Consider the following 134,527-nt stretch of genomic DNA (forward strand, 5'->3'; position numbering starts at 1 on the left):
TTAAAACAGGGCTTCTATCACTGTACACAAGAATGGAACACGAGAACGGCACAGAATAATGCTCTCGTATTCAAAGCAAGAAATAGCAATGCCAACAACAACAACAAATGATAATGATGAAATCTAACATACAGAGATTTTTTTTTCTTTTTTTAATGCAGTAACAATATCAGAAGAAGAAAATATGTTAAAAGCAGACAAAAATGGCATAATTTAGCCTATATATGACCTCCAGTCATTACAAGTTTAGCTGCTGGTCTTCAAATTCTATGTAACACCGACTGGTATACAATATGTACATTTTCATTGCACTTGCTTCACCAGCCATTCATTGTACTATCTCTCTCTCTACTCTTCTTTCAATCAAGTTTTCCATTTCCTTTCCTTCCCTTTCCCGCCCTCTCTTCCCCCATCCTGAAAAGACTTTGGGATTATGGATGGCATGAAGGGGGAACTCATTAACTATTCAGACAATGTGGAGTAATTTCTTGTCGAATTTGCACCAGCAGAAGGGTGAAAGAGCGTGCCCCCGAGTGATTCACACCATTATGGCTAAAAGCTCTGCATTTACATGCACGAGTATAAAAAGGGCCCACAACCAAGGGCGAAACTGTACAAGTAGGACCTGTTTTCACTGACACAGGAACGGTTCCAATCAATGTTTGCAGAGAAGCAAGCAGCAATGCTATTTTTTTTTTTTTTTTTGATATACAAGTGTACAGGCAAAATTTGTGCACCAAGGTTTCATACTTTTGTGAGGTATTCTGCGATTGTGAGTGTGCACTTGCCTTTATTAAGCCTCCATCAATCATAAACAAGACTGATGACTTATGGGAGTACAGTGTACAAGGTAACTGCTTTGCATTGATCACCTAGTAATAGAGCAGCGGTGCCCTGCCAATCACGTTCACACTGCATACACCTGACCACTCTTTACAGTAGCGTCTATTCTACTCACAAGATACCCAAGGAGCTTTATCATTTATTAATTTTTTCATTTAACTTATTTTTTCTTTTTTTACACTCTACGGCCCGAATTCACGAAGGTGGTACAAACGAAACCATGGTCTAAACCATGGACAAAAACCATGGAGCGCCAAGTGTCAAACGGAATATTTCGTTACGAAATTGGTCATTTCGTCGACAAAATGACTCTTTCGTTAACGAAATGTTAACTAAATGTTCATTTAGTTACAAAATGTTGTCATTTCTTTACAAAATAATCATTTCATCGACGAAATGACTGATTTCGTAGCTAAATATCCCATGCGACACTTGGCATTCCATGGTTTTTGTCCATGGTTTAAACCATGGTTTCATTTGTACTACCTTCGTGAATTCGGGCCTACGAGTCTCTAGGCAGTAAATTGAATTTCCCCTATTTCTAATTTCACTTACTTTCTACATGAACAAGGTTTAGAAGACTCTAGTGAACATAATTAACAAATATGAACTGAGAGCCTCTAGTTGAAATTATAGATTCCAAGGTGACAGGCATAGCACTATTCCGAGGGGCACAGCTCTGAAGAAAATTGTGCATTTTTGGTCAATGAGGAATCCATATAATTTTCCTAGAGGCTCAAAATAGTGCATGATAAATATATTTGGGGTTTTTTTGACCTTCAAATACATCTTTTAAAAAAAAGTTATAAAACATCTTCACTGACAACAGATGATCATCTACATATGTAGCAGGGGTGGATCCAGGAATTCTGTAAAGGGGGGGGGGGCGCAACTAATATTTCTAGTGCCACTTCCGGGTTTCATTTCACTTTTTGTCTTTTTATTTCTTTTGTTTCTAACAAAAAATAAAGGGGGCGTGCGCCAGTTGCACCCCCCTCTGGATCTGCCAATGATCTAATGTGTTTTGCAAGAATTACTCAACTTCCATTGCGATCTTTTACGTACAGCTTTGATTGCAAATACTGTAAAAGTGGAAATTTTCGCGTGTTGAAATTTTCGCGCATTTTGCGCAACCAGAAACTAACGTGAAAATAAAGGCACGCAAATATTTTTGCTTGGCATGTGTTCCAGTAGTTGATGTCTTGATTCCGCGGAATTAAAAACATGCAAAACTCTTCTTACCCGGCTGAGCGCGAAAAATTAGTCACGCGAAAATATCCACTTTTACAGTAACCTAAACTCCTCACCAGCTCCCTATCAAACCAGGGGGAGCTTCAATTTAAAAATTTAAAAGGTAAGATCAACTTTGATAAAATAATGGTACATGCCACTAGTTTGCCTGTTTACTTTAAATTACTTTTCAAAATATTTTCAGAATCCACTTCATATTGTTATCAAAATTTACAAATTCCTAAGCCACTTCTTTCATTTTGCATGTACTAATGGCTGCTGCATTAAAAAAAGTTTTTCATTTTCATTCGGAAGTTATAATATCATTGAAGACACGTATGCAGCCTATCATAATTCAAGGTTTATCTTAACTTTCAAAACCAATTTAAATTCCATGTGAACCCCCACCTCCACCATGTGCAAAATACTTACAAAATGTACTAGCTTTTAACTTTATGTTCTTCTAAGCTACAGTACTCCTAACCAAAACACAACGTGGGATAGAAAAGACAGGTCTGTTCCTTTAACTTCTACAGTAAGTCACATGGAGGTGAACCAATTCCCTTTCTTCCATGACGATCAAAATCCAAACAGGAACAAAAAGTTAGAAATTCAGGCCTGTCAAAGTTTGCAAGTATTTTGTACCAACATGGATGAAACCAAATGCACACTTGCACAATGATAATAAAAACGACACACAGTGTACAACTGTACATTCTACAAGGTATTCACATTACACATTCCATAATTGGCTGCCTCACAAAGAGTGACATTGGCAATGGTAATGTAATAATAATTGGTAATATTTTACATCAAATGTAATAATAATAATAATAATAATAATAATAATAATAATAATAATAATAATAATAATATAATATAATATAATATAATAATAACAATAATAATAAGAAGAAGAAGAAGGAGAAGAGAAAGTCCTACACTTAAAAAACTCACAGAAAGATTGGCAAGTTCTAATGAGTACTGAGGTCAGGAGGTACATAAATCATGAGTATTGAACAGGATGTACAGTTTGTTATGAAACATGTCATGTACAGTACACCTAATCAATCTCTACACTGCTAAGTATTTCAGCATGAAGAAGACCATGTGGAGCGATAATCACTGGCAAGTTCACGGTATGCCCAGAGGGGACAAACCTTTGTCATGTTTTAAATAGACTCCTATTAATAGCATGGATGAATTAATCTACTTCAAACAGGGAATAATGACTTCCTAATGACTTGAAATGTCGTCAAATTTGTGGCTGTTTGGAAATTCCCAGACCAAATGGATAAAAAACATGGGTGTTTACTCTTCCAGCTTCTGATCAGTGAAGAAAACAAAATGAAAGTAGAGTTCGCTCACCTGTTGATGATTTTTTTTCCACCTAAATAAGGCAGGAAATCAAGAGGTCAACACTTGTGGACAAAGCTGAACTTGTTTTACATTACCATTTCTACAACATCAGCTAGCATTAAAGTCCACACATGTGGAACAACTGCTTTACCAATCCATGTTTATAAGTACAACATGCCAGTATTTCAAATGTACAGGTTTGCAAAGGTCATTCTCCTTTTTACCACAGTCATTGCTGTTATAAGGGTCGTTACTCTTTTCAGAAACATGGTGGGTTCAGGAGCTTATTTCTGGAAAGAGTAAACTCAAGGCCTACAAAATTTCACAATGTCATAATCACTGAGATCACAATGTACCGGTATGTTACCGTTTCAGAGCTCTGTGGTCATACTATATTTAAGTACCATCACTATCATCAAAATTATCAATTGCATTATCTTTATTTGTGTGGTTGCCATCAGCGCGACTATCGGTATCATCCTGCATTATTATCAAGAGAGGTGAAGATGCAACCTGTACAAGAGGTGCACATACATTTCTACAGCAGCACTGCAGGTCTGTGAATGATAGTATACTTCGACACAGAAATTGCAGCATAATATACTGGCCACTGTACATCATACAAGCTGGCTGCTACTAGTATGTCCTTCCTTTCCCTAGGACAGTGGGGCCCACACACTGGATGTTCAAAGGTATTTGTGAGACCTGGGTCAAATCTCTCATTATTCCCACCAGCTGCATTGCTTGGGATTCCTGCAGTAACAAGCGGTCCAGGCTCGGGCCAGATATCTGCATCTCACATTCTTGCTGGGGCTTTTATCGCACACATGCAAAAGTTGACCTATGACTCTGGCGAGAATTATGTTGTGTTTCCACCCTTATCCCCACCCTTGGTTCAACCTGCCACTGGGGAACACAGATGAACAGTCTCATGTACTGAAAATAGCACTGCGTACCACTCTCTATACACAGTGCAGCTTTGTAAAGCTTTCAAGTCAGGAGCACTGATATAAAATTGACAGCTAGGAACACTGTACTATCTGGTTTCTATAGTAGAATAAAGGAGGTTTGAGAAATGGAGTAACAACAGTCTCAGACCCCGTTTACAGTGCGGGGCCAGGCTCGGCCGCGGCCGAGCCGCGGCCGAGTCCGGCCTCAATTGAGCGGCCGAGCCTCGCAATTTTGTCCGTTTACACTGCTGGGCTCGGCCGCGCTTTTGATTAAAACCTTTCAATATTTTGTCGTAGTGGCGCTCTGCTTGCAAACAAACGCAATTTGGTATTGTCTGGTTTTCAGACCCTTTGCCAAATGAATTCCGTGGCGACGAAGTCGCCGTTCGGGCAAAGGCCTTTGCCGAAGGAAAAAATCCTTTGCAGGACAAAACCACCTTAAACTATACTAGTTTTCGACGTTGAGGGGGTTAATATCCTGAACAGCGAAAGATACAGGCAGAGGGTTTGGAAGCCAGACTAAAACTGGCCGCGCAATTGGCCGCGCATTTGGCCCAGTTTCCGTTTACACCAAGAAAAGGCCGGGCTCGGCCGCGGCTCGGCCGCGGCTGAGACCACCTCCAGAGCGAGGCCAAATGCGAGGCCAATTTTGGCCTCGCATTTGGCCTTTTGCGCGTTTACACTGAAGCGGGGCTGGACTCGGCCGCGGCCGAGCCACGGCCGAGCCTCGCACTGTAAACGGGGTCCAATTCCCTTTGATCCCATGTATCATACCGCCACTCAGAAATATTTGAAGTACGTGCTAAACTGGAGCTGCCTCACAGATAGGAAGACAATTGATTCATATGTCATTGCATCATGACTCGTCACTCTCAAAGGAAGATAAGAATGTCTTTATGATGGTAATTGCTTTTCGCCGTCCCTTCTTAGAAAACAAGCTGCACATCTGTAATATAGTACAGACACGGGGACGTGCGAATAAAAATTGCTCAAAAATTGATGAAATAAAAATCAAAATTACTTGTTTTTACATAACTTTACACTAATCTAACATATAATTATGCATAAAGAACCATATTCAAAAATTATACCATTTCAGTTTCATTTGTCGGAAGTGATTGGAAAGATGATAAAATCGGCTTTGTAGTGAGGGTACAGTTTCAAATATTTTCACGACATGCAGCTAAGGTGTACATTTGTGCACATAATCTTGGACGGGATTTACTTTTGTTTCATATGCTTTATCATTAAGAGAACATTCATTCTATTTGACAAATAAACAAGCAGAAAATAGACGATATAATGTTAAGAGTTTAAAATGAATCTTCAGATTGCTCAAAGAGACGGCGGCATGTAACCCTTCAACATCAAAGGCACAAGAAGTGCACCTGTGGAATTCTTTTGTGCATCAATAGAAAAATGGCAGCTGTTTGAATAATTACAGCCAGATGGAACTCCATCTCTTAAACCTCCTTGGTAGAATCTAATTTATAGCATGGTGTTCTGCTCTGGCTATTTGCATGCACATTATTGTGTTGCTTTTTGAACGCAGCGATCACTGATGTATAACATACAAGTTCACCTCTATTCGGATGCATCTATCACAGGTGCAGACATTTTGTAAGTGTTATTTATTCAATTTTTTTTTTTGAACCATTGAGATAGAGTAGAACTCCTTGGAATCCTTTGAGGAGTTGGTGGAAATTTTTAAACCACTATAAAACACATTCAGTTTTATCATTCTTCTAACTTTTGAAACACACTAGTATGCTTGAATATCTGCTCAATTCCTACTCCAACAATAAAAGCCATTCTAACTTTACAATACATGTAAGTGTGTTTACCGAGACTCATTCTGCACAAATATTTACTCACGGTATATCTCACAGTGTTTTCATTTTCAACTACTACCCACAAAATAAACAACTTACGAAAACATTGCCTCCCGTATAATATCATAAACACACTGCTATCCCCAAGGCAAGATATCGCTAAATTTCTATGGAACTATTATAGCACAAAAATAACATGCAACAATTGTTTTGTGATACTTCAGATCAAAGTATGTATACAGACACCCTATCTGAAAAATTACTTTTATGTACCGGTAAAAAAAAAAAAAAAAAAAGTGATGTTAATTGTAATAATTTTTTGTGTGTGTAAACATTAATCTTTGTTTTTACACTTACTAAAAGTCATTACACACTACACATTTGCATAAGAAATCTTAGCACATTCATAACTTCCTACTGCCACCTAATATTTAATTAAGCATGATCGTACTGAACATCACTCTTAATTGACTTTTTTTGGTCACAAAATGTCCATTTAATTTTACACGATACTCCCATCCCCTCATTTGCACTGCGAGAGAGAGAGAGAGAGAGAGAGAGAGAGAGAGAAAAAAAAACCTGATACTGTAACACGATACAAAGTTTGATAGAAAGTTTATCATTTGGTTAGAACTAGTGCATTGAGCAGATAAGTGTGTGAATTCAGAATTTTGCACAGCGAGGGCATTACAATTTACAAAGAGGGGAAAAAAATATTGAAGGACATATGATCCTAATGGGGAGGAAAGTTGAACACATTGGTAACATTATCTCAACTAGAGTACCACTACCTTTATTGTAAAACTCATTCACACATGTACGAGTCATCTGTTTTGGTATCATGATGCAAATTCTTAATTTACCTTCATTCAATCATTACAACAACAACAACAACAACAAAAGGAAAGAAATTACTTTGTTGCAAGCCAAGCAATGCCCCAAACCAGACATGCCTCCACAAAAACCAGAATGATCCCAGCACCCTCAATCCTAGCCTCAGGCAGCAAGCTGCATCATGGAGTTACAAAAAAACAAACAAACAAACAAACAAACAAACAAACACACATTTCTAACAAACAAAAACAAAGAACTTTCTTGCATGCCATTTAAACACACTGTGAGTGAGGCCAATAATTACAAGGGCTAAAAAACAAAAAAACAAAAAAACAAAAAACAAAACAAAACAAAACAAAACCAAAGGACTGATTTTGGCCTCAACCATGCAAGGTATCATACAGTTACAATTGTAACTACTGATATGGGTGCGTCCATTACGAAAACAAGAATCAAGAGAAATACATTCCATTGCAAAATGGAATGGGGGAATGCACCCAACAAGCATTGCTTCTTCAGCATTCCTCCCCATCTCCTGCATCTCCTAAACTTCAGAATGTTCTTTGTACTTTTTCTTTTGTATATCCATAAATTTCATTTATATTTTGTCATATTGACATTTATATGTACTTATATTTTATGTGAAAAAAAACTGTATTTACAAGTTCTGTTGGAGATGGAAAAAATAAATGAATGAATGAATTAAAAAAAAAATCAATCCTTGAGAAAACAGTATTCAGGAGTATGTGAATGGGTCTATAAAGGAGGGTACTAGAAAAGGAAAGCATACATTGTAACACATCATATTGAATGGCATTTGTGACGCCACAATAACAGATTAAAAAATATCAAAATAGACATAATTTCTATACATGCTTAAAAAGTTGAGATCATCTACAATGTAAATGCTAATGTATCATCAAGTATACATACATACAAGTATATTGAGGAAATTGTAGATAAGATGCAATAATCATGGAACACTTTAAAAATTCTCACATACAATGTGTAAGCTTTTGCATATATACAATTTTTTCTAATTTAAACTTGATACATGGCACAAATATTATATTCTCTTCTAGTAACCTTATCCTAATGATATCCCTAAGAAGAGTCTGAACAACAGAAAAAATGCAGGCACTGATCAGTTGCATTTTTTTCCCCCCATTGCTATTGAACCTGGTTCAATGACATTCTTTTATAGGGTACTACACATTGTAGTATATATTCTACTTTAATGACTGGCAGACATCCTGAAACAAAAGCACAAACAGGGCTGCAAACTGCATTTTCTGGAATACTTTCAGTGCCATAGAGGGTTTAGCTTAGAAAATAATAATAAAAATTGAAAATAAAAAAAAATGCTGAAAATATAAACAGCCCAAATACTGTAATACAGTGACTAATGTATAGTAAAGAATCCAACTCATGAACATGTACACTACATGTCATTTTTTCAAGGAACTACCAATTCTGAAGCTCACACCACAATACACTTGCATTTAAAGTTAATAAAAGCCTAATATTGTCTGATTCTACAAGATATTACAAGCAGAACTCCCACTGCAACACTGCAAAAAACTATCTTTCTCATAGACTACAGTGTACAGTGTAAGTAAATAAAGGATCTCTATAATATGATAATTTGTGATAATATATTGTATACTAATTGCTATGCATTGATGTCGAAAGGCAACATCTAAATTTATTAGTACCGGTATCTAAATCTTTTATATGGGTTTGAGATGTGCCTTGTGTACACTTGCCAAAGTGCTGATATAATTGTGCATTCTAATCTCAGACCTTTACAGGTTCTATTCCATTCATAATCTTAATAAAAAAATTAAAAAAAAAAGTTGGGAGGAAACATGGTCTTTGATGCTTTGAAACTGTTGGGTTGTTGTTGTTGTTGTTTTGTTGCCTTTTTTTTTCATAAGTTAGTAGGGTGTTATATTCTATCAATCTCTGTTCCTGCTTCCAACAGTCAACTAAACTTTACCACAGGACACAAGACAGGGAAAAAAAAAATGTTTTGGCACACTTTGGCAGAATGTATTAGACACCAACAAATGTTGCCCTTAATGGACAAACGGAAATATGTGAATATCACATGACCAAGACTAATAAAAATCAAAATGCGAATCGCAAAACACTAAGGATCACTTAGAGTTGTATTTTTAAGGATCACTTACACAATGTGGAATGTGTTCTAAATCATCTATTTATCACAAATTCAGGCCTTCATAAACTGATATTTCTATCCTATGGTACTAAAGTAATCTGAAGAAATGAAGAAAGTAGTGTCAATGTCAACGAACTGTGATTTCACAAGTCGGCACCGGCTCAAGTTTAGCAATCCCCTCACTTCAAAGCACTTGGGCAAAAGTACATGTATCTTGTACTTTTGCCAAGAAGATCAATTTGTAGTGTTTATACAGCTCCTAGCCCTTGTCTAAATATCCTCACATGGACTACAAATTAATATAAAACTGTCAAAAGTGAAACTTGAAATTTACATTGTATATACATGTAGTAGACCTTTATATGCACCCAATGCTATCCCTTCTTTATCATTCAAGTTGCACTTGTACACACTGTTAGAGTGCAGGTGGAAGGGGTAACATCTGGCCAGGGCAGTACCCAGCAGGGAGTGAACCTCGACAAACAAAACACAAACGACAGTTATGCAATTTGCATCGATTCAAGACATTTATAGAGTGTTGTTGTTGAGAGTGCAGCTTTAAGAATTCCAGACTCGGGGAGAAACATGGCATGTGAGAATACTACACTTCTCGGGCTTATACTGGCGTTTTTTGCCCTATCCCCTCCGCGAACTTTGGGACAGCCGCCCCGTCTTGCTCTCGAGCAAAAATTCGTGCTGTGCACTACACTGTAGGCCTACTGTATACCATGCCTTTTTCCTCATGAACTCCATTGCGCTGTTGCCAGCATGTCATGGCCTCAGATCCACACAACACACCAATACACCCACACATACACACACATGCATCACACACTCGTCATACTGCACAGCAATACGACACACAAATATCGTGCGTACCCAGCCAACACGGCTATGTCGGATGGCTCGTGCTTGAATCGCAAAATTACATACTTCCCCTTTTGTCTACAGCCCCTTAGACATTGATTATTCGGAAATTTCCGTGCAAAATAATATCATAAATACAATGATTCCATCAATTCTACTTACCACTGTGTATCACATAGGAAAGTTGATATTTCTGAAACTTATCACCTGATTGTCTGATATTGTGAGTATGCTCGCCGATATTCCTGTGGCCGAGGCTGCAACAAATTAGTCTTGGCGATAGGCGGTTTCATTCATTTTATTTTTATTTCGTTCAGTCTTCATACAAGTCACATTGTCCCTATTTTTTGTACATATCGAACAAGTCGAAAAAATATAATTTGTACATAAAAAAACACACACACACACAGAATTCTATTGAGTCACGTTAGATTGTTGGTTTTGATTGCATGTGGCAGTGAATGATGTACTAGTAATACAAATTGTGTTTTTAAGATTTCAATTTGTGTTTGGGCCACCTCCCTGAATATACTAGGCCCATTGCTTTATCACTAGGATTTATAATTACGACTTATTTGCATTAAAGCTATCGAATGTAACAGAATATTAGTGAGATTTACCACAGCAGGGGACAACAAAGTCATACATTCAATCGTTGGTGTAACTTTAAAATAATTATAGTATGGTCAAGGAATAAAGACATATGAGACAGAAGATGAGAATGTGAGACATTGAAAAAAAAAACAAATGAGAGAGAAAATATGGCTTTTGGGGCACTACCCTGAAATAACTGAGAGCATTTCAGCTAGTTTGTTTAAAAGAACAACAAAACAAACAAACAAACTTAACAAAAACATTACTCTTTGGTCAGGAGTTTATTTAACAATGCCTGATAAAGTAATCTGGTGATTGGTAATTTAAAATACACATAATATATTACCATTAAAGAAATTTTCTGTACAGTGTGTATTGTTCTTGGTTTGATTTGTTGTAAGATATGATATTTAGTGACAGTTTTGCTCCCATTCCACATGCGAGAGTTGTGAGTCTTTGACAATAATCTCACATATATCCCTGTTGTAAAGGTATGTCCTTTTATCTTTTCTTTTCTTTTGCTGATATTATGGTGTAATGCATACATGCCAACATTTTCATTTGAGAAAGCGGTAGAATCCAGGATGCCTATATGCGAGCAGCGCTAGCTTGAATGCTAATGAAACCTTTCAAAAGCGGTAGTCTACCGCCAAATGCGGTAGAGTTGGCAAGTATGGTAATGTTGTTTTTTTTTATTTTTCGTTTTTGTTTTTGTTTTTGGTGTGTGTGTTCCCCCCTCCCCCCTTTTTTTTTCATGAGCAACATCATCCAACAAGTTAACATATTTACTCAGGGAGTGTCAGAAATTAATGGACCAATTAGGAACAATGAATAGATAGTGTTCAGGTCACCATCCATGCATCTATAATTTTTTGTTTTTCTGATTCCTGCTTGTCAGAGCCATAATATACACAGAGTTTGGCTAACTCAGTTTCAGTCAGTCACTGATGGCATAATTCCCATGGTAGTGCCTACATGCTTGTCCAGCAAAGCACTGAAGCAGAGTTGTACAGACTCTATTGATCCTGGAGATGGCACTGTTGCAGAACAGGTACTGGTACATGTATTACAAATAGCGCCCTCTTTTGACTCTTTTGACTGTACATAGTAATTATGCAGATTGTGTGCTAAAAGAGGTTATATTACCAGTGGTGAATATAGTAACCTCATTGTGTGCTTTACACTGATCTCTACACATTGAAGTGGAGATCATTGTGGCGTGATGTCATAGAGAGAGCTATCAATTGATGGGGATGATGACCACTGAATCTAATAAGACCTGTTATCCATCTGATTATGCTGTGTGTAACCTGGCGTCTCACCCTTTTTAAAGCTGTTTTGTGCTTTATTGTTTGCTTTTGCTGATTTGTTTGTTTGTTCATCAATTTGATATAAAAAAAACCCAAACCCAAAGAGAAATATGGATTGAGTGAAAGCAGCAACACTAATAGAACACATCAGCGAAAGTTTGAGGAAAAGTGAACAATCAATGCAAAAATCATGAATTTTTTAAATTTTGGTGTTAAAACCACTGGATGAGAAGACTACAAGAGATTATGATGTCATGTTTGGACAACAATATAAAGAAATTATAAAGGGAATTCCACAAATATTCACCTTTGAATTTCTAGCATAATGAAAGAGGACTAAACTAACCGCTTTCAGAAAACAGCAGGAATAATTGCTATACCCTTTTGTCAGTATCAAGTTGATGGAACATGTAATTTTCATGAAGAAAGGAATTCTTTATGGAATTCCCTTCATATTTTCATACTTCTGGGCGTGAATTAAGATATGTAATTCTGAAGGCTGATTGGTACTCACTTTTCTTTTCTTTTTTTTTTTCTTTTTTTTTTTTGCACTTTCTGATTGACAAACCTTATTTCACCCCTGGACTATAGAACCTACAGAATAAATAACTTTGATTGATTTACAGATTAATGAACCTTGTTTCAATTTCAGATTGACGAACCTCCGAAACAGCACCATAAATGACCACAATAACGAACCCCTTTTTTCAGGTTATCAAACATTCGTAATGTGCATGTTCCAGAATGGCAAATCTTTGGAACATATGCGTTATAAAAGACAAGTTCTCCTTGGAATGGTAGGGTATGTGGCACCGAGAGCGAATTGAGTGATTTCTATATAAACACACTGAAATGTTAAAGGGAACACAAACCCAAAGAGCAATGTGGATTGAGTAAAAGCAGTAACATTAGTAGAACACATCAGTGAAAGTTTGAGGAAAATCGGACAATCGATGCAAAAGTTATGAATTTTTAAAGTTTTGGTGTTGGAACCGCTGGATGAGGAGACTACTAGAGGTTATGACGTATGAGAGGACCACAATATAAAGAAAATATACAAGGAATTCCACAAAAATTCACTTTTCTAGCAAAATGAAAGAGTTCTTGACTAACCGCTTTCAGAAAGCAGGGGAATAAGTGCTATCCCTAACATATGTCAGTATCAAGCTGATGGAATGTGTAATTTTCATGAAAAATGAATCTTTATTGAATTCCCTTTTCATTTTCTTTATATTGTAGTCCACTCATACGTCATAACCTCTAGTAGTCTCCTTACCCAGCAGTTGCAACACCAAAACTTTAAAAATTCATAACTTTTGCATCGATTGCCCGATTTTCCTCAAACTTTCACTGATGTGTTCTACTAGTATTACTGCTTTCACTCAATCCACATTGCTCTTTGGGTTTACCTTCCCTTTAAGTGTTGGCCCATGGAATGTAAGATGCTCTGTAAATATTTCTTCTACTATCTAATTTTGTAAGGGATATGCATTACCTTTCAACAGAGCAAACTTCTCTTGTTTTCTTTATCAATGAAGCTTGGAAATGGCTTCAATCAACGGCGTAAATCCATACTGAGGAGTGGGGGGGATGATCGGCGATAGTCACCATCACCACGATTACAAGCCCATAACCGAACCGGCGCAGCCTTGAGGGGGACGGGGGGTGAGAGAAGCTTGGTAACCCCCCCCCCCCCCCCCCCACACACACACACACACACACTTTACAGGGATCGGATGTCTCACTCTTTTGCATGAAATATAAATTGGGAGGAGAGTGATATACTTCTGACAAACTGTTACAAGCGAGCTTGAAAATTGTGACATTTTACAGTCCCAAATCTGCAGTTTGTGACTGTATTTTGTCCGCTTTGGAAATTAAGGGGGGGGGGGGGCACCAGGTGAAACTGCTGGCAATTACTACTGACAGCAACATCAAGAGAATGGCATAACAATTAAATGCGAGAGAATGGCATAACAATTAAATGCGAGCGAGCGAAGCGAGCGAGCTTGAAAATTTTGACATTTTACAGTAAAAAAAAAAAAACTGCCGTTTTGGGCTGTATGTTTTCGCATTGGAAATTAAGGGGGGCGCAAAGGGCGCAACTGCTGGCAGTTCTTACTGGCAGCAACATCAGGAGAATGGCATAACGATTAAATGCGAGCGAGCGAAGCGAGTGAGCTTGAAAATTTTGACATTTTACAGTCCCAAAACTGCCGTTTGTAGCTTTATTTTTAGCTTTGGAAATTAAGGGGAGCACCGGGCGAAAACTGGTGGCAATTACTGGCAGCAACATCATGAGAATGGCATAATGATTAAATGCGAGTGTGCGAAGCGAGCGAGCTTGAAAATTTTGACATCTTACAGTCCCCAAAACTGCCATTTGTAGTTATATTTTTCGCTTTGGAAATTAAAGGGGACGTACCGGGCACAACTGCTGTCAATCACTGGCAGCAACATCAGGAGAATGCCATAGCGATTAAATGCGAGCAAGCGGAGCAAGCGAGCCTTAAAATTTTGACATTTTGCAATCCCAGACAATGTCGTTTGTAGCTGCATTTTTTCGCTTTGGAAATTAAGGGGAGGCACACCGGGCGAAAACTGCTGGCAATTACTGGCAGCAACATCAGGAGAATGGCATAATGATTGATCGAGTGAGCGGAGCGAGTGAGCTTCAAAATTTTTGACTTATTACAGTCCCAAAACTGCCGTTTGTAGCTTTATTTTTAGCTTTGGAAATTAAGGGGGGGGGGGGCACCGGGTGAAACTGCTGGCAATTACTGACAGCAACATCAAGAGAATGGCGTAACAATAAAATGCGAGCGAGCGAAGCGAGCGAGCTTGAAAATTTTGGCATTTTACAGTAAAAAACTGCCGTTTTGGGCTGTATTTTTTCGCTTTGGAAATTAAGGGGGCGCACAGGGCGCAACTGCTGGCAGTTCGTACTGGCAGCAACATCAGGAGAATGGCATAACGATTAAATGCGAGCGAGCGAAGCGAGTGAGCTTGAAAATTTTGACATTTTACAGTAAAAAAAAAACTGCCGTTTTGGGCTGTATTTTTTCGCTTTGGAAATTAAGGGGGCGCACAGGGCGCAACTGCTGGCAGTTCGTACTGGCAGCAACATCAGGAGAATGGCATAATGATTAAATGCGAGCGAGCTTGAAAATTTTGACTTATTACAGTCCGAAAACTGCCGGTTGTAGCTATATTTTTCGCTTTGGAAATTAAGGGGGGGGGGGAGCACCGGGCGAAAACTGCTGGCAATAACTGGCAGCAACATCAGGAGAATGGCATAATGATTAAATGCGAGTGAGTGAAGCGAGCCTCAAAATTTTGACATCTTACAGTCCCAAAACTGCCGTTTGTAGCTATGTTTTTCGCTGTGGAGATTAAGGGGGGAGCACCGGGCGAAAACTGCTGGCAATTACTGGCAGCAACATCATGAGAATGGCATAATGATTAAATGCGAGTGTGCGAAGCGAGCGAGCTTGAAAATTTTGACATCTTACAGTCCCCAAAACTGCCATTTGTAGCTATATTTTTCGCTTTGGAAATTAAAGGGGACGCACCGGGCACAACTGCTGTCAATCACTGGCAGCAACATCAGGAGAATGCCATAGCGATTAAATGCGAGCGAGCGGAGCAAGCGAGCCTTAAAATTTTGACATTTGACAGTCCCAAAACTGCCGTTTGTAGCTTTATTTTTAGCTTTGGAAATTAAGGGGGAGCACCGGGCGAAAACTGCTGGCAATTTATGGCAGCAACATCATGAGAATGGCATAATGATTAAATGCGAGTGTGCGAAGCGAGCGAGCTTGAAAAATTTTGACATCTTACAGTCCCCCAAACTGCCATTTGTAGCTATATTTTTTGTTTTGGAGATTGGGGGGGGGGGGGTGCACCGGGCGCAACTGCTGTCAATCACTGGTAGCAACATCAGGGGAATGGCTTAGCGCTTAAATGCGAGCGAGCGGAGCGAGCGAGCTTTAAAATTTTGACATTTTACACCCCAAAAACTGCCGTTTTTAGCTATATTTTTGCGATTTGGTTTGTCCCACTTTTATGGGGGAGCCATCCCCCCCCCCATCGACGCCTCTGCATATGAGGGACCTTTTGTTAAGTGAAAGATATGCTGCACACTCTTTGACAAATTAGGGAAATATACGTCAATCTCAACAGTGTACTTATCGAAAGGGATCCAGTATAGCGGAGCTTTTGCATGTTTATGATTGCAATTCAACGATTTGGTGCATAGTTCTGGCGGTATTTGGACAATAATTCCATTAAGAAAGTTCGAAATTTGTCCTCATCTCGGAAATTGCTTGGGGGATAAATGATTTGCCTGCCTAAACACTTTCGTAGGGGCGGGGCAAATGCCCTTTGCCCCCCCCCCCCCGAGATATTTTCGACGCCCCTGATCTTCCCTGGGTATACCCATAGATGTATCTTGACTGAATTATCAGTCACTGTCGTTCCTCATGAATGATTCAGGAAATGGAGGGGGTTCAATTATGGCAATATAGTTTTGTTATTGTTTGTTTGTTTGTTTTCGTAAATATTTTGCAGATGGTCCCAAGTTACTCTCGTCTTAGCATGTTTACATGTAGGCCTACACTATTTGACGTTGTCAACGTCTGAGCCATACCTTACAGTGTATGTCCATGTCCGCGAGCGAGCGAAGCGAGCGAGCGCTTGAGAAAATTATGCATTCGATTTCCTGCAAGATAGAATACTGTTCAGCTCTGTTACCTGTCTGAAGGCCGGCGTACAAACGTCATGCAATATGCCAAAATTGATACAATCACATTTCTGCTTCCTCCATTTTTTTTCTTCAAAATTCAGGGGGGGATGATTGTACAGGCCATCCCCCCCTCCTCCATTTCAGGGGGGGATATATCCCCCCCATCCCCCCCGGGATTTACGCCCATGGCTTCAATAAACAGGAAAGAATTTAGTTATAACCGTGTTTGGCGTGAGGGAATTTTGCACCATCTAGACCATTATTGATGATAATTTAGTGACCTGAATTTTTACCTTTTTTTTTTTTTTTTTTTACTACTCGTAACAAAATTTCGCTATAACCAAGTTCATTTTAACAAGAGTGCATCAATAAAACAGAATTCCTACCTGCCCCGACCCCAAATCCACACATTCCTCCGGTCCTTGTATACGAGAAGCCACACAAAGAAAATAAAGAAAACAAACTGACCCAAAAACAAACGTGAAAAATATTTCTTTGTGTTTAGGAAATTTTGATTAAAATATCTATGTGTTCGCCCTGTATAACTTTTACGATCTCAAAGTTACTACTCTCTTATGTTCATCTAGAGACCCGGGACAGACATAACACTGTATTATAAATCACATTATGGACCCTACGTAGGGTCCATGATCACACCGAGCATGCTTTTTCCCGGTTTGTTTGTTTTTGTTTTGTTTTGTTTTGTTTTGTTTTTTCATTTTCCTCCTCTTTAGCCTTTACCACTGATCTTATGATCTGCCGATCCGACTCATCACTGGTCAACAGGAGATCAGTGGCCCTCCTCATTCTCCTCGCCGACGTTGATGGCGTATGTCCTGAAAAAGATATTCGAGGCGCATGCGATGCGGAGAGAAATGTGCCGGGGTTGACCGCCATCATTGTACTAAACCTATTTTCGTATGATAACATCGTATCGAGCGCTGATTTGTACTGAGTGAAGAAGTAGGAAGGAAAGTATCATGCATTCCCAGATGGATGATTATGGAGCAGAGGTAATGTATGATTATATGATTTAACCCGAATGATTTGGAAGGTTAACATATGCGACCATTGTGTAGTCCCAGTCCATTCAGTAAGGTGTTTGTTCCATACAACACTGCTGTAGGTATACAACACTGCACTGGCACTGTGGGTCTGTGGTATGTATTTTGTTACCTGGTACTGTTAGTGCTATCTCCCAAACAACCGCCTTAAATCGAGCTCTAACATCGACGGTCAGATTAACGCAGTGATACCTATCAAAATTATTGATACCCAGCACTATGGTACTATACAGCAGCATGTTGTTACATGCAGCACTGCCACTAGAATTCGAGTTAAATCTGACATTCACACCACTCACTCACCTAACTATACACAGCCCAGTCGCTGTACATGGTACGTCGCGACAGGGCTGTACGCGCGCGACCACCAACCACTAGGAGAGCGACGTAATCGTATTACGATAGCTTTGAATTTTGGTACTTAACATCATTTTCGTCACCTCAAACTCAACGAGTATACTTTTCAATATTTACTCTACATCTGATGCTGTCAGTATTCAAATGTACGCAATGAAACTTACCGAAATTGATCATCATATCCAGCATGTCCACACGGTACACAATTTTTCACGCCAGGCCTAACTATACACAGCCCAGTCGCTGTACATGGTACGTCGCGACGTACCGACGGTCAGGAATTGCGCCAGAAAGTGTCATTTATTTGTTCCACGGACTTATCGCAAGTGGTCTCCATGGACACAGTGTGGCGAACTATTCTTCTGTAATAGAAACATGCATTTAACGTGAGTAAAGTATTCTGTTTAAAGGAGAAAAGTATACATTTTCCTAAGTTTTGTAGTGCTAGTTGTGTTGAGGTTCCTCACTTTGAGGCTGCATGCCGCGCTCGTCAGACGCTGTTTTCGCATAGCGTAACAGCGTCTGGTCGGGCTATCACTCACCAGGACTCACTGACACTGCAAAACTAAATGTCTGCAAATTGCAAGGATCGGATTGCACAAAGAAAAAAGTGATGGCGCATGGTTACACTACATCTTCAGTCAAATTTTATGATAAATAAAAACCGAAAATAGGTTCTTGAACTTGTCTAGTGAATTCTTAAATTCCTAGAACAGAATGAAATAAAGAAATCCCATCCATTTTATCACTTTTATGTTTATGGCTTACTCCCTCAGCTAATAAGCCTTAGGGCCTTATGTCATTAGAAGTTCGAATTGAAACAGTGTCGACAGAAAAAAGACCAGTTCGTAATTCCACTTTGTGCATGAGCAGAAAAAGGTCATTTGTACCAACAGGCATTTGGTTTGTAAATTCAGTGAGATAAGCATCTGTGATACAATGATTATTCATGTGATCCTTATCTAAATGGTGCTTGCCAGCCAGCACATCCACCTGACAGCAAGAATGGTATTGTGCAATTTAAAAGGAAAATATCTGTCAGTGTTATTGCATTCAGTACAAAACAATGAAATGGATGCCTGCTAAATTGTCAAGTGATGGGAGTATTCTGATCACCTGCTCTAAACACAAGCTCATTCTTTGTTTGAACATGAATTTTGTAAATTGTTAAGTCGGGGAAGCTTATGCATTATGCCACTTTGAAAACGAGTGAAGTGCCTAACCAACTGAGAAAAAATAGGCCATTTGGACCAATGTTACGAGAAATACAAAGTGAAAAAAGTGTTTACTTTCTTTTTTGCAGAGTGTATATACCCATGTTTTAAAATCATCATATCTAAATGAGGCTGTGCAAAACTACCCTAGTGCCAAGTAAGTAGGCATGACTGAGATGCGCAATACAATAAGTTATTTCCCTTTTCTTTGCAGTATGACCCGTATGGCTATGATGATCGCTATGAGTCTCATACAGGTAAGACGCTTCAGAACTGTTTTCTGTTGGTCAGACATACCACAACAACTTTTGTTACTCTTTCACTCTGTATTCAAGCAGTTTTGATTGCTAACCCTTTTAAAGTTTGTAAAAGAACAGTTGTCTGAAACTTTTGAAAGGAATATGTTTTTGACTTTCTGTAATACTTAATGAAATGTATTCAACAGTCTGTGAGAGCATGGAGGAGGAAAGGTGATGTGAGAATTCAAAGCTAGACCAAAACTGAAGACGATGTTATAAGACGTCTTTTATATCACCTTGACTCTCATGTTCTGAATCGCACAATTTTCACAGAGTAAAGTAACATGAGCCTTGGATGTTATGACTGAAGATTATACACGGTAATTACAATGGGCACCACATGAGACTGATTTAAAGGGATCCTATAGTTCATGTTGAGACCTAATTTCAGGTTTCTAACATTTTTCGGTGAGATAATAAGAAACCTCTTATGAAATATGAAAGAGTATGTAATTCCATGAGGAATTCAACGTTTATTTGATGAAAATTGGTCTTGAAATGGCCGAGTTGTAAAAAACAGGGCAATTCTAATAAAGTGTGGGACCCACATTTTATTACAATCGCTTTGTTTTACTTTGTTTTGGATGTTTCAGTCATTCAAACCTGATTTTTATCAAATAAACATTGAATTCTTCTTAAAATGGCATGCTCTGTACTATTTCGTAAGTGTTTTCTTGGTATCTCGCAAAAACTTAAAAGCACAATTCTCATTTCCACCAATACTGTACCATCCCTTTAACACGCTGTACATGCAGGACGAGCCAACATGATAAAAGTACTCCTCCTGTTTTGTGTTGCTGTATTTTTCCTCTTCTGTGATTTGTTCCAGGTGACCCCAGCAAGGACTTCCTGTATGAGCAGGACTACCCGCCTCGCCAGTCGCGTTACATCGTCCCGGAGGAGATCAAGAGATTCATTCAGGTTTTCCAGCGCAATATAAAGGAAAACAATGTGTACGAGATCAACTTCTGCTACGAAACAACGTAAGTTGCCCCCAGCATGCTGATCTGCTGTATCTTTGTTGTCTTGCTTCTCTCATTTTATTATAAATCTCTTCCTCTGTCCCCCCATGTTTCATTTTGTTTGTTCTCAACAAGCATTGTTTGTGTTCCATAAGATAAGTGATTGATTGAAGAGGTTGGACGATGACTTATTCAGTGATACTACGTTTTGTTGATCAGTGAAAGCTAGTGTTGCTTCCCAGTGGAGACATCAGTCAATCACACTGAGACTTGAAGCAGTGTGGTGATATGTTGTGTCTGTGCCTTCAGCAAGATACTTCTGCAATGCACTATTCAGAGTTTGGTTGTAATGTGTTGGATTGGACATGGCATGGACATACTCTATGTATGTTTCAAATATGTGGGCGAGGTACATGTATGTGGAGAATGGTGCCATACATCAGAATCAGTAGTGTCTAAATGGCCTCTCTTTCAAGATACGCAAAATTCCCAACTTCAGCACTGTACTTGAACATTGCATTTAATGTCAGAACAGTGCAAATCACATCATAGTTTAGATTACCAATTGTTACTTTGTGAAAAATTAGATTACTGAGGTATAAGTTCATCATCCCTTAAAATTTCTTGCATCATCTTGCATCATTGAGTTATTGTAGGGAAGATAAAAGTATGATCAAAGAGGTGAATGTTTACAAGACAGTAAATGAAATATACATTGTCATTTGACTTACTATTCATCAAATCTTCAATGGGACATGATGGCTTTAAGCTTTACAGATGCCAACTGTGATAAGTAGAATACTTGGCATTCGGTATGTTACATAGCATGTTTCTGAAAGGAATATAGCAGTATATACTTAGCCTGTGCATTGCTGGGAGGTTGTTGTTGTTGTTGTTTTCTCTTTTTTTCTTTTTTTTTTCTTTTTTAACAATACTTGTTCTAGAAGACTGTTTCACACAAACCATCTATTTGGTACTTTTTTAACCTGACAGATTCAACAAACTCTCTGAGAGCTACTTCAAGAACTCTGCTTGGCCGTCTGCAGACACCATAGCACCCCTAGTCGAGAATGGTAATAACAAGCAACATGATTTCATGTATAGCCATATGATTGGGAATTAAGAGTGAAATTACCTTCAGTTATCATCAATTCCAATTGTACTTCAGAGGTGCAACTTTAAGCGATCATACAATGTATGGTGTATAATTCTTGTCAACAAATGTGTCTGTAACATCTACATGGTCATTTGGTTGTCTGTAAAGCAAAGTTCCTTTCCAAAGGTGCTCGATCCATTTTTCATGAAATTGGACTTTTTGACAGAAATTGTTATAGGGACATTCCAGACGATTTTCATAATTTCACATCATGTACTACATAAATCGACAACTCCATTTATAGATTTGTGGAATTTATTGTGGTTCTTGAGCAAAGAAACAATACTTTAAAAAATCTTAAACAAATTACTCTGAACAAGGATGATGACATAGGAGGTTCACATATTTCAGAAATGTATCAGTGTAATTTTATTACAATACCGCTTGCCTGCGAGTTCACCTGTGTATAATCTATGCATGCTTTCTTCTTTTGTTCTGCTTCCTTGAGCCCCAACTCTCGCATTCTTATGGTGACTCTGCCATGTCATCATCCTTGTTCATTGCAATTTGTTCTAAATTTTGAAAATATTCCTATTCTTCATCCCAATTATCACAAATTCTGAAACTCTGTCCTCAGTATATCTAATTTATAGTTGATCAAATGTAAAAATCTGAAAATCATCCGGAGGTCTCATGTTTTAGTAATGGTAGTTCCATACAATAAACTCCTCAAAGTAGTGAAAATGGAGAAATCAGGCAATGAAAATTGAGTTTTGTCTCCAAAGGTTTGAAATCCAGCAGGATCCAGTCAGAAGCTCATGTGAATGCTTGACTGCACTTTGACCCCCAGAGTAAGGCCAGGCTGACTAGCTTTCCTGCCTGGTAGCTTTCCGGATGACCCACATATTACTAAAGCATTGGCTGTGAAACATTTCATTTCTATGCATGCAAATTCTTGGAGAGATGGAGAAAACAGGATAATGTGTAACTATACACAGCCCTGTCGTTGTACACAAGTGTATGGTCGCGACAGGGCTGTACGGTGTGGACACTCCGTAATCTCTGTATTCTGGGGCGCCAACGCAATTTTGAATTTACTGCACCATATTTGTTACTAAGACTACATAAGGTGAAAACTTTATCTATTTAGCTACCGTTTTCAGCTATTGATATTGATATACTCATTTTATAACTTACCAAAAATTGCACCTTTTTTAATCCTGTACGCCGCAGAAATCGTAGAAATTGCAGAAATGATTCGAAATGTCGGCGCAGCACTGGGCAAAGAGGGCGCTGTCGACTTCGCGGGCGTACAAACTCTAGCAGCGCAATTTGCATCGTTCAAAGCTGGGAAAGGTTTATTTTGAATGGCCCCGCGATGATCACAGCATTCCGGGTTAAGATTGGACTTTTTGCTCAGTGTATGTTGCGTGAGGGCTCACTATGGACTGAAATACCATGCTCATAGTCCAAGTATCTCAATTCACGTGAGTGATTCGTAAAATTTGTGAAAAGAATGTAGAAATTTTCAATAGTTTTGTTGTTGTGTGGCCGTGTTCGAGGGGTTTAGTAGATATGTGTATGGGGTTCCATAGATATGTGTATCACACACCGTCAGACCCCGTGCTAGCTTAGTGCACGGGGTCTGGTCGGGCTAGATAACGTGTAGAGATTTCATATGAGAAAAATGCACAAAGACGAAGAAACTAGTCACTAAAAACAACATTTACGTATGTACATCACCTTGCCTGAATTTTTGTTACACTAGATTCTAAATCCACAAAATGTTAAAATAGCAAAGAAAATGTATTCTTTGAAAATCAGTGAAGACATAGATTTTTCAGAGACTGTACATTTTCTTTGTCCCATTCTGGGGTACTACAATGGGACATAAAGTCATTGCATGAAAACCCTTGGAAGCATGTGAGATAAAAATCCAGGTTTTTCTCCTTGCCATCAAAAGTGGATGTAGCACCTTTTGGAAAGGAACTCTTCAAATGTATATATTACATTCTCAGTTGTCAAGCCATTGAAATACATGAGTCCAAGTATCTTTTTGAAGTGAAAATGGAGAATTTATTATGTAGTATTCATGTTGATACCATTTGTGTGAAGAAATATGGTGTATGGAAGTTGCAAGAACCTTAATGTGTGACACTTTTTAGTGACACTTTTACTGACACTGAACTGTGACACTGTAACAAGAAAACATTCTTACTACTTTACTTTCTAGATGAAGTATTCATCATCTTGTACAAGGAGCTGTACTACAGGCACATACTAGCAAGAACACAGGTAAGAAAGTCTTATTCTCTACCACTGCTCACCTACTTTGATACATGTAATTGTCTACTGTAAAATGTTATAAAGCAAGCAATAAATCTGAATACGATTTTATTCACATCAAAATGGCACTGTCTATCATGTAACATGGGGTACTGTGATATTGACATTGCTTTTCATTCTCTAGATTTGAAAAAATAGTTACTGTAAAAGTAAAAAATTTCCTTCAGTTTTGCAATGGATTTTCCATGCTCAGCCCGGTATGAATGAATTTTGCATGCTTTAAATTTCACGGACAGTTATAATCAAGTGAGCACTTCTAAACAGCTTACTGCTGCCACAATAGTTAGGGGCTTTGGGAGCACATGCTACAGTGAAAAGAGACTGATCCGCATTACAGCAGCAAATTTACTCATGCTGCAAGGCTAGCGAATGTGAAGAAAACTACAAATGACTTGACAGTTTACCCCCACAGTATACACCTATCTTGAGATGAAATTGTAAAATGATATTTCATTATAACATTTCACATAGAGATATGAATTTCATGGAGCCTTGAAAACTTAAGTATCACTCGCACTGCCATTTGAACTGGCTGACGTTTCAATGAGCAATGTTTTGTATACAATACTAGTAGTCATGCATGTGTTCTTACAAGACACATGGGCCTCCTCAAGATTACTTTCCAGCTCTCTTGATCGCATACTTTCCATTTGAATAGTTGGTTTTAATTTCACTTGGCCTCATCTCTTTCTGCCTGTCCAAAATCATGCACTCTTGCAAAAATAGCAACCAAAACTTTGTGAACTTCTATTCCTGCACTTGTATCATGTAGCACGGATTGTGCTAAAATTTTCACACCACAACAATTTCCACTTTACAGCTTATAGCATAAATCATAACAGCAAGTGATGAGAGATTATGTTCATATGATAGATTGGAGATAGATCATAGGACTTCCTGAATATTGACTGAAATTCACGATTTCTCACAACACTTAAAGGTCCTGTTTACCTTTGGGAGCAGTGATTTGAAAAATTTTCAAGATATCACATTTGATGCATATGTGTAGGTCTGTTGTATCACAAAAACATCCTACCAAATAAAATTTTTTGCAATAAAGCTTGAAATAAAAGGAGATCTCAGTATTTTTCTCAATAAACCATAACTGTACACGGTTTAGTCTGGAAACATTTTTATTATACCTATTGTTCATATTTTGAGTATCTAACAATACGTAACATGGATTATAAGGATTCAAATTTTTACAGTGGTTGTTTCTATCCCTAACTCACATTTTAGAACTATTTTAAAGCATGAATGCTGGGTTTTTGTTTCATGTGCAAATGGTAAATTATGCCTTTAATATAATTCCCAACTATTATTTAGGAAATGCAAAAAGAAGAAATTAGTATTTTTTTTTTTTTTGTTTTGTATTCTACTATCTTTCAAATATCTCAGACTGGACCAGACCAGAGGCAGAGATTTGAAGCTTACTACAACTACTGTAATCTCTTCAACCACATCCTGAGTAAGTCATGTTTCCATTCCCACTGAATGCAATGTTAATTTCCCCTGACAAGGGAGGAGGTTATATTATCATTGGCGTGCCATTTGTTTGTTTGTTGGATTGTTAGTGTGCAAAATGTAACTCAAAAAGTTGTGAACGGATTTGGATGAAACGTGCAGGAAAGTTTGAGAATGATGCAAGGAACAGATGATTGAATGTTGGTAGTGATTCGGGGAATTTTTATGGATTTTATGAAGGATTTTCAATATCTTGGCAGGTATGGTCAATGAACTTGGGAGCTCAAGCTGTCATTTTATTTTTTTTAGAGGTTTTCATATGCGCACTAAAGTGCGTGCTCTAGTTTCTGCAAGGGCGAGCCACACCATGCAGCTGGAAGTTGATGACGTAACAAAAGGCTTCTATAATGTGAAATTGGGCAATTTTCAGCATGCATATGTATATTTGTGGAAATCACTGATCTCATTGGGAGAACAAGATCAGTGGTGGAAATGAACTGCTTGGCGGAGATCTGTGCTCTTAGAGTGCTTCTCTAGTTTGTATTTGTGAGTTTTCCACAGTATGGAGTTTAACATTGTGTTCTGGTGGAGAAAATATGTTTATTTAAATATAGGGTGGTTAGGAGTATATATATGCCATTTCTTGGCTATCTTCAGAAGAGTAGCTATTTATCTAGATTTTTGTTGTCTGGGGGTGCTGTGGCATAGTGGATAAGACTCCCAACTCCCAATTGTAGGACATAAGTTTGATTCCTGCCTAGTGCTTATGTCCTTGGACAACACAAGATGTTTTTACCCACTGCGGTCCTCTCAACCCTGGTGTGTAAATGGGTACCTGGCTATGCTAGGGTAATAATAATAATGGCATGACCCTCTGATAGAGCAGTGGGAACGCTGAAGAGGCTACCCTGGATAAAGGAGACATTGTCGTTATTATTGTCTTGACATTTGGAATAAACAAAGATAACCAGTTCCTCATTAGGCCTTGCTGAGACTGAAGACCTTCCTTCAGTGATAGTTGGTGCGTCTAGATCATGCATTTGTATGTCTCCTGCCTGAGAGGTGCGAGAGGCATTATTCTCATTGGTTCAATGTTTTCTATCTTTGTTCACTCCAGCACTCATAATGTACTTGTATGATTGCTTATCCACAAAGAACTTTTGTAGTTGCGTCAACTGTAGCTTTAACTTCATGTTTAGGCATTTATTCTTTTATTATTGCTAATAAAGAGTGTGATATTGAAAAGAATCTCCTCCCAATATGTAACCCTTCTTATCAGCTTGTTTTCAGCAGTTCTTCAAATGCTTCAAAACAGAAAATAACCCACAAAGGCAGTAACATACCTTGACAGTGACCTTGAACAAAAACTCATAGATTGCAAAAGAATGTTCTACTTTGACATAGCCATGTAAACTAAGATTTTTATGTATACAGTGCGTGAATTTCACAGTTGTAATGTTTGGCATATTCATCTTGTTCAAGTAGAGACTGATGAAATTCGCATAAGCTTACAATGAAGTTTTGAATTGCAAGAGGCCAGTCAAAGCCAGGTTCATTTCCAGAATGCTATATGTTAATTATGTCATCAAAATTATAAATGTCTCTGATTCCTGTCATGAATATTCTAGATGCAAAAGGTCCAGTGGATCTACAGCTACCAGATCAGTGGCTTTGGGACATCATCGATGAATTCATATATCAGGTAAGATTGTTCTCTGGTGACACGTTTTGAAAAATGTGTTTTTATCTTGGGGGACATATTGATAATTGATAGCCTTTAGTCCACAATCTATCCAGAGAGTTGTGAGGGTAGTGATAAGGCAAGGCTGCACACTGGCACTGGTCTGACTGTCGCTGATCAGTACAAATCACTGTTGGACCAGTAACTTTGTCAGGAATGGACCAGTGAAAAATGGAAAAGCTGGGTACTTACTGGTCCGACCTGTCCGTCAGACCAGTAGAAAAAATGGATTGATGTACAGCCCTGAATAAGGTGTTTACCCCCAATATCCAGGATTATCTTGTGAAGCAAAAGGTTGTTTGTTTGTTTATTTCCATCTGAGAAGACGGCTGGATAGCCCATATTCAGCTACATTAAGCTGGTCTTCCATGGGGTCCAGTTGGAGGTGAGGTGGGACCACTTCACCGGGTTGAACACCCTGCTCTTTGTGATAAATGAATGAAGCGGGATCTTTTACGTGCATGAGTTGTTACTCTCTCATACACGGGACCTCCATTTCATGTCCTATCCGAGGGACAGGGTGTTTTGCCTCTTGCTAGAGGGGACGGTATGCTTACACACAACATTGCTCAGTCCAGACTCGGGTTCGAACCCGGGCCCTTAGGATCATGAGGTAGACGCGCTACTGACTGAGCCAACTCACCGCCCTTTTTTTTTTTTTCTTTCTTTATTTTGTACATATATTTTAAGGTCATGTTTCCATTATTCAGTAACTAGCACCACTAGATTTCTCCCTCTGGATCTCACCCACAGCTTATCTTTGCTTACTGTATCATCATCCTTCAATATAGGCAACTAGAAAATTTCACTGTTTACTAAAAAGAAAAATATATGTGCAAAATAAAGAATAACAAATGTGCAAACATATTAGTAGGAGTGCTTAAAAGGGTGCTGAGTGTCTGCTTTCTCTAATGTATTTTGTTTAGTTTTGCTGTATTAAATGAGGAATTTCTTTATTTCTGTGAATATGCTTATTTCGGTGTCACTACTTTAACAGTGAAGTTACTTGTCATACGCAGTCATTTTGGCTGACATAATGTATTGATAGTTACTTCAAACTTACAAGGTAAAAGACAGTGTGTGTACACTACACAAGCATTGCACAACACTAACATATTCTTGTTTTGGTGTTGTTTGCATTTGACAGTTTCAAGAGTTCAGCAAGTACCGGTGCAAACTGAAGGAGAAGACAGAAGATGAAATCTCTGTTCTCAAGGTCAACCCCAAGGTCAGATCTCATTCTTTATTCTTTTATTTTTTTAGCTTTAATTTGACTCTATGAACTTAAATTTCTGCAAGATGCCTCAAATGATTTCTGTGAACACTACTGCAATTTATTTTGATGTTCATATTTTGTGCTTGTCTGAATGAAATTCTGTCGTCAAATGTACGATCTCTGATGCAATTTATTGCACTGTGACACGCAGTGTTGTAGTCATCTTTTCATTTAATCGTGACTTCTTATCATAAAAGAGCATGGTATTGCATTACCTGTAATATCGAAAACAAGAAATATATGTTTAGATCCCCATCTACATTTTGAAGTTTTCATAAGATTTTAAAGATGTCTTTTTTGTCGCATTTGCATCCATGACATACACTATCAAACATCTCAGTGTTTCAATCTTTCCATCAGATCTGGAATGTTCACAGTGTCCTGAATGTACTCCATTCTCTGGTTGAGAAATCTGGCATCAACCAGCAGCTCGAGGCATATGGATTAGGAGGTAAAGGGATAGGTTATCAGTCTGAGTTACAAAGCAATGCATGACCATAGCACAAAGGAGACACATTTTTCATGACCCAGCTAATTATTCTGTTCCATAGAATATGTTCAAATTCAAAAGTTTTTCTTAAACATTTGTTACACTGCATGAACTGTTCTGCAACATATTTTTTCCCCCATTTTTTCTTTTGTGTACAAAAGCAAGCAACAGGCAAAACTACAGTCATTTTTGCTTTTTGTTTACTTCAGTTAATCTTCGTATACTCAGTCAAACCTGTCCATAGTGGCCACCCAAGGGAGATGAAAAAAGTGGCCATTATAGGCAGGTGGTAGCTAAACACAGGTTCTATGACATGCTTTTTCTCTCAAAGATAATTGTTTTTAGTGGTTGTATACAGCAGGTGGTTGCTATAGACAGGTGGTCGCTAAGACAGGTTTGACTGTGTAATGTTGAAATTGTTTTAATAGTAGATGAGGTGTACATGGAAGAACTTAGCACAGAGGGTGAATTTTCATCATAAACAGGTGATCCAGAGACAGAGGCATCTGACTTTGGCCGCCACCCTCTCTACAAGATGTTGGGCTACTTCAGTCTGATCGGACTCCTGCGCCTGCACTCCCTGCTGGGAGACTACTACCAGGCCATCAAGGTGCTGGAACATATCCAGCTGAACGAACAGGTGTGTAATAATAATAATAATAATAATAATAGACCGTATTTATATAGCGCATATCACAAAAGTAGATTAATGTCTCTATGTAAGCCGTTAGGGAGGCAGAGATTCCCCACCCCCCTTTTTTTTTTTTGGTGAGGGGATGGGAGTGGGGGAGAACACAATTTAAAAGTGTGCTGACCCCTGTGAAGGCAGTTCATATCCCTCCAATATCTTGCAATTAATGCAGTACACTCTAGGCTACATTGAGTGTGTGTACCATTTATGATGTATACACCACCTCATGATATGATTTTCACTTGCTCCCTTTTGTCAAATTTTTGTGTTTGCAAAAAAAGCTAAAATACCTTGGCAAAAGGAAGCAAGTTACAAAAATCACTGTTTTCATTGGGAGTATAAAAATTCTTTGAATTGTCATAATTCATCACCGTATGACTTGCTTGAATATCAACATTGTTTCTCATCACAAATTTCCATGTTGAAGGGCCTACCCAAAAACATAAATGTTCTTCATTTGTAGCATTTATACTCATTGTAACTAGCTTCCTTTTGCCAAAATAGGGCTGAGTATTTCTCTATTTGTTGTTAAAGAATAGTAGTGAGGCAAAAAAACAAAAAAAAAAACAAAACAAAAATGCAACTGCATCCATGTGGTAATCCATATCACTGCACACATGTGCACTCGTGGAAAATACAACTTTTTCTCCGACTCAGTACAAACCTTCTTGAAATATTTCATCCAGACACATATGTGGCTTTTTGCATGAAGTTGATAAACAAAAAAAAAAAGAGACAAAAACCCAAGAGTGGTAATAAAGGCCTTCTTTGCAGAGGAGGTAATGAGAAGCCAAGAACTAGACAGGAGGATTATATCTATCCAAAAGTACTCAGCCCTATGTAGTTCTTTTTTATGCCTCCGCCAACGAAGTGGCCGGAGGCATTATGTTTTCGGGTTGTCCGTCCGTCCGTCCGTCCGTACGTACGTATGTCCGTACGTACGTATGTCCGTCCGTCCCGTTTTGTTTTTGTCGATATCTCAAGAACCGTGTGGTGGTTTTGCATCAAACTTGGTATGAGGGTATATCCTTGGGGGATGATACTTTGTGTGGATTTTAGGGTCACAGGGTCAAAGGTCAAAGGTCACAGGTTATTTTGTGAAAAAAAAAATTGAAATTTCATGTTTTTCTCCATATCTCGCAAATGGTTCAAGGTATCTTCATGGAACTTAGTATATATGCTTGTACCGATGGGCAGTGATTATCTAGGGAAGTTGGGGGTCATGGGTCAAAGGTCATGGGTCAAAGGTCAAGGTCAACTCCTCTAAATATAACTACTTTTCTTATATTTATGCAATGCCTGAAGGATTTTTTAAAAACTTGATGTATGCATGTATAACCCAATATATATTCTGTGGGAAGTTTCTTGCCAAAAGGTCAAAGGTCAAAAGGTCAAAGGTCAAGTGAAAGTTCTAAATTGCACTTTTTCCTCCATATCTCAAAAATAACTCGAGGTATTGTCATGAAACTTACATATTTATGCATGTTCTACCTAACAGTGATTCTCTTTGGAACTGTGGGGTCAAAGGTCAAACGCCAGGTTTCGATAATACTATTTTACCATTTCATACTGAAATTATACTTTTTCTCAATACCTTGAAAATTACTCAATGCATAAACTTGTAAAAGGGTCAAAAGTCAAGTGAAAATCATCAGTTCCCCCAAATACCTGCACTCTGACGTTTTAATCATTCATCCAATTGAACCTAGTTCTAGGAAAGTGAACATTCAGCACATTTGTGGCAAACCTGTCATTTTAATATTTTGCCAATTGTGTGAAACTGTCATCACACATTGTCAAGACATTGTACTATAGACCTATTAGGAGAACCATGTATTATGGCGGAGGCATACACCAGTCGCCGTAGCGACATTTCTAGTTTCTTTTTCTTTTTCTTTTTTTTACATATGAGAATACCTGCACAATTCCCTTCTCTGCTTTTCTCAACACTATGTACAACCAGGCTGTCCCTGGTTGTCTCCCTCGCTTTTGATACATGACTACACCAGGGAATGTGGTAGAAGTATTGTTTTCTTCACTCTAGTTGGTATACATGTAGATGTATGGCAAAGCAAATGCATTGTGTATGTAATCTTGTCCTATCTATATACCACTAAGTATTCTTTATGATCCACATTGAGAATTAAGGAGCCATTTTCTGAGGAGTATTTTTGAAGCAGTTATATTTTCTCTAATGATAATGAAAATTATCATGGCATTTATTATCAGAAAGACTGATAAATAAGGTAATGATGATCATTTTGATGGTAGCAATGGCAAAAGTGTTCGTGCAATCATGCATTACTTCAAATGTTTTGATGCTGATTGTATTCATTTTCATAGTAATGATAATTGCACATCCTTGCACATCATCCCTCGCACCATAGACCTTGTACTCCAGGGTGCCAGCCTGCCAGGTCAGTACCTACTACTACGTCGGCTTTGCCTACCTGATGATGCGGCGCTACCAGGACTCCATCCGTAGCTTCACCAACATCCTCCTCTTCATCCAGAGGACCAACCGACTCCTCTCCACCGGCTCCTACCAAGTAGACGTGGTGAGTGAGGATGGACACGAGATCGGCCGCAATTTGGCAGAACCACATAGTGGTTTCTCAAAATTTGGCCATCTTCAATTTGTTTACTTTTCTTGTACAGTAATGCGTGGTTTCTCATCTGTCAAAATTTGGCCCTCAACTCAAGTAAAAAAAAATATATACTATTAAACGTAGATTTCATCAGTGTCTGATTTTGGCTCAGAATAATTTGGCAAACCATGTATGTCTGTTCTGCAAGATACATGGTTTTGCCAAATTAACCCTAATCAGGCTGAGGGGGGGGGCGGAATCCGCCCCCCCCTCGACGTTTCGCGCAATATCTTCGCAACGCGATAAGCTCCCACCGCGATGTTTCATGACTTTTTTCTTTCAAGTATCGCGCAACTTTTGAGACCCAAATTGTTGCGCCCGCGCGTACCGTTTTGAAAAAAATTTGTCAACCCCAAAATTGCTCCAAAACGTGTTTTTGTGTACAAATCCAATGCAAATTGTGTTTTTTCAATTAATTCACATAAAAATTCATATCTTCACTTAGAATAGCCGAAATTAATTTATTTTAGCATAATAATGCTTTGAAAAATGTCTTTGACAAATTTTGGCCAAAAAACAAACAAAAACAAAAGGTAAAAAAACAGAAATACATAAGAAATTCAAAAAACAATAAAATACATAAGAAATTAATTTCGATACAGATTTTTTTTTATCCTATGTCTCAGGAGAATGATACAAGAAACATTTTTAAAAAGAAATTAGCTTAATTGGAGCATAAATAAGTGATTTAGAGCCCAAAACTGATTTTATGCATAAATTACAATAATTAATTAATATAAAATATAAGAAAAATTTTTCGGAGAAAGCAACCATACATTTTGATAGAATACGTCGCGGGCGTCGCGTGTGCCAATTTTCGGCGCGATCGCGCATTCCATAGGCGAGATCTGAAGGGGGGGGGGGGCGGAATCCGCCCGCCCCCCCCCCCCCCAGATATAGCATAGCCAAAAAAAGCCCAGCCTGATTAGGGTTAAAAGTCATAAATGAGAGCTGCTATTTGGTTTGGGCAGTACCAGATGCTTCTTGAGATATGATAGTACTTTTTTGTAAGCTTGACATGTTTCTACTCCATCCATTCTTGCTGTGCAAACAAACTTAACCCTAAAAAGACTGGGGGGGGGGGCGCCTAAAAGGCCCCCCTCGACATTTTGTGCGATTACTCGGCAACATGCATTGCTTTCACCGCGACGCTCTATGACTTTTGAGTTTCCCCGCACATTTTGACACCAAATTTGCGACGCCCGGGGGTATGGTTCTGATGTTATATAACTTTTTGTACGTGCACATCAGACTGAAAATTGCTCCAAAATGTGATTTTGTGTACAAAGTGAATGCAAATTGATATTTTTCACATGGTTCATCTAAATATGCTTATTTTTACTCTCAATGGCTGAAATCAATTTGTTTTAGCAGTATTGCTCTTCAAAAACGTCTGACATAAAATTTTGCTGAAAAAAAAAGAAAAAACAAAAGGTCAAAAAACAGAAATACATAAGAAATTCATAAAACAATAAGATACATAAGAAATTAATTTTGATACCAAATTTTTTTTCAAGTACATTTGCTAAGAATGCCACAAAGAGTATTTGGACTGAAAATTTGCACTTTTAGAACTTTATTTACTGATTTATAGCAAAAAGTCTGATTTTTGCATAAATTGGCATAATCAATTGATATGAAATAAAAGAAGACTATTTTGAAAAATCTAATTATGTGATCTTGTAGATTACATCGCACACTACCATCGTGCAAATTTTCGCAGTGATCGCACGATCCACGGCCGAGATCTCAAGGGGGGGCCCTTTAGGCCCCCCCCCCCCCCCCAGTCTTTCCAGCTACCAAAATACCCCAGTCTTTTTAGGGTTAAGTTTTATGATCAAGGGAAAGCCTTTGTATGTTGACAGTGATGTACAAAAACATTTTGCTCTGGCCACAGCTTTACAAAAACCTTTCAAGATAAGACCCCTTTTATTACATTGTTAGTACTTGAATTGTGATCATTTTAGTATCACATGGGTTTAATAAGAAGCAAACAGGCAAACAAAAACTCACCATTCAATCTTTGACATCAAAATAACAGTGAATATACAATTCACATCTCTGTATTCTATGCTTTCTATATTCTATGTATTCAATATCATATATTTATGTGCTGTGATCGTTTTTTTTTTTTATGCCTTCGCCAACGAAGTGGCCGGAGGCATTATGTTTTCGGGTCGTCCGTCCGTCCGTCCGTCCGTCCCGTTTTGTTTTTGTCGATATCTCAAGAACCGTGTGGTGGTTTTGCATCAAACTTGGTATGAGGGTATATCCTGGGGGGATGATACTTTGTTTGGATTTTAGGGTCACGGGGTCAAAGGACAAAGGTCACAGGTTATTTTCAGGTTATTTTATGAAAAAAAGGTTGAAATTTCATGTTTTTCTCCATATCTCGCAAATGGTTCAAGGTATCTTCATGGAACTTAGTATATATGCATGTACCGATGGGCAGTGATTATCTAGGGAAGTTGGGGTCATGGGTCAAAGGTCAGGTGGTCAAAGGTCAAGGTCAACTCCTCAAAATATCACTACTTTCCTTATATTTATGCAATGCCTGAAGGATTTTTTAAAAAACTTGATGTATGCATGTATAACCCAATATATATTCTGTGGGAAGTTTCTTGCCAAAAGGTCAAAGGTCAAGTGAAAGTGCTAAATTGCACTTCTTCCTCCATATCTCAAAAGTAACTCAAGGTATTATCATGAAACTTACATATTTATGCATGTTCTACCTAACAGTGATTCTCTTTGGAACTGTGAGGTCAAAGGTCAAAGGCCAGGTTTAGATAATACTATTTTACCATTTGATAGTGAAATTATACTTTTTCTCAATACCTTGAAAATTACTCAATGCATAAACTTATAAAAGGGTCAAAAGTCAAGTAAAAATCATCAGTTCCCCCAAATACCTGCACTCTGACGTTTTAATCATTCATCCAATTGAACCTAGTTCTACGAAAGTGAACATTCAGCACATTTGTGGCAAACCTGTCATTTTGATATTTCGCCAATTGTGTGAAACTGTCATCACACATTGTCAAGACATTGTACTATAGACCTATTAGGAGAACCATGCATTATGGCGGAGGCATACACCAGTCGCCGTAGCGACATTTCTAGTTTCTTTTTTTTTCCAATTAATGTAATAAACGTGTAATTGCATGCCACTTGCATATGAACTGATATCCAAATACTGTCATGTGTGACCAATGCAGATCAAGAAACTGCAGGACAAGATCTACAAGCTGCTGGCCATCGTGTTGACCCTTCACCCCATGCGTATCGACGAGAGCGTGCACATGCAGCTGAGGGACAAGCTAGGAGAGAAACTTCAGAAGATGCAGAGAGGGTGAGCTCAACTTTATATCCAAGGCTCCTGTCATACAGCAGGGTGCACCATCTAAAATTTTGTAATGCAGAATATGCTGTACAAGTTAAATTTTTTTTTTGTTGTGTTTTTTTTTGTGTGCAAATGTTGTGAATTTTCTTTGAACTGCAAAAATAATGTGCAATTATAAAATTGCGTGAAAGCAACAACACACAGAAATATCATTTCAAAAAAGAAAAAAGAAAAAGAAAGAATAAATCAAGCCATGCCAGTGCTGGATAGCATGCAACTAGTAACTGCTGTAGGTCTAACATACTGCATCGTATAGGCCTATGTAGTGCATCTGGGGCCCAATGACACTCTGGTTCAGTACTTTGAATGCAGAACATGCTATTTGTTTAGTGCAGGGAATCACCAGGTATAAACAGTTGGTAATAATGTTGTTGCTTGCTTGTTATTCATTCCTATTTATTCTGTGTGGGGTGAAGCGTGATTACTAGCCCCTTGCAACCGAGAAACTAACAACACGAGAAGAAGTCCAACAAGTCGCAATTCGCAAATATATCTGTGCTCAAAAACTTAAGCCCGTACAGTAGTCGCATGTACTCACTGCAAAGTACCACCTTGTTGATGCTGTTGTTATTTTTTAACTTTTAGACATGATCCTGTATCAGATAGGGTCTTTGACGTATGCGATCCTGTTTGTTATGAATGATTTCAATTTTGAAGATTATTGGAAATGTGAGGAATACATTTTTTGAAGGTTTCCATGGTGGTGGAACGTTACACATAGTGGTATGTGGTTTCAGGGTACGCCATATATATATATATATTTTTTTTTTTAGTTGTGAGAGGACAGTAAGAACATGCTAGAGATTACGTACATCCTTTTCAGGACCACACTCACATCCAAGAAAAATAATGTAATCGCATGGTGTACCATGAAATCACGTATCACTGAAAATGAGGAACTTGATGGAGGTTTTTGTCGTTTCTTCCAAAATTTCACAGAGATGTGCAGACCTTCGAGGAGTGCTTCTCCAGCGCCTGCCCCCGCTTCCTCTCCCCGGTGCCACCAAACTACGACGACCCCGGCAGCAACTTCCAGAAGGAGCCGTTCCAGCTCCAGGTGAAAGTGTTCTGTGATGAGGTCTCCCAGCAGATCCTTATCCACACCATCAGGAGGTGAGTGGTGATAGCTTTGTCATGGCAACAGCTAGATGCTGAAAGCTAGTATTTTTATATGATACACCTGTATTTTGCATGTTTTCCTTCATCAAAGGTGAAAGTTATTTTTTATTTGCTGTTCAAATATTTGTAACTCTGAAATTTGATGAAGCATGCGTAATTTTGCAATTTTGCTGTTTTTAAACCAAGATATGATTTTACCTTTATATAATTATTTTCATATATTTATTTAGTTAGTTAGTTAGTTTTGCTGTGCATGGATATTTTTTGTTTGTTTTTGTTTTTGTTTAATCAATAGCGGTTAGCAGCCCTGCAATAGTGAAGGATTAGGATATGAGGAATGATAACTTTGGTGCAGGTTTTCATAACTTGCACAAGCTCAGAGAGATATCCTATTTACTTTTCTTGTGTCCAAAAATAGGAAAATTGGGTGGGGAGATTCCAAATGTGCTGTTTAAATCTTAGGCCGTTCTGATTCTGAGTATGCAGAGAAAGTGAAATGTCATTGATTGCTTTTTATTTGAATTTCTTGGTGGTTTCTCGGAAAATGATAATGTAAAACCAGAAAATTTGACATGCATGAAACTTTTGCAAATTTTGTGAGGAGCCAAGATTCGCGAAAGTCAAATTCAAGCGAAGCTTTTTTCTACACAGTGCATTGGATGGCAGTTGACAATTTGTGAAAGTTTCATTCTATGAATGTTTCTGGTTGTACAGTATATTTTGTATGTAAAAAGAGGCACTGCTGCTCTTCATTATTTGTTATTTTTAATGTATTTTCTGTTTTGTTTTCCAACAGTTTCTTGAAGCTGTACACTACCATGCCTGTTTCTAAACTGGCTGCATTCCTGGACATGGTGAGAAACTCTTGAAAAACTATGATGAAAGTTGGCAGTCTAGGACAGTTATTGTGTTTTGCAAGAAATTGATTTGTGCTCAGTGTAGTGTAGGTGAGTGAGAAACTCTTGAAAAACTCTGAAAAAAAGTTGGCAGTCTAGAACAGTTATTGTGTTTTGCAAAAAATTGATTTGTGCTCAGTGTAGTGTAGGTGATTGAGAGTTAAACTTTTTTTTTTCTTCCTTGAAGCCTGATGATGACACATTTTTCAGCTTTCACCTGTTGAGGATGAGTTCCGAGTATACTGGGCAAGTGTTTATGGGAAATGTGTGTTATAACAAAATCAGCCCATCCTCAACGAGTTAAAAAAAAACGACAGAAATGAACAGTAAATACCAGTAGTGCTATGAGGGTTGATGCAGTATTTCTGATGAATTTTTATGAATTCTTCAGTACCATTTTGCAAATATAAATGCTCTTTAGTAAGCAGATTACCTAGCAAAAGACCTAGCTCCTAATGGCATACATCATACCAACCAGACACAACAGTGTTTCCAGTTGGTCCAGTTCCGTCTGTTGAGAAAGGTAAGCAAGGGTGTTGGTGCCACTATTGCCATAGGTTATGGGAACCTTAATGCCCTTATCTTACTCAACCATCAAAATGTAGAATTAATTAGGAATGTTTTGACCATCTAAAATAGGATTGAAAAATGGGCTTACATCTTTGAGCTTCAAATTGTGCTGTTGTGTGTCTGTGTGCATTTTCTACTTGTGAGCATGGAAGTGATACCTGCATACTTGTGATGTTAGTAAATATTCTCTCTCCATCCCTCCATTTTTCCTTCTTGCATTTTGCTTGCAGACTGAGGAGGTCTTCCGCACCCATCTTTTATGTTTCAAGGTAAGTTGTGCAATACATATCGCATATCAATGTTCTAGAATAGAAGCGACAGTCATGTCATCACTAATAACTGAAACACATATACACATTGGGAAAAAAACAGCAACAACACACTGACAATTACCTTATAAGGGGGCAGTCTTAGGTCACCTGAACTTTTTTTGCACTGTTTACAAATAGGGCTGGCCTCAAGCTGGCCTTCTTATATAGCTGTAAGAGGGGTCCTAGTTGTGTACAGATATTTGTTTGGTAGACACCTGTATTTATAATCAAATGGCCTTGGCCCCATCTCCATCCCCCAAATTATTTATTACTCAAATGTTTCACTTCTTTAATTCTCATTAAATGTATAATGTACTATGCTTTTTTGGTTACTTTTGTTGACATCTCTTCCTTTTTATTTACATTGCGCGTATGTGCTGTTGATTATGTTGGAGATGGAGAAGACATAAACTTGAACTAGTAGGAGAATTTTTGAGAGCACAAGCATACATTTGCCAACTAGCTTCATGCTCAATTGAAAACAATTTGAAGACCTGTGTAGTTCCTAAAGAGGTTCAGAATTCGACAGTGTCTGCTGTCTGCCTGTAGAAGTGAAGCATAAATGCTGTTAGGTGAGATGGCCCTCAGATTTTAGTGACTCACTTTATCATAGAAAGTAATGGTAAGTTCAGACTCCATATGAAGAGTTTGTTTGCAAAAACCGATAAGTCCATATTTGCCAAATGGAGATATTTGCGATTAAAGGTCAAGAAAAATAAAGAGAATAATAAGAAAATTTTTGCTTCTTTTGACCATAACTTCAAAAATGTACCTTTATATGTAGTGACCAATATATCATTTAAAAGGTATTATTTTGTACTTTATGACAGAGACCTTACTTCAAAATCTTCAAAAAAGGACTTATCGGTTTTTGCAAACAAACTCTTCATATATATATATTTTTTTCCCAAGGATAGTCAGTTGATAGTAATAAAGTATTAAACAGACACTTATAAAGCACAAACTCTAGGGGTTATGCATTGTAATTGCTTAAGTCAAACCCATGGGTGTGTGCAAAGTAGCACGAAGTATTGTAAATTCACTGAATTTTACCTGTAGTTCTTTGTGAAAGATATTCCAGTTCCTTGCATCGTTTCTCCTCCTCAGCACAAAATGAAGAATCTTGTCTGGACCAAGGGAGCCAGTGGGCTAGAGGGAGAGTTCCAGTCTGCCTCTGAGGTCGATTTCTACATCGATGGGGTGAGTATCTCATCTTGGATCTGCCAATGAAAAACTGCTGGGAAACTCTGTTTTAACGTTCTTGCTTACAGCGAGATATTGCTTTTAATGAGGGAAATTCTTCGCTCCCTAATTCCTTTTACAGTATTTAGCTGGTCCCTATTTTAATATGTTAAAGAGGGACCAGTTATAACGAGGTAAAAGCAGTGCTCCCAGCAACCTTTTTATAATGGGGTTTGCCTGTACTTCTGCTAAATCTTAAGAAAAAACAGAAAGATAATAGAACAACACATAATTGCTGCGTCATGTGTATTTCTCCCCTTCAGGAGGCCACAAAGGCCCACAAAAGCAAGACTTTCAAGGCAGGTCTTAGAAATTAGATCAGGTCACAGGGTGGTTCACGAGGGGTTTAAGCATGTTGCTGCAACATGCTCAAATTCTTGTGCAACATCCTTGAGAATTGGCGACTTGCTGAAAGTAAAATGTAATCAAACATGAAAAACATGTGCAAAACTTAAGAAACGTCAAACGACTTAGAAATTTGTGCACAAAAGCATGAGACAGAGCACTGAACGCTAGCAGCACATCAGTAAATAAAGCACAAAATATTGTGTGTACTCATGATGTGCTCTCTGTCCTGATCCAATTTCCTTAATATTCTCATATTCAGAGCTTGCAACATGCTCAAATTTTAAGTTGTGGACCGCCCTGTGGTCATTTTATCTGAAAATTTGGATATCTCCACAGATGCTGTGAGTGAAAACCCACACAGCCTCCCCCCCCCCCCAAAAAAAAACAAAAACAAATCAAAAACAAAAACAAAAACAAAAACCAGGGAAATGACTTTCTATTAATGTTAACCTTGCCATTGCCAAACCATCAGATTATTTGGATTAGAAGTTCACACCTGCTTTTCTGAGTAATGAATACCATACTTCAAAAAAATATGACAGAAATTGAGAGATTTTGCAAACAAAATAAGTGAATAAATAGTGATAATCAAACAAGGCTAGGAAGTATAGACTTAGACTGGCCAGCTTTCTTTACTCCAGATCCCATATGAGGTTTTGCTGTCCATGAATGTTAATGGAATGTGAGAACAGACATAGTCTTGGCAGAATTTTTTTTCTCATCCTTATCTTTTCTCAATGACTAAATAACCCTACATATTGCTATCCACATCTCTGTTTGTTCTGTGTATTAGGACATGATTCACATCGCTGACACAAAGGTGGCTCGTCGCTATGGGGATTTCTTCATCCGCCAAATCCATAAATTTCATGAGGTATGTAACCAGAAGATGTCTCTGTTCTCTTCCTCTTTGTAAGAGTCCACACATTGCACCTGTGATACTTATCAGCAAAAGGAATGCCATCAGTGTCGGCTGCTGGAAAATCATTTGCATCACTTACGAATACCATGTATTTGAAATTGTGACAACATGAAATGTGGTCACAGGATATCTGACTATTTCTGTGAAAAAAAAAAAAAATCATTTTCATAATGAACAATGCTGAGGAGAGTCTCAGTCTTGACATAAGATATAGATAGGAGATGATGAGATTATACTTTGAAGGGACCAGTTTTCATAATGGTGATCATCATGATTTTGATAATGTATGGTTCTGAATGTGTGGATTTTGTGTGTGTGAATTTTCTTTCACATGGAGCACACACAGCATGAAGTGTAAAATGTTGTTCGGAAATTTTTAAGCCCTTCAGAATTTCAAATTGCTCTCCACCCACTCTCAGCCAGTGGAATGAAAAACATGTTTGTTTGCAAGGAAGTTATGACATGTGATACCACCAAAACACCCTCTTCATTATTTGTAGAGAGAGACTGCAACCAATACTGTGAGTTTGAATCTCTTGTTTTTCTGTCTGCAGCTGAACAGGAACCTCAAGAAAATGCCATCGTCCTAGAGGCGAAGAGATGTGATACGTTACAAATTCAGCAGCATCAGATAGCTAGGCAACAATACAGCAGTAACAACAAGAAGGAAAACATCTGCAGTGAGCAGCGACTACATTGCTGGCAGGTGGTGACTTTGGCCAAGAGTGCTGCAACAACTTCATGTTGACCACAACTTTATACTGCAGGGTAGAACAAGGCTTTTCAAATCACATCCCTTCATTTTTTTTTTTTTTTAAAGGAGACATGTCAGTTATGGAAAATCACTGAAGTTTACCTTGATGTATACCATCATGTGTGTATGCAACCTATGTGTAAAAAGTTGCATTTCAAACATTTTCTTCTTTTTTTTTGGGGGGGGGGGGGGCAGTGTTAAGTGTAGAATCCATCAGAAAGGTTTCTAGTCTTCTTTTGTCATTGATGAGAAACTACTTTGTCATCTGACCACAACAATATAGTACATTAGGTAATATTTTGGCAGTTTAAATACAGTTGCATATCTGCAACAAACTAAATTGGTTGATATGACACAACTGCTACTCTTGTGAGAATTTGTACAATATTTTGTCCTGTCGTCATGTTGAGTGTTGCACAAAGTAAACACTGCAGTATTTACTAGCCTGTGATTAGCCCGTTGACATCCATGATTGACTTCAAACTAATTTTCTCAAAATATATTTTATTATACAGTGCCAGTAGAGTGACAAGACGACATCATCTATCAATGTCACTCTTTGTTGACAGAACAGAAAGTGTGACTGTTTGATAATATCTTTCTTGACATCCTAGTAGCTCTGACTATATTGCAGTAAGTAGAAATTTGTGTAAAGTTCATAGGCTCTCCTCAAGCTTTCGTCATGTCAAGATTGGATTACTGTGAAAGTGGAAATTTTCTAATTTGGTCGGGTAAGATTAATTTCTTGTGCTTTCAGTTTTGTGTTTTCAATTCAACATTAGTGAGCACTTTAAACACTTCACCACTGCCAGGGCAGTTAAAGGCTTTGGCAGCATTTATATTACAGTAAAAGGTAACTGGTCCGCATTACAGCAGCAAATTCACTCGCGCTACGGGACTAGCAAACATGAGCAAAAGTACAAGAAACAAAACAGTAATAGGCCTACTCCTACAATATGCCTACCTTGAAATCAAAGATATAAAGTTATTTTACATATGACGAACTAAAAATTCACACACTTTCATTTTCACACTATTTTTAGGTCACACGAAATTCACGAAACTCTCCACCAAGCAAAAATCTCCACTTTTACAGTGTATTTTAAGCCAGTAAAGTATGAGCAGCATTTACTCTGAACCGAGAATAAGACATGTGTCCTGCTTTGTTTACAAAATGATAAAGATGAGAGGGGAAATGATTGGGAATGGCTCAAGCTCTTTGATGTGAAAACAAACACAAGTGTCTCCTTACAGTGAATATTAATTGGCTTATTGTTTTGGGTTTGTTTGTGTTTTGAACTTTTATGGCCCATCAAGAGCGAACTGGAGTCATAGGAGGATTTAAGTGTACATATCCTGTTTTTGTTCACATCACATCTATTTAAAATAATACAGCCATTACCACCATAAATATTAACCTTATTGCTCTGCAGGAATGTAGCCTTCCCTCCCCTAGTTCACGATCTTTGATGCAAGACTTCAATTCTTTGAGGTTGGCAGCAAAGAGTGGATGAAGTCTAATGAATAAAGAAACAGGATCATGGATACAAACTGCAAACAGTTACAAATCCCTGGAACAAGCTAGTGCACATGCCTGAGCAAGGTGTACATTTTCCAGGAAAAAAAAAGATGAATCATTCATTGTGGATGATAAATTATGTATCAAGAATCAGAAGAACACTTTTGAACCTAAATGTTTTCTTGTTATTTCCCTCAGCCACTCTCTGTTCACTTATTTAGGTATGTGAAAGTGTAAACAGTGATATGAAATCGCTGAATTCAATTTTACATACATGGAATAAAAGGAAGTCAAAGTGAATCCATGCGTTGTTAATGTTGTCATTTACGAATAAACAGTGAGATGAAAGCAGATTTCAATTCTTGGTTTGAACAGATGATTATTCAATATGTTGAAGTGACATGAAATTACATGTACATGGTTTGTAGACTTTCTGTGTTGAGATGTGACAAAAAAAAAAGTGTAGGAAGTTAAAAATCATGCAAGATATTGTTGAAGTCAGTGATGTGTCAGTTTAAAGATGAGATGCTCAGAGAGGTATTGTCACATAAAATCATGGTATCACTCCTCTATTGGTTGGCTGGCACAGCAGCTGGTGAAACCTAGACACAAGATTTGTCAATTCATATGTGTAAACTTTGCACACAGTACATATTGCACACTGTAGGCAGCATTTCATCGAGCTCTTTGTCAGATATTTTTTTCTGACAAAGAGTTTTAAGCTACTGAAATCCTTGCATCTGAAAGGCTGAGAGCAAATTTGTCAGTAAAAATATCTGACAAAATGCTTGATTAACCCCCACCCCATTGCATATTCAGCACATACAAATACTTTTTACTGTACACAGCATTGCTATATTTACACCTTATTGGATATGTGTGCATGTGTGTGTGTGTGTGTGGGAGTGTATTTATGGGAGGGGTATGTGGATATGTGACTGTATGAGATACATGTACTACATCAATTTCTTCTCCAGATCCTGACGTGCAATTTTTTTTTTCTCCCAGTAGTTGTGTAGACCTGTGCAATCTAACATTTGCACACACGTTTGGACCAGTCTCCGACAGATTTTTCTTCTTAAATCATCATTTTGATATTTTCACCAACCATCACACAGTTATCCAGTTGGTACCTGTTGCAAGATAAAATTGTCGCAGTGACTAGACTGCTAAGAATGAGTGGAAGGAACTCTGTAGGCATTTTGTAGACGGAGTTTATGGACAACTTTTAGTCTTTTCTGTCTCATTTTAATTCATTTTTAAAACAAGGGCAGATTAAAAAAAAAAAATACATATGTAGATTGAATGGTCACGCATGGGAGGTGACGTAAAGCACAACAACCAAGAGAGTTGTGTAATAAAACCTTCACAAATAAATGTCACATTCTGAACCGTAATCATCAAAGGGCAGGGTATTGTTGCTACCGTGGTACTTGAATTTACTGATGTCTGCTCTACCTAATTTGAAATTCTCTGCATTTAACACACATACAAGTCCAACAGAGAACTATTGTTTTATGGAAAATTGTGTAGCAATGAAGATATAAAATGGTGTGTAATCTAAAAATACCTGTGACTTAAATGAATTCCAGAGTTGACAAAAAGAGAGTACATTTGAAATAAAGAACGACCTTATATTGTGCAGACACTGGTCATCATAAAAAAAGGAAAAAAAACAACAAACAAACAAACCCCAGAAAAGTCGTCGAAGAGAAATGACAGGAATTCCATTACAGTGATGACACGCATGTCTAGAGCTGACTGGATGAAGTACTTAACATATACAGAATTCAGTACAGTATGGGTTAAGATGGCCACATCTTACCTCTTGTTTTATTTATAAGAGTCTAAATAAATCAGAATGATATACAGAAAAAATATGATTTATGTGAAAGTTGCCCATAAAATTCATCTACAGCATGCCTGCTATGGTCCTTCCACTTTTTTCCTTGTTTGTTTGTTTGTTTGTTTTTTCAGCAGTCTAGTCACTGCGACAATTATATCTTGCAACAGGTACCAACTGGATAACTGTGTGATGGTTGCTGAAAATATCAAAATGCATGTAATGTATAAAGCAAAAATTTGTACTTAGGAGACTACTATGTGAAGCCAATACAGAGCAATCAATACAAAGTTAGTAGACCATGACTAATCTATTTCAGTCATACATTTCCCACAAATGCTCTGTTTTGTTTTGCTTGCTTCCATTATAAAAAAAAAAATGACATACTACAGCCCTTTAGGAAATGAAAAGATCCATTAAACTACTGAGTAAATCATCTGTAGGCCCTAGGCTTACAATTATCACTGCCACAGCAACACCACGGAACATATAAGGAGCGACACGAGACTGTTATAATATGTTGCAGTAGCCTTTCAGGACCTCCACGTGGAGTTTTCTCTTTTGTTCTTCTTTTTTTTTTTCTAAAGTCATTACATGTATTATTACTTGGCAATCGACATTTCATTTGCATTACGCACGGGTTTATTTTTGGTGATTCCCCTATACTAATGCAACGACAACATTCGATCGGGTAACGTAAACACATATCACGCGTGGCAAAAGTGTAATGCGCATGTGCAAGAGATCGATCGGTTTTTGTTTTTGTTTTTGTTTTCTTTTCTTTTTTTTCTACCTTCCGTCCGATCATCGCATCCTGCATACATGCATGCAATGAATGCACTTGCGGTACCATCTAACCTACGGCTAGCGAGCGCGCCAGCTCTCCTGTGTGTTTTTGGAGGCGACGCGATTTTGAGTGTATGCGATCCGATTGAATCTACTACGGGTGAATAATGGCGAAAGTGATCAATGAATGGCTACATCGGCGACATGGTAATACTGTAGAGGAGATAACATACTGCCACTGATAAACGACCAGTCTACCTTTGTTTGAAGATTATTTCCAACTTGACCATTCTGATGAATATAACTCCATTCATCTGAAGTGTTACGGGCTATTTCAGCAGAGAAATCGAAAGATCTGGGATCGTTTGTGGATTTCGTACTCTGCTCCGTCCAAAACACACAGCAGTTTCCTCGCATCGCTGAGCTACAGCAGGGGTTGACAGCGTACGTAGCAGACCGTGTCGCCCCTGTCGTGCCCGCAACCCTCCTGATAGTTTTCGTGGGCGAGCCCCATGAAATTCAGGCGACAATCATGTCTACAACACCACCTCATCAAACCGTTCCAAGAACCAACACAAACGCGAGCCAGATGATGACAACACTTGCCGCCACATTATCATCATCTTCACTCTACAATGGCACGACTCCACAGTTGCCAGAAACCACCACAGCAATGCCACTTTCGATACACGAAATTTTCTTGCAGACGAAGGCGGCTAGGGCAATTGCGGGCATATTTGCTTGGGCGGCATTAATTGTAACATGTTACCAGGTGAGTAATTGATATGGTGTAGAATGGTCTTTTATGTACCGGTATTTCGATCAGACGTATCCTTACATTACACTGTCACTGATATCGGAAACCGGAAACCTACAGTAACGTTAGAACCTAGAAGTTTCTTATCTGCAGCTTTGAAAATGTATACTTTTCCCCTCTCTTCAAATAAAGCGAACTCGTCTGCAGTGTGGTTTCTACGAAAAATAAAAAGGGGTCAACTGGCCCAGCTCTAGCGCTCTTGACATTCTTGAGGTGATCTTCAACTATGAAGGATAAATTACACTTCTACAGAAAAAGAAGAGTCTTGCACACCTGCTGCATTTGCAATGGTCCGAATCCAGAGGGATGTGATGATTCCAGAAAAATCAAAGTCATCAGTCCCATGTGATATCCATATAAAATTAGATTCCCCATAACTGTTGTTAAGCCTAATTATTTCATTCTTTATGTAACAGGGCCTAGATCTCTAGTCCCATTTCATGAAAAAAAAAAAAATGAACTTGAGTTAAATAAACTTTTACTAGTACTAGTCTAGTCAAACGCAAATGCTACCTAACAGTGAAGTAACACGTTAGCTATTTACTTTAGAGAACAGACAATTTTTTGCAGCCAAATAATGAGTGGCACTGTCAGTCTCATAATTGAAATGGTGAAGAATGATTATCAGAGGAACTCATCATACATCCCACGACTGAATTACAAAAAAAAAAAAAATGTGTTAAGAGCTGAATGATGAGTGATGTTGACTGAAAATCTAAGATTGAGATCTTAACTTACAGCCACTTAGATTTCACATTTCATTTCATTTTCATTTCATTTTCATTTCATTTTCATTTCCAACAATGCAAAACGATTACATAGTGTCTACACATAACACAGTATTAATACAATGTATTAACGAAGAACAATATTGTGAAATTAACAATACAAATACGGTACTACATAAAGGTAAAAGACAAAAAGTGACAGTGACACTGTCACTGAATAATTTGATTTTTTGTGCTACTACAACTACTACAATGTGTGTAGCATTTCTAAATTTCAGCTCTCATACATTTCTCACTAAGTGTGTACCATGGTACCAATTAACATAAAAGAATTACTAAATGATGAAAAAAATACAATTAAAGGGTCTAGGGCAATTACCCCAGACCCTTCCTCTTACCCTAACCCTAATCCTGTAATCCTGAGCCTAGTCCTAACCTTAACCCAAACCCAAACCCTAAACCATACATGTACCCTAACCCTAATCTTTACTGGGGGGGGGGGGGGGTAAAATATATTGCCCTGATGGTACTGATACACAATCAAAATGTGTCACATGCTCATGGCATACACAAACAAGTGAGACATGTTAAAAGAGCAAAACTTTATTTCCTTCTACAGTTACAGTACCATATGATGAGTATCATATTGTGAACTCACATTCATAAATGAGTGTGAAACAATTATTCAACTACATGTTTGCTTATACCTGTATCTAATATATATACAGTGTAGTGTTTTTTGTTTTTGTTTTTGTTTTTGTTTTTTGTTTTTTACTTGTGAAGGTACGAATATGTGGTGTAGATTTATGTACATAATCTGTGACATATATGCTCACATTTAGAATCCAGTTTGTAAACAGTATATCTGCTCTACATTTCGTATTACAATGTATGAATTTTTTTTTTTTAAAGTTGAAGCCTTGATCAAAGTCAAAAGGCCATGAATTCACAGTTAGATTGTGATCATGGATAAGCCTCAACAAGAGCAGTTCACCTAAACTTGTGATTTGTAAATTGATTTTTACTATTCAAAAGATGGCAGTCTAACTCTCAAATTTAGAAAAGTTTGTTGTCATTAAGTCGACAATTTCATCATACATGTATACATGATAGCATTGGATGATAAACAATGGCAATCTTACTTTCTTTTAAGATATCATTTCATATAAATGGACTCATCTGATGAAATTCTGAGGTCAAATTTTCATGATCACATTCTGGATTTTTGTGCTTCTGTTGTCTGGAAGTATTTTGTGATCTATTAAACTTGGTGTTTAGAAGTAATATCTTAGCAGCAATTAGATTCTTTGCAAAGGCTTAATGTCACCTGTTTAACAAGTACTTTCAAATTGAATAAGTTACATAATTTCATCTCTAGAACCTGCTTCAGTGTATCTCCCCAAAAGACATACATGTAAAAGCATGGTGAGATGTTTATAAACCACATAAAATACCACCCGACAAGAAGTAGGTTTATATGAAATGTTTCCCGTGAAAACATTGACATTCCATTGGACGAATGAACACTTTCTGCATTATTCTGTGTAATCCAAGTCCTTAACATTCTGCCATCCATCCATACTGTAACAGCTTTAGAATGTGAGGTTGAGAAATTAATGAAATACATTGATGATAGTGAAGTGGGAGACATACCAAGGGATGAGATAGATTGTCTAGTCTTGGACAGTCTGCTCTCTCAATTCACTTTTCCTTGACTTCAGGCACCTCAGTCTGTTTATAATTTACTAGGCTTTGTTCTGTTGTACCGACAAGGCTGTTACATGTGCCAATGACACGACATCACTTTTTTTTTTCTCTCTCTCTCTATTCAACAGCCTGAATCAATTTTCTTCTTTGAGGTCTGTATGACCCCATCCTGTCTCATTTCATTAGGAATCCGACATCTGCCCCGCTGCTAAGTCATTCACTAGACACTACACTGGTGTGTCAGCACTGTTGTTATCATTGTCTTAACAGCTCCATGGTCTGTGTATATTCCCTAAAGTCATGCATAAGCTTGCTCTTGCAAAAATTGCTGCCCGAGTTGGCATTTTTGAGTAATCTGTTTGCAAAATCATTGTGACATGAAGCTTGTTATGTGCAGGGGATTAGTTTAGATCAGCCAAGAATTTAACAGATGGTTTGCAGGATCTGTGGATTATGAAGGCTACAGTGTACAAATACAGCCGTATGTATGATTTGGCTATGATATCAAACCATAGCACATAGCAGTCGTGGTTTCTTGGATTCTTCATAAAGAACAAAATACTGTAAAACCAGAAATTTTCACATGCATGAAATTTTGGCGAATTTCTAGAGGAGCCAAGATTCGCAAAATTAAAATGCACGCAAAAGACCTTGCAGATACACTATGCGTTGAATGCCAGTGATATATATCACGGAAATTTCACACCGCAAAAAAAGGCCGTCAGCTCCAATCTGCGAGTATTTCTGGTTTTACAGTGAACACTGCAGTCAGGCATCTTGAGCCTTCCACTTTTTACTATTTAGCAATGAATGTATTAAACTACTTCACCCTGATAAAAGTAAAAGAGGAAAGGGGGAAGTGTAGAAAATCAGTTTTGTGAAGGTCTAGAAAACTTTCAGTATTCATGCCTTGTCTAAATCTTTCAGTTTTCATGCCTTGTCTAAATCATGATGTCCAATGTGGTGAAGTGTTCAATTTTTTTATCTTTTCATTGAAAAACAACTCAGATGGTAGTGCGGTGGAAGTTTGCTCCATTATGAGTACAAGTTGCTCTGAGTATCCTCATTATTCAGGTTTCTAATAACCAGACAAGAGAGCAAATGGGCAGCAAATCGTCATATCCTGATTTCCATGGTTTCGAGCTGTTGTGACAGAGATCGCTAGCTGGCAAGTCGTGATTGATCCTTGTGTTTTTTCCCCCAGCTGATTAGCCACATGTACTTAAAGGCTCACTGCACAGTCTTGGTAAAAAAAAACAACAACAAAAGGGCATCTAATGCTATACACAAAAGGGCATCTAATGCTGTACAAGTATGGAGCTCAAACTTTTTTAATGATACAGATGCAGTAACTTTCTGAGGGGTTAAAAGTTGTCAAAAAAGCACTTTATCTTGAAAGAAATTGTTGTATTAAAATTTTATCTTGAAAGAAATTGTTGTATTAAAATGAAATCTTAACGTCAAAGACCACAGGTCAGGGGGGCATTTCATGAAGCATTTTGGTTGGATATTTTTCTGACAAACTGTTATATGCTACTGAAACCCTTGCATGTGATTGGCTGTCAGCAAATTTGTCCGACCAATTTGTCAGACAATACGCTTCATGAAATGCCCCCCTGGGGACATTTAGCAAAATCATGACAGTTCCCTTCATCATATCTTGAGATCTCATCCTTTAACCCACTGAGGACAGACTGATTTTGCTACAACACGCATTTCCCATCACTTGCCCGAGTATAATCGGGAGTCATCCTCCATGGGTTAACAGTTGTTGACTTTCTTATTGACATCACTTTCATAATTTTCTGCATTTGTCTGATTTCACTGATACAACAATGGTATAGTGACCTTGAATATTGATGACAAAGAGCCATTTCATTATGTGACATAATCCTGCAGCTTTGTCATCAACCCAAAGGCACTTAGTTTAGGTAATATAGTCTTCACGTTTGGTTTTTGTATTTTCACCCATGAATTTAATCTGTATGGTTGGCAGTTCCAGTTCACTGAAACTGGATGTGAGCCATCTATTCCAGTAGGCTAATTAACGATACCTGGCTAAGCATATATTGCAATATATTAACTGAATTACATCATGTGAGGTTAAGGATGAAGGTCAAACAGTGTTGTGCAGTGTGATTTAAAATGAGTGACTGAGGACTATTAAAGGTTTTCAGGTGTGGCATGCAGCCATGTTAGAAGACTAATTGATCTATAGGGACCAATTGTTCTAAAGTAGAATTTCAAACCTCTGAGAGGGAAACACTGTACAGTGTATCTGCTGTTTTGCAGCAACAAAGAATAACATTGCATATATGCTTGTTTTATTGCCAGAATTTTCTCTTTTGAGTTATGTTGTTCAGCAGTAGTAATGCCTGTCATCAACATATCAGAGTGTGGATAGTGTCTGTGTATGCAGTACGTACATCAAGTTTGGATTTTTTTTTTTTTTATTAATTGATACATACTTGTGGAAAACGTGTACTGGTAATGGTACTCATATAAGATCACAATGAAATATTGGTCTTTTTAGAGAGCATAGTTGTTGAAATTACTGGAGTATTGTAGTTCATGTGTATTCTCACTTGAACTATTTCTGGAACAGGGTATTAAAAACTATCAGGTCATGTGACTCCATGTAGCCAATCAACAATAGAGTTTAGGCAAGCCCTTAAACCCATTGAGGAAGAGTCCCGAGTATACTCGGGCAGGTGTCTATGGGAAATGCGTGTTGTAGCAAAATCGGTCCGTCCTCAATGGGATTATGTGTACATTGAACTGCTGAGTTATGAAGGACTACGTTTCACTATGGCAGTGCAGGTGCGATATGACTACTGTAGTCCAAGCATGATAAATTTTTTGTTAAATTGTGCTGCATGGAACTATATTTTTGTAGATAGATCAGAGTAGTTTTCATTTAAAAAATCACATGTTCAGACACTAGTTAGCAGAAGTAATGATCTGTTATTAGTGTAAACGGTATTACAGATTTTCACCCCTAACTGATGCACTATTTTCCATCTTATATTCTTCAGAGCCCGAGAAAGTGTACAGTGTACATTGTACATGTAGCTCATACATTGTAGTTATAGAAATACCTGCTAAAGAATAAATGTGCCAGAGAATTTGCCCAGCTGTATCATAATTTCTACAACTTATCCATGGTGTACAATGCTAGAGTGACTTTTATCAGTGATCTTGTCAATATTGCTGTCAAGCTAGTCAGCATCTAATGTGTGCCTTTGCGCCATGTGTAAATAGACCATTTTGATCAGTATTGGTAGTTGAATTGTTCATAGGGTGGATCGTGTAGTATGTTCTTCAAGAAGATGTGGATATGGGATATTGGCCACCCTGCCAAACTAACCACACATACGGTGCCCACTCAATGATGTGGGTGGAACGTCTCCCAATGATGCTCCCAAGAGTAGACAGCCCAAATTCTGCTTGTTATTTACCGCACATTTCAGTTTCCAGGCTTACTGTGAAGTTCTCATCCCTTTGCTGTTTAGGGTGTGTCAATGTTGCCTAGGAAACACAAACAACAGTTTGTTCTTTACACTGAAAGGACAATGAAAAAGTTACAACTAAAGCTTGTTTCCTGGCTTTAGTAGCAGGACTGCTTATTTCTCCTTTTTTTTTTTTTTTTTTTTTTTGACTGAAGGTCAGTGGCAGGCATGTTCAATATTAACTTCAAGTACATTTGCATAAATGGCCACTGTACACTGCACATATTGATTGAGATGATCATACTGCCTACATTTTGAAGTGCTGTGGTCACAGTTACAAGTTATCAGTACGTTTTTTTTTAATAAAAGCATAATGTAAAGTGCTCAGAACAATGCATTTTACTGTAAAGTGTTCAAGGTGTAACAAGTCATGTTGATTTTAGATTATATTTTATACTCATATTGACAGGGAAAGCAGCCATTTTTCCAATTGTCACCCTTTAGAATAATTTGGAGGCTGCAGCATTGTTTAGTGAGTAAGAAGTGATACTTAGCACAGGAGCTCATGCCAGAATTGATTCTAGTCTCATTCCCAAATCATATTTGTTGAAATTTTGTGCAGTATTCAAGGTTGTCTCCAAGTGTTCATTGTGAATTGCATAAGAAATACATACAGTACCAGGGTTCTCGCCAGGAATTTCTTCACGCTTGTCGGCATTTATGCGCGCTGTTCTGGGGGTGGAAGCCTTCGCTAATGCTCAATACAACACAGATAAATCGCCGCTAAAATGCCACTAAATGCGACATTCTCACGGAGATGTAATGAACGTTGTGAGGGGCATATTCTCACAGAAACAATGCAGAAACTCCATACCTTATGTTAGCGGCAGTTCCTAAATAATACCGGTAAATGAAAGAGAAGTAGGTGCCGATGGTGGAGGTTCCGATTTCTTTTAGGCCTTTCCTGTTTCACTGTTGCAATAATTCTAGCCGCCTCTGCATCGCAACAACGCGCGCCGTGTTGCTTTCTCGCCGTCTGCTCGACCACGTGGTAGGCCTATTGCATGCAGATGCGCGAGAAGCGATCGAGAACTTTCGGGACATCGTTGCACTTTCCTTTCTGGGTATACTGCGGTAGTTTGGCCGTGACATCAAAGAGACATCCTACAATTTTAAATGTAATGATGGTCATTATTCCGAAGGTTTGTTTAATCATAAAATGAAACGATTCATTACTGAGTACTTCGAAGGTTTGTAATCGAAAACAACAACACCAAAGGTCGGTACTACAGATGAATGTTCAAAATAAAACTGATTTCGTTCGAAGATTAACAAGCATTTTTTCTTTATTATTTTCCGATCAACGAACCTTCAGAAAGGAATCTATCATCTATCATCGTTATTGTTTCAGAATAAAAAACCTTCAGAATATATAAGAAAACACCGTTTTGGGGCCGTTGTTGTATTCCGAAATTATACTGGCAGAAGGTGTTCATTCGAAATAACAAAACTGATTTCGTTTGGATATAAACGAATATTTTCTCCTTTATAATTTTTCTATTAACGATCATTCAGAATTAAGAATGTATTATTTTGCCATTATTCTGTCGGAGTAACGAACCCTGAGGGTAAGAAAACTATAACCGTTTTCATTTCTTCTTTATAGTTTTCCGATTAAGAATCTAAAGTATTATCGTTATTCTTTCGCAGTAACGAACCTTCAGAGTAAAAGAAAACTAACAGTTTTGGGGCCGTCGTTTTATTCTGAAATTTCACTGACGGAAACGTTCGAAATAACAAAACTGATTTCGTTGTGAAATGAACGGACATTTTTTAAAATCATTTTTGGATTAACGAACCTTCAGAATAAGGAATATAGCATTGTTTTATCATTAATCTCTCGGAGTAACGAACCCTAAGAGTAAGAAAAGTGCAACTATTTTTTTGGGCAGTTGTTTTATTCCAAATTTCACTGGCAAAACGTTCGAAATGACGCACTGATTTCGTTTTGAAATTTACGGACATTCTTCTTTATTCAATTTTCGGTTAACGAAACTTCAGAATAAAGAATCTACAATTTATTATTTCATCATTACTACTTCTGTCGGAATAACAGACCCTTATAGAGTACGAAAACACGCTGTTTTGTGCCGTCGTTTTATTCCGAAATTTCACTGACAGAAACGTTCGAAATATCAAAACTGATTTCGTTGTGAAATGAACGGACATTTTTTCTTAATCATTTTTTTTTTTTGATTAACGAACCTTCAGAAGAAGGAATCTAGCATTATTTTTTCATTAATCTGTCGGTGTAACGAACCCTCAGAGTAAGAAAACTGCAACCGTTTGGGGGCAGTCGTTTTATTCCAAAATTTCACTGGCAAAACGTTTGAAATGACGCACTGATTTCGTTTTGAAATTTACGGACATTTTTCTTTATTCAATTTTCGGTTAACGAACCTTCAGAATAAAGAATCTACAATTTATTATTTCATCATAACTACTTCTGTCGGAATAACAGACCCTTATACCCCTTTCATAAACTCATCCTCCTATTATCCGCATAAGAATAATGCGGACAATTCAATAAAAAATGCGTTCACAAACTCTGAAAATAATCCGCATTATTTTTACGAGCGCCCGTCGTGAAAAAGGCGGATAATCGTCATGGTGACTGCACACCCCCCTTCTGCGGGAAAGACAGGTGACGTTTGACCGCACCCCGGCAATTAACCGCATTATTTGGGTTTGCGTTCATAAACTCAAAATCTCGTCCCGACGCTGCTATTATGCGGATAATAGAAGGGTCGAAATAATGCGCATTATTCTTTCCCCTCTCCGATTTTACGACCAAATGTTGCGGATATTATCCGCATTATTGAGTTTATGAAAGGGGTATTAGAGTACGAAAACACGCTGTTTTGTGCCGTCGTTTTATTCCGAAATTTCACTGGCAGAACTTTCGAAATAACAAAACTGATTTCGTCGTGAAATGAACGGACATTTTTTCTTAATCATTTTTGGATTAACGAACCTTCAGAATAAAGAATCTAGCATCATTTTATCATTAATCTGTCGGAGTAACGAAAAAAAAAATGAACCTTGGTGGCGATAACTGATGCTGGTGTAGAGAAAAACAAAGACAGCTCGCTCAAAAGATGCTTCTTTCTTTCAGTTTATTTTCTCCCCAGTCATTCTTATCGTTCTCCTCCCATGAACCCCTGCCATGCACGGACGATGAACAAAACAAAATGTTACCGACGCTGCAATGAAAAAAAAAGAAAGAAACACGTCCTCGAAGCAAATTATCTACACTTTTCAAGTTGAAAAAATTGATGTTCGTAATGAAGAATAAAAAAAAAAAAAAGCACGACCTCAAGCAGTGGGGAAACTTGATATCATGGCTTGTGGAAATTTCCACGAAATTTCCACGAAAGCCAGGTGTCAGATAAAGAATGTCGCGCGTACTGCCACCTTGCTTCAGTAGTCGTAAACAGCGTGTACATAGCATGTAAACCAACTGGGAATATTGATGAATGATCAGCCATTTATTTTCTGCCCATGAATGCCCCCTAACCCACCTTTTAACAAACCAACCCAGAAGCACGTGGAGCATTACGTACGTTGCACTTGAAAGACCATCATGACAGAATTACTATAAATTTCGGCCCGGAGAAGGAAAATGGAATATTCACGAATGACGTTTACAAATCCATGGAAATTGAAAAGGCTAAAATGGAACGCATGGCTTTTTAGATTAAAAAAAAGAAAATAACCCACTGAAACTACCAAAACCTACATAACAATTTGCATTTGCTTACTCCATCGCACGTTCTTTTTTCTTTTCTTTTTTTAAACGAAAAATGGAGTTAATTTTCTCTCTGCGGCAATGCTTTGAACGCATCTAATTTTGCATCATTGCCGATGGCCAGCTTCCTAAAGAATTGATACGAATCCTTTCAAATATACGAAACAAAGTCTAAAAATCCTGGATTCTGGCGGTGAATTTCGATGGTATTATAAATCCTGCTCACTATCAAAATTTAATCATCAATAGTTCCTTGCGCCATTTTACCAACCAACTGAAACTGTTCCTGAAAATTTCATCCTAATCTGTTCCCAAATTTTGACTTATTTTGCGAATAGAGAGACAGACAGGCAGACAAACTAACAAACAAACCAAAGCAGCAAAAAAAAAAAAAATACAACCTTTGGCGGAGAGGGGCATGCATTTCATATCGTTTGTTTTTGCGTAACCCGACAACAAGCGTGACAACAAGCGAGCACGTGTCAGCCTTCCTCGACCCTCTCTTTCCGTCCTCTCTCTCCCTCTCACAATACACTGTACCGTTGTACACGCAGGCAGCTGTAAGTGGTGGCCGGCTGGGTGCTTGTGCATGTGTGTGTGGACCCCAAATCAGAGCGCATGTGAGTGAGCAAGTGTGTGATGTGGTGTGTATCAGCTAGTACGTCGCTCTGTTGTGTTGAGCCGCGTTGTTGTGATCGGTGCGGTGACTGCGTAGATAAATTTTTGCGCTATGTAAACTGCTGCTGCTTTCAACATCTAGCTTCTTTTCTAGCCAGATAATAAAGACAGAAAAAGGCGAGAAATTGGTCCGAACTTAGCTCGTCAAGCAAGTTACCCTTGTCGGCAAGTTCACGCGTGGTGTTACCCTTGTCGGCAAGTTTTACCCTTGTCGGCAATTGCTTCTTCAAACCGCACGCTTGTCGGGGCCGACAAGGGTGATATACGCTGGCGAGATCCCTGAGTACTTGCACTGTGGAAGATTTGTTGTCAATACAAAATTGTATATTGTAAATTAAAAGATAGAATGGAGAATATTGATTGTGAATTGCTTTGTGGTTGTAGTGCATGTAAATTTATGCAGCTTGGGACCTATGACAGTCAAGCATAAGTCCTGTGGATATCTAGGATTGTCTATTCTTTCTTTCTTCACGATTCATCATGAATGTTGCCAAAATTACATGCAGAGGTAATTCAGCTGATGGGGAGGAAGGTACACACATTGTCATTTGTCTACTTCTAGATATCCGTACGTCAGACATTTATCAGATCAGAACTGAAAAATCAAGTGCAGCAATCAAAAATATCAGGGTAAGGACTGGCACTGTGTCTGTGCAGTTTGTGTAGAACCATAATAAAGATTATGACACATACATAATGTAATACAATGCCATCTTCAGAGTGAGGTACAAACACGTATCTCAAACCTTCAGTAAATTTCCATTTAAAGCAGTATGAACAGATGTGTTACTGATTTTCTTGATTAAAGTTGTAAGCATTTGCCTGTGAGATATATTGAAATCATACTACAAAATAAAAGGGATTGTCATCTGCATACTAGTACACTGTAAATCATGCATCTGTGCATCAGAGAAGGTATAAATTGAAGTACAAGGTACCTGTCCTTACATTGTAATAAAGTTCAACATGTTCTTATGCATTTGATGTGAGAAAATCACTGAATACAGACATTCATTTCAGTGGGCGTAAATGCATCATGCCACCATGTCAATGCAGGTAATGTGTGGTGCATGTTGGTACTGTATGAAGGCGCTCCATCCTAGGCCCTATATTATATATGGACTAAAACCATCAAATAATCATTGAAGTGATTCAGAAGGCAGGGCTTTGATGAAGCACTTTCACCATCTTCCCTGGAACCGTGCATTTCCCCCCTCCTCTTTAACAACACTCGAGTGGGCATGTTGCTATGGCAACATCACATAACTTCACGTCTGAAATGGGTCACAGAGAGCTTCATACTACATGTATGGGGTGATCTTATAGACAGTCTGCAGCCTAAATACCCTAGGGTGGTCTTTAGATGTACAGGGCCTACTAGAGCTGCCAAATCTCTCCAATTCTGCAGACGGCGTCCTAAAAACTTCATGTTTTCATCTCTTTCATGCCATCCAGACAAGCAAATACATGCCAAGGCCTCTAAAGATTTGGGAAAGTTTTTGTGCCCCTTAAAGGCATTAGTTACCATTTGCCAGTGAAACAAAAAAAGAAGAAAAAAAAAAAAACTAGCTTTAGTGCTTCAAAATAGTTCTATTGGGGAAAATAGTGATGTCTCCTTATATTTTAGGCTTTATTGCAAATTCTTTGTGATGAAATGGTTTGTGATCAATACAACTGAAATGCACATTGTATGTATCAAATGTGATAACTCAAACATTTTTGAAATCACTGCTCCCAACGTAAACAAGTACCTTTCAGATGAATTCAACACATGAACATGATTATCATTATGTCCCTGACTTCTGGCTTGAACCACCTTGATTTCAATAAATGAATGATAGCAGTCCAGGATATATGCTTTGGGGAGGAACTTAAACATGATATATACAGTTATGTCAGAGCGCTCTTCTCAATTCTCATTGTATCATCTTCTGGAGTGCTTTGTTTTGCATTCTTTTTTAACCACCACATATTTTGCTTTTCAAGTTGGGAGTATACGCTACTATTCTGTTTTTGTTTTGTTTTTTGTTTTTTTTTTGGTCACGTGCTCATTATACTTGCCTTTTTGATTGTGTACAGGGATTTGAAATACTTGAAGAAAAAAATACGGTTTGTCACAATTCCTGGCGGGATCCGTGAGAGGGTACGGTCATTCTCGCAGCATTACAACATCACTGTATGAATCATTCAAGAGTTTGATGCCTCTTCTGCTGGTGCCAGCCGTAGATTGATGGCGGCTTGCGGGAGGGAGGTGCTCTGTTAGCAGTCAGTTGTATGATCACAGGAGAAATGGTGATGCAGTGTCTAAGTCTAGTTTTTCATCCATATATTACTGCTTCTCCACTTTATACATTAAAACTGCCTGTTGATCTTTTCAAGTACATTTCTCAAGGAGTAACTTATTCCACACCTGGTTAAAAAAAGAAATTTACCAGCAATGTATGTGCATTTCTTCTATGTTTATTCAACTTTAAAAAAAATTGATTGTGAATTGGAGCCGATGGCCTTTTTCGTTGCATAAAATTTTCGCGAACTGCCACTGGCGTTCAATGCATTTAGAACTTTCGTGTGCATTTTACTTTCCCTGATCTTTGCTCTCGCGAAATTAAAATGCATGCAAAAATTTCTGGTTTTACAGTATTGAGAAATACATTCCAGGATCATTAACTATGAAAGCTTCTCTGGCGAATCTGAAGCACCCCTGGTGCAGAGACACATGGAGAGAATTTGGTTGAATATAGAGGAATTTTACGTCTCTGGAATATTTTCGGGAAGGAATTATATCCTGTTCTGGCTTGTGTCATGATGGGATCCCCTCAAAAGTGTGCCAGGATTTCCATTCAAGGATGGAACCTTTCCTCCTCAGGGTCTGTCTTTGAATGCGAAGTCCCAGGAACCCTTTCAGATTGACAAAAACACTTGTTCATAAACATGTTTGAAACAAACATTAAACGCTAATTCAGTAATATTTGTATGTCTGAAAGGAAACCTGGATCACATTTTCCCAAACACACTTCTCTAATCCCATTTGGCTAATTATTGTTGGGCTGTGTCTTTTTAATCAAGTGATAATGTGCTCAGTTTGGGGTGCATGTTTTTGATCTGATTGGTTTGGCTCTACAACACAATTTTAGAGGCGGAGCTTAGCTCTTGACCTTGTTTTCATTTCCACCGTGTTTGGAGCATCATTTATGCACAATGTATTTTTCCATGGATGAAGCATCATATCAAGAGTCGCTTTTGATCAGCAATGGAGTTTGCAGACAAGCAATCAGCAAGGAGATGCATTCAGTCTATGAACACTCCTTAACTTGAAAAAAGAAGTCACTTTAGAATCACATTTTAGGAATCATGATTATAGGAATTTTTGTTTTCATGAATTTGAAACCACTTCTAGTCACTGAAGAGGGGCTTCCTCAAAAGTTCCTTGTATGCTAAACCTTGTTTTTATGTCCCAGTTATGTAGAATTATGGCTGTAGTTTTTAGAATAGATTATTACTGACCCCAATACTCTTATGTTTGTGACTGTTTGGACCAATAGAATGAAATCAATATCATGACTCTTTGATTTCAGTGAAGGTGACTTTCAAAGGATGGTTCATTAAACCTGAATTCTCATATAATTGAATGATTGTATAGACCGACAAAATCAGAAAGACTTCATGAAATGTTTCCTTCAGCATACTGGCTAGATTGATTCAACAATAATCCTTTAAAGTAAGACAGAGTTGTACCTTGATTCATCTTTTGTATTTTAGTGCAGACTGGTTTATGTGTTTTGAATTAGGAACACTTTGATTGTCAAAGTGTACATTGATCATCTAGTGATTTTGACATTGAAATCCTACTGTACCTGCATGCAGAATATCTTTTTTTCATATGTGCATGATTGAAAGTAGAAAGAGAATGAAGGCTGTTTAGGATAGTCTGTAGGCATGGTTACAGGATATAATTTTCAGCCTTTAATCGTGGCTATGAAGGAGCTGCCATTCTTCATATGGGCTGCCTCCCGTTGACAACAGTCTGGGATGAATCCCGCATACAGCATTGTATATATCACCCCATCTCATGGTAATTATCTTCTATTCTTCAAATCCCGTGAGTGGCTGAGCTAAGTCGCTGTTGTTGACGTGACAGTCTTTTGGAAGCGAGCAAGATCAGAGTGCGACGCAAAAGGCAAATAACGCTCCTGGTCCTTCTGCGCTACAAATCATTTAGACAGTCGGATGGTCTCGGGGCGAGCTTTTTTTCCGTCGTTCCAATCTTTGTGGGGGCCATCGGATGAATATATCCGTCGAAGGATAATGGGCTGCAGTCTGCATTTCATGCATATACTTACATGCAGTCAGCCAACATTCGTTACGACCGGAACAAACTTTAAACGAAATGAAAAAGGACAGTGTGATGGCTATGATCTCGTGGTATTAAACAAGATGCAAAGTGACCAAAGTGGAGGGCATCACTGTCTGCCTGTGTTGTTGTTGTTGTTGTTTCATGGACCCATCTAGAGTGTATTCAGTGATGTCATCTGCTCATGCTGGTATGCTGATATATTGTTGACTGAGAACCAGAAGGCCGTTATCACAATTTTAGGGAGTGGTATCACATTATAGAACTTGATCTCCTCTACATTATGGGGTCAATTTGGGATCATTTTCATTTTCAGTAAAATGTTAAAAATCAAAACCACAAGGGTGCTATTTTATGTGATATTTGGAATAATGCTTAAAAATCCACGGAGCCACTTTTGATTATGTAGATGAATTTTTTATTTCACGAAAATTGATTGTTTTGTTTTATTTATGCTCAAATGTCAGAACCAGATAGCACCCTTCTGGTTCTCAGCTGATGATATTATATGCAAATGATAATGGCCTGGCTGGCAGGAAGGGCATTGGAAATTCTCATGTGGATACCCGTGGTGGAAGAGACTTCATTGTTGTTTTTAAATGTTACATATGCTCTACTCACTAAACTAAGTGAATCAGCCTGTTTTTGGGAGGTCATTTGAAAGGCTGACAGATCAAACTACTCCAGTTTTCCAAGTGGTTCATACATAAGTTAGCACACATGTTCAGTTCAATTTACCTGCACACTATTTAGGCCTAGTTGTGCCAGACACATCAACAGTATAGTGAAAAATGCATTGCCATGGTAACAGCACATTGTCTACTGTTCATATCTCAACAATGTACTAGTGCAGAAATGTAGGGTTAATACATGGGAGAATTTATCACCTTCAGTGATATTTGTAATTCATGCTGATTACGTACTGTAACTATTTTACCAAAGCAGAGATGATGAAGTATATTTACATGTGGATGACATCAATCATGAGTTTTCTTCACCTTTATTTTAAATTATTTCCAAATCTAGTCATGAGCAGAGGTTTGGGAAAGTTTGAATTCAGATTTGCCTTCCAGATGCAAGAAAATGATTTATTAAAAAGATATATGAATGCACATGTAGATGTTTTACAGCACAAAGAATGAAAAAAGAAAAGAATACATAAGTTGATGTTACAATGTACATGTAACTGAAAAAAAAGAAAGAAATGAAATAGAAGAAGAGCCGCCCAGGGGATGAAGTAAGTCATAAAAGGGAGAGAATTACCAAAAGTAATAAGTTAGGCGAGGATGGAAAAAAAAATTAGTTCAGCCACAGCTATGTAGAGCATGAAATAAAAGTCCACTGCCTTTTTAATAGAAATGCAACTTTACCCTTTGATTTTGTTGTTGTTGTTATTGTCGTTGTTGTTGTTGTTGTTGTAAGTACTAAATGTTTGTTCACCACATTTCCTGCCCTGTCTAGATCTACATGCACCTGAGGCATTACACCTGTCCCGGGGAGCAGCGCTGGATCGTACGCATCCTCTTCATCATCCCCATCTACTCCTTTGACTCCTGGCTCTCCCTTCTCTTCTTCAGCCAGGACCACTACTACGTCTACTTTGACAGTGTCAGGGATTGCTATGAAGGTGAGGACACACGCAATCGTGGTACAGTATGGGTGAAGTACCGGTAGAGGGGAGGGAGGAATGGGCAAAGGCCTGGGTGATAGGGCAGTTTACTGAACATTGTAAAAGATGTTATTTTCGTGTACAGATATACTCACCAATGAGGAGGAGGTCACAGACATTTTCACGAGATGTTGTTTTCGCAGTTTGACTGAGGAAGACTAGTGTCTGTCCATTCATTCTGCAAATTTTATGCAATCAAGGTCAGGTCCAATATTTTCTTTTGATAATAAATTTGCACACCAACAGTGATTTGTGAAATTCACAAAAATTGAACCCTCATGAAAAGAATGGCCTATACAGTATTTTGACATTAATTTCTGTCATTGTGGACACATAGAGGGCACTTCTTGCAATGGTCTCTTAATATGACTGAGACGTACTGAAGAAGAGTGTTTTTTTTTTTTTTTGGGGGGGGGGGAGGGGATGGGGACTCACCAGATGATTATCCCCCCCCCACCCCCCATCCCCATGAGTTTCCTCCGAACCCATAACAGTTTACTCCTCAAATTGCATTACCCAGGGTGCAAACTGCGATGCTTGCAGTATGCAGACTAATGGCAGTGCGTGCACAGTCTACCATAATAGTCATGACATCAACTTGCAGACACATTAAACTTGAGGTGTGTGTGCATCAGAGTCATGTAGCAATCTTTTTTTTTTGTTTAGGCTTGTTGGAAGCATGTTGCTTCCTTTGACCTCTGTACACATATTCCTCGTCCTACCAGTTTCGTGTGCGATTTCATTGCTGTATCATTGGAATAAAGAAGCATATCTACAGTGTGTATACAGATCACGTGGCTCATGCTGTTTGTAATACTACTTGCACAAAGGTCCTTGTGACTTGACTTTAAGGCAACTTTAAAGGGGAAGATATTCCAATTCAAAAAGATGTTTTTAGTAATAGCCAGAAAATAGTTACAACTCAGATAAATTTTGGTGAGTTGGGAGAGTAGGTCATATCTATTGAAACATATGTCAAGATGAAAATGATCTGTTATGACACACATACCAAATTTAGAAGAAGACTTAATACAGAGTTCAATTGGACTGTTGTTGTCATTACTTTCAAATTCCTACCATCCTAGGAAATGATAAAAGGTTGTTTCATTTCCTCATATTTTCCTCAATATTTTTCATAGCAGCATACAGCGCATACCGTAGGTACATTTATACTCTTTAGATATAAAGAGATTTTTTTTTTTCCTGTTTCTATTAAAAGACATCTATATAGATCTTACGTAGCCTGTGATATTGATTAGAAAGAAACAAGCTGTTCAGGAATCTAGAGCAACAGGTGTTAGTCCATAGGAAGATTTTTGCCAGTTGTCATGGAAACATCATCATCACATGTTTCCTAATGCACATGCAACCTATGTTTTGTGTGTAGCAAGGTGTTTTTGTTGATGTGACTCTACCTGCATTCACACACAGGGATGATCAATTTTTTTATCGTGACGTGCAAAATCAATTTTATTTGTTGCTGTTCACATACACACACACACACACACACACACACACACACACACACACACACACACACACACACACAAAGAAAAGCATAATTACTCGGCTGCAAATGAAGCATTTCGAATCCCCAAACTTTGTTTGCATGAACAATGACCAAAACATGTCTCTGGGCACCCGAGTGGGACTAGCGTGGTGAGTCACATTATACCATTCACGTAAGCCTCGCAGGGCAAATTATCGCTCAAAATAAAATCAAGCGAGACTGATTTTCGCATTTCGATGCATATCACGAGACTTAAATAACTTCTTTATTTTTCCATGTTCAAAGATTAAAGGTATTCACATTTTGTTACAGAAGGCGATTTTTAAAAACCAATTGTTTCAGGTTTACGTGAATGCAGCTATAGTTGGCAACTGGTGCAAAGGCTATGAAAAAAAGTTGTATTTTGTGTGTGCGTGTCTGTGTACACGTCTGAATATAATCTGGGGAATTGCTAATTGCAAATTTGCTTACAGCAGGTGTTGTTTTGCATTGGTCAGGGAGTACTAGCTCACATTTTCAAAATGTAAAAACAAAACAAAAAAAGGAAATCTACCCTCGAGAATCGAATTTGTTAGTCATGACCAACAGCAGAATCTCCAAAATTTTAGATACCGTACTTCCATTTCCAAAACAAAATAGCAAAACAGGCTCAGTGTGTGTAACACAAGGTAGGAAGTACACAACCTGGCATATCAGCATTCCATAATCTGGTAACAGAGTCAGTCCCATCTTGCACTGCATGTGTCGTGTTACCACATGAAATTTGATTACAGTGACATTTATGTCTCTCCAGCTTGTTTTGTCGGTTGTGTTAAACTTCGGTCGTGCCAGCGGTCTAATCAATGCTGATGCCGGAATAGCAAGCAGAGGTAGTCGAGAAGGAGTGAGTTCTGCAGATCACAACTCAAGCAGGATTCTGTCCAAACTAGCTTGCATGCTGTAATCTTTGTAACTAGATCATTTGATATTATGATTGAATTATCATTTAATAATATGAAACATATTATATTATCTGCATAAAAGTGTTCGCAATTATGGATGACAGGGAACGAATATGTGTCAATATCAATGTCTTGCAGGCATCATTGGACTGTTGTTGTTTTTTTTGTGTGTGTGTTTTGTTTGTTTTTGGACCATCTGGAGTAACCAGCTCACACAGATCTTGGCTTCATACTACTATGATAGAGTTTGGTATTATGGGCAGGCAAGAGGTAAAAGCAAAATATTTTTTGAAAATGTTTCTGACAAATTAGATATGTTCTTTTATTTGTGGTTTAATACAGCTCTAAAGCTAAGGGTGTGTTCGAGTGCCCTAAAGCGAACCAAAGCGAACTGAACCAAAGCGTACCGTACCGAACTGTGCCAGTGTTGGAGCGTTTGAGCGCTCTGTGGAGAAAGCGTGTACCTCACAAGTTATTTTTAGAAAAGGTCACGCTTGTGTAGCAAGAATGTCATCCACCTGGTGCTTGAACAACTTTCAGCTGTCGCGAACAAAGAGAATGATGTCTTTCCATTGTGACATATGCGCATGATATGCGCATGCTTTACAACGAACTTTTGGTACACTTTTGTACGCTTTTGGAGCACATCGAGAAGTGGTCCACTTTTGGCTTGGTACACTACGGTACGGTACACTTTAGGAGCGTTCGAGCGCTCCTCTGATGTGGGTACGGTACGGTACAGTTCGCTTAAGGAGAGCGCTCGAACGCACCCTTCGAATGCCTTCAGTGGAAAGACAGTGATTGTGTGTCACTGATAGCATTAGGTACTCCAATTCGTAGCAGGCTATAATAGTTTTTTGACTAGCTCAAGAGAAAATTAATTGAAAGGTGAAGAAAATGAGACATATACTCTTTATCTGATGTAGACTAAAGTGCTCCTTCATATTCTTTATTAGAGTCATAATATGACTACCCTGTATTTCATATTTGCTTTGAAGAAATTCAAAGTTAGTTCAAACAGAGCATATTGAATTTTCACATCATCTACCATAGCAGACAGTGTTTTTACAGACATTCATACACTGGGTATTTTTTTTTAAATCAAAATTATTTTTGTATGATTGTTCTGGCACATTGCTTTTATATTTCATTGTTTAAAGAAGGAATTATTTGCTGGTAAGAGTGTCTTTGTTGTACATGTATGTATTGTGGAAATGGAGATGGCTCACAAAGATGATGACAATGGATCTAGTTATTGATCAGTTGCTGAACCAAAGCAAACTATTTTGGATTGAAGCTACGGTAGTAATACTATCACATTAAAGAGTCCTTGGCTGTCTTATCTATGATTGGTCGCATTCAGAATATAATAGGATGCTTCCTGTGTTATTTCCTTCCTTCTTGTAGAAGGAAATGGCTAAGAAATATCATGGGAATGGCTGGGAAAGAGCCTATTTGATTCTATTTTAGAAAAATGACATCAGATCATGGAACTATTATCATTGAATCTACATCATATGTCTCTTTTTTTTTCTTTTTTTTTTGTTCTTGGAAGTAAACACGTGAAAGCCACTTCGAGGATGAGTGATACTAACAGATGGGCAATAAGAATTGATACATTGCATAACTCAAGCACAGAGATATGTACTCAAAATCGTTAACTGATATAGGGAAAGTTGCTTGCTTCTCCCAAATAAGGGCGTAAAAGTACACACACCACACAAACAAATTCACACACAGCATACACACATTCATGTCCACATTCACAGTCAGAGAAATGAATACAATAGAATGAGATGTGACATCAGCACGCAGTCAAGAGCCCATGGTCAGAATCACCTGCTTTATTGCCACGGAAACGGGGCTTGCATGAATAATAGGGTTTGCTCCTAAAAGGGCAATTTGGTCACTTTAAGTTGCCTGTCTTGCTTGAAATTCACCAGGTTCAAGAGGTATTGTCAGTCTTGTGTGACAGAGATTGGTGCATGTATTCTTTAAAACTCCATTTAAGCATGGACCTAATATAACATGGACTATTCACGGCAGTCTTTCTTTGATGTAATGATCGACACCGACACCTGATTATGTGCATCTTAATGAGTACATTCAGGTGTCTTGATGATAACGATTGTGTAATCATGTAACATCACTAACAAAAGAATCATTTCCCTCATTTCAGTCTTGTTTCGTTGATGTGCCTTTTTTTTTTTCAGACGGAAATGTCTTTGAATAAATACAGATGATGAGGAGCAGCAAACCTGAGATCATTACAAATTTTGTGTCAAAAGATGGGTAATTGCTGATTCACACATTTTCGCACACGCATACTTGCCTAATGGCGAGATATATCTGTTCTCTACCATTACCGTCCCTTTTTGCTCTGGAATAAGCTGGAGAAAAGTGAAATATTGAGATCACAAATGACAATCATTCTGCCAAAATGTTAGCTTTCTTTTAAAAACTGCCTGCTTCTCCCAAGCGAAAATTGTTTGAGGTTTGATTTCCTAACATACACCACAACTGCACATTCACTTTACTTGATTTTTGTGAGTTATTTACTTCTGTGCATATAGTTTTAGATTTCTTGAATCTCCGTCTTGTTCTTCTCCCGGCTTGCTGGCGATGACTATCAGGGGATCATGCTAAAAATGTCTTTCTGGCGCTTTTGAGATGTATGGGTATGTCTACATGAATTAATTAACAATACGATGAATGTCCATGCGTATTAGGTCCGTGATTTAAGCCAGTTTAGAGTCTACTCATGTTCACGTTGGTATAAATTGCCTTTTTTTATTATCAGTTGGTTAGGCACTTCACTCATTTTCAATGTAACATACATACAATTAATGGAATTGATCAATCATATCAAACAAAGAATAAAGTTACACACAATACAAGGTGATCAGAATGGTCCATCTATTTTGAGACTTGGGGGAGCATCCATTTCATTATGTTGCATTTAACGTTCACAAGTAAACTTTTTCTATCAATGTTGCCAAATACCAGGCTTACTGTCAGGTGGATGTGCTGGCAAGTACCATTCATAAGGAATATTTGATTAATCATAATTATCTGCTAATCTCAGTGAATATAGAAACCAGCGTGCCTGTTGATGCAAATGACCCTTTTGTGCTTTTGGGCAAAGTGGAACTCCGAACTGGGTTATTGCAAGATTGAATGAGCATTTGACAGATAATTCCTGTGTACTTTAGCTTCAGGAAGATCAAGTGATCTGTTACATCTCATGGATCCCCTTGGAAGGAAACAACAAAGTTATACTGCCAAGATCAATTGACTCGATAGAATTAGGTCAGAGGAACAGTTTCATCAAGATTAGACAAGGGATAGGAAAATGAGCAATATTAAAGTGTCATGTTTTCTTATAATGCTCAAAATATGCAGAAGGTTTAGATGATTGTGATCTCATCTGTTAGATCAGTTTGTACATGAAAAAAAAAACCTCTGTCAAGTTGAAAAGTTTCTGTAACTTTGACTCCCCCTTTCACATAAATCCCTGTTTGTAACCATGACAGCTCTCAAATGATATACAACTGTAACAGAGAGGACTAGTTTCTTCTTTTGAATTAATAAAAAAAATGGAAATTACAGGGAGTTCTTGTTCACAGTCTAATGGGAGATGTCTGAAAGGGTGGCATCAATACTTTATCTAGTTTTATTATCTGATTATGATTTATTGATATTGCTGTTTTAACCTTTTGAGGATGAGCTGATTTTGCTATAATGCACATTTCCCATAGATACATGCCGGAGTATACTCAGGACTAGTCTTCAAGGGGTTAAGAAGCATATGAAATATTTGAAATTCCATAGTTTGTCTTTGTGTGTGTGTGTATCAAGTGTATGAAATTTCATTATTCCATTAGATTTGCTCTTTTTTTTTTTTCAAGTCTCCTCAACAATGAATGGAGTTTGATGCTATCAAAAACAGATTATGATATAATGCCACATGTTCAGAGTATAGACAGGGGAAGAAAAAAAAAATCTTGCCAAGTGCAGTGCCAAACACAGTGACTCACCCATGAGGTCTCCTGTCGAGATAATTTTTGGCATTCCAACATGTGAAGACTGTTCTTGATCTGGGCAACACAAGTTGCACATCCAAAGAAGACTTGAGAGCCTTTTTTCTCTGGCCCTGTACATACTATTTTATTATACATTGTACACCGCATGTGATTGTGTGTGTACATGTATGTGTCTTTAATATTTCTATTTGACATTCATGTTGCATTTTGCCAGGTGTGTACTCACAACTATTACCATGGTTACAGAGAAACGTCACTCCATGTTTTAAATTGGTTTGAATCTAGAGTAAAATTTTAGTTTTATATTTTAATTTCATTATTTTGTGTGTGTTTTATGTGCAGACAAATGTGATAGTTGTGATAGGATGTACATGTAACATCAGTACCAGTGACAGTGTAAGTAGAAACCAGTAGAAAATGAAACATTTCACTAAGACTTGTGAACTTGTGAACTTGTGATTTTTTTTTTTCTGTGTGATTTTCTTTATCAAATACCATGTTATCTACAATCATAGACATGCTCCAAATTATGCCATTAGGGAAAATAAAGCTTATGGATTTTCAGTGATTTATCATTCATATTTACATCTCCAGTAAATGTTGAAGGTACAGCTGTATGGCAGGAATTATCACAGAATTTTCATATTTCACCATCTGCTATCTTCCTGAAAAAAAAAAACACAACAAAACAAACAAACAAACAAACAACTGATTCTCCTGATTTTGTTTGAAACACTGAATGAAAAAGCAAACAAACAAAAGACTATACATGCATTTTTACAAGTATTATCTCATCCAGTGAATGATGACCAGAATAATCCAATGTGTTTAAGATTAAGTCTTCAGAATGTGCCAGATTTTTCTGTACACATATCGTAATCTTCAAGGAGGATGGAATTAGTTAGTGGATGAATGGATTTACACACTTCCTTTCGAGTGGCAGTGCAGGGGATTAACACTATACACATTTGATAGGATGTTATTCTGCATATCTATGAACATTTCTGCACTTTCTGATGTATACTTGTAAATTATATTAAGTGTCTGCAGCCACAGACTAAGCAGCCAGCCTTTCACAGGGGGCTGCTTAGATGGGAGTTGGCTGAGTGAATGGTGTCTTGTCAAAACAAGTGGCGGCTGAGTCGCTAGCCTGGCCAAGTTGATTTCCTTTCTTCAATAGAATTGTGTAGCAGCAGACTTGGGGCCGGAACGGTAGAACAGGAGAGAATCAGTTTGAAGGACATTATGTCACCGTGCCAATGTCACATGCAGCACGCTGTATATTGGATTTTATCGTAGAAAAGCGTAGTTGCCTTCAGGCTGGTGAAAGTACACAATCCTATCTGTTATGAATAAATATTTTTCTTGCGAAGGCCAGGGGTGATATCTAGACAGTGCATCTTTGCACTGAACTCTGTGCTATTTTTTTTCTTCCTGGTTTGCCCTTTAAATTTTCATTTCTATCTTTTGTCTCATTATTTTTCTTTTGAAAGAATCTTTTTTTTTTCTTTTAAATTTGTCACAAATGGCCATGTGCTATGACGTTATGATTGCAGATATATTATTCATTGACATAGGTAGAGCATTATGTAGACATAATGCTGACTTAGGACTTAAATAAATTTCATATCTTGGATTCTTGAGTAAAGCTCATTTAATAGAAGGTTTGATGTATACAGTTTAACCAAGGATCACAGTTCTGACACCACCCGTGTACCTCTGAACACTTTTTGAAATTTTTTAATCTACTGCATCATATGTATGTAATACGCAATCTTTTAATCAATTATGTGATAGCATCTAGGAATTGAATTGGATAAACTCCATATCTAACTTCAGCTTTTAATTTCTAGGAGAGGTGATTGATATTAAACATATTAATATAATGATAAACATTTTACTGCAGAAATGGCACTGGTTAGTGCCTTTGTAGTTTTATCTTCATTTATTTATTTATTTATTATTATAATTATAATGATAATGTTAATAATAATAATAATAATAATAATAATTATTATTATTATTATTATTTTTATTTTTTTTATTTTTTTTCTTTTTTACTTTTTACTTTTTTCTTTCTAGTGTGACCTGATATAAAAGGGTATGGGATTTGCTGTCCAGATAATTCATGTAGTATAATCGTACTGCTTATGAGAAATTCATGTACCAACAAAGTTTAAGATTTTTCTTTTTTCCATGGTAGAGGAAACAAAAACACACAAAAAAAGAAAAAAAAAAACCTTGAATGCAGACCATAAAGTGTGATTTTCCTTCAAATAGATTAGAAATGTAATTTCTGAGGAGTAATCATTACAGATTCTAGTTCAGCATATATTTTTTTTTCATATTTTGAAAATGCATTGTATGTGCTCTTGGGATTGGTGTATAATCACAAGTGATTTGTTGTTGTTGATGATAATAAATTGTAGGTAGTGTTAGACCCAACAGTGCATCTTTAAATTTTGGGTGCTGAGTGCAATAATGATTTCTGTGTTGCTTTCAATCAGACTGAGAACTCCTTGAATGGTGCCATTGAGGAGAAAAGAAGTCTGTCGAAATTGGCTTGGTAGTCTCAGCCACCAGACAGCATATTTTTTTTTTCTTAGAAACAAAGCTTGGATGAGCTGGCAACTTTGAAGACATGACTAGTAATCATGCTGGTCACTATACTTGGGTTTCTAATTCACAAGAGTTTACAGTATGTTTCAGCGAAGTGTTTTTCCTTTAATAGTTTCCCTATTACTATTACCAGCAAGTATGTTATTCTGGTGATTATGTGCAGCTTTGTTGATTGGTATGACCATCATGATATTTTTTTTTTCATCATTAGTTTATTATTGACATCTTTACCTCTGCCATCGCCATTATGTCTCTTACTTTATGCATATCAGCAGTGTTTCTGTGCCATATAGTTTACAAAACCACTGGAAAAGCATTTACCTACACAAGGAACAGTCACACTGGAATTTAGTGCTCAGAAAAGTAAGATGACGGTCTAGAAAAGGAGACTAGTTTGGCATTTGTTGGGAATTATCTCTCATCATGTGACTTTTTTGTGCCCACTGCGAATGAAAGAAGAACTTCCACATTTTTTCATGAAGCGGAAAAGCACCCATTTTGTAACTCAGTTGCCTAGACTTACGATTAGTCCATGCCGAAATGCTGATTTAGTGTCATGGGTATCAGTGTCCTGGGTTTGTTCTCTGCATATATGTCTGGTGTATTAGTGTTGCTGATTGATGGATTAGAGATTTATATCTCAAGGATAAATGTAATGACCTTGTCCTTGGGTCCCTGAATCTCTGACATTTTGGAGATGGTTGTTTTGTTTGCTTGTTTGTTTTTTATTTTGGTTTGTTTGTAATAATTCCTGTGAAATATGAATCTTTTGTGTATTCTCTCGTAATTTTGAAATAAAGCTTGAATTTAATTTTCTAGATCATAGAGGATGTACAGTGTAGCACAAATTTTAGGGATACATTTCTGTCCATGTGCCTTTTATATCACACCATAATTCTTAATTTTTTTATACAGCATGCAATATAACATTCCTTTCATTTACTGTACATTATATTTATGACATGCATATTCTGTAGAACCAGAAATTGTTGTGTGCGTGAAACATTCATGAATTTCGTGTGGAGCCAAGATTTGTGAAAATAAAATGCATGCAAAATTTTAAATTGTGTACACAATGCGTATTGAGTGCCAGTGGCAATTCGAGAAAGTTTCATGCTAGGAAAAAAGGCTGTTGGTTCCAAGTCACAAAATTTTCATGCCACAAAATGTTTCTGGTTTTACAATATATATCTTTTTTTTTTTTTTTTGTCCATCTGGTTAAACTAAGACACAGACAAGATGAGAAACAATACTCATAGAACAAAGAACAAGGAAACACAGAGTCTCCTTGTCATTACATCAGATTCGTGGAGGATTAATTTGTATACTTCTTGTAAGGAGCCAAGATATTTCTCACATTTTTTGGTTCGAAAATTTAAATGGCTTTCTACACACTGAATGCACAAAAAATTACAGAAACTAAAGCAGAAACCCCCAAAGGAACCTAATTTGTGTATTCATGATGCTCAGATGTGTGCATTACTTGAAGATTGTTAATTCTCGGAAGAGCAACAACTATGAATTCTGCTTCTTAATGGTGGTAATAGAGCTTGCCACCTCTTTTTCTGTGCATATACTGGAAAACATGCATGAATACAGACAAGTCTTATAAATCCATAAAGAGTCTGTAGACATGAACCTTAGTGTGTTGGGGGGGGGGGCAGAATTTGATCATGCTAGATCGTGTTTTAAGTTACAGTGATTCATCATACAAAGCCCATTAACCTCAACCACAGGGTTGGCTTGATAGTGGGATTTGAGTTTCATCTACTTCTCAGATTGTTCCCACTTCCCCACCCAGGCGGGATAAGCGAAACATGATGGGCCTTGGTTCTTTGGGATTAAGATCAATAGTTAAAGGGAACAGAAGTGTGCAAGGAATTATCATATTTGTTTGCTGTAGAGGTGTGTTCAAATTATGACATTATAGTTTCTGGAACAGCAAAAAATTACAAATGTTTATTTCTATTCTCATGTTAATAAGACATCTGTCAGCATTGTTGTAAGTAAGGCTTGGATGAGAAATCATTCTAAGACCCAATTTTTGACAAATCAGTTGATATGTTATGCATTGTAGTATAATATTGTCAATGAGTATTCCTCTTGTGTAGTATAGTATAGCTTAGCAAGGAATCATGCAATCTGGACTATAAGAATATTTCCCTGAGCAACATTAAGAGCTAGTGTTGTAGTCTCATATTAAATCAAATTTGGATACAGAAATGACAGTATGGATTTAAAGAGGTTGTAACATCTTACTGACATTGTTAGTAATGGAAATCATCAACTCTGTTTGTCTACATATAGATTAAAGGGACTGTACAGTACTGGTTGAGGTTGTTTTGAACATTCCTAAGTGAGATAATGAAAAGCCTCTTATGAAATAGGAAAGAGCATGTAATTTTAAGAAGGATTCAACGTTTATTTGATGAAAATTGGTTTTCAAATGGTTGAGATATCCAAAAAAGTGCTAATAATAAAAGGCGACATGCCACAACTTTATTAGGATCTCTTTGTTTCACCTTGTTTTTGGATATCTCAGCCATTTCAAAACCGATTTTCATCGAATAAACTTTTGATACCCCATAGAAGTGCATGCTCTTTGACATCTCATAGAGTGGTTTCTGAATATCTCACAAAACGTTAAAAGCTAAATCCTCACCTCGACTAGAACTGTACACACCCTTTAATCCTCAGAATAGTGTGGAAATTTGATCTGTCTAAAAAAAAACACACACACAATCATCTAACAGAAAATGCTGTCTTGCTTTCGGAATTTATGTTCCTTTGCTTTTATTGTTGATCTGCCTTTGACCCTGATATTTACGCTGCACCACGAAAATCATGCACATTTATTACAGTTATTGATCTGTAACAAGTGAAGCAAGAAACATTGCTCTAACAAGCTTAGCAGTGGCAAAGCAGGCATTTCCAGTGATGCATAAATTAAACTTGTAGCATTTAAGATGACAATGATTTCTGGAAATGTGTTTAATGAGGTAATTTTCCCATTCATGTCACACATGGAACATGAGACCAGGGCAAAAGAGAAATGTCCCCAGGGGCATGCTGGTCGGCCATGTGGCTCGTTTGAAAACCCTCGCCATGAATACAGTCGATGTTTGCATTCCCTGCATGGTGGAGCCTAATGCACATGCTGAATGTCAATAATGGTAAGATTATACCACCATGTACATTGTTATAATCAGTTAGTAAATAATTGATTGACAATCTTTATCGCTGACTATCAGCTTATTCCAATACACTAAAAAAGGCACCGTGCAGGTGTTTCTGCTTCTAGTGCCTCTCTATTTTTCTTCTAGCACCAGTGAACAGATTTGTATACTGTCTATATTTTGATGCATTTTATGCAGTTTTGAGCATTTTCAAATTGTGTATGCTCAAGCATGTGACTGCCTGTGTTGATATGATAGAAGGTGTTGTTTGTTTGTTTGTTTGTTTGTTTGTTTTTTTGGGGGGTTATATGTTGGATACTTGAATCACTGAGTAAGAAAACAATTTTTTGTTGTTCTTAAGGTACATCTGGACTTATCAGTGCTGAATATGTACAGTTTGTATACATGCAAGCTCTAGCATTGTGTGTGCATGCAAGTGAGAACCTACACAAAGTTGAGATACATTGGATCTTCAATCTGCAACATCCCCTTGATTGGCTCTAACCAGTTACACTTTTACAGTCTGTAGCTTCAAACTGTTGGTTTTCACGACCTTAGATATATAGATGACAAACAATTCAATTCAATTCAATTTCGCTTTTATTATAAAAACACCAAATAAAAAACTGAAGACTATCGCATTTGGTTTTAATACCAGTCATTATATGCACTTTGTGATAATAATGTTAAGATCAATATTGTGTCTCGATGCATGGTAAGCACTGGAACTCCTGAATGAATCATATCATATTTCAATAAATTCATGTTCACATATGCATACCATTTAAAATTACTTTTTGATTTAAAAAAAAAAATCAAATGCGTTCTGTACACCACATACACTGGCATAATTTCAAATTTAGAATACATACAAGGTATCTTGTCTGTCTCATGGTAGTTTGGGCAAAGTTATTCACTAACTCCTGTTATTCCTGAATTTGCTGATTATACATGTAAGCAGCACAAACAGTAGGTCAACTGACTGAATGTAAAGACTAATGACCTTTCCAGTTGAAACCTGTTTTCATATCTTGTGAAGATCTGAGACTCAAGCCCATAACATTGTAAACAGACAAAAAAGTTTAGTTTTATTTTGTCAGAATCTTGGGAACTATATTCAGCTCTTGAAAAACAAATCATAATATTATATGTGTCAGCTAGCAAGAAATAAACCCAGGCCAGTGGCTGGAAGGTAAAGTGATAAATGAGCAGTTACAGTTCCTTTGAGAATATTGCTTTTATATTGCAGTGGTAAATGGTGGGGACAACTAGAAGAGGGAGAATCAAAGCTAAATGCCAGCCTGTGATCAATGCAAAATAAGTGTGTGACATTTTCATCCCTTCAATATCTGTTGTTTATGTTCCTGCTACACCTTGACACAGTGTACTGTAAAAAGGGATATTTTCACCTGAGTAGTTTCATATGTTTTTAATTTCATGGAATTAAAATAGTACATAAAATATGATTGTCCATTGTATTACATCATGGGACTCAAAAATTGTGAACATGCATTTATTTTTGCGCTAGGTGCATGTCTCATGGAATGTGTGAAAATTTTCCCTTTTACAGTATTCTCTTTCATTGGTGTGGTCTTTTATTGTTATCCTTTTTTTTCGGGGGGGGGGGGGCGGGGGTTGAGTGAGTTATGTGGATTACTTTCTTAAGATACACATAGAATTCAATTCTTTGCTACTCAATCTCTTTTCCCTGTTTGGCAATTTTCTTGGGAAAGCAAGTCTGAAATGACAAAAACCGTTGGCACTAGTGATATTGTCTGTCCATGGCATCAAGGCAGAGGGACCTGAAAGTGGGCAATATAATCTGTGCTGCTTTTTTTCCTGGTTTTACCGAGATACTCTGTTGGTCATTCCATTCTTCTTACATTCCTCCCCACCCCCACCCCCCCCCCCCCCCTCAAAAAAAGAAAAAAAAAAGAAAAAAAAGAGAGAACTGTAATCATTCATACAGCATGCATAATTTCTTTCCTGTAAAGGTTCATTCTAGCTCTAAACTCATATATTGTTTGTACAGATTATACCAGCATTATGAGTATCATGTGAAAGTTCATGTTAGCTATATGGTGTAAATAGATAGTACAGATGTACAAGTATGCCTATGTCAACACCTTCACACACCCAATTATGTCAGATACTAGTATGATACTCAGTCCCTATTTGTACCTAGTAAAGTGTGCATTATGTCTGCAATGTCTGTTTTCACTCACTGCAAATTTTAAGAACAACAATGACAACAACAAAACTACAATAAGATTAGAAACGCTTCACATACTTTGTACATAATTACACATAGATTAAAAGCCACCACAAACCCTTCAGAGGCTTTACAAACAATCTCTCTCATAATTACAGCACCCACATCACAATTTAGGGGGATGCAAGCCACATGATTTCTACAGAAAGGAATATGATATACAGTTTTTCCCTAATTCCCCATTTATCAGAAGCCATCAGACCTGACATGATGATGAAGGTGGGTTAAAGGGACTCGTCAAACCTGGAATCAATGAAGTGGTGAAAGGGAAAAAACATTTTTTTTTTTGGGGGGGGGGGGCGCATGTTGATCAACAGAGTGAATGGAATGTCTGACTACAAGGGATCCCTACAATGTCATTCTGAAGTAATATCGTTTAATTACATGTAAACTGCGCTAACCTAAGTTATACACTCCACACTATTATTAAACACGTTGAATAGATCTCACTCAAATGGTGTATTCCTCAGGACACTGCAGTTAGTTCAAATATTATATGAAATACATTTCAGATCACAGATATGTATTTTGAACCAGATATTATAACAAAACCTCTGTGCACACCTGGTTGATATGTATGCCAAGACCAGGTATGGATCGATGTTTAAAGAAAGAAAAAAACTTTTTCAACCTACTTAAGTAAGTTTATAGAACTACAAAGGAATGTAAAGATGAATGACCACAATAACTCAAGAGATGTTGATATCCATAATATGGCAGCTTCTAGAAAAGTTTGCTCGTTGAATGGGATTGCCCATTTTTCATAATTCGTGATGTGATTAACAGTAATATGCAGATTACTAAATTGTTCTTGCAATTTCCTGTGGTGAGTACACTTAAATCTCAAATATAACTCACAAATTAGCATAAACAGGAGTACAAAAACTAGATGGTTCAAAATAATATTGTAGCATTATATTAGTCTGTACTATTTCCTGCTTTTACCTCAAGTGGCATACAATATGTAATGTTTCAGACATTTACTGCAAATGACTTGGAAATCCAGACTGTATGATCAAAAATATTTGTGTATTGTGAGATATGTGAAACTACCGTCAGTGCTTTCACAAATGTCAACGTGTTTCCATGATGTACACGTATTGCTACAGGCGGGTGCAGTCAGGCTCCGTCGCTCACTATTTTCTCATCCTCTCCGTTCCTTTGTTTTGAATCAGCCCCGCAATATCCAGCTCACATTTTGATATGTAGGCATCCTACAGCCATGGGCTTTTTTGCTGGCAATCCAATAATGCCAACGCTGCTTGTAGTATCCATCTAGTCGGTTTCATATTTCTTGCATCTTACATGTTTGTTTCTTCCTTTATACTGCTTTTGTGATATCCAGAATGTTGATGTGCACTCACAAGCATGATATCCATGGCCACCTGTATGGAATCACCATCAAAATCTCTGCTCTCTGAAAAATCCTCTGCTTGTTGACATTGTGCAGAAATACTATAGCTGTCCCTCAATTGTTGCCTTCTGTTTTCAGATACTGTGTTAGTCAGTATTGTATCTTTGTAGTCTGTGATATTGCATTAGTTACAGTTCATGTTGTGTGAACAAGTAGGTAAATGTGACACTGTGTTTAATACAATACCTGTGCAGTACCAAATCTTTTTAAGTGTGATGTAATCAGTATGCCAAATTATGAGAATAAAAGACCAGAATTATGAACAGAGATTTAAGGAATTTCAATACACGGAAAGAATGTGATGGAGAGAGGTTTTTTTTTTTTTTTTTTTCAATTCAATTCATTTATTTTCATTTTTTTCCCCAACAGAACACAACACAGAATAAATTAGGAATTATATCACAAACGTATACATTCAACTTTGCAAAGGATATCAAATGATACAAATAAAGATATGCATGCAAACTTGCAAAAAATACAAAGTTATGTTTCAGTTGAGAAAAAAATATTCTTGTATTATTCTGAATAGATGAATATCACATTTGATGGCAATATGTATAAAACAGACTGTTCAGCTTGGTATACAACGTCAGACCATCTCAAAATCATGCCACTTTGAAAGATTAGCCAAATCAGATGTACTGTAGGAGCAGATGGGCAAACGTCATAATTTGCCATAAATAGAATTAATTGCATTATCAGTGAATTGGAACTGTTCTGTTTACCAGGAGTACAACTGTGGGCCAGTTGTCCAAGTTGAATTCTACAAGTGTTTAATTATATAGGGGATGTTTTGTTTACTATTGTATTCTCTTCAGTGCACCTGCCTCTTTGAGTTTCCACTGTTATATAGAAATTGCTCCCTTGCGCTGAGCTTTGCTCGTTCAGTCAAGTAAACCTCCAAAAGATCTCAGGGAAGCTTTATGTTTTCACCTATAGATAGCAGTTGAAAGTGGAGTATGACGCACATGGGCATTATTTTATGAAGAGTTATAATTGATTATGCAGTTGATTTCTGTGGTAAGTCTATGGCAGCCTGTGTGGAAGGGAAATTTATAATCGATTATATCTTGATAAAACGGGGCCATGAAATAACACTTACACTCTGTTAAAAAAAAAACCCATAGTATTCCTTATTAAAGGTATTAACCCACATTTGTAAACCTGCAGCAATTGGTCTCATAGTTAGCAATGCATGGAGTTTGGGTATGATTGCAGTAACACCTGTGCAAACTTTCGTTCCAATTATTCCATTACTTTCATAAAAATAAATGAAAATGCACCGTAATCCGTATGCATGCGTATAACGCTCGCTAGCTCCGGTCCACGTACGTGTTACATGTACAATGTACGTAGCTATAGCCCGCGCTCGTAATTCGATTTTGGGTCGGGTTGACCCGGTTTGAAAATTGATTTTAAAACGATGATTTTCTCTCTTTTATCGAATGGTATAGACAAAGAGCGACAGGTGAGGTGTAACTTGTACTTGAAGTCATATTGGACCTGTTTTATGCAGTTTTGATTTTCGTGGGTTTGCAAATGTGGGCTAGTACCTTTAAGAAAACCACCTCAGCGGAACTGTAGCAGAAATTTGATTGAGTTTTACATTCAGTCTGATTATTATACTGTCCATGAAGATATTTCCATGCAGGGGAGAGGAATAAAAAGGAAAATGAAAGGTGCAGTTTTATTTCATTTACTCTGTGTGTAGAGAGTGAACGATTTGTTAGAGAGAAAATTGTGAAAGGAAAATGTATGCATCTAGTTTGTCTTGGATGATGCTCATAAATGCAACTTTTCAGTCATATTTTGTATGAGTACTGCTGCAACAGAGCACGTACATGTACACAGGCAGGGTGGGTGAATATATGCTTCAGTCGAAATCCCAGTCCCATGCATGTCATTTGATGTGGTGTTTTTTTTAACTCCTTGGGGATCTCCGTGGTGATACAGCCACCTACCTGTGTCTTGGTGTTGTCTTACTGCACGCACTGATGTGATGTTTAATTTACCTGAAGATGGGAGAGGAGGGCCTCAGGAGTCCGAGGGGGTAGCAATCTTGCCAGGGATGTACAGACTGTACATGTACTTGCTAGTCTCTTTGCAAGGACTTTGAGATTATCGGTTCTTTCCATGGTTTATCCTTTACAAAAGCATGCATTCTTAAATTTGAATCTAATAGTATGTGCTGGAAATCATATGCACCACTTAGCCACGAGTATTTACATCTATGTAGATTGCTTCTCCTTATGTGTTTTCTTAAAACATTAAGCATCCTGAATAATGTGTTGAAGTGTTTTTTCTATAAACAAGTCCAAAGTGGACAGTTTTAATGCGTATATGCACTGCATAGTGCATCTGATAGTGCAGCCTACTTTAAAGTACTATACAGCAATGAATTATACTTTATGTATCTGATAGTGTATAATCTTGTTTTGGGCCCCAACAACAAGCACCAGATGCTTCAAAGGGGTCCCGACATTAATTTCCATAATATGTGCATGTGTGTCTACACACATTGCATTTGTTTTTATTGTGTATAGTAAGGGTACTAGGTCTCGCGCAGGGACGTAATGATCGCGCATAGCGTAACTGCGTATAGCAAGCAATATTACGCGTAGGACTAAGCGCAAAATTTGCCGATACGCCCATGAAATAAAAATACCTGACAACCGCTAAACATGAGAAGAAAGCAGGTAAGAAATTTTGATTTCAAATAAATTTTGCACCAAATTTCCAATTTTTTGGAACAAATTGTTCACTAAATTTCCAATTTTTTACACTGTAATTTACCTACCTTAGCTTAAAATCTTTTTTTAAGGATGTTGTAGCCTAGACGTGTCGTCTCGCTTGTCTCGTTCGTATGATCGTAGCCGATAGAATTCGTAATTTGTTCGATCGATCGTTGATAACATTCTACGAAAGCCGAAGCACGCTACAGCCGCAGAGAGGGGCAGACACTTTCACGCTTGAAACTACATAGGGCAGCTGCGCGATCTTTACATACCCCGAGAAGGTGAACGCATAAAAAAAAGTCCGACATACAAACGGCGACAGCGCACTACTCCGTCATCGTATCATCAGGAGATTCTGGGAGGTGATTTTTCTGCATTTTCGTGATATTCATTGAGAAATTCAGGTACGATTATGGAATAACTTCTATTATAAGAGCATTTCAAATTTTCGTGCGCGATATCTAGACCCCTCAACCATACATAATGTACTTTTGATCTATTTTGTGCCAAATAAATTGAATTGAATTGAATTGAATAGTGCAGCTTACTTTAAAGTACTGTACAGCAGTGAACTATACCTCATATACTAGTAGACCATTATTACAACATTGCATGTCAATGAGCTCATATTGCAAGCTTTCAGCTTCTAGGCTATAGGAGAAAGGGAGGAGGATGATGTGAATTGATAGGACTGCATCAGTAGCAGTGCTAACATGTGTACAAGCTTTCATTTGCCATATTTTTTTTTTTGTGTGTGTGTGTGTTCAGAGGTATTCATTAGGGTAATTGGCCTGGAGGCATTGCTAGAATCATGCCTACTCTACACACGATGATGGCAATACTCTTGGAGGCTTTATAGGGAGTGCTTGTAATTGATTATCAGCGCACAGCTAATCAATGCTGTATTGTATGGTTGTGTGCCGGACTGCATCGGCACCTGTGTTGGAATCTGTGTGTGTGTGTGTGTGTGCATTTGTGTGTGTTGATGTGTGTGTAGGTATGCGTGTAAGTCTGTGTCGGTGGGTGTGTGAATGTGTGTGTGTGTGTGTGTGTGTGTGTGTGTGTGTGTGTGTGTGTGTGTAAATGTGTGATTATGTGATGTTTCTGTTTTCTTGGTCTTCCAGCACCTGTGTGTAATCTGGGTTCGCGATATCCTCTCACTAAATTGTATTTCAGCAACATTTTCCCTTCATCGTGAAAAATTGTCTCCCATAAATGATGTAATATCAAGCTTCAAACACAACCAGACCAAAGACAAAAATGGTGATATGAATGTTAGTGTACCAAAGATTTGCAATAACACGAATAACATGTGAAGGGAAGTACAATACATCTTAATGAATACAGACACTGTTAACTTTACACATCTCAGCATGCAACTGTACCTTTAATTATTCATACAGCCAGCATGGTGACTGGATAATGTACACATGATAGCTGCCTGAACTCTCGCTATAAAAACAGCCCGAACCAGGGATTCTTGATGGATTTTGCCTGAGAACATGCTCACATTCTCCAATATGTTGACGTTCTCAATCTTACCAGTTTTTCCAGTGTCTTTATATCCATTCCTTTTGAATTTACTGGCTCCTATTAGATGCTTTTCACATTTATTTATTTATTCATTTGTTGTTGTTGTTCTTGGGTTCCCTTGGTATTACTTTCCATATTCCAGCTCCGTCACACTCCTGTTTCTTCTTGATTTTTTCTTGTAACAACATCCAAGCATGAATGCAGCTGTCTTCAAAGATGATGTGGCAATGTATCAGTAATTAACTTTCCTGAACATTGTAGAGTTGGGGCATAAGGGATAAGAAAAGCCTGGGTACAGTGTGTTGGACTTATTAATTTCAGAGTTTGTCAGGCATTTAAAAAAATGTGGAACATGTGTAACTGATGCAAAACATTGGTAATGGCTGCATTTTTTAATAGATGAAACCACTGTTTTGTGTTAATGCGTGAGGCATATGTAACTTGGCCAAGTTTAATAGCAAGTTCAACATAGCAACTTATATTTCTCACTCTTTGCTTTTACTTGACAGGATTCACCATTGTGGCTGTTTTTTGTTTTGTTTTATTTCGTTCTGTTCTGTTTAGCTTTTTATGTTCATTTGTTTTTTTTTACAGAAAATATAATGTATTCAGTTTTATTGCCTTTACCAATTACTGCATCCTACAAGTATGTGTTTATACCTACATACAAGAAATGTCTGTAGTACTGTATGACTCATATGTAGGTAGCAGCATCATGTAGAGCTATGCAGAAAAAAAAAATAGTTTGGCGCTATGAGAACATTTCTCTCTCCTTCTCTCTCTCTCTCTCTCTGATATATCTGTGTACCAGGTACAGTACTGTACAAGTTATATGCCAAATATTTCGCGAGGTTTTTATTTTCGCGAATTTCGCGAGTCGGGTGCTATTCGCGAAATTAAAGACAGGCAAAAATATTGACTCTGATCTCCCGATGTGAATGTTATGTACCTGTGTACATGTCTCCGTTCAGTACAGGAGTCCACAATTGCGAATTTAACCACTTGCGAAATCGTTGGGAATTACCGATTCGCAAAAATTTAGACTCGCGAAATATATGGCGTATGCAGTATATGGTGAGGATTTTAGTCCTTGTGTTGGTTCCAGTACACAAAAGATGAAAAGAAAACATTGTAATGGATTATTTGTCCGAAACCCTAGAGGAGACGTAAGACACGTTTAAAATTTGGTGCAACCTTTAAAAGTCATTGGATGCTAATAATGCATAACAATCTCTGTTTTCAATCTTATGTATGTACATGCATAAACATACATGTATTGCTTGGGACATGTGATAGCACATGTACAGTATTGCACCATACCAAGGATCCGCTAAGCTTGCACACCCCTTGGTCAAACTTCCCAGAACGTATGTGGTTACAGCTTGAAGCTGGATGTGAGCTTATCGTCCTCGCTACGTGACGCACAAGACACCCACCGGTGTCACTACTGATGAGACAACGAGGGTTTTTGTGTCACCCGATGGCTAAGTTTATTCATGCTGTCGAGCTACCACATTAACAGGCTGGTGTGTTATAACAGAGGCTTGCCTGCATAATATGTGTGTCTGCATGTTATTATATTGTGACGATGGCTATGACGTCCATACCAATTTTTTCCGGCCTTTTCAAGGCTGCTGGTTAGTAAGAGATGATAACTGAAAAACTATTTAAGGAGTGGTGCCTTATAAAGTGTAGTTAGCTTTGGATGTTCTTTGAAGTGACCTCATTGATGGCTGTTACATGTATGTCCTGAGTTATTGTGTAGCATATGTTGATGATCAATTTAGCCTTTGCCTTGAACACTCTTGAAATGCTGTGTTCCTGCGATCATAGCTGGGTTTTTAAAGGAGGGTACCACTTTAAGACCGACAGCATCTTGTAATACTCTGTACCATATGTTTGTCAAATACTCCATCCTCAATTTCTTGCCCATAAACATAGATTTCACTCAGAATGCTCCATAGTTGACGTACGCTGGAGTTACAGTATAGTAGGTCGTTGGCCAGGCTGATGAAGTGGCATGCTACAATGTATAATATTGACGTAATAGCAAAGTGATATTGGTACATATAGACCTGCATCTATTTCTGATTTCATATCTACCAAAGCAAGGCATATGGATGTGAAGCAGTCAACGTGTCATTCATGTGAGTGGCAGGAGGTGTGAGAGAGAGAGAGGGAGAGAGTGAGTGTGTGTGTGTGTGTGTGTGTGTGTGTGTGTGTGTGTGTGTGTGTGTGTTTGAAGGAGAGAGAGAAGAAGAGAGGGAGAGAGAGAGAGAGAGTTTAGAGAAAGACTGTGTGACACTATGGGAGTGTGAGAACGAGAATGTGTGCAGGTATTACCCACTGCTCTCCAACCAGTAGGCACATATTGCAGGGATTACAAGTGGACAGTGTGTTGTATTGTCAGTATAAGCTCTGCCTTCTATAGCCATGAGCAATACACACACACACACACACACACACACAAGGAGAATATCAGACCTTCTGGCATCAAACTGCATCACGATGACCTACACCTTGGATCTTCACATTGAAATAGTTGGTCGCAAAACGAACCATCAATACCAAACAAATTAGGATGATGCGAGAACAGCAGGGCAGGAGATATTGAAGAGATGAAGATGGCCCCTATCCATCTGAGTATTGACCAAAAGATGTGACCTTATTCTTTTCTGCAAGCTACAAACACCCATCCCAAGAGAGCCTTCATGCAGTTCGTCATTTTCTAACCCCTCACATGCTCGGTGCATCATTCTACTTATTTTTCTTCTCCCCATGCTGTGTGGCTTTTTCTCACCTCACTCCTGTGTTTCATTTATGGACCATGGGGCATAAATATCATGAGGTGATAAGACCTACATAATTTACTGCATAAGTGATGGAGAGGTCCTAAAAGAGCTATACTGCTTAAAGCATTGTGGAGACTCATACCGCTATTTGTAGCACACAGTCATTGCGATGTTAATGATGAAACAAGATGAGGAAAAAAAAAACAAACTTTACTCAAATGCTACTACTGTATATAAGCTGTTATTTTCACAGGGATTTAATTTTTGTGAATTTCCTGAATCACTTTTGGACTGTGAATTTAACAACATGCAACAATGTCGGCATGTGCGAGGGTGATAGTGTGTTTATGATAGCCTCAATGCTAATTCACAAAACAACATCTCGCGAAAATGTCTGTGACTTCCTCATTCGCGAAAATATCTATACACGAAAATAGCAGCTTAATAGCATATACTATATACGCTGTTTTTTTCGCATACAGATGTTTTCGCGAATAACGAGGTCATAGACATTTTCGGGCGATGTTGTTTTTGCGAATCGACGCCGACGCTTACATTAATGCTCTATCAACACAGTGCATGGAGACTTTTTTGCGTGTTGTTAAATTTGCGATCCAACTGTGATTCGCGAAATTCACGAAAGTTAAACCCTCGCGAAAATAACAGATTATACAGTACATGTACTGTACAGGTAGATCAGAGTTCCTTTCAGTTTATGCTGTAACACTTACGTGTGTACGTACATATGTTATGTGTGTGTATTTGTGTGTTTTGTTGAGAGAAACATATAGAATGCTCTCTGATGAAATGTGTTAGAGAATTTCTTTATAATTTCTATTCAGAGAATGTGCACATAGAGATTAACTGTGAGAAAGTTACCACCACTGCCAGTGTCAACAGTGCTGTGAACATTTAGAGTATTAAACGGAATCCCATTTCTAAAGAAACTAATCAAATATCGTCCTTTTGATTGAAATAGTAAATGTACAGTTTCACTCTATTGTCAGGTTTGCTTTTATGATTGAAGCAAAACCAACAAAGAAAATGACATAAGTTGCGTCGAAATAGGACTCAAAGGATAAGAAAGATATGGAACTTTGAATTTCTCTGTATTATAATGATATAGTGATATATTAGTTGCAACTTCAGTCACACATTACATATTGATGATGTTGTTTTCTCACAAGTCGTAAATTGACTTTTATACGACTCTTTTCTAATCATTGTTTCATGACATGAAATCTGAAAGGAGAAGTTGCAGCTTTTGCTCCAGAATATTCTTTTGTTGTGATAACCTAACAACGATGAATTTCAGGAGACCTGTGGGGTTTATTTGCTACCAGCCAAAAACCTGTATTTTTTTTATTATAGTCATATGGAGCAAGTACAAAGTGCTTTTTATTTGTGAATAACAAACTGCCAGTAAATGTGCTGATTAGATTATTATTGTTTATAACTTCAATGATATATTGTCTACAACTTCAGGGATATAACGCTATGTAACCTTTGATCGACATTGCTGTACATTGGTGTGAATATCAAAGAACTGTAAACTTGAAGGCACACCCTCTTTATAATAAAAAGTGCCACAAGATCCTACTGCTCAGTGGAAGAATCTCATACGAACAGTCTTCAAGAAGAGAGCTAGGACAGATTCTGGCTATAGAAAGGAATAAAGGCCAATCATTGTCTAATTGGCTCCAGGGGTTAGGAGAAACCTGAGAAGAATTAAGATCTAATTTCTTGAGGACGAGATCCACCAGGTAGAGGGCTTACGCATTCATGAATGAGAATCAACTCCCTTCTCCCGCTCTCCTCCTGTTACCATCTTGGAGGAAGTGGTATCCAATAGCTCCTCTTTTGCGTTGCTTGGGGATGGAATTTATTTGCCGGGCCATATAGTTTATAAACTGAGCAATGCATGCCGTATATCTCACGGTGAATCGCCCGATTCCATCCATTTATTAGTGATACAGTTTGTGAGGTGTGGTTTGTTTGTGTTTCTGTGTCATATTGCGCCCTGATGCTATGTGGCGAAGTCGTATGACTGAAGTGGCCATTGGATGAAGCGAGAAAACGTGATCAAAGGCGCTGACGTAGATAGACTGACATTTAGTGTGACAAATTTACGATTTGCTCGAGACGCAACGTAGCATGTCCTTTGAGGCACATTCTGCTCATGCATATGTGCATGCAATATTGTACAGAGAACAATCAAATTTACACACACAGGGCATTGGGGAACTGCAATTACAAGCATTGTGACTGCAAAACCTTAATGTAGAATGCTATGAGATTGTAATGATAGTTGTTCTGCATAGACTAGACAAACAGTATTTTTGTTTTTATGCCTCCGCCCGAAGGGTGCCGGAGGCATTATTATGTTTATTTCTTCTTCTCTTTTTTTTTGTTGATAGGATAAGCGACATTGTTGCTTCCTGTTTAATCTTGTGTCCTATATAATTCGCCAGCTGTTGCTTGCTCTCTACGTCAAGTCTTCAGCTCCACCCAGGCCATTGAGCAGGCTTCAGAGCGTTGAGCTATGGGAGTCAAGCTCAGTTTAATATGCACATACCCTGCGTAGGCAGAGGGTCCATCCAAGCAGGGATGGATGTGACAGATGTGAGAGTATAGGCTTCGTGACCATGAGATGGGTTAAGGGGGGGGGGGGGGTGAGGAGTGGATGGATGGATGGATGTGTGGTATTGAGAAAGAGACGGAGAGACGGAGAGGAGTGGAGAGGAGAGGTGATGCGGAGAATTACTCTAGCGCTTAGTACACTCAAATTCATACAGCTGAGAGCAGTGCCTGTGATCAAATTTCGCCAAGCTGGAACATCGTCAGAGCCTGAAATGAGCGACGTGTACATGAGGGGAAAGGAGGGGCAGAATGATTAAAAAACAGAAGAGTTTAAGTGTATGCATGTTGAGGAGGAACTTTCAGGACAGTTTTTTAACTCTAATAAGTCATCCAAGCTTTGGTACAGTGTATACATTCTGAAAGAGGTGGGGGGGGGGGGAGGAATGGGGATAGGGATGGGGAGGGAAAGGAGGGCGGGGCTAGGAAGTGAGATGGAAGGAAAGGAATGAGGTCAGAGTACCACTCCAAGTCAGTGAGTTAGGCAAGGATGGTGGTTTGTGATGGATGACTCTTATTAAGTACCAGAGGGATTGGAGGAGGGAAGAGTTGACATAACCCTTTCCATGTCATTCATTCAAACTAGTATTGATATCTAATGCATAATAGTTGCACATGATGGTAGGAAAGTTAAGTTTCCTTTTCATGGTTGTTACCAGGATATTCTTTAGAAAAGTCTTGCCACCTTTGATGATTATTGCGAATGATGCCAGTGATTACTTGTTTACTCCTTTGGTATTTTCCATTTGAGAAACATCATGTTTACTTTATAAAATCATTGTAACCAATATCTGTACATACAGATTGCAGAGGGATGGTGGATGGGGAAAGGTTGAAACATTGCTACCAACATGAATGCCTTTTTGAGTGAATGTCTTGTTGTTTTCTATTCAGAAAACAGTAATTGAAGGAAGTAATGACCAAAGTTATCAATCTAACAAGATACTTTACATGCACAGTCATTTTGAAGCAGTGAAGGTGTGCTTTAATTGTTGATAAAGTGGTCATTGATCATATGAGTGAAGCATCCAGTTAACAGCATCCCTCAATGCAATGAAGTCTAGACGTCGCTCAGGTGAGGGGTAAGTTCTTCACAGGATGTCTTCCTGCCTTCATTTAAATTCGTAGGGGGAAGGTCAGCTCAGTGTGGGTGCAAGTCTCCTCAGTGGATGATTCTTAAGTGAAGAGAGATTGGAGCTGAGCAGAAGTTGTCCTCCTGGCTTCGGAGCAGGGCGGAGGATTCTTCCTCTTACTGTAGGGCGGGATGCAAATAGTTGGAGATAAAAAGAAAAAAAAAAAAAGGCCTGACAGATGGATGAGTTGGTGGGATGTGAAAGGAAATATCTCTGGGATAAATAGTGGGTTGGCAGTGGAATGCATTCACTCTGATCTGATGGATAGGAAGTGGAGACCGGCCAGAGGGTAAGGAAAGAAGGGACGGAGGGGATGGTGGGTTGGGGTGCTGCCACCCCGGTTGACCCTGTCAATTTGCATCAAGCCGAGTCTGGGAGCTAGGCGGTCATTAGACTACATAATCATTGCAAGCTAATGAATTATTGCAGTCAGCCAGTGCAATGCGATGTACTTGTTACCAGACAAAGACTGTAAATAATAGTCAAAATTTTTGTGTTAGTCTGAGTGTGTTAAGTAGGTAGGTGTGTGTATGTGTGTGCTTGTGTGTGTTGAAAGTACTTATTATTGTAGCTACATTATTTTATATTCATTTCGTTTGACCTTGTTGTTGTGTGTCTGTACATGCAGTGGTGATTAAAATAAACATGACACTACATTGATTCCCCATAGAAGCTAAGATGGGTAGAGTCAGACTAAAATTATGATTTCTTTTATTGATCAAACAAATGATTGTTGAGATCATGTACAAAATGTCACACTGAGTCCCTCTGTAATATTTCCTCTTCCGAATAATCTTGCATGTCCAATGTACTCTAATTGCAGAAATAATTCAGTTCAGTTCATTTAAAATTTCAGATCACTTTTCAACAAAACTCAAATAAAGAAGGTGTGAAAATAAGATGACGACACTGCGAAATCACTTGGCAATTATTTTTCCCGTTAAAGTAACGACATTTGCCGTAACAACGAAAGGTATTAAGTTTCAAGATCATGTTCAGTGTAAAATGGATCCCTGAACCCAATAAAAAGCAGTGCTTGTAAGTTGAAGGTCCCTCAAAGAAAATCCAATTAAATCGATGAGGAATAAATCTACACAAAGGTGTAGCCCACAACTCAAGAAAACAAATTCAGGACAGGACATTAGTGAGCTTTAGATCTGCAGCGCGAAGACGCTAAAACGACGCAGCCTCCTGGGTTGGACAATGGAAACAGCTGTCTCGCACATACAGTGTGCAAAACACCATTTTTATTTTTGGCCTAATTTGTGTCGTCTTAGTGTTCGCGTCGCAGATCTAAAGCTTTGCTAACATAAAGACAGGATAAAGAGATAGAGGACAACATTGAGTGCAATGCCTACAGAGGGGGAAGTATGTGAAGTAATTGATCTGCACTTTCCTCCACAATGCAAAGGGAATTAAAAGAGCACTGCAATCAGATGAAGATATGAAATGGGAGAGAAAAATAACCGGAGGAGGATTTGGGAAATATGAATGCAGCAACAATGTCGAGGAGTGGAGACAAAACAGGCAGTAATGGGGAGAGATCCAAAGAAGGTTAAATAATCGCATGACATGGGCGCAGGGTCACGCTCATCTCCCTCTGATAACGAGGTCATTAGCGGAGTGGATCGGATACTGCGCCATTCATGAAGCTAATCATTCAAACATCCATTCATCGGGGCTACACGCACCACCATGACACCCACTGTTTTAAAGAGAGGCCATGTTTGACGTATTCAGGGTGTACATGTGCAGTACATTTAGTCCTTCATTCATTTCTGTATTTGTCCAAATTATGTATAAAAACATGGCATGGAAAATTGGTTTTGTCATACTTTCATCATGGACACTTCTTAACAACATATAAACAAGAAATTGCATTACATATAACATCGAATGAATACTGAAATAAAAAAAAAAGAATACAAAGGAACTGAACATTCAATCAAATCGCAAACATGCAATCTAATCGTATAGTCAGTTATTTACACTACCAAGATCAGATTGTCAGTTTTACAGATCAGTATAGTAATGTTTCATTTGTTTTTTATTCTTCTTTTTTTTTTGGGGGGGGGGGGAGGGGGAGGAGAGGGGGGACAACACACCTTGGTGTTTGAAAGCGCTGATCATGTTGCAAAACATACCGAGTGTCACTGTTGTCAAGGTACATCTGTTGCAGTTTGAGCTAACCATAGATAACCCAAGTTATCCATCCGTCACTTTTCCAAACCTCTCTTTTATCTGGACATGGACTGGCACACGATTGTCTTTATGTTTTCAGTGCGAAACATTACTGAAAGATCAGTGGCAGATCCAGGGGGGAGCGCACCAGGGCATGCACCCCCCTTTATTTATTTGCTAAAAAAAAAAGAAATAAAAAGAGAAAATGGGGGGCACGTGCACCCCCGTGTAATTTTGTAAAGGCGCCCCCTTTTTTACAGAATTCCTGGATCCGCCCCTGAAGATCCCAAACAACAATTCTCATGCAAATATGACAAAATGGGAATATTGGGACATAAATTTATCAACCAAATCACTTTTACTTTACATTTTGTTTCTGCAATATTCATACTATGAGACACGCAAATGTCATGTAAATCATTGTGGTGGATAGTAAATTGGCAGTGCCTTTCAACACAACTTGATTGAAAGTATTGTGCTTGAGCCTATCTGGTTCACCTGGCAATATCATTTATGTGTATGGGCGCCGGTCCTAACATGGCCATATGACTGAGGTTGGACTGTAATTGCATAGTGAAGTGAGTGGGTGTGTCCTAAAATACTCCCCCCCCCCCCCCCCCAATCAGGATCCATGAGTCAGTTGGTCTCTTGTGTAAAGCTCATTCAAGCTGTGTCATATTTCCAGCAGAGAAGAAAAGTGGTGCCAGTATCACTATGATTTGGAGCTGTACTGTAGAGCAATTCTGTAAACAGATGGAAAATTGAGATTTGGGCATTCACATCATTAATTAAACAGCATTCTGGGATAGTTTCTTCTCCTTTAAATGAAAGCCACTTCTCTGACACGAAAATTTCTGTAATCCAATATCACTCAATGTGGTTGCACCCTGAGTGAGGTTTACCTGTAATGAAATCAAATAGAGAAAATATGACCTTAGTGACAATTATGCAGAAGATTATACTATGGCATCCCTCTCAAGCACCATCATTATCACTTCATAGTCAATTTGATAATTTTCAAGTGTCAGTTAAGCAGTGGCACAACATTGGCTCCCGTGACAATTGCTCCCATCTTATTTTCTCCAAGGACTTAGGGCTAGGGTTAGGGTTAGGGTTTTGATAGGGTTTTAGGTCTAATTTGATGTGAGGATTAAGAATGGGGTTAGGGTTATGTTTGTGGATAGGTTTTATGTTTGGCTTAGCATGCATATATTTCATGGGAGCAATTGTCGCAGGAGCAAATGTCATGGAACCCAATTAAGCACCATAAGATGACCTTTCAACAGTTATCTGATTTTTTATTTTTTTATTTTTTTGGTCATCCTTGCACTGGTGTATGGATCTGTTTAATACAGCATTCATGCAATGTAAATTTATCCACTTGGTGCAGTTTTCTTGAACCTCAGCATCAGCCATGGGCCTGGAAATCCTGTAGAGTTTGCTAAAAATTTCATGGGATGGAATTCTTTTCATTGAATTTCAAGAAAAAAATGGTACAAGGAAGGTGTGTTGTCACCGCTAGATGCAACCATGAGTGTGAGGGACTCTCCTTGTAAGGATGAGATTGAATCAGCTTTCTGAATTACTCATTCATTTATTCATTCATTCAATTCAATTATTTTCATTCTCTTTTTTTCCCCCCAACAAAACGAAGTACAAGGATAAATCAGGAATTATATCATAGGCATATACATTAGAATGTGCGAAGGATGAACGGTAGTTAACAAATAGAGATATACATAAATCTATCCCAACTATTACACTTTCGTTGTTGCTTTTCTTATGTTTGTGAGTGTGTTTGTGTGTGTGTGTGTGTATGTGTGTGTGTGTATGCATGTATTTAGATTTGTGTGTGTAAGTGTTATCTAGATTTTGTTTCTAGGTACACTTGTACAGGTGCAGTTTGTCCATTTCAGTTGAGAAATAACTCTGTTGATATTCATGACGTGATGAAGCGGGCGCTGTGTATATTGCTCCTTTGTGAATACGCAGAACCCACACTCAGTACACAACCATGATGAAAAGGCATGGAATAGGTGAGCTGATGCGTGCCTAAGGGATGTTACATTAACTAGCTGTTACATTAACTAGCTGTTACATTACCTAGCTGGCATCGCACGACTGGACTTCTCGTACATTTTTATTGGACCAGAGGAGGACACGCCAAGTCAGTGGGGGAGGTTGTTTTGCGATATTTGTCGGCGGTGTTCGGTGGATCCAATTTACGACAAGCCTGAGCGATTAAGATCCCTGTCTCAGAGGAATAGCACTGATAACTTGTCCTTTTTCAGTCCATTTGTCATGTAATATCAAAGTTTAAAGGAGACCTCTGGATGATTTTCAGACTTTTACGTTTGAACAACTATGAATTAGCTATACTGAGTGCAGAGTTTCAGAATTTATAGTGACTGAGATGAGGAATAAGAATATTTTCAAAATTTATTACAAATTGCAATGAACAAGGATGATGACATGGCAGCCTCACAATCAGAATGCACGAGTAAGGGCTCAAGGAAGCAGAACAAAAGAAGAAGGCATGCATAGATTCTACACAGGTGGATTTGTTTAGCAAGCGGTGTTGTAATGGAATTACACTGCTACATTTCTGAAATATGTGAGGTTTCCATGTCTTCAACACTGCTTAGTGAAATTTGTTTAGATTTTTCAGAATATCGGTTTCTCAATAAATTCCATAAATTTATATGGAGCTGTTGATTTATGTACTACATAATGTGAAATTATGAAAATCGTGTGGAGTGCCCCTTTGAGTGAGTGGAATTTTTTTTCGGTGTGGGGGGGGGGGATGGGTAGGGCCATATATACATTAAGTGCATTTAATATCTACTACGATTTGCTATTGCTGTTAAAAATGCAGTATTTTTTGTTGTTGTAGTGAACTTTCACACATTATTGGCAATATCCTTTGAATTCTCACTCTTGTAGTCATTAACTCCAGATGTTTTTAAAGATCCAATACAGTATGTATTAATGCATATGATAGGGCTAATTGACTGATTTATTACAGGAACAAGTTTATGATTATTTGATACCCAGTTTGTATATCTCTACCCCTTTCCTATAAATACTAGAATTTCATTACATGTTTATTCACTAACCACTACCGCCTGAGGAAAATTCATTTTAAAAGAAGCGAATAAAAAGAAAATGTAGATGTGTTGTTTATGTTCCAAGATGTATCTTCCGGCATAGAGTGTGTTTTGTTTTGTTTAGTTTTGTTTTTTCTCCCCCATAAAATCGGCAGAAACTCGCCTTGGTTCATGTCCTGGATGGCTAGTGGTCTGCGAATGATCACATCAGACACGTTTGATGGAGAGGCCGATAAATCAAGCACAATGTTTACACTCCTTTATGTGTGCTTTTCTCTGTTTGCTGTTAGTCGATAGTCTCACCAAACAGACCCATTGATGCTGAGACTGTGCCTGCATCCATGTGTTGTGTAATACATAAAAATAACTTCAAATCCAAAAATGTTGGGTGTTTCCCCCTCAACTTCCCAATTCGAGCTTTGCGTTTTTGACTTGCCACCAACAGGTAGACTTTTGATTGTGATTATGAGATTTTTTTATGTAAAGAAGGTATTGTACCATTAGATTAAGTATTTGGAAACTGCCATTCAATATGTATATTATCAAATTAGTGAATGCATCATAGTGAATTTAGTTCATAAATGAAATAAGAGAGTCAGAAATGAAGACTTTGTTGTTTTATTGATGGTTGGTTCATGAGTAGTGCAATACTGTTTGGGAAATTGATATGATGGCATCATTTCACATCTTCTGAAGATAGCATATTTTAGTAATGGCTGTTTTTACCATCTTATATGCTCTTTGTTGACTTGACTCTGTTACACAGCTAACCACATGCACCACCGAAAGTGTATCTACATTCACTGAAGTGGTGACTTTCCACCCTGTACTTCTTTCCATTCCTTTCTTTGTTTCAATGAATACTGATTATACTCGGACAACATTGTTGTTTAGAAGCTTAACATGGCAAACCACTTTTGGGATTCTTAAGCAGAAAGGGCTCAATTTAGGACAACTGAAAAAAAAAAAGAAATCATTTTTTATTCTTAACTGTTCAGATAATAAAGAGGTATTTTTGGTTGTTCTGAAATTTCCAAGAGAGAGAGAGAGAGAGAGAGAGAGAGAGAAAGCTTACAAGCCAAAGTTGTCAGTAATAATTCCCCTTCACTTCTACCAGCTTTATTACCTCAAATTTGTGGTCATCATAAAAGGGCTTGTACACGCTCTATTCCATTTTCCATCGCAATGCTCGTTTCAGCAATCGGTGGGGTTGTCCAGTCTCATATGATCAAGTGATATATGTCATATTCATCGACGAGCAAATTTTATGACTTTGCCTCATTTGTTCGAGTCACCCCAGAAAGCTTTAAATTGACTGCAAAGCCTGGAACAGAGGCCATAATGGCGAAATGCTTATTACGCGGGTAGGGATGTTGGGGTTTATTATTAAAGTGTACCTGCTGAAATCGACATCATTTTCTTTTTAGAGGCTTCACCCTTTTTGAATTCAAATATGAGCAAATAAATGTTTTGGGCTTTTTCCTTTTTATGATTGATGTGTCCAAGGTGGATCATTCTTTGTCCATAAAAGGTTGAAGCATGTTATTGACAGGACTATATAGGAGGAGCTGTTGTTATAAGAAGGAGAAATATAGTGTGATACCTGAGTTAGTATGTACAAGTATGTGTCTGTATGAAGAAAAAAAAATGTGTGAAGCATGTGAATGTATCACAGTAGAAGAACATACATGCCAACTATCCTCACATAGGTTCTCCTCAGTGAGTTGATAATAGGTATAAAACAGACAGCTTTTATTTTGTACTTGAATTTGGACTGTCAACCAATTTTTCTGCAGTAATTGTTGGCTTTTGCCATACTGTATGCATCACAAATTTTGCAGGGTTTTTATTTTCGCGAACTTGGCAAGTGGGGTACTATTTGTGAATTTTAACAACAGACAGAATTATTAACTGTGATCTCGACATTAATGTGATGTATGCACACAACATTTCCCAATTCATTACTGTACTCCACAGTCACAACTTTATTAAAAGCCACTTGTGAAATTGTCCCGATTCGCGGAGAGAAAGACTCAATAGATACATGGCAGACAGTATGTTGCTGCTTAACAGCCCTTCTGTGCTGAAAACATGTCAGAATCATGCTGCTCGTGGAAGGCATACACAATGAAGGAAGTTGATCCAAAAAAAAGAAAAAGAAAAGAGAAAGAATACAAAAAGAAAACACACAAAAAAAAGGGAGAGAGGAAAGACCTTTCAAATGGGAGAGAGAGTGAATTCCTGATGGAGTGGAATCGATCGATACTTAATTCACCACCAATGTTTTCCAAATGTATCCTCTCTGCATTATGACCTCCTTGAGTACTGTAGATCATGGCATGTGAGTAGGTGTAATGGCATTGTGGTATGGCAACCAGTGTTGTTTCTTTTTCTCACCTTGTCTTTTTTTTTTCTGTTCTCTCGTTCCTTCTCTCGTCTTTCTCCCCCACTCACCCATCTCTTCTCTTTCTCGTGTTCTGTCTCTTTCCCCTTCCTTAGCTCCCGCTCTTTTTTTTTCTCTCTCTCTCTCTTACATGCATGATGGACTCTACAAAATGTGCCCATTGCTAGTGCTCAAGTTTTCACTAGTTTCTAGCAGTAATGCACTCAAAATTATCGGTTGCGCTCAAAACTCGGGATTGATGAAAGGGTCAGTAAAGCTGTTCAGGCATGGTCCCAGTGAAATCACTCATGGCGTGGACCAAAATGTCATACTATACATCTGCAGATAGAAAGAATAACATTGCTTTCTTCCTTAAGTTGCCATCAAAGCTTAGGAGTATTTTTTTTTTTTTTTTACTCAACAATGCATATTAGGCAAATTTATACAGAGCGTTTATTGTCATAATAAAATTTTGTTACAATGAAGTAATAATTCGGGTCCCAAATTGCTATCATTAAAGTTTATGGTGAAAATTCCCTTCAGGGGGGTGTTTCATCAACATTTGTCGGCGCTGACAACTTGAATCACCATAGTAACAGTCAGTGACCAGAGCATCTCAGCCAATCAAGACCAAGGATTTTGCTAGCGCCGACAGTTGTCGGCGCTGACAAGCGTTGATGAAACACCCCCCAGGTGTAACAGAATTCCAATATAAGGAAAGAAAGCTGCTATTCGCAAGGACTTCATTATGATGGGAGTCACCTGTAGTACAAAGTAGGCTATTTACACACACCTGGAATTGATGGTCTTCAAAAATTGATTTTGTGCAGCATGATCCGAAAACCAATAACCGTTGCGTGTGTGGACACAAAACGATCTCTTTAGCTGTCGCAGTCTCCATCGCGATGCAAGAGTTAGTCCATCTTAGATTTATTTTGGGAGAAACATGGCCGTAGTGCTGGGATGCTGTTCAATTTGCAGATTTTGTTCAAAGTAAGTGCCATGCGATATTGATATTTCTGCCCCCTACCCCCCCCCCCTAACCAAGCCATTTCATATAATTAATTCTCAAACCAGTGCAGAGTAAGAATGATGTGATACTAATCACTCTGCACTCTGTGACAGAGGTACATGATGCTGCCTGTACCCCTGCTTCTGTGTCCAGAAGCGAAAACAAGGAGATTTGGTTTCTATTTATCATATAGCTGTCATCAACAGACTGTAGCCTCAGTGTGTTCTACCTTTGCAAGCATTGTGGACTGAAATCTTAGTTGCCCATGTGCTAATTTCATCTCTGTTGTTTGTTTTTGAACATTTACCATCTGTACAAGATGGCTGGATAGCCCATATTCAGCTGTACTACCTGTCTTCCATGAGGTCCAATTTTTATGTACTTTGAAATCTTAAAGGAGAATTCCAGTGCAGGTATAAATTAGTCTGGTAAGAAAGAGTAAAATCTTGTGAGAATAGCTGTAAAGATTTGAGCAGAATCACATGAAAATTAGGGAAGTTATGTAATTGTGAAGTTTTGCTAATTTCTGCAGAACAGTTCTCATATGGATGATATGAATATGCAAATGAGTGAGCTGTGATATCATCACCACAATTCTCCATTGGTCATGTACACAAGAAAGGACAAAAATTCAACATTTCTGTTGTTGTAAAACATGATGTTATTCCTAGTTGAATAACTTCAAAATAATGATCAGTTAGACATATCAGTACTTGAGGCTAGGGTGTAATTGCATTTTAATGAAAAGCTGGAAATGTCAAAATTGTAAGTATGAACTATGTGGCAAGTTGTGAGGGGATGACATCATTACTTCTCTCTTAAGATATTCATACTGACTGTTCTAGAACCGTTTCCTGAAAAATTAGCAAAATTTCAAAATGTCATAACTTCTTTATTTCTCATCCAGTTTTGATCAAATTTTGTTGTGCTAAAAAATCTTTACTGTTTTTCAGACTAACTTTCAACTGCATTTGAATTCTCCTTCAAGGAAATTTTAAACAAAACTTGTTTTTGTCACTCTGTTGCCAAACATTCATCTTTCAAACATTTTCTTTCCTTATGCACTCATTTGAAATGTCTAATTGTTACACGTTTGTGTTACTCGTTTTTGCAGATTTCAACATTACTGTTCATAATATGAATTGTCCTCCATTCCAAATTTGACTCGATGCATTCTGCTATTTGTTTATCAATCTCTTTCTGTTCTGCATTTCTCTCTTACTTCTACACCTGCAGCATTTGTAATATATAACTTCCTAAGCCTGTGCTACGAATACCTTGGAGGAGAGAGTGCCATTATGTCCGAAATCAGAGGCAACCCGATCACGTGAGTACTTATCCTCGGGCTAAAATTAGTTTCGTTTGACCTTAACGTGCAGACCTTCTTTTGACGCAAACAGTCTAAAGCTGTCACTGTTTGTTTTTGTCTTGTTGTCTTTGTTTTTATGCTTAGGTGCATCCTAGTAACTTTTTCATTTCTATTGTTATTGCTGTAAGAAAGAAATATCATCTGTTTTCCGTCATAGTTTCATTTAATGATATTGTCATCAAATTTGATAGGATAGCTAGATTTGGAAGGAGAAATGAAAAGTGTGGTTATTTGTAGTGTAACAAATGAATAAATCTTGTTTTCCTCTGTTGTAACGTTTCACGCAAAAGGCTGTTTGTGTGGCAGTGGGCTGAAATTGGTTCCATTTTTAACTGTGATCACGTCTGAACAAAGATACCTAGCAAGTAATGTAAATGAGGGAAATTCCCTGTAGGCCTAATACATTTTTTTTGCCATAAAAAATGGATTCTGTTTTCTTCTGATTTCTTTTTTTTTCTTTTTCTTTTTTTTTTTTTGGTAGGGGAGCAATGTATCATATTTTTAGGTTGTTTTTTATTTCTCCTCAGTTGATATTTCATCAGAGGACGAGTTGCATCCAATGTGGATATGGTTCAATTTAGAAGTTTTGCACAACTCCAATTTGCTACTTCAGAAATATGTAAACAAATATTGTTGTTCTTACTTGATCAAAGGCAAAAGAGAAGTAGTTGCCCCATGTCATGAAAATATTACATCAGAAATTCTCAGTGTCAGTAATAACACGATGAGGAATGGTGCACCACTATGATTAATGCATTTTTTTGCCTCTGCCACGAAGTGGTGCCGGAGGCATTATTAGATGTTTGTTTTCTAATTTTACCTGCAAATGAATAATTTTCCATTATTTGTTTTTGCATGATAGGCTTACATGTAACATGTATGTAAGGATTTTGTTTGTGTTGTTGTTTTCCAAAGGGAACTTGAAGAATTTCTACCCAGTTCATATTCAGGTATACAATGTAAACACCCCGCAAACTTGAATTTCTGTCGTCTGACTCTGAAAGTATCGATTGTGTGTCAGTTTCAGAAAGGGTGAGAGTTTGTATGAGATAGAAAAAAACAATGACTGATGTACCAAGCATCATACAGGGAGAGTTCACACAGCATCAAATCCAGATTATGTCATTACCAATTCATACCTTAGATTGAATGCCATGATGTGTTATGCCAGTGCTAGAACATTGCATACACACACACACACACACACACCCACACTGACACACACACGCACACACACAAAGTGATACGAAATATGATTTGAATCAGCAACAATGACCATTTCATTCTCTCTGTACCCAAGTGTTAACAAAAGATAGAGGCACATGTATGGTTTTACCGAGTTGCTGAAGTGCAAAATTGATGAATGGCATTTATGTTTTGAAAACCGGTGTTGTACTGTTCATTTGGCATAAATCATTAGATCCATTTGTTGAGTTCGCACCTTTTATAGTTTGCTCTATCGGGGTACTTGTGTGTGCATTGTGTTCAATCAGCATTTAGAAGTGAGCCTTTGACCTCGCGGTGCACCTTGGCTTGCTTCAAACATCACACTGTTACAGGCAATTCAATTTCATTTCATATCAAATCAAAGCAATAATACAGTACCCACCATGACAGAGGTAGCAATATTCTGCATAGCCGGGGATGATGTCTAGAAATGACGTAGAAAGGACACACTGTTTGTGTTGTCAATTTTTTCGAATCGAATTTATCTACGATGAAACAGCGAACACTGTGAGCACACAAAACAATTTCACCATATATTAACAAGAAGCAAAAAGAGTAAAGAAAAAATAAGGAGTACAAAACCAGACCAAAAACAGACAACTCTGACAACATATGTGACCCGCTACAACAAAATGATCCTAAAGTCGGGCGAGGTCGATTATTTGAAAATTGCATGACACAAATCCCTAATTTTTCTGCTTTAAGTTGATATGTAACACATCGTATAAAAATAATCGACTGCGGAGATATCGATGTTTAAAAGAGAGCATGTCGATACGTCTGGGAAATCACTGTTTAGAGAAAAGCGCCCTAAAAGTTCTCCTTGCGACGCAATCACGATCAAAGCACACGCAAGTCACTTTTCACCTCCGAACAATAGAAGGTAAGCCCTAGCAACCCCCGAAATGCTCATTCAAACACAGCGTCGGCGGTCTCCTCACCGACCAATCAGTGACCAGGATGGCAGGAGAAGCGGCTGGGCATAGCGCACCCCGCCAGCACGCACCAGTCGACTGTGCAGTGTGCGAGCTTCACGCTTCGGTTAGCGGCAAGCAGCAAACTGACCAATGAGATCACTCTGGTCGTTGTTAGGGGCGGAGCCTATGTGTGGCGCTCACTCCAAATGTTCGAACCAGTTTCTGCTTCGTTGAAACGCCAAAAAAACATGGCCCAGAAAAACGCAATTTTTTGGTCTTTCCTTTCATCATTTTGCTTCAAAATTTCGACAGATGATAGAAGACATGTCAGACTCTAATAATATGTCAAATTCAGAAAATCGTAAGTTTTGACGAATTTTGATGCTCTGACTTCAAACTCAATTTTCACGGCTTCGTCCGTGCGCGACTTTAGGACCATTTTGTTGTAGCGGGTCACATATATCATTATTGTAGAAAACCACATGAAGCACATTCTAGTGAAATGGGACAAAAAAATACTCTTAAAGGGATTGTACAGTTTTGGTTGAGACCTTATTTCAGGTTTCTAACATTTTTTGGTGAAATAATGAGAAACCTCTTATGAAATATGAAAGAGCACGTAATTCTATGAGGAATTCAACGTTTATTTGATGAAAATTGGTTTTGAAATGGCTGAGATATCCAAAAAAAGAGCAATTCTAATAAAGTGTGGGACCCACACTTTATTATGATCGCTTTGTTTTACTTTGTTTTTGGATGTTTCAGTCATTCCAAACCCGATTTTCATCAAATAAACTTTGAATTCCTCTTAGAATGGTATGCTCTGTACTATATCATAAGTGTTTTATTGGTATCTCGCAAAAAGTTAAAAGCCCAATTCTCATCTCCACCAATACTGTACCATCCCTTTAAATGGAGAGCGATTAGATCAAGCCATCTTAAGAATGACCAATAAGATGAAAGTGAAATAATTGGCAAAGAATAGTGGCTACCGATTGTAATTATCTGTGTGATAGTGATTATCTTGTTATGGCTTATGATAATCATCAGATAATAATCTTAACTCTCGCAAATTGATGCATAATTGCATAGTATTTACTGTGGTGAGCAAGCCCAAGGCAAGTTGATTATAATTATGATCTCTTGAAGTGCTAAATTTGGTCTGGAAAGAAAAAAAAATGCATGTATGACGTGAATGTTGGCCACGGAGTGCTTTTGCAGTGAGCCGGGGAAAATATATAGATATTCCGGGAGTATGGGATAGATGTGTGAAGCCTTCTACCCTACCAAATCATTCTTACAGCCCCCACGTGAAGCCAGGGAAAGCATGTTATAGCAACACAGCTGAACATTACCTTGAAGCCACCGTGTGAAGGTCGCACCCTGGATTGATGGGGGGGGGGGGGGGGAGAGGGGGTGATAGGGAAGAAGAGGCGCGCATGCCTGTGGGCCCGGTTAAATTTGTATTACCAGTCCCCCAGGATGTTGGTGATGGGAGCCCCCTAATAGCAAAGGCAGCCAGCCCCCCAGAGCTGTGTGGAGGTCATGATCAGACCAAAGGGTGCACTGCTCCCTATACTATGTGTGCCGCCGCCGCCATGCCAACCGCATCATGCCCGCTCATACGCTGATCCAATATGTACAACCAATCTGATCCGTGGGACAGCTCCAAAACAAGCGGCACGGTGATTGAGTGTGCAGCGGGGGAAATCTGAATGGATAGAGAGATGGTGGGATTGACGCTCAGTCAGTCAAGCAAACAGATGAATAAGTAATTGATATATGCAGAAGAACTGGTGGGTAAATCATTTGATAGAAAAGGAAGATAGATATAAAGAAAAAGAAACTTGTACAAAGGGAAAGATAAGCAACAAAATGCAGTGATAGATGGATACGAGCTGCCACTTAGTAATTCTTACCATACGAGGGGTCTTTCTTTTTCATCCTGAATGAGAAGATATTGTGGTGATAAGAAATATGAGAGGTTTTTTTTTTCTGAGATTGGATTCAGCATACTTGAAAAGTGAAATGTACCCATTTTTCTCTTTTCCTTCAGAATATTTTTCTGTGCATCAGTATGTGTTTTGACATGCAGACGTTGGCACCCCTTTGGGATAGATGGATGGAGAGAAGAAGGAAGTTAGTTAGATCAAAGTTTAAGAATGAACTAAGAGAGAATGAGATGGGATGATGGACTGATAGTTGATAAAAACACAGATGAGGAGAGTACCACATAGAGAAGAATGAATGAATGTGGGAAAGGATAGTAGACGGTTACTGTGTAAAAGTGAATATTTTTGCGCAACTAATTTTTCGTGCTCGCCCGGGTAAGAAGAGTTTCTCGTGTTTTAAATTCTGCAGAATGAAGACATCAGCTACTGGATTATATGGCAAGCAAAAATATGTGCGTGCTTTTATTTTCATGCTTGTTTCTGGTTTTGCGAAATGTGTGAAAAATTTAACAACGCAAAAATTTCCACTTTTACACTAATACAGTATATATGATTAGTGAGAATGACATGAAAATAATTTATGACTGTGACAAACTTCCATATATTCCTTGCAGTACTTACCTTTGATAAAGAATGAAAATAGGTGCATTCACGAAGTGCTGATGCTGCACATGCTGTCAGATCGCAATCATATTCAGGTATGAATAATTCTGAATGTGAACTAATAATGCATTACAAGCAAGCAGAGTATGAAATACATACAAGCAGATTGATTCTTGTTTCAAACTATGATTGTCAGAAGACCCAGATTTTAAAATTCTCTAAACTACCTACTGTCAAACAAGTACACTTGCCTTACTTACATCTGGGAAAGCCTACTGTCTACTCACACATGTATGCAAACAAAACCGCCTTGAATGCCCAGGTGCTGCTAATGTACTCTTAGCGATGGGAGTTGCTTGCACTTTTTAAGAGGAACCATTGAAAGCAGTGGGGTTTAAATGCCAAAGCTCTCCCGCTGAAAGAGGGGAAAATTATGATGGGAGTCACACTCCGTAAAGAAGGACTCGGCTCGTTTCAAGCAGTTGATTTGACTTTTTCCTCCAGCATTTAGTGGCTGTTCTCATCTTGAGATTGGATTGTTTGGGTTAAAGGTTGAAACCTTCTTTGAAGAAAAATTAGACAGAAGTATTTTCATGGTGTGACGTCTGGGTATTTAGTGGCGGTTGGAGTGAAAAGAAATCCACGATCAGTGCACGATTGGTAAATTTTTGAGACGAAATGATCTACTTTTCCGTCATGACTGGCTTGAAATTTCATGAAATTGTCAGATATGGTACATCTTGACATTTCTGATAGCCACAAGAAGTATTCTCCGCCGGCGCCATTTTTTCAAAAGTGGGGGAGGGGGGGGGGGGGGGCACCTCCGGGTCTTCAGCACAAAAACAAAGCCTTACTGCGCTCACACGTTTCTATCTATTTCTTTCTAGTGCCACTTATACACACTTGCGGTGTAAAAAAAGTTGGGGGGGGGCCCAAAGTGGTGACACCTTATGTATTCCTTTGTATGGTGCAAAAAAAGTGGGGGGCCTGAGCCCATCTCCCCCCACCCATGTTATTAAGTATATTAAAGAATGGTAGATCAAGGATTGTGTCATCTGTATCACCACGTGGATTCATACACTGTATGCACATGCATATGCATGCACAGCATTCGCACCAGCTTTGACACATGTATGATGCAGGCGAGCTGTTTGTTTTCACTGCAGCTATATAATGGAAGTGATGTATGCACGATCATGAGAATACAGAATGTTTCCTTGAGATTATGGACATATTTCATTTGATTCATGCAGATTGTGAGCAGTGGTCACAAATGAGGAGAGAGAATGGTTTACATATTCTCGTAGTTATCCTTCTTTTGTTATATTTGCTTTACAGTTTTGCAGATGGGAGTATTTACATACGTTTTTTTTTTCTCAATGTCACCCAAAATATTTGCCTCTATTTTGCCTAAGGTAGTATCTTCACACTTATTTGACTGGGTGGGAAATTCTCAAAACTTCAACATTGCGAAATATTCTGTGTTTGAAGTAAAATCTCACTCGGGAGTTTTTAAGTGATTACAGCATGATTTAACAGTTGTTGTGACAAGCAGTATGTTGACATCTTATGAAGATTTCATGTCTACCTTTTGTTTTGGTGGTTGAGGAGCCATTTATCTAAAGGTTGTCTATTATAAAATACCCCCTTGAAAGAAACAAGTGTCATGGTCTTTTTGAATTTATGTGAAAAGAAATATTACATTTAAATTAGATTTAATTCTCTGAAGCAATTACTAAAGTAGGTTTTATCAAGCAAATATGTGTGTTCATTCAACTGCTCAGTTATCTGTCATGAAAAATAGAGCTATTAAAAAACATAACTTGGGAAAGTCTTATCTGAATTTTGCATCCTAGCAAAGAGAACATTACCTAATGATGGCAGAGCCTTGAATCTTGCAACAGAGATATTTGTCATTTCATGTTTATGTTCCATATTGGGTTTGATTAATTACCGTATGCATGAAATATCTTGCAGTGTTTTGTAAATATTTGATAGATATTTGTGAAATCAACACCGCATGAAATTATTGCTCTCTGTAGCACACATGTATTAAATATCATATCTAAGCTGGAAAGTCTTAAATTTTCTTTTGAAAAGTGATAATGCTTCCATAGCATTCTGTCAGTATATTTTTTGTGTCATGAATTCAACCTCTCACAAAGTTGTTTACAAGTCCCAATCCGTGAAATATGATTCTTGTGAAATACATAGCATATATATATATATGTCTGTTTTCTTCTACCTAGAAATTATCAAGTATAACGTTATATGTTTTCAAGTGCAAGATATATGAGCTTGAGCTGTGTTCATAAATCATGACTTTCAATGTCAACAGTAACATAACTGCAGTGCAGTAAGATATGACAAGAACAAAATGATAAGCACTCCTTGGTTGTGAAGATAAGCTTTTTGTTGATTTATGTGTTGTACAAAGCCACCATATACGGATTTCTCTACTGTTAGGTGTAGAAGAACAGACAAGTAGTAAAGAAAAAAAAAAGAAAGAAAAATGAATATCATGTTGCAGATTGGTAAAATGAAAGTGTATGTAGACTTTCCTACATTGTGAGGGCATTTGCCTCAAAGTTTTACATACCAGGTAGGGCAATTCACCACCTGATCTTAGGAATGTGATCCCTTGCCAAAGGTTCTCCTCTGTATTTATGTCACGCAGTCATTTACACCTAGCCATCTTGCAGCCAAAGTTCACTCATCGCAGCACTCATCCCCAAGATCAAGTGATGCAGCCAGCCATTCGGCGTCGTCTAGGAAACCAAAGCAGATTCACATTTTGATGCTTGGTCAATCTATAACCGGAGTGGCCTGAAATATTCACAAACAGTCCATGGTGGTAAATTGTAGGCAAGGGTCAGAGGGATTTTAGGTAGTCTGCCTAGAATTGTTTCACAGGGGACAATTCACATTGCTTGGAAGGAGGTCTGTAAACCGTCTTCCGTGCATATGTCTATAACTATTCATTATGCAGTAGGAGGGGCTGCCCCATATTGTATGGACAAAGGGCATTTTGTACATTGTATGTATACAGAGGGTAGGCTGTGCTAAGTACTGGACAGCAGTTACACTGTGTACCATATTTAATTCATATCATACATTTAACAGTCTTCCGCATTAAACCATGGGAAAGCAAAGTACTGTACCCTGTACTTGAAATACTTACAATACAGTGGTGGACCCAGGTGGGGGCGCACTGAGCGCCCCCCCCCCTTTATTTTTTGTTTAAACAGAGATAAAAAAGAAAAATGGAGGCGGCGCATGTAATTTCGTAAAGGCGCCCCCCCCCCTTTACAGAATTCCTGGAACCGCCCCTGTATTATGATAAGGTTTTCTTCTTGTTTGACATAATCTTCAGTCATGATGCCCAACTGTAGAATTCTACACCCATTTTAATGTCTGTCTTGTATGTATTTCTGTCCATTTTTTTTTCAAGTCAGATATATTGGATATTATACACTTTACCAAGGATGACAAAATTCACAGAATTTTGTGGATTGGATGTAGAGGACTATTACAGCCCATAACATGATATTAAGACTTGGTAGTTTTCTTCAATCTGTAGACTGGACTCTCATTTATACATTGTTTTCTTTCGTTTAACACTGGTTGAGGCAATGAATTTTCCATAAATAGCAAATCAGTGGAGAATTTTGGCATGAATTGAATCACTAATTATTCTGATGGCATATTTAATCAGTACCTCAATGAACCTATAGCTACAGTGTCCTGTAAAAATCCTGATACTTGCTTAATATGTGTCCTGGAAGAGTGTATTGCACATAGAAAAAAAAAGGAAATATTTGATCAAGAAAGCGTACTGTTTGAACATATTTGATTAAGAGGCACATCCTTAGTGATTGCTTTATTAAATCAGAGAAATACATATTCAAGGAAAACATACAAGATTTTGACGTGAAATGTTAAACTGAATAGTATTAAGAATATATTCTAGCGTACATCACAAGCTGGAGGGAGCGAAAGCAAATTTATTCACATCATTCATGAGATGCACTTTTCATGGTCTCTGGAGTAATGGATGTATCTTTCGCCACTCAATTTCTCAAGGATCTTTGTTTCTAATTTTAGACACGTGAGCAGGGCACGTTCGTTCGGCCACCGGGCGTGGTGAACGACTACGTGGACAGGTTCCTAGAAACCATTTTCCCACCAAGTCAGTCCCTTGTTAACGATCTTTCTTTTGCATTTAATTATAATTAGTCTCTATTCAGCCTACTAGGCCTACTGGGTGGGGTGTGTGGACAGGTTCTAAGAAACATTCCCAAGGCCTTCCCTCATTGACCTTTGCTGTCCGTGCACAAAGAAAGCTTGAAGATCTTATTATTATGTGTGTACATAGCACCAACACTGTGGATTCAGGTATACCATCATAATTCTACTGCATTTATCATGCTGTAGAATGTACGAGATTTCTCCAACATCCAGTAGAATTTCAGATATAGATTTAGTGATTTTTTTTTTAGAACAAATGCCACAGACATCATTTGATGCAAGTAAAATTAATACAGAAAATGCCAACAAAGTGAGTGTGATCACCCATTATTGAAGAATAATGGTCCCTTCACAATAGTGACTATGGCTATGGTAGTGTTTATAGTAATATCATAAAATTCATTTTTGTCGTATGAAATCCGACGTAATGACAGGCATATCATATTCACACATGCAGGTTAAAGGACAAGTTCACCTTCATAGACATGTGGGTTGAGTGAATGCAGCAATATTGATAGAACTCATCAGTGAGAGTTTGAGGAAAATCGGACAATCCATTCTAAAGATATGAATTTTTTAAGTTTCTGTGGAGTTATGGCTGGAAGAGAAGACTACTGTAGCTTGTGATGTCACATGAGTACAAGGATATAAGGAAAGTATAAAGAAAATTCAACATACTTTAACTTTTCTCTCTTAAAGGTAGGGGATACCTTTTACAGACCTCCCAAAATGCAGCAAAACATTAAATATGAACCTCAGGGGACTTGTTTAGGCCACTGCTTAGAAATTTGGAAGTCAACAGTTATCTACAATTTGAATAATGCATAAAACTCTTAACTACTCAGTAGTTCTGTGTGTCAGCCACACTTAAGCCTTTTTGTTGCAGTCTTCTGTATTTTTTTTTTTATCTATAAACGCAAATCTAAAAGTATAAGAGCTGATGTAATAACATTTTGTGTAGCAAGAATATATATAGAAATGTTTGTAAGTTTTGATGAACTTTCTTCACAAAAATATGTTTCGTTGTACGCATATGACATCATACACTGTAGTAGTCTTCTCATCCAGCAGGAACTGCGCAGATACTTTTAAAATTCATAATTTTTGAACGGATTGTCCGATTTTTCCCGAACTTTCACTGATGTGTTCTACTAATATTGTTGCATTCACTCAATCCACATGTACAGTATATGAAGGTGAACTTGTCCTCTAACACGCATAACTCATATAATTATATGCATAAAGCCTAAGGAAGAAAAATCTTTATTACATGCATATATGACTCATGAGGAGAAAAGATTCATTCTGGTACATTAGGGAAGGGACACGCCTAGAAACACTGAAATCCAAACTCGAAACATATTGTGTTTCTCTCACACTGAGGATTATATAACTGTAATCCATAATGTTCAGAAAAATTGTATTCTTTATCTGCTTCTATGTGTTGCTTGTTGTTTGTTTTCTTGTGAAAAGTGAAAATATGTCTGTCTCATTTTGTCAATGTGGTTCCTGATTTCAAATTCAACCACTCGCATAATTGTCTTTCAAATCCTCATTTACAAAATGTCATACCCAAGAAATGTATGGCATATGATATACAATATATCAAATCTATCATTATGTTAACATGCTCAGACCTCACTGCATCTCCATAGAAATGACTGATATGTGGAGTACCATTCTTAGATTTCTTAGATTTCTTAGATTATGTCATTTAGGACATTGTGAAGAATGCATACATTTTCCACTCACTGTTCAAATACAGACTTTCAGAGCGAAATGCAGCAAACAGTGCTTGTATCGAATGAGCCCATATGGTATGATGCTGAAAAAAAAAGGCAATTTGTTAGTACACAGCTGGAGAGGTAATCAAAATGTAGTGGAATCGACAATTCTTTATGCCATTTTCTGCCTCCCCTTCACGCACCCATACCCATATGTTGGAAGGGCTGTGTGCTCATCTGATAAATGGGCAACTTGTCCCCATTTTCAGGTCATCTCGCTATCCGTGCGTGCCGTCTGCGCACTGCCCCAGATTGCAGAATGCGGCCCTGACTGGAATATTGATCACTCGGATCCGAGGAATTTCACCCAAAGTACCCGCTGCGAAAGCGCAGCAATCTATCCCGAAAATAGCAGCGCTAATAGACAGAAGCATATGGATCCCACACATGACGAAGAAGAGAGAGAGGGTCTTGTTGTGCTATGAAAATTGCTTCAACCATCAGACCAATTAGAACTTCTCTATGGGATGTTTGCTATATTTAGAAGAATATTTTCAATCTCACATGACTGCACATTCCACACATACAAACACACACACACATACACACACACACACACACACACACACACACACACCAAAAAAATAAGCACAATACAAAACAAAAGCAAAAACAAGGCATAATGAAAATATTTAGGAGAGTATGAAGGCCAGCCTTTCAGAGCTGTTAGCAGAAGGATTGAATGTGATTTATAAATGTGGAAGGTAGAGAAAAAAAATTATGACACTTCCATTTCTTCCCTTCTTTAGTGATGCTGATGGGGTGCTTGAGTATCACAGAGAGAAGCTCTAGGCTCCATGTCTGATGAATATTTTTCCTCCTTTGAGATTCTTAAATATGAACGTTTCATTTAAAATGATCACTTTTCTGTGCATGTATATGGTATTGCAGGACCAATTTTCTGGAGTAGGGTGCCAGATAAACCTAGGGCTGGGACAGACACCAAGCAATTTATTCTAAATTATTATTAAATATTATTTTTTTATGTCTAGCAAGTTTGGTAAAGTGCAAAGAGAGTCTTGTGGATTATTTACTATATAGATACGACTTATTATTATTATTATCATTGTTATTATTATTATTACTATTATTATTATTATTATTATTATTATTGTTGTTGATGTTCTTGTTGTTGTTGTCATCATCATCATCATTACTATTACTATTATTATCATCATCATCATTATCATTATTGTCATCACTACTATATATTTATTATTATAACAAGAAAGAGTGGTAGTACATATTGCTACCCTGCTATGTAGAAAGTAAACCTTTTTGACATTATTTTGCAGCTATGTTGTTTCACTGAATAGATAAGGTATTTTCAAGTGTGCAGTGCATGGTACATTGATACTTGCAGGAAACTCACATGCCTCGTCGTGTCACATGGTACAATCTACGGTAGCTTTAGGGCAACTTTTCAAGAAGGGGTTGCCATTAATTAGCTGTCATTGCAAGAGGCAGACGAAGGTGAAACTGAGAAAATGCGTGGTTTCGAGTATCCAGCCTCATGAAAGGATGCTGGAGGACACTTAGTTGCAGCGCGAAAGTGGCAGGAGTGACGTCACTCATGTTTGATGTGCTCGTTCTCCTGGCGAGATTTGGCTAATGAGACAGGAGAAATTCAAGTGGTCAAATGATGTGTCTGATGCGTCCTCAAATCATGTTTGCAAATGGTTGTAGCAAAGAAGTGTTATTTATTGGATGAAATCATGATTCAAAATTAGATCTGTGTAAATGATGTAATTATTCTCATAATGTAATTGATGGTAAAATGTAATATGATTAGTGCAACGATGGCTCGGCTGAGAGTGATGTAAAGCTTCTTCGCATTCCGTGCCTAATTCTAAACGTGGCTTTGAAGGGAGCAATCACAGCATCAGCTGATGGCTGGAGAGAAAGGTTGATTTGCTGTGAGCCATCTCTGGCTTTGACTTTGGCTTTTAGGAGTGACATCCTCTAAATTCTCTGCCATTATGTTGTGAGCATCGAACATGAGTTTCAGTCTTCCTAAGAAACAATAATAATAACAAAGGCAGGCACTTGTATGACTACTGTATAAGCTGTTATTTTCGCATACAGATATTTTCGCAAGAATGAGACATTTTCGCGAGATGTTGTTTTCGCAAATTGACACAGCGGTACTGTAAATGCCCAATTACCTTAGTGCAACAAGACATTTTCGCGTGTTGTTACATTTGCAATTGGACTATGAGATGCGAAATTCGTGGAAATTAGACCCTCGCGAAAATAACAACTTATACAGTATTTCATTGCATTGCTCTGTGCAGTGACATATTGCGCGTGAATCGAATCGTCCTGAAAAATGCCAATTTTCATACCGATTGGAAAGAAAGTTACCCTGCATGGTTTCCCCCTCAATTGATATTCCACATGCTCCTTCAAAATGCCACAATTTTCATTTCTTCAAAATGCATTTTTTTTTTTTTTTGGTTTTTGTTTCCATTCTTACCCCTGTAGTCCCACCAGTGTATTTTGCTGTACCTGCTGTCTGAGGGGCAAGACTTACTCTATTGGCTTCCTCCGCTTCTGCAAGCAGGCCACCCTTCAGTTCTGCTTCATCAAGCCAGTCATGGCCCTGGCAACCCTCATCCTCCTCCCATTTGGCAAATACTCAGATGGAAATTTCTCGTGAGTATTTATCTATTTGTTTGTTTGTTTGTTTGTTTTTGTTCATATATTCATGACTTGGGTAACGTGGCATTCTAGTGCCACCATAGCTGGAGGGCTTCTAGACATTTGCTGCTGCAACAATTTGCTCCTATGAAATATCTGCACACTAAACATAACATTAATTGTATCCACAAGCATAACCCTAACCTCATCCTCATGTCAAATTATGCCAAAACCCTGTCACAGCCCTAACCTTTACCTTTACCCTAAGTCCTTGGAGAAAATAAAGGTGGAATTAATTGTCACAGGAGCAAATGTCTTGTCACCAACTGCAGACAATGCACTCCTTCATTTAGGTGGTTATTTTAGAGTTACCAGAAAATAATGCTATGGTAGAATTTTGATCTGGTCCAGGGAAGAAAGATTTCCATTTAAATGTTTGTTTGTTTGTTTGTTTGTTTTTTCTTGCCCTGTGAATTGATTTTCAAGAACAAACGCACAAATCGAACAAAACACCTGTGTGCTGAATACTGTCAGTTGTATCATAAAACTGTCTCACCCCATATACTGGTAATCCAGCATGTTTTCATAATAACACAAAAATTATATGCAGTAGGGGAAACTCTTAAAGATATTTTCAGGGTTTTCATGATATTATCATTACAGAAAACCACATGTACACTGGTACTCTCATGACGTGTCTATTTAATGTTGTATTTTCTTGATCGGCTGTGTCTGATTTTAGAATTTAAATTTTGTCCATGCCTGTTTTTATAGTTATTAAATGATGCAATGAAAATGGTATCATGTAACAAGGTTGAATTACAGAGGAAAAAAAAAAAGTGGCTGAAATCCAAAGCAAATCAGCAAAGAGCAGGGTGCAAATCCAGTGAAGTGGTTGCCCCAAATACACACAGGAGATACAGACACCTCAAGATCTGCTGTAGATGACTAGCAGTAGTCGGCTAGCGGTATCGACTAGATAGGCACGTGGTGACACATGAGAAGAAGAAGGCATCATGTCCAGCACATGTTACAAATGACCAAGGAGTGTACTACCTACAATTGTTTTGGTACCAACCTGGGAACATTTGCACATGCAAATGAATATGTATGTATGTATGTATGTATGTATGTATGTATGTATGTATGTATGTATGTATGAATGAATGAATGAATGAATGAATGAATGAATGAATGAATGAATGAATGAATGAATGAATGAATGAATGAATGGAAAAGAGAAATAACAAAAAAAAAGAAGAAAACAATCTCTGATGCAGTTTTTGATACCTGTACTATCTTTTTTTTTAAATGAAATAGATGAAATTTTATTTAGAGAGAGAGACAGACAGACAAACAAACATACAGAGATATAAAGACTGATACATGTTGATCTATACAATTTTTTACCTACTGCATTCTTTGCTCATTTTATTTTTGTGTTTGTTCTCTCCATCCAGAGTTCATGACGGGTACCTCTACATCACCCTCATCTACAACGTATCGGTCAGTCTGGCACTCTACGCCCTCTTCCTCTTCTACTTCGCCACGAGGGATCTTCTTACTCCGTACCGTCCCGTCCTCAAGTTTTTTCTCGTAAAATCCATCATTTTTGTCTCCTTTTGGCAAGGTGGGTATCTGTGGCATTATTGTTTTCACCAGGCTTGCCAAATCCTCTTCAGCTGATGCAGGTTTTAGATATTCTCTCCTTTTTTTTTTCCAAATGACTCTTTGCACGTCACACACCCGACTCATGAACAGCTCGCCAACTTCTGATATTTTGCTCTAACTCCCAACACACGCTCAAAGAGATCAGTGTTTTGAAAACTGGCGTTTTGCAGAAAAATAGCCATAGCTTTGTCATAAAATTTACATCACAGCAATGCTTGCAATTTCCTCTGCAATTTTGCTGTGCAGTCCTCGCAGAAATGCTTAACTACAAAAAGTTGCATGTTTTTCAAAAGCTCTCATGTACTGTGATCTCAGAATGATATGACATACAGGGGGATTGCATTGTGGCACACAAAGAGTTAAAAGATAACATTATTCAAAGGAAAGTTTTCAACACAGGATTTATGAAGCTGGAAATTTAAGGCAGGGACTTAAATACTTGCCAAAGAAGTACCGATTTCTCTCTCTTTTATGGAGATTTTTCCTCATGTGAAGCTTTTTCTTCGATAAAGGTGCTGAAGAACAGCAAAGATGTTCTTCAGATGATTTTAATAGCAAGCCTACTCTGAAGGACTGTTGTTATTGTTTGTTTATTGTCAATACCAGGACATTGTCAACATTTATGTATGAAGTACATGTGTACAGGGTTACTCTCTGTTTATTCATTTGGGGCTGCAGTCTTGCTAAATGAGAGCTTACAATGGAGTCACTTTATTTTCACCAAGGTGAAAAATTATACACTGCCCTCTTGTGGTGTCATATTTACAGTGAAGTAGCTCTCGGTGAAAGATAAAGCACAATATTGATGAGCAGTCATGCAATGTGTTGCACTTTTCAAGGTGTAAGCGACGGTCCCAGCAGATGATAGGGGAAGATGCTGTCATTAAAATCATGTAGAAATGGGGGGGGGGGGGGGGGGGGGAGGACATGCGACAACTCAGTAAAACTGAATCACACAAGGTAAGGGGGACAGTCTGTCTGTCTAAACACCATTTCTGTGCCAGGGACTATTAACAGTGTGTACAATGGAAAGGGTTGTCTTCTTTTTCTTTTTTTGGACCTACCTGCACTAAAAGCACACAAGGGGTTAAATCTTGTATTATGGTATCCCTAGCACAGTGAAGTGATGCGTTGGTGGTATTAATGTGTCATAGAACATCTCTTGTATGCTGATTTTATTTACATGGGATAAAGTGATGACATTCTGTAAGGGAGCATATTCTTTTAAGTGGCAGTGGATTTGATGTTTTTACACATCATGTACGTATCACGTTAATGTCTGTAAATATCATTAGGAGGGTTTTTTTTTCTGCTTTCAGAATGTTATTTCAATTATGCATTATGTTACACCCAGCCTCATTCTAGTACTACACCCATTACTGACTCACTGAGTCAGACAATGTAGACAGAAATAACCCTTTATGCGCCCAGGCACTTTTCATCAGCATTGAGTAATCTACCCAAATTTGACCTACCTGGTACATTGTAGTCATACATGTAGATTAGCAAGCCCACTCAGAGGTAGCAATGTCCCTTTGTCCAAGAAGGCCAGGGTGACCTGGGGAGGGATATTAGGGGGATTAGCTAATCCTTGTTCACTGGCAATTAGTTTTCAGACATCCGTGCCAATCCCTGAATAAAGCACTCCAGCCTGTCTAGCGGTTGGTAAACAAAGTACAGGAAGGGTTAGCTCTTTTTAAAGGTAGGGGATACCTTTTACAGACCTCCCAAAATGCAGCAAAACATTGAATATGAACCTCAGGGGACTTGTTTAGGCCACTGCTGAGAAATTTGGAAGTCAACAGTTATCTACAATTGGAATAATGCACAAAACTCAACTACTCAGTAGTTCTGTGTGTCAGCCACACTTAAGCCTTTTTGTTGCAGTCTTCTGTATTTTTTTTTTAATCTATAAACACAAATCTAAAAGTATAAGAGCTGATGTAATAACATATAGAGTGTGTGGCAAGAATGTATATAGAAATGTTTGTAACTTTTGAATTATGATGAACTTTCTTCACAAAATATACATGATGGACACACATGCAGTGCATGGGTCTGCAAAGGTAATGTACTGGAATTTACGGTGAGCCCCGCAAAAAATTCAATTCAAAATCTAACGGTCAATAAAAATGTACTAAATGTTACCTTCCACTTTCAGTATTTTATGGGAGTTTCTAAAATGATACTCTCTTCAACATACCACTGTATTTATACAACTCTTCATTTAAGGCATGCAAATGGGATTCCCTACCTTTAAACCCTTTCTGTGTGAGGGACTTTGGACAGTGTGCACAGAGCTACATTGTATGAGGGTTTGTGTGCCAATTTGCACACGAGGTACCACAAAGAGTTAAAGGGAACCCAAACCCAAAGAGCAATGTGGATTGAGTGAAAGCAGCAACATTAGTAGAACACATCGGTGAAAGTTTGAGAAAAATGGACAATCGATGGAGTTTGAACCGCTGGATGAGGATGACTACTAGAGGTTATGACATATGTGTGGACAACAATTTAAAGAAAATATAAAGAAAATTCCACAAAAATTCACTTTTCTAGCATGATGGAAGAACACTTGACTAACCGCTCTCAGAAAGCAAGGAGGAATAATTGCTACCCTTAACATATGTCAGTATCAAGTTGATGCAATGTGTAATTTTCATGAAAATGATGTTTTTTGTTGTTGTTGTTGAATTCCCTTTATATTTTCTTTATATTCTGGTCCTCACATACGTCATAACCTTTAGTAGTCTCCTCATCCAGCGGTTCCAACACCAAAATTTAAAAATTCATAACTTTTGCATCGATTGTCCAATTTTCCTCAAACTTTCACTGATGTGTTCTGCTAATGTTGCTGTTTTCACTCAATCCACATTGCTCTTTGGGTTTGGGTTCCCTTTGTAGAAACAGATTTTGAGTTGTATGAATACAAGAGTTTAATGAGAACACCACCTGTTTCACCCTTGACCCCACAACAGGTGTTTTACTGGCCATCCTGGAGTTGGCCGGAGCCATCAGCCCCGCCACGACCAAAGATGGCAAGTCCATGATACCGGCGGGAACCGTTTCCGCCGGCTACCAGAACTTCCTCATCTGCATTGAGATGTTCTTCTGTGCCATTGGCCTGCGGTATGCCTTCCCCTTTGACCTCTACATGGAGAAGCAACGCTTCGGCTCCTCCTCAATGCAGGTACGTACTTCCCTACAGCCTGGGTGACTCATGAAATTATGGAACCAGAAATTCTGGCAGAAAAGTTGCAAGTTTTTCTTCTTGTATTTCTTCCCTTTTTGTCCTTTTTTGGAATGTTATCAAGTGTGGAAATTATCAGGGAAAATAAAAAGATGCGAAGTTATTTTTGCTATGAAGTATTTGAAATCATGATAAACATCAGATTGATTTACTAATTCATTGCAATATACTTGTGTATACTCCCATGAAAGAACAGACCACTTACAGAAATACACAGTTTCATAACTTTTTCAGATAATCAGTTTTTTATGTGACTGTTAGAACTAGACACTTTTGGAAAATTTCACTAAATTTCAGCTCCAAGAATTTTAAATGTTTGAATGTGATAGGCTTTTTTGATGTGACAATTTTTTTGGCAGAAATACATGTAGTAAATAAACAAACGACTTGAGACAAGTTGGGGAAATCTCACATGGAATTTCACTTTGCAGACATTTTGTGATCATTTGCTTATTAGATCAGTTAAATGTCTCCACTTTCGAGGAATTTTCTACTGATCCAACTTCAGAATTGTACCAATCTTGATACTGAACAGGGTTCGAAATTGGCGATGGTCCGTTGACCATTGGCCACCCGAAATCACGTCGGACTAGCTAAAAATCGTAAAATTATGAAGTTACTGGTCCGTCTGGCTAGCCAAAATATTGCTTCAGTGTTAAAATTGATTTTAAGTAGTCCGCCTGGCTAGTTTAAAAAAAAGTTAAGTGCGACCCCTGCTGAATTAAAGACCTACATGTAGATCTTTTCCAGCAATTTTGTGAATGATATGTGAGGCATTGTGGGAGCAGGGCACCTTTGAATGTTCTTTGCAGGCAAATGGCATTATATAAATGCTGTTCATTTATTATTATTATGATGAAGATGATGATGATGATGATGGTGATGATGATGATGATCATCATCATCATCACCACCATCACCACCACCACCACCACCCATCATCAAATGTTGTTACCCTTGATACTTATGGATGAAGTGATACACCCAAACTTGATAGGTTTAGGTCTGAGGAGTTGTTGTGGCTTAGTGAACTAGAAACATAGACTATCAGTCACAAGGTTCCTAGTTCAAATCCCTTGGCTGTTGGGAGACAGGAAAAGTGATAACTATTGACAGATGGCCTGCATTGATCGGTTTGATTTTTGATGGGGGGGGGGGGGGGGGGCGGAGAAGTGAAGAACTTCGAAAAGCAACTTTCTTAAAGTAAATTTTTTCATCTGTAAGTAGAGTCATTTCTTTTATTGGTTGACAAGGAAAACTTTGTACTCTTCTAGTATAAAGATGAAATACTTGTGTATTGGTGTATTGTATGATGAATGCAATCAGCCCTTTCATTACCTTTCTCACCCCTGTACTCTCACCCTTGACCCCCAATCTTCGCCCCCTGTGCAGCAGAGTATATCCAACAACCTGAAGGACACGGTAAACCCGCGCGACATGTTCAACGACACCATCCACAACTTCTCACCGGCCTACCAGCAGTACATGCAGCAGGGCACCATGTCGGACGACATGGATTCGGGCTACTACCACCACTACCCCCAGACCAACGGCAAGGAGATGATGAACCCGGCCGGCTCTATGGGCAGCGGGGGCAACAGCAGCAGCAACGGGGGCGGGGGCATCCTGGGAAAGGGGCGGGGTGGGAGCGGGCGGAGGTCAGGACACACAGAGAAGACCACCCTGCTCAGCTCCGACGATGAATACTGAAAAGGGTTTTGGGTACTCTAATAGAGAAAAGTAGTAGTACATATTCTATTTCACGAAACTCATCTTTGTTCCAACATGTGCCACAAAGATTTGTTGTTCTTATTGTTTTTGCCAGATAAGGGGGAGGTCAGACATCTTAAGTGCACCACTTATATTCAGATGATTGTATCAAAGAAAGTTCTGTAAAGTTTTCTCGCAAGCCAGAGATTGTCACCAGAATAAAGACATTTTACAGCATTGTGAACACTGACACTATGTCATGACCACTCCTGTCAGGGTGTCATGTTTACTCATGAAGCAGTCTGTGTGATGTAGTCAAATTTTCCATCTTAATTTTCACCCAGATTACTCTTCAAAAAAGCTGCAAACTTGTCTGAAATTCCTCTTTTAGATTGTCAGACTGAAAAAAAAAGTTAAACAACAGCAGCTTCTATCTGCCTTCTGCAATGTGGTGTTTGTTTTACAAAAATTGGATCACTTGAAGCCATGCATGCAGAAGAAAAACCTGGCACATGATAAAAGTGGCTTGCTGAACTTTCAGTAAATTCTCATATCATTCATGACCTACACTTGCGTGTAGCTACGTAACAATAAAAAAAATCTATTGTGGGGAACCAGATTTGTTCAGATTTAAGTCATTTAAAGGCTACAGGTGCAAGATTCAGGTTTTTCAATTGCTTTAGTGCTGAGTTTAAAGACAAGAGTTTGGTGAAGAAATGAGGAAGATTGGGTAAAGATGGAGTATCTATCCACTAGAGAGCACACCTGGGGGGCGCTGTGGCTTTAATGGATGCGACTCTCAACTCCCAATTGGAAGACTGGAGTTCGATTCCCGCCCAGTGCTTTACATCGTTGGACAAGATGTTTTTACCCACCGTGTCCCTCTCGACCCAGGTGTATAAATGCTTACCTGGCAATGCTAGATTAATTATGATAGCAAGACCCTCTGGTAGAGCAATGCCAAGACTAATGAGGCTACCCTGGATGTCGAAGACAATTAATAAATGCTGAATGAAGATTACAAGAAATATACTATGTACATTGTATAAGCTAGGTTAATGCCACCAACATTGCATTCTTCAATGAAGTATACGCTTCTGAGAGCAGAAGTTGTAGTGACACCATTAATGTGTTAATGTGTCCGAAGCAAAGCAATGTTGTCTTTCCATTCCATAAATTCATGAAAATGCCACCACAAGGCAAAGTATTCAAATTTACCTGTTGTTTGGTCTTTCCTAACAATTTTCTGAAAGCTTATTCAACGAACTCCAAATACTTAACCCTATTCTAACTGGGGGGGGGTCAAATTGACCCCCCCCTCGACGTTTCGCGCCACGATTTCGCAACGCGCAAAGATTTTGCCACGTCGTTTCACGACTTTTTTCATTGAAGTCTCCCGCATATTTTGAGACCAAATTTGCGACGTCCGGGTACACCGTTTTGAAGTTACGTAATGTTTTGCATATGCATGTCAACCAAAAAACAGCTCAAATTCATGATATCGTGTGCAAATCCAATGCAAATTGTGTTTTTTGGTTAAATTGATATAAATTAGATTATTTCAACTTTAACCATTGAAATTAATCAATTCTAGTGTAGATAAGCCTGAAAAAGTGCCTGCAACAAATTTTGGCAAAAAAACAATAGAAAACAAAAGGTCAAAAAAACAATAAAATACATAAGAAATTAAAAAACAATAAAAAACAAAAGAAATTGATTTCGATTGTGCTAATTTTTTTCAAGAAAATTGTTTGATGTGTCTTGAGGAATTCTGACACAAAAATTTAGCAATCCTCCAGTCTTTTTAATGGAGTTATAGGTGAAAATATGATTTCATGCACAAATTTGCATGATTAATTTATTAAAAATAGAAAGGCAATATTTTTCTATTGTATGACCATGTTATCTTGTAGTTTACATCCAGCTTTATCTTCAGGCAAAATTTCGCGGCGATTGCACGATCGGCGGCCGAGATCTGAAGGGGGGGTCAAATTGACCCCCCCTCAGTAAAAACTTGGTCTCAAATAGCCCAGTTAGAATAGGGTTAACCATAAAATGTCTACTGTATTCTCCTTTTCATGTAGCTTTATTTGACACAAATTGTAGTACAATTTCATCCATGCCGTACTGTTCCTGAAATACCAAGAGTTAGCAGCTTTTTCATATTCAGAAAGTGAAAGAGTGCCCTCTATGTTGTAATTACTGTAATTCACCAATGCACTCTTGATGTAGGGTACACAAGATTTGGCAACTAGACGTATTGAGAGTTGTTTCTTTTTTTTTTTTTTTGTTACTTTCGGAGGGGGGGGGGGTATTGTTTTGCCTGTTCATGTAAGTCTCTTCAGTTCCAATTTTTTTCTTTTTGGTGACATGATAATAGTGATATTATGTCTGGTTATTTCATCTGAAAGCGAGAAGTATAATATGTAAATGGTGACAGGTTTATGTCCACATTTGGGTAAGAGGAAAATGGTCACACACATAAGGTAAAATGCCGTACTTATTCTTGTTTAGTGCATGTTTTGTTGGCTCAGTATCTTAATTGATCTCATTTTGATCACAGTTGGTCACAAATCATTTTCCTATAAAGGGAAGAAGCATCATACAACCAAAGTTGACCTTTTGACCTTTGCAGGTGTGCTTCGCCGTTTTACAGTGTTTGTATCCTCGGAGTGATGTTGTGAAAGGAAAAAAAAAAGGCAGGGAATATTCCGTTACTGCATTCCTAATCTCTTCTATTGAAATAAACAAATTCACAGCTTATGTAATAGGATATTAGTGAAGAAAAAGTGTGCTGTGCTGTCCTACTACACCCTGACTGATAATTTGCTGTAGTATGTGCAATTCAGTCAGTCAATGATTTTACATTAATGTTAAGCCTACTCCTTCCTGCCCTTGGTCTTGTCTTGGTTACTATAACAGGAACTTCTTCTTTGCTCAGCTTTTTTCTTTTTCTTTTAGACTGTGATATAGCCAGTGAATAGCCAAATCAATCTAATGGATTGATCTGGGATTTTGCTCTGTAGTGGCTCCTCAGATAACTTGGTGTGTCTGATCTTACATCATTATGTTATTGCCGATGCCAAATTGGCAACACTTGTATGTCTGCTATGACTGTGCAAAACGTGTACCCCACTGGGGACAGGGAGACATCTTGCCAAATAGTGAAGCATATGCAAGGTTGAGGGACCCATGAATAATTGTTTTGTCAGGTAGATGAAACGGCTGAGTGTTAATTGGCTAAGACGGAATATTTGTGTGGATATGTGAACTGACTGCAGTGAACTACGTGCAAAGTTGAGATGTATAGCTCATTGACAGCTAATGATTGTGTATTTCATTGATGAGAAAGTCCTATGATAAAAGCAGTGTTTGAGTATAGGAAGATTTGAATCCTAAAGGTGTATTATTATCAGAAGGTAGATCAAGTGAACCAAGTTACTGTAGTTTTTCAGTCGATCACGACTGCGATGTGAGATTGCACGATGTAGAGAGGATAGTTTGAGAGAGATTATACCAGGATGCTGCATGCTCATGTTGCCGTTCATCACAAATGAATACTACGTACTGAGATGGGGGGACGTGACAAAATGTAGTGAAAGGTTGTAGCTCCTGGTAGTAAAGCGTCACTGACGTCTCCAAGTGACGTGCAGTGAAGGCATACCACATGACGTGGTCAGTTGGTGAAAGAAATGCATTGCAACATCTACTCTGTGGTCATTATGTCACGTTGGAAGGGATGCTTGGGTGACGGCAACATGCCTGAAGCATTCGATGGGAGAGAGAAAGAAAATTCAAGGATTGTCCTCTAATATTACATGTTATGGACAGTGTGGATAGTTCTAGCAGAGATTTGTAGCTTGTTTTCTTGTGTTGAATGTTACTTGTGCATGTGATTACAAGGTTACGGGAAGTACTAATCCGATCCAAAATCATCTGCTGTATCAAAACCACTAGTGATATCGAGGAAGGGAAAACAAATCTTCACTTCAGACATTCAGGGAATGATTAATTGGTTTTAAATCTCAATACTCTGAAAAGAATCTTAGAAGATGATGGTAAATTTTTAGATGAGATCGGACTAAAGGAAATGCCAGAAATCAGTATGGTGTGGTTAAATCACATTACGTTGTTCCTTCACAAGAACATTACAAACATTCTTTTGTGTTTTCGCCAATCATATGATATGATATTAGATATCTTTCACATTTGCCGCCCGGTATGTGGCACTTCCCAATGAAGTTGATACATGTCAAACCCATTTCCCTGTTATCAGAGTGTCAAGGGATACCATATGAGTCATATTCCTTTCTTTCCAAGCTACCCTCCATTTCTGAGTATTTAAACACGCATTGGACCCAAAAGGACACCACTGACCACATTTTCTTTTTATCTCCTACCACGTCTGTCTTGATGTTCTTTGTGATGATCGACATTGAAATAAATCGTACAGGATAAATCAATAAATCACAATAAATTGCAGAAGATTACTAGCGCCTTCAGAAAATTTAGCAAGTTCAGCTTATTCAGCTTGATTTCGAACAAGTTCCTCTTATTCTTTATTTGAGAAATCTTTTGGAAATATCAATCACTGTGGTTTCTGTGCTTTGTTTTGTTTTGGGTTGTTGTTCGTTTTTTTTTTTTGTGCAGTAAACTATCACAGATTTTTTTTTGCTAATGTACTTGTGTGCTTGCTAATATGTACACAAGCATATTGGAAACAAATCTGAGTCCCTATATGTCTGTTCTTTCTGTCTTTCTGTCTGATCGTCTATCTCTCTCTTTCTTCTCTTTTTTTTTTCCTCTGCATGTGAGAATCAATGTCTTACAGTATGCATGTTGATGGGTGACTGTCAAGCATGAAACAAAGCCAGTGGCACGACTACTGTATACGCCATATATTTCGCGAGTCTGAATTTTCGCAAATTGGGAATTCCCGACGACTTCGCGAGTGGTTAAATTCACGATCATGGAGTCCTGTACTGAACGGAGAAATGACACGCGTACGTCACATTCACATTGGGAATAGAGTGGATATTTTCGCGTGTCTTTAATTTCACGAATGGCACCCGACTCGCAAAATTCGCGGAAATAAAAACCTCGTGAAATATTCGGCGTATGCAGTATGTGCAATATACACATTTCAGAATTAGGGTCATAGTGCGTGGTAATGATGCCGGAGCGTTTCATGCTAAAGATATACCAGCAATTAACAAAATCAATAGTTTCCTCTTCTTCGCACAATTACTGCACCACAATGCAACTATGTGAAACAGTCTGAGCCCTCTCTGCTTGGTTGAGCTTATGTAATCTGAGAAGTTGTACTGAATTCAGTGATCCATGTCATTTTAAAATCTTGCAGATTTTTGTGCTTTAATGCCGTGAGAAAACGAGAAAATAATATCAGAAAAAGAGGCATAATCTCTCCACCAGAAGTTTTCAAAGTTCTTCTTGTGATTCACTCAAGGTTCACTCTGAAAGAAGTATTTGTCCTTATGAATGTAAAATGGCAAAGAATTTATTCATATATCTGATTGAATTGTAGTTTGTGTTTAGGATACAGTACTAAGAAAAAGAACATAAATGACAAAATATTCATGTGCTTTAGATAGTTGTGGCAACATCTTTTTAAAGAAAATCATTTCCAGAGTGTAAAGATTTTTGTCCGAAATGTGAGGTAATGAATAATCATTCAGTGTATATGATGAAATGAACATAATTCTGTAAAGCCAAAGTGTAAATAATGAAATTGTAAAGAGGGAAAAGGTGTTCAAGAATGAGAAATTTAAAATTTGTTACAGACAAACAAATTTCTTTATTGAACATCAAAAGATGGAAACCAGAAAAGAAATGAGAACACTGTCTGTATTGCAAGTTATGGAGGAAGTGTTGTACATAAAAAAAAAAAAAATCAAAATTTGAGAAAATAGTTTTTCACGTAGAAGTCAATATCTATATGTAAAGAAAAAAAAAGAATTAAAAGGTCTTGAAGTGTTCACGTTGAGTGGTCATGTTTGTATTTTAGTTAAAGATTGTTGTAAGTTCTACATTTGGTGAATTATTTTTCTAAAGAGTCTTATTCAAAGTGTGCTAGCGTTACTTTAGAGTTGGCATCAAAGATATTCGATGATGTGCATATTCATGTAAATGTGTTTTTATTTTTATGAGTGGTATGCATCGAGTTTACATTTCCCTTGTCATCTCTGTTCGTTGTGTGGTAACCCGTTGAGGACGAGTCCCGGGTATACTCGGGCAGGTGTCTGTGGGAAATATGTGTCGTAGCAAAATCAGTCCGTCCTCAACGGGTCAAATGTTGTAATGGGTATGGTTAAATGCCGTTATCACAGGCTCACTTACAATGAGGTACTGCTTTTAATGAGGTAAATTCAGCGGTCCCGATTTGTCATTACTGTGCTTGGCTGGTCTCTCTGTTTAGTACATTTACAACAAAGTCGATGAAGGGCAGTTTGTCAATCAGTTGCGAAAGATATTTGTTATAATGAGATAAAACCAGCAGTCCTAGTGGCCTTTTCCAGCAACCTCGTTATGTTATGGCAGGGTTCACCCATGAAACAAAATCCACTGTTGCATTTGTAGTCCTCTATGGGAGAAATCCTTCCCAGAGATTATCACTGTTTGTATGACAGAGATATCAATTTGACAGCAGGCATGAAACGGTTTGATATGAGTGTTTTGTTCAGATGTCTTTGTTGTTGTTGTTGTCATTGTTGATGTCTCAGTGAGTGTAAGGCTTTCCCTACGCTCTATGCTACTGTTACCGTCTCTGATGTGTCAGTGAACTCCCCGAAAACCTCATATCTCTCGACCTGCAATCACTGTCCACTGGGTCCCACAAACTATTTATCGGTTTCCTACGTCCACTGCCTACTCACTGGACTGTCCAAGGTTGGGGCTAAAATGCTGCTGCTTTCACAGGTCCATTAATTGTCAAATGACTTGACCATCTGGCTTAGCATGCCCTGATGATGTAGATTCAAAAGTGAGAGCTCTCATACATGATAACAGGGAGTAAGTCACTATTTAGACCTTAGGTATAGAGAAAATTAAAAAAAAAAAATGAAGAATGAATTACTTTCCACTGACTGTCCATCTACATTATCAAAATCAAAAGTGTTAGAATATGTGCAGAAGAAACATGTTTTTCTCTCCATAAAAACAGTTTTAAAGCTTGAAAAAAAGTGACTTCAGGTAATGCAGCTGTTGGATGCATGTTTCTCTGTTTCTGTCATCGGTTTTTTTTTTTCTATTCCCAGAAGCCCATGAGTTATGATTTTCAAGTGTAATTTTATATTGAATAAGATATTTTGGATTTTCATAGATTTTAATATATTTTTTGTCTTCATTTGCAGGGTAGTAAAGTGTTGATTGGATCTGCACTGCTTTAAAGACCCCTTGTCTGCAGTATTATTTTCACTGAGAAGTAATACTGATTTGCATTGCAATGTAGTGAAAATACAAAGATCATTTGAAGGCATAAAGCTGAACCCTTATTCACTTTAGTGTGCGTATGTTATTGTTTTTGTTTAAAGGACATTTACCTTGAATTATGTATAATTTTCATGGCATGGAAAAAATGCAAAAATGAAATCAAATTCAACTGAACTGAACTGTTTTGCTTGACAGTAGGAAGGGTAGAGTGTGATGAGGGGGAGACATTTTTGTTTGACATCAATTGTAATTCAGCCCTCACAACCGTTCCAGGAGAGGTCTTTGTCGAAATGTTTGCAGTCACCTGCATGTTTGTTGATTTTAAGCCGATTTGATTTAAGCTTCAGGAGAGTGCTGAGAAGTAGCGATGCTTCAAATTAGTTCATGTCCTTTTGGCAAATCATGTCCCCTAGAAGCCGGGCAAATAACAATGTCAGTTTGATGGATGGCAGAAAAATTCCGGCGCAGGGAATGCCAAATGAATTTGTTGGGGGGACCTCTCAATCACCAGGATGAAGAGAATGTGACACAGCCGAAAGCATGGCTTTTGTAAGATGGTTGTTGGGGGGTGGGGGGGGGGAGGAGGGAGGGATATCTGGGACCCGTTTCATAAAACTTGTTGTCAGTGACAACTGCCACATTTCTATGACAAATTTGCTCTCAGCCAATCAGATGCAGGGATTTCAGTAGCTTGTCACATCTATGACAACTTGTCACTGATGACAAGTTTTATGAAACGGGCCCCTGAAGTTCGTCAAAATCAATCGCAGCGCTGTGTATGCTAGTTAGCAACCCCAGATGATTGTTCTTTTTGCCAAGATCCTCTGCAAATTTGTCAAAATATTTTATATGAAGTTCGTGGCATGATGCTTTCAAAAAATATCCAATATCCGACCCATAATGGTTATTTGATATGTGTGAAATCTCACACATTTTATCAGCACTTCCTTTGATTAACAGCGTGAGAGGAATTATTCCAAGTGAGCATGGATTATAATATTTGCAATATATGCACTTACTCGCTTGCCTTTGTGAAACAGGTTGTATAGTAGCTCACCGCTTAAAGGGAACGAGAATGTATTATCTGAAAAACAGGCTGAAAAGGAAGTCTATGGAAATATGTATATCAGATTGTCATTTTGTACATTCTATCTCTCTAATTATTATATATACAAATATATCTTGCCCGTCGCACAGATGGTCAGTGAATGTACAGCCTCATATTCAATATCTATTCATATTACCTGGTAAGGTAAATCCTTGAAATAATATGCTCTGCGGTTTTTGTCTTTCCAATACATTAAGAACAGCCACACACACACATACACACACAAACATTTGGAAATGTTTTCTTTATGTGTGCTAAATTGATTTTGCAACCTGTATTACCCTACATGAATATGAATTAATAGCATCATGAGTTCCTATGGTGCAGTGTGATAAACCATGACCACACCATCTGTGTTGGTAACTAAATAGTTTATGATTATTATTATGAAAATACTTTGGATGTGGAATGCCATGAAGACCAAAGAAGCCAGTCATTCTTACAGGGGTCATAAACAAAAAAAAAAAAACTTTGGAAAAGTTTTAATGACTGAGATTGAAATGGACATATCTCTTGCCTCATTGGCAAGTCATTTCTTTTTTCTTCGCCTTCTTCTTTCCAGAAAACTTTATTGTCAGATATTCTCAAAGTTTCACCTACCTGTGCAGGTATCCATGTGTTAAGTCATTTCTGTTACATTTAACTACCCATAAATCAATTTAACAAAGACTTCAAAACCCTTATTTGATTTAATAGGTATGATCTTACAGGCATAATTTACCATTTGCAGATGAAACAAAAAAAAATGTCTACAGTTATGGTTTATTGAGAAAAATATCTCCTTATATTTTAGGCTTTATTGCAAAAATTTTATATGGTAGGATCTTTTGTGATACAACAGACCTACACATATGCATCAGATGTGGTATCTTGAAAATTTTTTAAATCACTGCTCCCAAAGGTAAACAGGACCTTTAAGGTATTATGCATTTCCAAGAACTGGATATCATTGTTATTACCATTATTGTTACATAATCCAAATCAAACCAGGATGACAGCTACTGCAAACACAATCAGCTTCTTGTAGTTTTACGGAAGAAATGTGATGTGATATTTTGCATTTATATGATTTAAACTCATTTGGCTTATCTGTTTGTTGTTGGGTTTTTTTTTTTAAATTCTTTTTCAAACTATGCATGGGTGCTCTAAACAAGTTTTCCCTGCTCGAAGAGAATGTCTGGCTTCAGTGCAAATGATACCGTGTACATTTTAGGCCTGTTGTGTGGTTTCTCCTTCATAAAATGATTCCATTCTGTACATGCCTTTGAGATTCTGAATGACTGATTGAAGATGCTCATATATTTTGATTGAGCGGTACTCTGATAATACAATCAAACAGCATACATCATTTATTTATTGAGGGACACAAAGGGTGGCATATTTTTGCACTCCTGCCGCGTAATGTTTGTCTGTTTTTGCAAAGTTAATATTGCAATACCATAATGAGTGTTTGTATGTGTTTTTCAGGTGTAAGTTTCTTTCTTTCCATTTCATTACTGGAAACCAAAAAGGAAATGTTCAGATTTCAAATGGAAAATCTTCCCCGCTGATATTTACCATGTTGACTTGTCTTTTTTTGAGTGATGGATATATCAGGGGGATATCTACCCCCAGGAGTAATGATATGAAATAAATATGTAAGCCATGTATGCTATTGGTGAGGCGTCACACGGAATAGTATAGTATTATCACAGGTGTCTGTCCCATTCATCTTAACTGATCTCAGCATATTGTACGAGTCTGCATGTTTTTTCTTTTTTTTCAGCATTTTTTGCCATTGCAATATTACAGCTTTTGAAGACTTTTCTTTTTGCACGAAATTCCTGAAACAATGTTCAAATTGCTCTCATTTCTTACATGTTGTGCAAAAGGCAATAAAAGATTGATACTACACTCAGTAATTCCAGTCAGCATTGTTAGGGGAAATGTTAAAAGACATTAGTTTTGAACACAGGGTTTCTACCAATATGTATACAGACTTGTAATCTATTTGCCTTGTTTCTTACATCAGGCCTCCAGAATCAGTGGTGCCTGCTGAATTGGCGCTAGACACTACCATACTGTCTGCCTTCTATTTTTCGTGGAACAAAGAAGTGGATTATAATCTCGGGAGCCATTTGTGCAAGTCGGTTAAACATGGGGGAATTGTTTCCTTGTCTCATATTTGCTCGTAGCACATGGCTCATTAACGTTGTGTGAAGGCTTCTGTTTGTTTTGATTCGCCTGCGTATTCCAGTGTCGTAGACCCGTTTAATTCAAAAGAGTCAAAATGTTACATGGCAGTGGTGTTGTAGTACTCCAGCATCAAGAAGTGCTCTATCCCGTATTTGTCCTTGCTTTGATTGTTCGTCGCTTGTTGTACATTTTTTTGAGTGTTTGCAAAAGGGGAACAGGAAAGAAGAGATGAGGTAAATGAGAATAAATATGTCGATATGTGTGTGTAGATACATAACACGAGACTCTGATGTGGTTTTCTTAAAGTTCAGGGATCTGTTTAAAGGGGAAGGCTAGTAACTGATCAGTGGGAATCAGTGGAAATGCTGGGAGATGATTGTTCTAATCATTATGGGATTCATTCAAGAGTTCATTGTATATCTATTGTTGCGTGAAAATGATTTGCTTCAGAACGGTTTCATATTCAAGTAATGTGCAGATTAATGCTCCGTCACTGACCAGGGACGCTAACCTGGAAGCATTAAACTGCACATTACTTGAATATGAAACCGTTCTGAAGCAAATCATTTTCACACAACAATAGATATACAATGAACTCTTGAATGAATCCCAGCATTTCCACTGATTCCCACTGATCAGTTACTAGCCTTCCCCTTTAAGTGTGTGTTGTATAAGAGCTCTTGATGCGTGAGTGGCAAGGTTTGAATAGTGATGTGATGGGACATGGCGTTTTTTTTTCCAGTTATTCAACCTAAAAAAAAAAAAAAGGAATGGTCTCATTTAACCCATTGAAGAGTAGTCCCGAGTATACTTGGAAAAGTGTCTATGAGAAATGTGTGTTACAGCAAAATCAGTTGGTTGTCAGTGGGTTAAAGGGACTGTACAATACTGGTTGAGGTGGGGATTCATGTTTTGAACATTCCTAAATGAAATAATGAAAAACCTCTTATGAAATATGAAAGAGCATGTAATTTTAAAAAGGATTCAACGTTTATTTGATGAAAATTGGTTTTCAAATGGCCGAGATATCCAAAAATGTGATAATGATTAAAGGCGACAGGCCGCGCCCTTTATTAGGATCTCTTTGTTTCACCTTGTTTTTGGATATCTCAGCCATTTCAAAACCGATTTTCATCAAATAAACTTTTGATACCCCTTAGAATTGTACGCTCTTTGACATCTCATAGAATGGTTTCTGAATATCTCGCAAAACTTTAAAAGCTAAATCCTCGCCTCAGCCAGAACTGTACACACCCTTTAATACATTGAGATCAGAAAAGAGAAGACAGGGAACATTATCACCCCAGTCTGATGGAGGGACCCATCTTGCAACAGGCGGGGTCCATGTAATGGTAACGGTTACAGGGGTGTATTCACTCAAGCTTAGCACTGTCTCCCACACACACACCACACTCCTGAAAAGGATCTCCAAAGGTTCTTACCCGTCGCACAACTTTTTGAAGGGACCCTGCAATTAAAAGAGAATGGAAAGGAACTGGATGCAAAAACAAGGAGGGAATGTACAATACAAACATTGAAGGCAACACAAGGCAAAGGACATCATTTAGCACAAACAGGAAGGCAATGTGAGATACGTATTGACTGTAACTAAAAGCTCTTTGGAGGAGCGAGACCAAATCACTCAAATCTGTTGAAATGTCCTTTGTTTCTTTGTTATCTCTTTGTCTTTCTTGGAATGAATAAGCATGACTGACTCTTTGTCTCATATGCAGTGAGTCTATACTTTAGTCATGCGTGACAAGGAAGAAAGAGTTCATTTTCTCTCTTGGTGTGAATTGAACAGTCAAATCAAGCAAAACACCAGACAGTGTATGTACCTTGTTTTTGTTTCTGCAAATTCCTTAGCGATTTTAATGTGAGAGATTTATGCGTTTGTTTGTCAAAGTGTAGCTTTTTTTTTTTTTGGTTGGAAGGAATCCTCCCCGACACTTGGACTGACTAATCGTATATCAACGCTATGTCATAACAAAACGTCGTCATACGACAGTCACCGCCGCTTAAAGGGATCGTATAGTTTTGGTTAAGGCCTAATTTAACGTTTCTAACATTTTTGGTGAATTATTGAGAAATCTCTAATGAAATATGAAAGAACATGTAATTCCCAGAGGAATTCACCATTTATTGGATGAAAATTGGTTTTGAAATGGCAGAGATATCCAAGACAGAGCCATGCTGATAAAAGGTGGGACCTACCTTTTATTACGATCGCTTTGTTTTACTTTGTTTCTGGATGTCTCGGCCATTCCACAACTGATTTTCATCAAATAAATTTTGATTTCATCTTAGAATTGTATAGTCTGTCCTATTTCATAAGTGGTTTCTTGGTATCTTGCAAAAAGGTTGAAAGCCCAATCCTCATCTCCACCAATATTGTACCATCCCTTTAAAGGTATTAGCCCACATTTGTAAACCTGCAGCAATTGGTCTCATAGTTAGCATGGAGTTTGGGTATGATTGCAGTAACACCTGTGCAAAACTTCGTTCCAATTAGTCCATTACTTTCATAAAAATAAATGAAAATGCACCGTAATCCGTATGCATGCGTATAACGCTCGCTAGCTCCGGTCCACGTACGTGTTACATGTACAATGTACGTAGCTATGATTAGCCCGCGCTCGTAATTCGATTTTGGCTCGGGTTGACCCGGTTTGAAAATTGATTTTAAAACGATGATTTTCTCTCTTTTATCGAATGGTATAGACAAAGAGCGACAGGTGAGGTATGTTACTGTTATAACTTGTACTTGAAGTCATATTGGACCTGTTTTATGCAGTTTTGATTTTCGTGGGTTTGCAAATGTGGGCTAGTACCTTTAATGTGAATGAATCAGGAGGAATTGCCTTATGTCCTGATTTAACGACTCTCCCAATAAAAGAAGTCAGACATTAAATCATCTTTATACATCACAAAGCTCAGTATATGGGCCTACATATGAATTATTTTTGTGCACACGCTTGACTGTCACTAACAGGCTAAGGCTACTACTAATTGCATACAATTATCCACGATATGTTTTCAGGTCAATTTTGCCCTCACAGTTTGAATGGCAAAAGTGCAATGCAGATTGATATGCCCAATAACGTTAAAAGACATATTTTATCAGGTTCCATGACATTAGCTCCTGCGACAATTGCTCTCATGAAATATCTTCATGCTAAGCCAAACATAAATTCTACCCACAAACATAATATAACACTAACCCTAATCCTAATCCTCACATCAAGCTAAACATAAAACCTTATCCCATACCCTAACCGTAAGTCCGTAGAGAAAATAAGACCACTCAATTGTCGCAGGAGCAAATTTTGCATCACCATTTTATCAACCGTAAAAACAAGTGACCACCTCAAGCCATTATGTCAAGGCATTTCATTGCTTCTCACGTGTGTCATTTCTTCTGTCAGTAACAAGCAGTTTAATGTGTACACAACATGCAAAATGGTTCATGCAAGTCATGACTCTGCCAGTGTTCCTGGGGATGTGGCAGGCCAATATTGGGGTTGCAATGGGGCTGAAACAGTGACACTGTTCATCTGCAGGAGTCCTGATTATGTGGCGGCGCCCGCGCATTTGCAGCCACCATCATCACAGATACAGCATGAGAG

General features: G+C 37.9%; 2 protein-coding genes across 2 annotated transcripts; both read left to right on the forward strand.

Moving 5' to 3' along the window:
• The first annotated feature begins 17,619 nt into the window (after positions 1-17,619).
• Positions 17,620-43,825, forward strand: LOC140231374 (eukaryotic translation initiation factor 3 subunit L-like). Its single transcript, XM_072311499.1, has 18 exons — positions 17,620-17,758; positions 19,595-19,637; positions 20,509-20,662; positions 21,635-21,714; positions 23,971-24,032; positions 25,482-25,551; positions 27,176-27,249; positions 28,436-28,516; positions 28,925-29,015; positions 29,540-29,694; positions 32,133-32,303; positions 35,609-35,742; positions 36,733-36,906; positions 37,709-37,766; positions 38,609-38,647; positions 39,797-39,889; positions 41,073-41,153; positions 41,756-43,825. The coding sequence occupies exons 1-18, from the start codon at positions 17,726-17,728 to the stop codon at positions 41,789-41,791; spliced, it is 1,629 nt and encodes a 542-aa protein (XP_072167600.1). The 5' UTR covers positions 17,620-17,725; the 3' UTR covers positions 41,792-43,825.
• A 2,449-nt stretch (positions 43,826-46,274) lies between these two features.
• Positions 46,275-120,512, forward strand: LOC140231720 (transmembrane protein 184B-like). The gene is made up of 7 exons (XM_072311873.1): positions 46,275-46,875; positions 63,103-63,268; positions 100,035-100,125; positions 113,383-113,553; positions 114,999-115,168; positions 118,188-118,399; positions 119,852-120,512. Exons 1-7 carry the CDS (start codon positions 46,636-46,638, stop codon positions 120,167-120,169), a joined length of 1,368 nt encoding a protein of 455 aa, XP_072167974.1. The 5' UTR covers positions 46,275-46,635; the 3' UTR covers positions 120,170-120,512.
• The last annotated feature ends 14,015 nt before the right edge of the window (positions 120,513-134,527 follow it).

The sequence above is a fragment of the Diadema setosum genome, chromosome 8, assembly GCF_964275005.1.
Source record: "Diadema setosum chromosome 8, eeDiaSeto1, whole genome shotgun sequence".
In the NCBI taxonomy this organism is placed as follows: domain Eukaryota; kingdom Metazoa; phylum Echinodermata; class Echinoidea; order Diadematoida; family Diadematidae; genus Diadema; species Diadema setosum.

Bases quoted from the DNA above. Each gene is read 5' to 3' on its own strand.
- LOC140231374 (XM_072311499.1), top strand. From the start codon at position 17,726: ATGCATTCCCAGATGGATGATTATGGAGCAGAG. The intron at 36,907-37,708 runs GTGAGTGGTGAT...GTTTTCCAACAG, and splicing joins CTTATCCACACCATCAGGAG to TTTCTTGAAGCTGTACACTA. The intron at 38,648-39,796 runs GTAAGTTGTGCA...TCTCCTCCTCAG, and splicing joins CCCATCTTTTATGTTTCAAG to CACAAAATGAAGAATCTTGT.
- LOC140231720 (XM_072311873.1), top strand. From the start codon at position 46,636: ATGTCTACAACACCACCTCATCAAACCGTTCCAAGAACCAACACAAAC. The intron at 63,269-100,034 runs GTGAGGACACAC...CTACACCTGCAG, and splicing joins TGTCAGGGATTGCTATGAAG to CATTTGTAATATATAACTTC. The intron at 113,554-114,998 runs GTGAGTATTTAT...CTCTCCATCCAG, and splicing joins TACTCAGATGGAAATTTCTC to AGTTCATGACGGGTACCTCT.